Source organism: Pomacea canaliculata, linkage group LG9, assembly GCF_003073045.1.
Source record: "Pomacea canaliculata isolate SZHN2017 linkage group LG9, ASM307304v1, whole genome shotgun sequence".
In the NCBI taxonomy this organism is placed as follows: domain Eukaryota; kingdom Metazoa; phylum Mollusca; class Gastropoda; order Architaenioglossa; family Ampullariidae; genus Pomacea; species Pomacea canaliculata.
In genome coordinates this window covers 1,796,733-1,924,556 of record NC_037598.1, presented here as the reverse complement: position 1 = coordinate 1,924,556, position 127,824 = coordinate 1,796,733, and the positions used below count along the sequence as shown (strand labels likewise).

General features: G+C 39.7%; 3 protein-coding genes and 3 long non-coding RNA genes across 13 annotated transcripts; 4 read left to right on the top strand and 2 right to left on the bottom strand.

Moving 5' to 3' along the window:
• Positions 1–41,989: 41,989 nt before the first annotated feature.
• Positions 41,990–43,702, bottom strand: LOC112572498. The gene is made up of 3 exons (XR_003101010.1): positions 43,391–43,702; positions 42,793–42,866; positions 41,990–42,129 (listed from the first exon to the last, which is right to left on the bottom strand). It is a non-coding gene; the product is annotated as an uncharacterized LOC112572498 (long non-coding RNA).
• An 8,381-nt stretch (positions 43,703–52,083) lies between these two features.
• Positions 52,084–54,767, top strand: LOC112572408. The gene is made up of 3 exons (XR_003100988.1): positions 52,084–52,259; positions 53,846–53,931; positions 54,606–54,767. It is a non-coding gene; the product is annotated as an uncharacterized LOC112572408 (long non-coding RNA).
• Positions 54,768–62,947: 8,180 nt separating this feature from the next.
• Positions 62,948–69,477, top strand: LOC112572407. 3 transcript variants are annotated; one of them, XR_003100987.1, is made up of 4 exons: positions 62,948–63,193; positions 63,669–63,834; positions 64,114–64,249; positions 68,598–69,477. It is a non-coding gene; the product is annotated as an uncharacterized LOC112572407 (long non-coding RNA). The 3 variants fall into 3 exon arrangements; XR_003100986.1 differs by having other exon boundaries at positions 67,533–69,477; XR_003100985.1 differs by lacking the exon at positions 68,598–69,477 and having other exon boundaries at positions 64,114–64,661.
• A 2,572-nt stretch (positions 69,478–72,049) lies between these two features.
• On the top strand, positions 72,050–106,677 carry LOC112571726. 6 transcript variants are annotated; one of them, XM_025250968.1, is made up of 25 exons: positions 72,050–72,373; positions 73,098–73,504; positions 74,649–74,696; positions 77,444–77,687; positions 78,492–78,637; positions 79,960–80,112; positions 80,698–80,788; positions 81,510–81,568; positions 84,352–84,504; positions 84,894–85,083; positions 88,366–88,478; positions 89,791–89,952; positions 91,539–91,751; positions 93,431–93,564; positions 93,790–93,950; positions 95,082–95,224; positions 95,784–95,965; positions 96,456–96,573; positions 97,200–97,387; positions 98,083–98,241; positions 98,922–99,137; positions 100,426–100,548; positions 100,692–100,871; positions 101,332–101,624; positions 102,059–106,677. In XM_025250968.1, the coding sequence occupies exons 2-25, from the start codon at positions 73,114–73,116 to the stop codon at positions 102,297–102,299; spliced, it is 4,101 nt and encodes a 1,366-aa protein (XP_025106753.1). In that variant the 5' UTR covers positions 72,050–72,373; positions 73,098–73,113; the 3' UTR covers positions 102,300–106,677. The 6 variants fall into 6 exon arrangements, with proteins under 6 accessions (XP_025106753.1, XP_025106749.1, XP_025106751.1 ...); XM_025250964.1 differs by having other exon boundaries at positions 81,510–81,730; XM_025250966.1 differs by lacking the exon at positions 74,649–74,696 and adding an exon at positions 76,025–76,051 and having other exon boundaries at positions 72,051–72,373; positions 81,510–81,730.
• Positions 106,678–108,818: 2,141 nt separating this feature from the next.
• On the bottom strand, positions 108,819–116,404 carry LOC112572150 (traB domain-containing protein-like). Its single transcript, XM_025251704.1, has 9 exons — positions 116,364–116,404; positions 115,102–115,359; positions 114,500–114,771; positions 113,802–113,942; positions 111,349–111,459; positions 110,752–110,891; positions 110,445–110,617; positions 109,788–109,887; positions 108,819–109,369 (listed from the first exon to the last, which is right to left on the bottom strand). The coding sequence occupies exons 1-9, from the start codon at positions 116,383–116,385 to the stop codon at positions 109,249–109,251; spliced, it is 1,338 nt and encodes a 445-aa protein (XP_025107489.1). The 5' UTR covers positions 116,386–116,404; the 3' UTR covers positions 108,819–109,248.
• A 17-nt stretch (positions 116,405–116,421) lies between these two features.
• On the top strand, positions 116,422–126,266 carry LOC112572149. The gene is made up of 12 exons (XM_025251703.1): positions 116,422–116,565; positions 118,073–118,383; positions 118,723–118,833; positions 119,199–119,378; positions 119,899–120,361; positions 120,713–120,888; positions 121,339–121,482; positions 122,322–122,547; positions 122,981–123,111; positions 123,903–124,039; positions 124,544–124,633; positions 125,030–126,266. The coding sequence occupies exons 2-12, from the start codon at positions 118,285–118,287 to the stop codon at positions 125,220–125,222; spliced, it is 1,950 nt and encodes a 649-aa protein (XP_025107488.1). The 5' UTR covers positions 116,422–116,565; positions 118,073–118,284; the 3' UTR covers positions 125,223–126,266.
• Positions 126,267–127,824: the final 1,558 nt, after the last annotated feature.

The following is a 127,824-nucleotide window of genomic DNA, read 5'->3' as shown; positions in this document are numbered from 1 at the left end:
GAGGTGATAGAATCTTGAAGAGACGAAGGCATTTTAAAATCCCCGATGGAAGGAAAAATATTATATTCATCCGAGTACCACTATCTATGACATGGAATTTCACTCATTTGAATATTGAATCATCCTCTGTGCTTTAGCAACTAATCTATACTAAAAAACGTGTAGATAAGCGATTCAAATTGTGAAGTATATATTTTTTATTATTGTTCCTATATAAACTACTCAAATCTTTTTTGAAAAATAAGGATGCTTTCTTGAAAAATTTAGAAATATTTAAAATGTATATTTTTACAGGATTTCTCTGTTGCCTGCAGCTATAGTTTTATAGCACGTAAGTAAAACATTTGGAGCAAGTTTGTCTTTTATTGAAAGTCTTTATGGGATAAGACCGACTAGTCTCACTCTACATGGTAGAACTCTGCGGTTCCCAGTCACTTAATCCCCAGACACTTCATCCCCGACACTTCATCCCCGACACTTCATCCCCTAGACTTTTAATCCCCAGACACTTCATCCCCAGACACTTAATCCCTAAACTAAATCCTTAACTATAAAAATTATGAAGTCAGCGAAAAATTTAATTGAAATTCAAATTCAAATCATGCTTTTTAACTTCAACGTCATTTGAACATCAACAACATTAGTTAAAAGTTCATATAAGCTAGTAAATTTAATGTTTTTCAACAATATGATATGAAAATTGTTCTTGAGTGTTGGGGATGAAATGTCGGGGATGAAGTGTCTGGGGATGAAGTGTCTGGGGATTAAAAGTCTAGGGGATGAAGTGTCGGGGATGAAGTGTCGGGGATGAAGTGTCTGGGGATTAAGTGACTGGACACCAACTCTGCATTATTACTGTCTGTCGACCCCAGAAAGGACTGAAGAGAATAAACATGTAGTCTTTTTCTTCATCGACTGCACGGATCTTGTTTTCAAAATATTTCTTATTGCTACCTCGACATGTAAAGACTAAAGCGAAACGAAAACATAAATAAAACTTTGAAACGCCACCTGAAAATAAAGCGTAGAGATCTTAAAAAGAAAGAACGAAAGCTAGACAGACATACGGAGAGAGATAGAGATAGAAAGAATGAACTATACTGAGTTTACCTCTAAAGTGATCTGTCTGTTAAACGAACTTTGTGCTGTCAAATCATGGTATGTTGAGCACATTGAGTGGCTCATTGCCTCGAGAGCACGAAGACTGGGGACCCCCACATACACCCATGGTTGTGCAGTCCCCTCGATGGGGTTACAAATAATAGGACGGTTAGAGACAAACTTCGGGTGGCCTTTGACCTGACGAGATTTGCAGGGGAATAATAGCTTTATAAACCCGCGAGGAATAGTAAGTTTGCATTTTATAAAAAACAGTCAAACTTCATGTAGAGCCGAGAAAAGTAAGAGAGAAAGAACGGGGAAAAGGAGAAAACGACGAGTTGCGAAAGGTATAGAAAGTGTGAAATACCTACAAAGCTGACACATTTCAGAGGGCCTAAGGCAAGTAATTCAAAATTCAGGGAGAACTTCCCATTGAGAAAACAAACTAGAGAATGTCCCTTGTAATCTTTTAGAGAGTTTGCCGGTACATGAGGCTAAGTATAGCTAACCCAAATCCCTTTCTATAATCATATAGATACAATATTATATGACGGTTCATAACACCTCGTGGAAAAACACACTTCCGCTTTCTGACAGCGGCCAGTCCGACAGACGGACTGATAAATCGAGTCAATAGATTTGACAGATCGATTAGACAATAAAAATTTTCTTTTGCATAAACTAATATTTAAACACTCTCCTTTTTTTCTTTTTTCACAAGTTGCGTACATTAGGTTACATGGAACACCTGAAAGCATTTTGTTTTGTTTATGAAGTAAGACTCTTTCTTGTATGAAGCGACTGTTCCTGTTACGTGCATGAGTACCTGTTTCAAAAGTTGTTCAACACCATCGTTCAGTTGTTTGTTATCACTGGCAAACAACCGTGACGCGTATCCGTCACTATTTTGCACCCCACCCTGTGCCGCCATTGACCTACAAGCCATCATATTCAGGGTTTAGGACAGGGTCGGGGATATTGGCGGCAAAGAGCTGTATGATAAGATCTTTTTTTGTTGTGTTCAGCTGAGGATAGTTTGATATATTGTAGAATATGTACGCTCCTATCATGCGCGTAATCACGTACAGTCTTGCTCACGAGCCTACAGAACTATTGCTACGCAACGGTAAAAGCTTTCAAAATAAATAGTGCCATTAAATATACTCTTCTGACATCTTTGGGGCCGATATGAAAATGTTAATTCCTTGACAATGTGCTTATCGCACTACTGTTGCATCTATTATGCAACCATCATCAAATTATATCCCTCGGACCAACACAATCTCGTCCATAAACCTATTGGACCAACACCATAATTATCTCTTTGGCCAAATACCAACTATATCTCTTCTAAATGAGAACACACCTTTTCAAGGTAACTATTCGAGTTTTAAAGATACAATATTTTTATGAAACTAAGTAACAAATGGAATATTATATATATTTAACAATTAAGTCCCTGTATGCGAGTCATCTAACAATGGGTTCTGTGTGCGTCGAGTTCATCATGCTTACAGAAAGTACTAGAGTTTTGTCGTGAGTGCTATCTTTGATAAGGAGGTAAAACAAAGGTAAGAACTCGTCACCTACATACCCAACGCAGTCGAGAACCTGTGAATTCAGCCAGAAATGAACAGGACAGCGTACCGTGCGGCGGGTGTCACTCAGGTGTGTGTGGCAGAGTGTGGTCGGGAGGTAGAGAACTCTCTGGGATGCCGCCAGGGTCTTAGCGACAACTTGCGTCACAGAAGGTCAGTGGAGTGGAGTGAGGTCCTGCACGCACACACGCACACACACACACACAGGCACACAGGCACATAGACACACACACACAGGCAGTACACATACGAACGCTTCGCGCGCAGCAGCATGGGGGTTTGAATACCGTCTCCTATCTTTCGTCGACTTTCTTGCCCGCATTCTTGGGGGTTCAGTGGAGGAGGAGGAGGGGCAGCTAGTCGGGGAAGCAGTTCTGGGGACCAGCAGGCCAGCTTCCAAGACTACACCCTGCTTGTGGTTGATGTTCCTGCTTCCTGGTCCCCCCCCTGACGTGACCAAAGAGTAAGGTACGAATTGTAATACTGGATGCTGGCAGACGATTTTTTTTCCACTTAACTTACTAAACGAAGCCACGAGACTACAAAAGCTTCCGGTTTATTCACATTTCAGATTAACTACTAAAACGAGGCACGAGACTACAAAGCTTCCGGTTTAGTCACATTCTTTGTTTAGGCTCACCGAGACTAACAGCGGAGAATTTCTCAAGAGGCTTAGCGTTGGTCTTGGCAGACAGACAGCAACCCACCTATACACATCCATGAGTAAGGTGAGTGAAAACAGCTCAGGACCCATTTGTAATGTGTAACAGCGAAAATACGAATAATACCTTTCAGATTGGAGGGGAGTGAGGGAGAGAGGGGGAGGCGAGGGGGGAGAGGGAATTGAACGAAACAAAAACGAACTTTATTGCTTAGGCCATGTGGCCCTTAACATCGCGGGAAACTGACCACAGCTCACACAATTGTTAAGGAGGCAATATTACAATTCAAATACAAGTTTGCAACAATTTCATCAAGAGAGAATAAACAATAACAACATGGATATATTTTTCTTCGTTTAGCTGCTTTACAGAGTTTTCGTCGTTTACAACAGTGTGGAAGATATCTGGCGGCAAAGTAATATATGTGTCGCTGATCAGGGGACTGCAAAGGCAAAGACAGAGTGATGGTTCAAATATTTAGAAGACAGCAATCTTACATCTTAGTCTTCAGCTGAATGAATTAGAAAAGTAGGTGTTTTCATCTTGTGAGGTATGGCAAAGAGAGCATTCCAAATTTTGGTACCATGGCTGTTGTGGATCTGTTTTTGAGAGGTTTGTATTTAAATTAGAGATTCCCATTCGAAAATCTCGTCATAAAATGCCTTGTTGTTGACACAGGATCAAATAAAGTCCAAAAGTTTGCCAATTCTGACCAATAAACGTTTTCTTAGACACATCTAGAATTTGCCAACATTTTGCACACCTTGATTCTCCCGACATAGCCCAACTATACCTGTACACAGCTCACGCACTTCACACCACAACCAGCAACGCTTACCCTCTGTTATTGAAGCTCACCCATCTTACAGTCTGCTGGGGTCAACCCTCGTCAGGTGTAAGCAGTATCGATATACACGGGGCTTGTAATGCCCCGAGGAGAATTCTGTGGGTCACCGTACCCATATCGTCGTGGGGTTTTTTGGAAAAGTGTGATAAAGTCGTGTGCGCCATTTCTAGCGGGGGATTATTTTTTAAGCCCCGTATAAAAGCACTGCTTTACACGATCCGGTTTGTAGTCTTGGATTCTTTTAAAGAGTTTTAAAAATTTGGAACAGTCACTACTTTTGCTCTTGATGCCAGGTCTCTGCAGACAGAATGAAAATGACAAATTAAGGAGTGAAATAAACAAAGGTGTTTATAGGAGTTGATTGGAGAGAGAGAGAGGAGCAAGTGGAGGAAGAGGGAGGAGAGGGAAGAGACATTTTCTCCCCCTTCAACTCGGAGACTTCGAGCTAGGACTATATCTGAGTTAGACAAGGTTGCTGTGGAACTTTAATCCGATGCGTCAATCATTTTCAGTAATTATTCACTGTATGTATAAAAGGATAAAGTAGTTCATAAGCTTTGAGGTTTTTGGATATTTGTTAGAGACCATTTTTTGGGGCCAGAATTTTGCGAGGGCGGTGCTCATCTTATCTCCCTCACTGTCTTACTGTCCTTACCTTCACAGAGTCAGTTACCATTCTCGACAACAGCTTCTGCTCAAATAGGTGAAACTCTGCGGCGCCACAAAGGGTATCGAACTGGCGCACCTCCCGGTTCGAACGCCTCTGCTGTTCACTTCAATTACGATATTATTGCAGATTTAAGTTAAGGAGGTCCAGAAGGAAGATTTTAATGGACGACTGTGAATGGCGACAGTCTGCAGGCCTTGACACCGTGTGACCAGCAGCGAATATTTTGGAGATGAACTTCCTCGAGGACAGAACCTTTAATCAACCAATAAGTCATGCTCACGTGTAGTTATGTTGTACTGCCGACTGAGGTTGATACAGTCCTTGACTATCACCAGTGTATTTATATAGATATATAAAACCAACCTAGCACAAGTTGTTGAGCCTGTCGTCGACTCTGTCATTGTAACGCTGTTATTGTGGTTTAATGGCAGCCGAAGACCATTTGAAGAAGAGAGAGAAAGGTACAAAAGGGCTGTTGTGCTTCTGAAGATCGTTTCAATGTGCCATGCAAAAATCAGTGGCATAAAATGCAAAGAAAAAGCAAACATTTGGCCCAGAAATTATTCATTAAAAGTGAAAGGTTGCTTGAATTGGGAGTAGATAGATGCCTCTTGGAGTAATTGCTGTTGTAATACCTGAAGATTTGATATTTTTCCTGATTTTTATTTGACCTAAACCGGACTGAACTTTGCGATTTCAGTTTCAATGGCCTGTTGAAAATATATCTGGCAATAAAAGCCACACAAGGTCAAAAGAAGAGAAAGTTCGTTGTGGCTACGGATAGACTTTGATGGCTTGCATACGGACTTCCAAGACTTAGTTTGTGTGTTGGAGGTCGAGAAGCTAAGACATCTTTTCAGGTATATGTGGACCACATGATTCAAGTATATGTGACACATGATTTACCCCTTCACAACCTGAAAGCACGCCTGAATAGAATTATTCTTTCACAAAAACAAACACTGGGAAAGTAATGACAAGCGTTTTCAATAACTCGAGCTTTTTTATGCACCTTGGTTTGGCAACGATCTCGGTGGTGTCACACGACAGGTTAACAGCAAGCGGCTCTAAAATCCTTTTAGAGTAAATTATCCGTAGCTAACCCGTTTCATAGTAATCTGACGAGGGGTGACCAAATTGCGACACCTCTGGTGCACGATATATGTGTGTGTGATGTGAGGTAAGAGAGGAAGAGACGAGAGAGGTATGATGCGACGAATTGCTCACATACCAGAGAAGGAACACTTGTTTTTTCAGCTTGCACGTTAAAAGGGAGAACTGCTCTGACATCATTAACTAAGGTGATGTACTAGAATAATCCACAGTACGTAATGCGGACTCTGAATAAAAGCTGGCAATTAAACTTGCTACATCATTCCTCCTCCGAAACGCGAATCTCATTCTATCCTCCACCCCCAAACAAATCCTACAATTTTTACTTAAAAGGAAGAAAAGTAGGACCGGAAAATATATAAATGCAAGACTAGAAAGATAAAGGGAGAGAGTGAATGAAGAAATTTTCACTAGAGAGACTCCGTGTTCTCGGCATATGGCAGAAATGGGGCATCGATGCGTCGCTTAAGCGGATCTTGAACTTGCTCTCCCACCCATGCACCAAGTCCCAGTTTGAACCCTTGCCATGCCAGCGCCAACTGTGTCGAGTATGGTAACTTAGTTGTCGACTCATTCTTATCCCTTAATGCTCTGCCCCCAACAACAGTTGTGGTGGTGGTGAGGGGTGAGAACGATGGGAACTGGTGTGTTTACTGTGTAAACAAAATGCCTCAGCTTTATTGTACGCCCTGCAGGTTCTAATGCGCAGCCTGACAGCATCCTTCAAAATACCCGATTAAAGGCGAAGTTGCAAAGTCCAACCCTTTTCACGCTACAAGCACTCGGAGATGTAGTACCCTAGGTAGTCACTTTGTAGGAACATTTTCATCTCTTAATGAAATTAGCAACAGGAAAGTGCCTTCACGTGTTAACTGCAATATTGGATTGCAACAGTAGGATTGCTGGATTGCCGCAGTTAAGGATTGTAGTCGCGTTGAGTGTGGTGTCGCAGAGAGATTGGTTACGACGAGGGGACCAGGAGGGGATGGATGCTGTCGGTTCCTGAGGAGTGACGGTCTTTTGCTTCTTGCTGGCGGGGAGGGTGGGAGATCCTTGGGTAGTGTGTGTCATTTTTCGTCTGGGCCAGGGTTGCAAAAAAAGTGGACGCTTGATGTTCACCGCCAGACCACTGCTCCCTCTGGTGTTGGGGTGTACACAATCTCTCAGCCATCCCGTCATTGAACTTAGTCCAAGAGCTGAAGATCAAATTTAAGTTGTTTGGCATAATGGGACCCTGCCTGCTCTGAAGCAACCTGCATGTTTTTGTTAGATTGGACGATGGAGGATGTTTATGTGAAGGGGACTGGCCTTGTGCCAGGATGGAGACTCATGTCTGGCTATGGGGAAGACCTTTGGAGCTGAAAGGCACTTTGCAAGCCTCATGGCTGGACAATGTATCCTCTTTTGCAGTCATTAATACCATATGTATTGACTTAAGGGGTGATTTAGTGTTGTGGTGCAGTGTCTCGTAGGGACCGCCAACAGTTTGCTTTTGTAGGCGATGCATTGTACCTGGCAGGGTTTCTCTCAACAGCCATCCTCCCTTGTGGCAGGACAACGACGACAGATACAACTATAGAGTCACCGTGTTGGGGATGCACGCCCAAGGCTAGGGTTTGTTTGTTGGCACTTGCTTCAAATGTCGCCTCCTTAGAAAAAAGGTGTTGAGGGAAAGAAACTGCACTTTGCTGTTTGTCCGGGGCGGGGTGCTGATCTATTTTTTTCCTGAACGATGAACGATTGGGAGGCCTTTCGAACTTCGGAAACCTTCGAGCGTGACGTCAGGCGACCTGCCACACTTCCCTTCTAAGCCAACCTCCAGCTTTCCTCTTTATGACAGCTATGAACTTGTTCTGGGGGACTATTTCACAACTTTTTAAATACTGTGAAGGGTGGCCATTTAAAGTGATTCCAGCAACAATAGCTCAACGGCTTAACTAGATTGGACAGATAAGGTAAAATCAATGAGGGCCCATCCACCACAGGCCGAGGCATGGTTTCTTACAAGACATTAGATTACAAAGCTTTGTAAGGTTCACCTATGTTAGTCTAGTGGGGTACGAACTTTGAAAGCTGGTGTGTTTCGAACTCTTGTTCTCAGTAATTATCTTTGAAAAATTTAGTAGTTTAATCAGTAGTGTGGGTTGGTTAGGGCTCTTTGGCAGGGATTTGTTTATGTGGGTGGCATAGCGTTTTTGGGGATATGAAGTTGGATGTTGGAGGGTTTTTGGGGGTTGTGTGGGGTGTATTATGAACATTAAATGGCATTCCTCCTTTGTGCTATATACAGCAAAATGTGTATTACTTTGTGTGTTACAGCCAAAATGGCTTACTATTGTGTGTCTTACAGCAAAAACATTGCAGCAATTAAAATATCTGGCAGTTGATCATGCGTCCATCGCTTTGGTTTAATGCCACAAAACCGAAAGTCATCTTTTTCTTAGTCATTTGCCAAGAATGGTTTTGTCACAAAACAAGCCTTCTAGTGTGTTTACTGAAATGGAAAAGAGCACTGGGATTGCGTGGTTTGACAGCAGCTGTGTTCCTGGATTGCAAAGTCACTTTTTTTAGCCAGTAGATTGCTGGTCAGCTTTTTCAAAGAAGTTTACGAGTTAATACCTGGAGCATATTTGTCAATCCCACTAAATTTGTGAATTCGCAAGATACCATTTCCATTTTGAAAGGAAAACTTGCGGGAAATAATTGACATTTTTTTTCATAACACGTACTATTTTGAGACCTTTTCAAGATGGAACTATTTTTGTTGTGTTTTTTCTTTTTTACTTTAAAGGGAATATTTTTGGATGAATATCTGGCACCTAGCACACCAAGTATGCTGAATGCTAGGTGAATTTTTTTTGCACGAAAGTAGAAAGTACTTTGAAGTTAATGGCTTAGTTCTTTTCTTTGATGTTTTATGTTCATGCCTGTGCTTGTTTTAGTTGCTATATGCAGCTCCAACAGTTTATAAATTTATCACTTTCTTTAAGTTTATGAATGTGAAAATGATACTTTGCTGGTGGATAAAAATAGTTAAGGCAGATCTTTATGACACTAAATGGTATAAAATCATTTTGGTTTTTGATTAGTGATTAGAGGAAAAAGATATCATGAACATGTTTATAATTCAGATTGTAGTGAGAATAGTAAAGTTCTTTTAGACAGCCTTGATTTTTCATTAGGTTATAGGTAAAAGATTAATCATAAACTGTTATATATCAGATTGTATTGAGAAACCAAAAGTTCTTTAGAGAGATAGTCATTTTCAGGAAAATCACGTAATCTTCATTATAGGAGAGTTTTGCCCTGCAATGATATTGGCTGTTGTATATTACTATTTTAAAAATGTAACCAGATGTACAGTAAAATTTCTGAGGGACCTGTTTTATTGTATATGCCTGCTGAAAACAGGTTAAATCCAAAATTAATATTAAAATCTTTCACAGATGTTCTTTTGTCTTTTCAATAATGTATGATATGTGAATCACGCATAAAATCCATTCTTAAACAACATTCATTCTTGCTTCACCTTCTGCTTCTGACAGCACCACCAACACGATACATACACATATATAGTACTATTACAAAAGTAACAGAATTGAAATCTATCCTTACATCCATTTGTCAGCAGTTTCTCCTTGGGAAGGAGGAAGCAGCAATCCAGTACATGAAAGTGGGAGGAGGGTCTGCTCCTGGAAGCTTGATTGAGTCTTGGGAAATTTTAAATTCCCACTCAACATCTTGGCTTAACCCTTCTTTGAGGGGTGGTCTCATGAATGTCCCATTGATGTCCATCTCCATCAAACTGACACAATGAGTATCATCAGAGACACAACCCCCACACTCATACCCCCCAATCCACTTACGAAACACCACACCCATGCCTAACCCCTCTCCCTTCAGCCAACCCCAGCGATACACATCCACAAAACCCCTCAACAACACACACTTAAATGCAATAAATCTGATTCAAAAGTGTTACATCAAAAAACTAAAGTCTTGGAATTACACATTAAAACAGTCACTCCACAAAAAACCTCTCCCTCAACCTTAGCCAACCCCCACCCCCTTTGGGTAAAAAAACAAAAAACAAACTTAAGCTCCCAGGGTTGATGATTACCCAACATAACTTTTGCCCTTCACCACCACTACTTTGCCCCCCCTTCACCCTTAACTCAAATTACTTGACACTACTTTCAGATGATATGGATTGTGGAAGAATTACGAAGGTCCTTCTCCCTCACCCCATGTCATGCACTCACTACATCCTGTACACAATGCTCTGCAGCTCATGTACATAGCTAATAATTGTCCAACTTTCTCCAAAGGAACTACTGAGGAGATTCATGCAATTTTTGAGAATTTAAAGTGTCATTGGGTGCGTCCCGACACAATGATAAAGTGAATTTTGCCCTCCAGGAACCTTTTGACATGACAGACACTGAGCTTATCTTCTGTAAGGGTTTTCAAGCTTCCAGGAAGGCACCGTGCAGTGATTTCCATGCTGGTAGAGTAGCTCTATTAATTCATTCAGAATCCTTTTCAGTCCCATTGCCCTTACCACTTATTACAAGCTGTAGCAGCTAGAATAAACCACAGGAAACCAATCACAATACATGTATGCAGTGCCTTGCCTCCTTCCTTTTGGCTCAAATCTCCTGTCAGTATAGCTATGAGGATCTTCTGCAGCTTCCGTTCCCCGTTCCCTTCTTGGGAGATTTTAATGAGACATTGTCCCCTTCGTATGGTTAGGATAGTGAACCCCATCTTTTAGCAGGCTTTTTAATATATGGACTTAGTTTCATGATGATGGTAGTCCAACTTTTAGTCATCCCATATATAGTGTATCTACCATAATTGATCTGTTCAACATGTGATCCCACACTAACAGTTGAAATTCAACTGGGCACATGTGGCATGATCTTTATGGTGATCTGATCACTACCCCATCCTCCTCTCCTGAGGAAAAACAGCAGCTCAACCAACACAGCCAAACAGGATTACCGTTGGTATCTTGTGCAGGTAGATTGGAGTACTTTCCAAACATTCTGTGAAGTCAATATTGGCTCCCACAAAAATCCTTCATCTCACCCTTTATGAGGCTTCAATTAGGATAGAGTCCGTAACCTCAAACAGTTCATCCAATGAACCACGAACTAATATCAGTTAATAACTAAATAATATATAATAACTATATATACAGTTTTTTGTATTATCAATTGTGTCCTTATTATGGTGTAGTCATAGCAAATTTACATATTTTATGTCATGTTAGAATGCTTCACAAGCTTAGGGTTTTGTTTATAAAAGTCTTTTTTAGTATTTTCCCCCCAACAAGCAGTTTGATAAAAATGAATTCATTATGTTTTCACTCTGTTTTACAATTTGCATATAAATAAGGCAAAGCTGTATCCTTATTATGCAGCCATGACCATTATTTTGTTAATGCCCTTAAAAGACTTGTTTGGTATATTAGCTTTAGCGTGGTGCAGGCCGTCCGAAAAAGCCATCTGAAGGCGAGATACAAGCTTTCACCCATGAGAAAGGTAAAAGTAGGAATTTCTCCTCACCTTTCAGGGGCTTTGTTACCTACCAAAAGACGAAAAAGCACCTCACAGCTTAAAACATTGTGTTTCACAAAAATACCATCCCTGGAGGAAACTCATTCAAAAAAGTAAAACATTAGCTTTTCTAAGATAGTTGATACTGTTACTTTAACCATTGTTTTTTGTACTTAAAAATTTAGCTTCTTGTAACTACTATTATATTCACATCTAACTGTGCAGCAAAGTAACGTAAAATATAATGTTAATTATCCACTATGTTGTATTTGTATTTACCTTTTCCTTTTAAAGTAATCAGGTGTATGAGTTTTGAGAACATTTATTAAAATCCATATATAAAGTAGTTAATGGTTGAAACATATTAGAGGAATTTTTATAAAGCAGAAGAGAAAATGAGGAAGTTGTTTAAGTTTTCCAGTTACACTCTTCATTAATAGATCATGTATGTAAATTTTTTTGAAGACCACCAAAACCATCATGCCTACAAGTTTGCAGAGGAGCTGTAAGCCTGTTTTATAGCTGTTTTGACTTTTCGGACACAAGCAGATTTCAGTATGTATACATGAGAGAAGTAGGAAACTGCTGGTCAGTTTCAGTTGTCAGAACAAAAGGGGCAGTTCATACATTATGAGTGAGTTAACTCTTAAGAAATTTTGCACATCACATCTGATGAAGATAGAAAGAAATATCTGTAAAACAAGGAAACTACAAAAAAACTGTTTTAAAAGGAGAAAGACAACCATAAAATGCTTTAGTTAGTGAGATGTCTAAAAGAAAACTTAACTGCTTCTAAAACCTTCAACTGTATGTCCTGTCCCTACTAAACAATGGTTTAATTCAGAAGGAGCTACTTAATCATAAAAAACTGAGAGTTGCTTTCATAGACTTTTGTCAGGCGTTTGATATGATTTTAAGAAACTATGAAATGTGTTACTAAGAAGTGGTTTAAAAGAAAAGAAAATGTTTTTAGCAACTTCAAACATAATGTAAAATCTAGGCTGTAGTAACAGGAACATCTAACTTGCAGACATGGTAGATTTCCTTTGTTAATGCATCAGTCCGGTATATTGGATATTTGCTCCATCTGCTAAGAATGGCACAGTGAAGAATCCAGAGGAAAGCCTATTTAATGATATCACTACTACACAAACAAAACAAGAGAACATGTTAACATGGTTATATGATATCTTTGTATAAATATATCTTTGTATAAATATGATTTTGGCATGGTAAAGGAATGTCAAGGCGCTGGAGATGATAAATTTATTACAAATCCTGAAACAGACTGGTAGACTAGCTGTCACCACCACCAGTGACCAGTAACATGATATTCAAAGCATTTCAAGATATTTTCCATATGATACATTCAATAATATTATTTTAAGCAATTATCTTGTGTGGCTGAAAGGCAGAGGCATAAGAGATTGGTAAAGTTTAGAATGGGTATACAAGTTAATAAATGTTGATTACATGATGAACTATGATTAATATTTAGTGTTGTACTGGTGTGTTTTACATAACTGTATGGCGTCGAATGGTTTAATGCATACCCATACTTGTACCTGTGCATGTTTGTGCTGTTATTACTAATTCTATTGACTATTTACTTTTTACATATCTGTGTATATATGCATATGCATGATTGTAATGGTTTGATGCATGTCTGTATTTACACCATGTGCATTATACATGATTCTAACAGGTTGATGTATGTCTGTATTTATACCATGTGTATTATACATGCACCAGTAGAAGGCGCTCATGATTAAATTAATGTATTACAGTGGTTCTCAAAGTTTTTCGGACTGCGGACCACTTTACTTAAGTAAAAACTATGGCGGACCACCAAGGCCTCAGTAAAAGCTATGGTGGACCACCAAGGCCTAAAAATCAGTCTGTACTATGAATTTCAAATTTAAATTGCCGCATTTGTTTTATTTTAATTCAAAACTAAATGTCCTTCTGTGACAGTAGTATAGTAATAAGTTGACATAAAACTACCTCGTTATTTGTAATTAAAATGTTAATGCGAGGAATGCATCACTTTAAACATCACTTTGCTGACTTAGGACGACTGTCAGCCGCGGACCACCTGACTTATGCCCGCGGACCACACTTTGAGAACCATTGATGATACATTGTGTATTACAATTGGTACCCCCCTTGAAATAATGCCTTTCACTAATACAGTGTAGGTTGGCTACTCTGGGTTCATCTCTCGTCTCGGGTATGCTGCATGTGGCATCTGCTTTCAGGGCTGACTGCCTTGCCATGACATAGCCTTAGTCGCTGGCTGCCTTGCCGTGATATATAGCCTTAGTTGCTGGCTTGGCGTAAAACACCAGTACCGCTCTGTCACCCATGAAATAGGGCCAGAAGCCTTAATCATTAAAAAAATGTTGTATCATATCATATCTTAGCACCTTTAAGTCTAAATTCAAAACGTGTCTATTCAGAACAGTGACTTCACTAAAACCTTGTCCTGACCATAATCGTCCATAACACATGTCTGTACTTACTTTGTGTATGAGCAGGTGTCTGTTGTAGAAGTGAGCATGTATGTTAAGCGTGAATATGGTTGTTGGTTAATTAGTTTACTTCTGTATATCATTACTTTGAAGTGCTCTGAACAGATTATTCAAAAAGTTCTATCTAAATGTTAAAAATTATCACTAAGGTGATCATATCTGTCAAAAATGTTAAATGATATTTTGCATGAGACGATTGTAGTTTGACTTTTTGGACAAACTCCACAAGTGGATCCAAATATTTGATGCGTATAAAGGTACATATAGAAGCTTGTAATTTTAATGCTCTTTGTATAATTGCACTGTGTAAAGAGCTATTAGATTTTAGATATGAATATTGAATAAACACATATGGAAAAAATGTATACATGTTTGGTTCTTTATTAAATTTCTGTAAACTTTGTTGGTAAAGTTGGATCCTGACAGCAAATTTGTGAGAGAAAATAACAGTAAAGATCATGTGGAATAAAATCTGCTGATGAAATGGTAATGCAAGAAAACAAACTACTGAGATGCAGATACAAAATACAAAGCAATACATAAAACAAAACTTAGCTCATGAACTTTGTCATAATAGATGATCTACATTCCATCAGTGTCACTTTTGTAAGAAAATAAAAATGTTGCATCATAATATCTGTAATCAAATTACACATCATTACAGTGACTAAAATATAAAAATATATATGCATAACAACAAAAGTGGATTATTTTATGCATGATAAAGTGGTATGAGAAGATTAATTGTACATAAAATTGTGTTCGGGTGTTGCAGCAAATGTTATACACCCATAGAACCACACTGCCAAAAAGTCTTAAAAATGTTCATGAGAAAAGTACAATATGGATATTACGCTTATAATTTAAAACTTCAGCTTAAGGTATTTCTTTCCACTTAATAAGTGCTCTTCCTTGGAAATGAGTCTTTCACAGCCAACTTTGTTAATTGTTTTAAGAAGTTACCAACCTGCCAAATATTAATTTTTTTATTTTAGTTGACTGCAAGGCCACCATATTACATTTCAAACCTTTTTTTACATGCAAGATAATTTACAACCCTGCTTTTGTCTAATGACAAGTTCAACGCAAATTTCATCTGGCATCTTCTTGAATGGACCTGCATGATTACCACATACACATTGTAAACTATCTTTAAATAAGGAATCTCAGAAAACCCAAACATGGAAGGTCGAATTTATATATGTTCTTATTTTAAAAAAGCCTAACAAAACAATGAACATGCTAAAAAATATTAGTTCATTCACTGAATGCTGCACACATAACTGTTTTCAATCGTTGGCATAATTGATCTAGTACACAGACGTTAATACCTCATTTTATCAGTGGAAGCATCCCAAAACGTTCATGCAGGTATTATATAGGGACTTATAAAGTTGGGCTACTGTAATTTGAGGACTGGACTCGCTCAGTTGCCAATCGACAACTGTAATTCACGATCGATTTTAATCACAGATTCACGGTTACGCTGACACCTGGAGTCGATTTATGCTAGAGTACAGTTACTGTTCTCTCTCTATATGTCGCGAAAAGGGCACAAGTCCAGATCGAGTAGCTAAGGTAGAGTTTTATTGATAAACAGTGAGATCAAGACCAAACTAACCTTCGTTATTAAAACAAGCCGATCAGAACACTTTCTGTAAACATTAAGCAACAAACAACACGGATGAATATCACGTGATACACAATGTAAAACAGTTGAAGAGGCTGAATGAATCTCGCATTTATAGGGAGGTTTGCATAAAAAGTATACTCAAAGAACTTATCATATCGCCAGACTTATACTTAAGGCTAGGCACCGGTCGAAAAAAAAAGTTTTTTGTTTCATGGGATAGCGTGGATTTTTTTTGTATCAGCTATTTAGCCCTTGAATGAAGTTTCAAAAAATGGTTTTACAGCACTCGTCGCACTATCGGTTGCCATGGAAACAATCCAAAATGGCGCCCAAACAAACATTTTAAAAAGCTTATAACTTCGTCAATTTTGTGAGTAGACTCAAAATTCTGTTTGAAATAGTTACCTAACAGTAAGATCTACAAACCCCTGTAGGACCCCGGGGTATGCTTGCCTAGCGAGCATTGTAAGAATAGGGTCCCTGCCATCCAGCCAGGCATGTCATAAGAGGCGACTAAGGTGGACACCTCACCTAGAGGTAAAATAGGTTGTGGTAGGGCTTGTTACAGAAACTGAAACCAGAGAACTCGTCACAGATGGCGAAGGTAATGAAGCACATCAGGAGACTGGACTTATGACGGACGACAGCCAAACCCGAGAGGGAGCTGGCGCCCTGACAGCGGATTTACTGAAGCCGAGGCAAAAGTTGAGGTGGGGTGCTGGAACGTCCAGACCTTGTACCAGACTGGCAGGATGCACCAACTAGTCAAGGAGTTTGACAACTACAACTTGGACATCCTGGGAGTCAGTGAGGTCAGATGGACTGGCACGGGAAAGAGGAGACTATCGTCAGGACATACCATCTTGTTCTCAGGAAGATCAGACGGTCAGCACTCTGAATGAGTGGCACTACTCCTCAACAAGAAAACAGAAAAGGCACTGCTAGAATGAAAGCCTTATGGACCCAGGCTTTTGAGAGCAAGATTCCACTCAAAGTACACCAAGCTGACAGTGCTAGCTTGCTATGCACCAACAAATGACTCTGAGGCAGAAGACAAGGATGCTTTTTATGAATATACCGCCTGGCCCCTTAAGTGTGTTTTTGGTGTTTTATGCCATGCCTGGCCCCTTGAGAGCCCACGCAGCCGTGCCACAGGGAAATATACCGCCTGGCCCCTTGGGAGCCCACGCAGCCGTGGCACATGCTAATCTACCTATTAGACCCTTTGGAGCCCCTGCAGGTGTGGCGCCGGCAAATTTAGGTCCTGCACCATTCGATACAGGGGAATATACATCCTGGCCCCTTGTTTCCAATGTACACTAACACCCACATATATGCATTAATGAAGACTTTTTATTATATTTCAGCAGGCGCCCAGGCAAATCCATCCACCGGCGACGAGCTCCGCTGGTAATGGCAAATCAACAGGCACATCCCGTCGTCGGCTGGGGATTCTTCGTGCCGTGAAGGAGGAAAGGTATTGGGCGACGGTGCCACCGCAGCCGTCCCACAGGGGGAATATACGTCCTGGCCCCTTGGGAGCCGCCGCAGCCGTACCACAGTGCTAATCTACCTCCTAGACCCTTTGGAGCCCCTGCAGGCGTGACGCCGGCAAATTTTTGTCCTGCACCATTTGGAGCCCAGTATCAACTTCAAGTACTAATTTTCACCAAAATTCATAAAAGTTCTCCAATAAAATTGGCAGGAGTTGTCAGCAGGTAATTCCTCCATGTTGTTATAATTCGCACTTCAATGCGAATGTTATTTTTGTTCTAGTTTCCCATCAAAGTTATTGTTTAAAAACGTACGGCGAGAAGTTGCCGGGGATTCTGTAACCGCGGGAGGTGTAGGGGATGGTGCGGCCGCAGCCGCCGCAGCGGTAAAGGCAGTAGGGCAGCAGCAGCCATCCCACAAATCATCCCACAGCAAGGGCAGCGGGGCCCTCTAGACCCCAACCAGACCAGCAACAGCCGGGCCCATCAAGGCCCCAACCAGACCAGCAACAGCCGGGCCCCTCGAGGCCCCAACCAGACCAGCAACAGCCGGGCCCCTCAAGGCCCCAACCAGACCAGCAACAGCCGGGCCCCTCAAGGCCCCAAGCAGCCTGTCCTCCATTGGACAGGTCCCTAGTTACGATAAGTGAGTGGATGGATCATCTGAATGCCACTCAAAAGATGGAACTTCAAAAGATCTTAATTGATACAGCTTACGGGTTCGTCCGTCCACGGATGCCCGATATCTAATTTAATACCTTTGTATTTTGCCACTTTTGCCTTCATATATGCATTAATGAAGTCTTTTTATTATTATTTTCAGCAGGCGCCCATGCTAGATATACATCCGAGGAGAGGACCGTACGTCGTGGCTTTTCGACGTCCAGAAGTCGCTGGAGATGGGGAAATGGAAGCTGGTGTCGGAGATGGTGCGGCAGCAGTCCTACAAGGGGCTCCTGCCCAGCAGCAAGCCGCGGCAGTCCAAAAGGTCGCGGCAGTCCAAGGGGCTCATGCCCAGCAGCAAGCTGCGGCAGTTCCACAAGGCCACAATGCATTGGTTGGAGTAGACCCCACTCTCCTTCAGATAAATAACTGGATGCTACATTTGAATACCAATGACCGAATGGTCCTACAGAGGTCTTTGTATTTAGCTGCGTATGACTTTATGCGAATGTTATTTTTGTTCTAGTTTCCCATCAAAGTTATTGTTTAAAAACGTTAATTTTTTTGGCGGTGTTGCCAGTTTTGACGGGTTCTGCTGGGGCATTGTGCCAATCTAATGCAGAAAAGCAGATTATAAGGGTATACCTGAAACCTTATTAAAACCATGTAAGGTTACAGTCTTCAGCTCATTTTTCCTTCCTGCTTTTTCAGCTTCATCTGCCAGTTTCTCGGTGTAGTCTCTTTTGTCAGACTTTTCTACCTCTTTGTTTAGTTTTGTATATCTTTGTCTGTGTTGTTCCTTCAGGCATTCGGATCTAGTGCTGTTGATTTTTTGTTTGGCTGACTTTCTCTCGTCTATCTTCGGCCATGTCTCTTCTCTGATCCCCTGTTCCACAAATCTGTGATCTAAATTTCATGATTGTTTCCAGTGTACACTAACACCCCACATATATGGCATTAATGAAGTCTTTTTAATTATTATTTTCAGCAGGCGTCCGCCCAGCAACGTAGAGGACCATATGTCAGACCAAACGTACGGCGAGAAGTTGCCGGGGATTCTGTAACCGCGGGAGGTGTAGGGGATGGTGCGGCCGCAGCCGCCGCAGCGGTAAAGGCAGTAGGGGCAGCAGCAGCCATCCCACAAATCATCCCACAGCAAGGGCAGCGGGGGCCCTCTAGACCCCAACCAGACCAGCAACAGCCGGGCCCATCAAGGCCCCAACCAGACCAGCAACAGCCGGGCCCCTCAAGGCCCCAAGCAGCCTGTCCTCCATTGGACAGGTCACTAGTTATGATAAGTGAGTGGATGGCGAATCTGAATGCCACTCAAAAGATGGAACTTCAAAAGCTGTTACTCGATACAGCGTACGCCTTCGTCCGTCCACGGATGCCCGATATCTAATTTAATACGTTTGTATTTTGCCACTTTTGCCTTCATATATGCATTAATGAAGTCTTTTTATTATTATTTTCAGCAGGCGCCCATGCTCGATATACATCCGAGGAGAGGACCGTACGTCGTGGCTTTTCGACGTCCAGAAGTCGCTGGAGATGGGGAAATGGAAGCTGGTGTCGGAGATGGTGCGGCAGCAGTCCTACAAGGGGCTCATGCCCAGCAGCAAGCTGCGGCAGTTCCACAAGGCCACAATGCATTGGTTGGAGTAGACCCCACTCTCCTTCAGATAAATAACTGGATGCTACATTTGAATACCAATGACCGAATGGTCCTACAGAGGTCTTTGTATTTAGCTGCGTATGACTTTATGCGAATGTTATTTTTGTTCTAGTTTCCCATCAAAGTTATTGTTTAAAAACGTTAATTTTTTTGGCGGTGTTGCCAGTTTTGGCGGGTTCTGCTGGGGCATTGTGCCAATCTAATGCAGAAAAGCAGATTATAAGGGTATACCTGAAACCTTATTAAAACCATGTAAGGTTACAGTCTTCAGCTCATTTTTCCTTCCTGCTTTTTCAGCTTCATCTGCCAGTTTCTCGGTGTAGTCTCTTTTGTCAGACTTTGTCATCTTCTCTACCTCTTTGTTTAGTTTTGTATATCTTTGTCTGTGTTGTTCCTTCAGGCATTCGGATCTAGTGCTGTTGATTTTTTGTTTGGCTGACTTTCTCTCGTCTATCTTCGGCCATGTCTCTTCTCTGATCCCCTGTTCCACAAATCTGTGATCTAAATTTCATGATTGTTTCCAGTGTACACTAACACCCACATATATGCATTAATGAAGTCTTTTTAATTATTATTTTCAGCAGGCGTCCGCCCAGCAACGTAGAGGACCATATGTCAGACCAAACGTACGGCGAGAAGTTGCCGGGGATTCTGTAACCGCGGGAGGTGTAGGGGATGGTGCGGCCGCAGCCGCCGCAGCGGTAAAGGCAGTAGGGGCAGCAGCAGCCATCCCACAAATCATCCCACAGCAAGGGCAGCGGGGGCCCTCTAGACCCCAACCAGACCAGCAACAGCCGGGCCCATCAAGGCCCCAACCAGACCAGCAACAGCCGGGCCCCTCAAGGCCCCAAGCAGCCTGTCCTCCATTGGACAGGTCACTAGCTATGATAAGTGAGTGGATGGCGAATCTGAATGCCACTCAAAAGATGGAACTTCAAAAGCTGTTACTCGATACAGCGTACGCCTTCGTCCGTCCACGGATGCCCGATATCTAATTTAATACCTTTGTATTTTGCCACTTTTGCCTTCATATATGCATTAATGAAGTCTTTTTATTATTATTTTCAGCAGGCGCCCATGCTCGATATACATCCGAGGAGAGGACCGTACGTCGTGGCTTTTCGACGTCCAGAAGTCGCTGGAGATGGGGAAATGGAAGCTGGTGTCGGAGATGGTGCGGCAGCAGTCCTACAAGGGCTCATGCCCAGCAGCAAGCTGCGGCAGTTCCACAAGGCCACAATGCATTGGTTGGAGTAGACCCCACTCTCCTTCAGATAAATAACTGGATGCTACATTTGAATACCAATGACCGAATGGTCCTACAGAGGTCTTTGTATTTAGCTGCGTATGACTTTATGCGAATGTTATTTTTGTTCTAGTTCCCATCAAAGTTATTGTTTAAAAACGTTAATTTTTTTGGCGGTGTTGCCAAGTTTTGGCGGGTTCTGCTGGGGCATTGTGCCAATCTAATGCAGAAAAGCAGATTATAAGGGTATACCTGAAACCTTATTAAAACCATGTAAGGTTACAGTCTTCAGCTCATTTTCCTTCCTGCTTTTTCAGCTTCATCTGCCAGTTCTCGGTGTAGTCTCTTTTGTCAGACTTTTCTACCTCTTTGTTTAGTTTTGTATATCTTTGTCTGTGTTGTTCCTTCAGGCATTCGGATCTAGTGCTGTCGATTTTTTGTTTGGCTGACTTTCTCTCGTCTATCTTCGGCCATGTCTCTTCTCTGATCCCCTGTTCCACAAATCTGTGATCTAATTTCATGATTGTTTCCAGTGTACACTAACCCCACAATATATGCATTAATGAAGTCTTTTTAATTATTATTTTCAGCAGGCGTCCGCCCAGCAACGTAGAGGACCATATGTCAGACCAAACGTACGGCGAGAAGTTGCCGGGGATTCTGTAACCGCGGGAGGTGTAGGGGATGGTGCGGCCGCAGCCGCCGCAGCGGTAAAGGCAGTAGGGGCAGCAGCAGCCATCCCACAAATCATCCCACAGCAAGGGCAGCGGGGGCCCTCTAGACCCCAACCAGACCAGCAACAGCCGGGCCCATCAAGGCCCCAACCAGACCAGCAACAGCCGGGCCCCTCAAGGCCCCAAGCAGCCTGTCCTCCATTGGACAGGTCACTAGCTATGATAAGTGAGTGGATGGCGAATCTGAATGCCACTCAAAAGATGGAACTTCAAAAGCTGTTACTCGATACAGCGTACGCCTTCGTCCGTCCACGGATGCCCGATATCTAATTTAATACGTTTGTATTTTGCCACTTTTGCCTTCATATATGCATTAATGAAGTCTTTTTATTATTATTTTCAGCAGGCGCCCATGCTCGATATACATCCGAGGAGAGGACCGTACGTCGTGGCTTTTCGACGTCCAGAAGTCGCTGGAGATGGGGAAATGGAAGCTGGTGTCGGAGATGGTGCGGCAGCAGTCCTACAAGGGGCTCATGCCAGCAGCAAGCTGCGGGCAGTTCCACAAGGCCACAATGCATTGGTTGGAGTAGACCCCACTCTCCTTCAGATAAATAACTGGATGCTACATTTGAATACCAATGACCGAATGGTCCTACAGAGGTCTTGTATTTAGCTGCGTATGACTTTATGCGAATGTTATTTTGTTTCTAGTTTCCCATCAAAGTTATTGTTTAAAAAACGTTAATTTTTTTTGGCGGTGTTGCCAGTTTTGGCGGTTCTGCTGGGGCATTGTGCCAATCTAATGCAGAAAAAGCAGATTATAAGGGTATACCTGAAACCTTATTAAAACCATGTAAGGTTACAGTCTTCAGCTCATTTTTCCTTCCTGCTTTTTCAGCTTCATCTGCCAGTTTCTCGGTGTAGTCTCTTTTGTCAGACTTTTTCCTACCTCTTTGTTTAGTTTTGTATATCTTTGTCTGTGTTGTTCCTTCAGGCATTCGGATCTAGTGCTGTTGATTTTTTTGTTTGGCTGACTTTCTCTCGTCTATCTTCGGCCATGTCTCTTCTCCTGATCCTGTTCCACAAATCTGTGATCTAAATTTCATGATTGTTTCCAGTGTAACTAACACCCACATATATGCATTAATGAAGTCTTTTTAATTATTATTTTCAGCAGGCGTCCGCCCAGCAACGTAGAGGACCATATGTCAGACCAAACGTAACGGCGAGAAGTTGCCGGGGATTCTGTAACCCGGCGGGAGGTGTAGGGGATGGTGCGGCCGCAGCCGCCGCAGCGGTAAAGGCAGTAGGGGCAGCAGCAGCCATCCCACAAATCATCCCACAGCAAGGGCAGCGGGGGCCCTCTAGACCCAACCAGACCAGCAAGCAGCCGGGCCATCAAGGCCCAACCAGACCAGCAACAGCCGGGCCCCTCAAGGCCCAAGCAGCCTGTCCTCCATTGGACAGGTCACTAGTTTATGATAAGTGAGTGGATGGCGAATCTGAATGCCACCTCAAAAGATGGAACTTCAAAAGCTGTTACCTCGATACAGCGTACGCCTTCGTCCGTCCACGGGATGCCGATATCTAATTTAATACGTTTGTATTTTGCCACTTTTGCCTTCATATATGCATTAATGAAGTCTTTTTATTATTATTTTCAGCAGGCGCCCATGCTCGATATACATCCGAGGAGAGGACCGTACGTCGTGGCTTTTCGACGTCCAAGAAGTCGCTGGAGATGGGGAAATGGAAGCTGGTGTCGGAGATGGTGCGGCAGCAGTCCACAAGGGCTCATGCCCAGCAGCAAGCTGCGGCAGTTCCACAAGGCCACAATTGCATTGGTTGGAGTAGACCCCACTCTCCTTCAGATAAATAACTGGATGCTACATTTGAAATACCAATGACCGAATGGTCCTACAGAGGTCTTTGTATTTAGCTGCGTATGATATTTATGCGAATGTTATTTTTGTTCTAGTTTTAATTAGAACCCATCAAAGTTTATTGTTTAAAAACGTTAATTTTTTTTGGCGGTGTTGCCAGTTTTGGCGGGTTCTCGCTGGGGCATTGTGCCAATCTAATGCAGAAAAAGCAGATTATTAAGGTATAGAGGACCTAAAGAAACCTTATTAAAACCATGTAAGGTTACAGTCTTCAGCTCATTTTTCATTCCTTGCTTTTTCAGCTTCATCTGCCAGTTTTCTCGTTGTAGTCTCTTTTGTCAGACTTTGTCATCTTCTCTACCCTTTGGTTTAGTTTTGTATATCTTTGTCTGTGTTGTTCCTTCAGGCATTCGGATCTAGTGCTGTTGATTTTTTGTTTGGCTGACTTTCTCTCGTCTATCTTCGGCCATGTCTCTTCTCTGATATCCCCTGTTCCACAAATCTGTGATCTAAATTTCATGATTGTTTTTTCAGTGTACACTAACACCCACATATATGCATTAATGAAGTCTTTTTAATTATTATTTTCAGCAGGCGTCCGCCCAGCAAACGTAGAGGACCATTATGTCAGACCAAACGTACGGCGAGAAGTTGCCGGGGATTCTGTAACCGCGGGAGGTGTAGGGGATGGTGCGGCCGCAGCCGCCGCAGCGGTAAAGGCAGTAGGGGGCAGCAGCAGCCATCCCACAAATCATCCCACAGCAAGGGCAGCGGGGGCCCTCTAGACCCCAACCAGACCAGCAACGCCGGGCCCCATCAAGGCCCCAACCAGACCAGCAACAGCCGGGCCCCTCAAGGCCCCAAGCAGCCTGTCCCTCCATTGGACAGGTGTCAACTAGCTATGATAAGTGAGTGGATGGCGAATCTGAATGCCACTCAAAAGATGGAACTTCAAAAGCTGTTACTCGATACAGCGTACGCCTTCGTCCGTCCACGGATGCCCGATATCTAATTTAATACGTTTGTATTTTGCCACTTTTGCTTCATATATGCAATTAATGAAGTCTTTTTATTATTATTTTTCAGGCAGGCGCCCATGCTCGATATACATCCGAGGAGAGGACCGTACGTCGTGGACTTTTCGACGTCCAGAAGTCGCTGGAGATGGGGAAATGGAAGCTGGTGTCGGAGATGGTGCGGCCAGCAGTCCTACAAGGGGCTTCAATGCCCAGCAGCAAGCTGCGGCAGTTCACAAGGCCACAATGCATTGGTTGGAGTAGACCCCACTCTCCTTCAGATAAACTAACTGGATGCTACATTTGAATACCAATGACCGAATGGGTCCTACAGAGGTCTTTGTTATAGCTGCGTATGACTTTATGCGAATGTTAGTTTTTGTTTCTAGTTTCCCATCAAAGTTATTGTTTAACAAACGTTAATTTTTTTGGCCGGTGTTGCCAGTTTTGGCGGGTTCTGCTGGGGCATTGTGCCAATTAATGCAGAAAAGCAGATTATAAGGGTATACCTGAAACCTTATTAAAACCATGTAAGGTTACAGTCTTCAGCTCATTTTTCCTTCCTGCTTTTTCAGCTTCATTGCCAGTTTCTCGGTGTATCTCTTTTTGACTTTTGTCTCTTCCTACTCTTTGTTTAGTTTTGTATATCTTGTGTCTGTGTTGTTCCTTCAGGCATTCGGATTAGTGGCTGGTTGATTTTTTGTTTGGCTGACTTTTCTCGTCTATCTTCGGCCATGTTCTTTTCTCCGTGATCCCCTGTTCCACAACTCTGTGATCTAAATTTCATGATTGTTTCGCAGTGTACACTAACACCCACATATATGCATTAATGAAGTCTTTTTACTATTATTATTTTCAGCAGGCGTCGCCCAGCAACGTAGAGGAACCATATGTCAGACCAAACGTACGGCGAGAAGGTTGCCGGGGATCTTCTGTAACCGCGGGAGGTGTAGGGGAATGGTGCGGCCCAGCTAGCCGCCGCAGCGCGAGTAAAAGGCAGTAGGGGCAGCAGCAGCCATGCTCCCCACAATCATCCCACAGAAGGGCAGCGGGGGGGCCTATAGGACCCCAGTGACCAGACAACACGGGCCATCCAAACGGCCAACAACCCAGGTACCTAGCAACAGACCGGGCCCCTCAAGGCCCAAGCAGCCTGTCCTCCATTTGGACAGGTCACTAGTGATAATGATTTAAGTGAGTGGCTGGCGAATCTGAATGCCACTCAAAAGAATGGAACTTCAATAAGCTTGTTTACATTGATACAAGGCGTGACTGCCTTGCGTGCGTCCACTGGATGCCCGATATCAATTTAAGTACGTTTGTTTGTTGGCTTTCTTTGCTTTATATATGCTTAATGGAAGTCGTTTTTTATTATTATTGTAGCAGGGCCATGTCGATATACATCCGAGTGAGGGACCGTACTCGTGGTTGTTCGACGTCCAGAGAGTCGCCTAGAGATGGGGCAATGGAACGGTGTCGGAGATTGGTGCGGCTAGGCGTCTAAGGGCTTCGATCCAGTCAGCGAAAGCTGCGGCAGGTTCCCAAGGCACCAATGGCATTGGTTGGAGTGGACCCAACTCTTCTCAAGTAAATAAGCTGGAGGTTACTTGTGATAACCAAATGAACGAATGGTCCCTACAGAGGTCCTTTGTATTTGCTGCCGTATGATGTATTGCCGAGAATGCTTATTTTTGTTCTGTTTCGCCATCACAAGTGATTGTTAAAAAACGTTAATGTTTTGTGAGCGGTGTTGCCAGTTTTTGGTCTGGGTTTGCCTGGGCAGTTGGTGCAATGCTAATCGAAAAGCAGGATAATAGAGTGGTATACCTGAAACTTCTTGAAACCATGTAAGGTTTACAAGTCTTCAGCATCATTTGTCTCCTTCCTTGCCTTTTTCAGCTTCTACTGCAAGTTTCCCAGTCCTACAAGGGGCTCCTGCCCAGCAGCAAAGCCACGGCAGTCCACAGGGGCTTCCTGCTGCAGCCAGCAAGCTGCGGCAAGTTCCACAAGGCCACAATGCATTGGTTGAGTAGACCCCCACTCTCCTTCAGATAAATAACTGGATGCTAACATTTGAATACCAATGACCGAATGGTCCTACAGAGGTCTCTTGTATTTAGCTGCGTATACTTTATTTTTTGAACGATTGCAGTGAAGATGAAGTCTCCCTTTTGTGTTTGCCATTGTTTTTTGCGTGAGTTTTGTTTCAGATCTTTTATTATATTCTGTTGCTGTTTTTTTACTTCTCCTGATTTGTGGCACCGTGTGTTTGATGAATAGTGTAGAGGGAGGAACAAAAAAAAAAATGCAGGTAAACTCGATCTTACAGATACCCATTCACCAGAGGCGAGGAACTTATGTAATGGCGCAAAGAAATCCCGAAGTCGCTGGGGATGGTGAGGTTGTAGGAGGTGTAGGGGATGGTGCTGCCGCAGCAGTCCTACAAGGGGCTCCTGCCCAGCTGCAAGGTGCCGCAGTCCCACAAGGGGCTCCTGCCCAGCTGCAAGGTGCCGCAGTCCCACAAGGGGCTCCTGCCCAGCTGCAAGGCGCCGCAGCAGACCCGCAGGGTTATATACCTGCTGCCTTCTTTGGAGCAGCCTTACAACGGGGAATCCAGGCCACTTGGCGTTGGCTGGAATAGACCCAACATTGCTTCAAATCAATGACTGGATGGCACATTTAAATCCCACTGAAAGGATGATCTTGCAAAGATCTTTATATTTAGCAGCATATGACTATATTTTCGAACGAATGCCATGAAGATGAACGTGGGGAACGTGGTTCCGGGCCACTTGGGAGCCCAAGCACCAGTCCCGCAAGGACAGCCGGGCCCCTCGGTAGCCCAAGCAGCCTGTCCTCAAGTGGACACGGCACTTCTAACAATCGACGAGTGGATGAGTCATTTGAACCTGACCCAGCGTATGGAACTGCAGATGTCCCTAACTCAAACAGCATATAATTTCATTCATACACGCATGCCATAAATCTGTGTTATCGTCTGAGCTAGCTACTTGGAATTGGTCTACATGTACTAAGAGGTTAGCCTTTTCTTGTTTGTTCCATATTTTAAAAACCGTCTTTCAAACAGGGTTGGCATGGTGGACTGGGGCCCTGAATAAAATACTTTAACCTTTTCTAGCTGTCCCTTTAGGTTGGCGTTAGATTCTAGGATTCTGACTTTCTCTCGTCTATCTTCTGCCATGTCTCTTCTCTGATCCCCTGTTCCACAAATCTGTGATCTAAATTTCATGATTGTTTCCAATGTACACTAACTCCTACATATATGCATTAATGAAGTCTTTTTATTATTATTTTCAGCAGGCGTCCACCCAGCAGCGGCGAGGACCTTATGTCATGGCGCAAGGAAATCGCGAAGTCGCTGGGGATGGTCAGAATGCAGGAGGTGTAGGGATGTGCGGCCGCAGCCGTAGGGGTAGCAGCAGCCATCCACAGGGGATCGTTCAGGCCGATTGCGATCCCAAGAACCACAAGGGCGCCGGGAGCCCTTAAAACCCCAAGCACAAACCAGCAAGGCACGGGCCCCTCAAACCCCAATGAAGTCTTTTATTATTATTTTCAGCAGGCGTCCATCCAGCAGTGAGAGGACCTATGTCATCGCACAAGGACATCACGAAAGAGATAGTATCTAAAGACTTTTGAAAGAAGAGTTGCGTTTTTTGTGAATACGGAGGGGCCAACTAGTGTAGTACAGACATGCATAACACCAACTGTTTATTTAATTAAGGTGACTAAAAAAAGCGCTATCCGATAAAAATTTTTTTACCTGAGTGCCCTGGCTGTAATTGAAGATGAGGGATAATAACGATGTTCAAGTTTTTACCATCAATTTCTGAAGTCTCTTTTGTGCCAAATCCAAACGAGGAAACGTAGCTACACAATTCTGCCATCATATTCCAGTAAATTCACAGGCACAGAAACACAGTTGTCACCTCCTTGAAATAAATATTATATGCTAAATTTAGTTTTCGTTCTCTCCTCTGCTTTCTACCTTCTCTTTCTGCTGCTGCTTTCTTCAATGATTTATCTGAAGCCTCCATGCACCCATTGTTCTTCTGTATTGCTTCTGAAGATAATAAAAATTGGATATGTAAATAAGAAAGGTTAATAGGTTTACAGATTAAAACAGACTAAAAGAAGTCTCACACCACGCTTGAGCTAGTGATGAAAATTTCAATTTGATGTTACAAAAAATAAGCACTTCTATCAGCACCTTCCTTTTTGGTTCAAAATATGTATATAAAACAAATTATCTGTAACTTAATAATAATATATACTAATATTTATGCATCATCACTTACTGCTATCATCAGTGGGCTCTGCACCTTTTTGAACGCCCCATTTGAATGAACACTTTTCTCCTCTTTGGCCTTTAGTATTATAAAACTTGTCGACCAAGATTCCACGCATGATTCTTTTACAGCAATCCTTTGCATCCATCCACCCCACACAAAAGGTGCTTTTATCTGCAAATGCATTAAAACAGTAACACATCTGTCAAAAATAATTGCCACGTCATAGCAAGATATGGTGGGCTGAAAAATATACATGGCGATGATTATTTGTGCTCACAAAACACATAGTTAAAGCTAAATGAGTGTTAAATATCTGTATGAAGTATGTATGCCCCCCTTGTGAGCGGAGACAAATTTCTGTCCTGGGTCTCCTGTTTGATTTTGATTTTTGATTTGAAACCATACACAAAATGCTCAACATTTACATGCGTACCAAAAAAAAAAAAAAAAACACACAAACCCCAAAACCCATCGAAACCTCTTTTCTGCCAAGAGTGCGATTTTTGGTCAAAACATTTAGTTATTGTATTACAGGGTCAGACCACATGATTTGCTAGCCTGAGACTTGGATGTTCTCATGCATCCCTGCCTTTAAACGAATAGGGAAAATAAAACAGCGGGCACCTCTTAATCACAAAAAGCTGACATCTAATGCTCATTCTCCAATAGCCATAAAACTTAGAGCTGAAACCTTTTATGAAACTGGATTTACAATTTAACTCTGTAATGAATCATGTTCCAAAAATATATATGGTACGTTAGATTCACAAGAAACTGATCCTTCTCAAATGTATTCCTATCAAAAACATAAGTTTTTCAAAAAACATTTTTAAAGCGACGCTGTAAAAATTTACAATAAAACTACTATCAGATTATCATTTCAATAAAGACTTTAACAATGAATCTGCTTTACATACACGTAATTTATGAGTCATCATTAAGCATCTTTGCAGCTCGAAACAGCCCTCCCAGAGTGTGGAGCACGTTTGAGCAGTCAAATGATTCAGCATATCTTTTGCTTCCTGCAGATCAATTTGAAGCCTGTCCCTTGTTTGAGAAGTGCTGGATACTGCTGCAACAGCATGAAATTACAGCAACAGTGATTGAAAGTGATCTATTCAAACTTTTAAATTTTAGCTTTGACTATGGGAAAAAAGCCTATTACTGGTGGTTGTGAAGCAGTAACTCTTGTATAAACCAACACTATCTGCGACATCAGGCCCCGTATGCATGTAGACCGGAGAAGGGGTCGTAATCGGTAATAGCGCTCATCCGGGGTGTTAGGATGCGAAAAATTCGTATGCACGAGAGCCCGGAGAAGCTCTCCGGTCTGGCTTCTCGAGTTATAAAGCTTATCGGCGGCCCCGGGGCTGTGTAACTTCGCTATTTGGGAGGAAAAAATGGCGCTGTCACTGTTTTATAGCAACAACGTCGATTGTCGAGACGAAATCGGGTGTTTGGTGACAGATGCACCCGTTTGAAGTGTTGGATGAATTAAAAACTGTATTGCAAACTCATTTTAGACGAACGAGAAACATTTCTACCGCGGCTGACCGCTGTAGTGTCATGCGAGATCTGTCACCAGTATCCGGTCAAAGCACACTAACATGTTTACTACAAGTGCTCATCACTTTAACGATATTTTGCCACAGAGTGATGTGTGATTCAAACTTTCAAGAAGTGTTGGAGAATTCAACTGATGTAGACAAATCGACTGTTATTAGTACTGTGGCGAGAATCACCAATGTTTGCATCGGCGAGCCCTAAAGGAATTTCATTGCCGATAAGTTGTGCGAAAGACAAAGACATGCAGACACATCGGGCCTGTGAAATGTCCTTCAATACTTGGATTTATTGACAGCAACTTGATTTCAGACTCCAATGAAAAATAAAGTAAACTTATCCATAATATTTTAATACCATGAATTTGTAAGCGCTTTAAAATGTTTGCTGAATGCACCACACATGAAGTATGCAAAACAAACCTACAGTACAAAACATGTAAACAAGAAACATGGTAGACAAAATGAAACCCTAGAAATGAAAGGCTCTTACAATACTTTGTAATTTCATTATCTATTCAACTCTAATCAACAAATAAACAGACCCTTATTAGATGAGCTAAGTTTGTTTACTTAGGACGGTAATCTAGAAGAATTAAGTGTGTGGAGGAGGAGGTTTACATATTTATATATCAGAAATATGAGTATATGCATGGTGGATGTGGGTAGTATATCTATAAGCAAAATATAATGTATGTGGGGAGATTACATAATATATAGCAGAGATGTGTGTGTTGGAGCATTAATATATAGTAGCTATGAGGGAGGGGGGATTATATATATATGCAAATATGAGTGCGTAGGGTGTGTGTGTGTCAGGGGGTATTTTATATATGCAAGATATATGTGGGGGGAACAACATATATATATATTAATAAAAGCAGATATAAAGACGTGTGTGCCAGGGTTATAAACTAAGCAAATATGAGGCTGTTTTGTGTGTGTGTGCGTAGTTGGATTAATATATGCAGATATGAGTGAGTAGGTGTGTGTGGGTGGTATATATATATATAAGCAGAATATGAGGCTGTGTGGGGTGGACGATACACCATCTACAAAGCAGAACAAGTGTGTAATGAGTGGAGGGGAATATAATTTATATATGCTAATTCATGAGTGGAGTTTGAGGGGAATGTGTCGGGGGGGGGGATATTTTCATGTAGATGCAGATACATGTGTCTGTGGATTTATATACATATGTAGATTAGGCGACATGAGTATGTGTGTGTTGGGGGATATATATATATAAGCAATTGTGCCATGTGATGTTTACAGTATTATATGATATAAGCCGGACATGAGACTGTGTGTAGCAGATTATTTTAAATATATATTGCACGTATGAGTAAGTAGGTGTGATGTGTCAGGAGGTATTAGATAAATATATAGTTGAGAACATATGAGTATGGTTGTAATGAAAGGAGGTTAACACATGTAAATATAATACTAAAGCAGAGAATGAGTGTATGCTGCAGGGGGCTTACATTCTAGTATATAAGTACAGATTACAAGCGCTTGTTTATGGTGGTGAGGCTTACACATGTAGCATAAAGCAAATTTGAGTGACGTATAAACTGATATGAGTGTGGTGTATGTCGGAAGCGTCATAAATATATGATAATAAGAGTTGTGTGTCGCATGATGCTTCTGGGTTGATGTACTATATAATACAGCAACAGTGAGCAGTATATGTTGTAAGGATGGATTTTCATTATGTATGCAGATATACATAAAAGAATGTATGTGTATATATCTGTGCTAGGTAAGAATGAAATGGAGGGCAGAAACATCCCCTCAAAACTTTTGGCTTGTGGACATTGTTTATATCTTTGATTTATTTGATTACACATGCAGTGATGCCATTTGCATAAAGGCCTAGATCGCTTACGAAGAGAAAGATAACAAGTGAGTGAGCAAAAATTACGACCTTAGTATAGTACTAACTGTTCACAACTGACTCAGTCAATGTGTGATGTGTGAGGGGATAATTGCATGTAAGATATATAGTAACTAGCATGTGACATATCCTATAGACCCTTGAAAGGGTGAAAAAAATAAAGATTCTTTGAATCATACACGCTTCAAAACCGATGAAACTGTTGAAAAACATGACTAAGTGCAATCTGTGAAGAATGGTCAAGGAATGAACCAAGTCAAAAAGTGCTAGATTAACACAAATTGTTCTTCAAGAATTCTTAAAGTAAAGTTATAAAAAGTCAAATCCAACAAATAAAGCAATGTAAACATGACAAATGTGTGCTTGATCGTCCATGATAGGAACAGTTTTGAACAAAATTGGCCCATGTACGTTATAAGATCATTGGTCAAGCAGAAGGAAATTTGGGTTTTTGGTTGCAATAGTAAATTGCAGAGGAAATGGCATTATACTCAATAATCTGACGTATACTCGGCAGGAGAGAACTTGTTTTACATAAATTCAGGCAAACCTAACATGCTATTTCCAAACTGCAGAAGCAATAAATATAATATATCAAAATCATTTCCTTAATAATTTCAGAACTGTGATACTAAGTGAAAGGTTGTGAGTGTGAAGGGTATGATCAGAATAGATGCATATATCCTAGATGATGTAGGAAACAGAATTTTTATCAAGCCATTCTTTTTTTTTACGAATGTACCACTTTGTTTACTGAGCACTTGTTTTAACTTAGCAGACTTAAAATTAACCTCTGGTAATTCTAATGGTGTCATGTGTCCAATGACATCAACTACAATTTGCCCCTTATAATGCCAACTCTGTGTTAGCATGTTGAACACTTGTAAATGAATGACACTCCTCTACGATGTGGTAATACTATAATAGTCATTGCCTTTCAACGTTAAAATATACCAATCATCTTGATTTATCTGGTATAATTACCGAATTAAAACACAACTTAAGACTGAAATCACAGGCTATATATAGTCAATATTTCCCATTCAAGGCGTAAGGCTCTTTAATTCATTGTCGTCATTGACTGTCTTTGACTCGGCGGCTCTAGTGCCCAACCCACATAGCAGGTATTCACTTTGCAATGCACTCCCATGAATTTTTTTTTAGGTTATGATCGTGATGTGATTACCAAAAAACAGGATGCTTGAGGGAGTTCTACAAGCAATTGTCTGAACGCCTTGCCCATATGTTTATTTCTTGAACATTTTAAACTTTGCACCATGTAATATAGTCACAGAGACAATCCCTATGGTAGTTACATCACAAACCCGTACTCTCTCTGACAAATCATATTCACCAGCCCTTGTTTTCATTATTTTTTCTCCGCAGTAAACACGCAAACACACCAAAGTGAGAGACATCGCTGCCTCACACTCTGAGCTCACTGACTCCTCAACAGGGCAAATACCCGAACATTGACAGTGCTTGCTAATTAGTAGGTGACCTCCAAAGACGACTAGTTGATGTAAGGAAAGAGAGAGGTGACATGAAAGTAAGTTCCCTTCACCTCCACTGACAGCCACCGTTTCCCGCAGCCAGTCCCGAGAGCTAGTTGAGGAGCGATTAGCGCTTCGTGCATGCGATACCGAGAGACTGTAAATCGGGAGTACGTCCCCGACAGCTTTACCAGAGGACTCGCACTAATTGTGATTATCCTCAGTCGATCTTCATGCATACGGGGCCAGGCCCCGTATGCATGTGACCGGAGAAGGGGTCTAATCCTGGTAATAGCGCTCATCCGGGTGGATAGAGCGAAAAATTCGTATCACGAGAGCCGGAGAAGCTCTCCGGGCTCGGTGCTTCTCGCGTACTAAAGTTATCGATGTGGCCCCCCGGGCTGATGTAACTCGCTATCCGGCGGAAAAATGCGGAGTCACTGTATGACTACAAACAACGCTACGATTGTCGAGACGAAACTCGGGTGTTTGGTGACAGATCGCACCCGTTTGAAGTGTTGGCATGAAGTAAAAACTGTATTGCAAACTTCATTTAGACGAGAGAACATTCTAGCGCTTCGACCGCTTAGTGTCATGCGAGATCGCTGTCACCAAGTCGGCAAAGCACACTAACATGTTTACTACAAGTGCTCATCACTTTACGATATTTTGCCACAAATATCAACTTTCAGAATGTGTGGAGAAATTCACTGATGTAGACAAATCGACTGTTCCATTAGTACTCTGGCTAGAGTCACCGAGATGGTTGCATCGGCGACACATCTAACGGAATTTCATTGCCGGATCAAGGTTGTGTTGAAAGACAAAGATATTTGCAGACACTCGGGCCTGTGAATTTCCAAAAAAGTGGATCCTTATCGACAGCAACTTGATATCAACTCCAGTTGAAAATAAGTAACTTACTCCATAATATTTAATACTTGAATTGTAAGGCGCTTGTAAATGTTTCGCTGAATGCACCACACATGAAATATTGCAAAGACAAGCCTACAGTACAAAACATGTAAACAAGAACATGTAGACAAAATGAAACCCTTAGAAATGAAAGGCTCTACATACTTTGTAATTTCATTATCTATTCAACTCTAACAACAAATAAACAGACCTTATTAGATATAATAAGTTTGTTTACTTAGGACGGTAAACTAGAAGAATTAAGAGAATATGTGTGTGGAGGAGGAGGTTTACATATTTTATGTTCGAGGTAATAATGTGAGTATGCATGTGTACATGTGGTAGTGTTATCTATAAGCAAATATATGTATGTGGGGAGATTACATATATAAGCAGAGATGTGTGTGTTGGGAGGCATAAATAAGTAGATATGAGGGAGGGGGATTATAATATATATGTAAATATGAGTGCGTAGGGGTGTGTTATGGGTATTTTATATATGCAGATATATATAAAAAGCAGATATAAGATTGTGTGTGCCGGTTATAAAATAAGCAAATATGAGGCTGTTTGTGTGTGTGTGTGTGGTTGGATTATATAGTGCAGATTTGAGTGAGGGTGTGTGTGATGGTATATAAGCAGATATGAGGCTGTGTAGGTGGGACTAAACTGCATACATAAGCAGATACAAGTGTGTATGATGAGGGGAATTATATATATATGCTAATATGAATGAGTAGGGGGAATGTGTGCGGGGGTGGGGATAATTTTATGATAATATGCAGATACATGTCCTGTCTGTGGATTATATACATATTTAGGCATGTATATTAGTCTCGGAGACATGAGTGTGTGTGTTGGGGGGATATATATAGATTAGCAGATGTGTGCGTGTGGATGTTTACGTATATATACATAAGCAGATATGAGACTGTGCATAGGAGGATTATTTTTAAATATATATATGCACGTATGAGTAAGTAGGTGTGTGTGTCAGGAGGTATGAGATAAATATATATGTGCAGATATGAGTATGTGTGTAAAGGGAGGTTACATGTATATATATAAAAGCAGAGATGAGTGTATGTGCATGGGGGGGTTTACATCTATGTATATAAGCAGATATAAGGCTGTGTGTGTGGGTGTGTGGGGGTTACACATGTATGCATAAGCAGATGTGTGTGTGTTATTTACTGATATGAGTAGGTGTGTGTGTCGGGGGAGGTTTATATGTATATGTGTGTGTGTGCATGGGGCTTGTGTATATATAAGCATCAGTGAGTATGTGTGTAAGGGGAGGATTTTATATATGTATGCAGATATAAGTAAGAATGTATGTGTATATATCTGTGTTTAGGTAAGAATGAATGGAGGGCAGAAACATCCCCTCAAAAACTTTTTGCTTGTGTACATGTGCTTATATACTTAGATTATTTGATTACACATGCAGTGATGCAATTTGCATTAAAGGCTAGATTGCTAGAAGCAGGAAAGAACAAGTGATGAGGCAAAAAATTAGCTTTTAATGTATTAACTGTTACAAACTGACCAGTGAATTGTGTATGTGTGAGGATATTAAATATATAGTAATGCGTGTGAATATATGTATAGTTTGAATATCTCAAATATACCCTTGAAAGGGTGAAAAAAATAAAGATTCTTGAATAAATAAGCTTCACAAACTGATGACACCTGTGAAAAACATGAAACTAAAGTGCATGGGTGAAGATGTAAGGAATGAACCAAGTCAAGAAGTTCTAGATTACACAAAAATATTTCTTCAAGAATTCTTAAAGTAAAAGGTTATAAAATCAATGCCCACAAATACAAGCACTGGTTAAACATGACAATGCCTGTCTTGTCTGTCCATGATAGGAACAGCTTGAACACTATTGCCCATGTTAGTTATAAGATCATTGTGTCAGGCCTGACGAGAGGGGGGACAGGGTCTGGTGTACCCGGGCCCGCGGCTGTCAAGGGGGCCCGGCCTTGGTCAGTGGATTTTTTTTTCTTTCTTCTTTCTTTTTTCTTTTAAAGAAAGGTTCTAAGGACATAACACCCAAGCATTACACATGCAGAAGTTGAGTTTTTCAAGTCTGTAGAAACAATTTCGGGGTGCTGGGGCTGTCGTGAGAAGTGTAGTCAGCGGTTATCATATTCTCGCTGGACAAGCCAAGAGGTGGCGGCCGCTGGACACCAAAGATTTATCGCGTGTGAACCGCCCTGAAGAACGTTCGTAGCCATGAGATTGCTGGCTACACGTGCCACTACGGGGAAGGTGGGTGGAGAGGGGGCGGCCCTACAAGCAAATCGGATGAACAGTGGAGATCAGGCAGGTAAGTTACTGATGTGTGCACTGGCCACTCTGTGAACCGACATGGTGGGGGCCCGCCCCTGGCGCTGCAGCCTGTAAGCGAGAGACATCAAGGCTGCTTTTTTTCGTAGTTACTAAGCAACACTGAGACTTTCCTTAACCGTATCTCCATCACCAAACAAACAACTACATTAGTCTACACAGTAGATCCTTGATACAATGAGACTATATTATCCTGTACTACTATCGCAGCCAGCAAAATAGAACACATTATTGCAAAACATTTTAAAAACCCGTCCAAATATTAGGTTTTAATAAATTGATCACGTGGTGTCCGGGAAGTTTGGAGTTGGAGGAGGATGATAAGAGGAGGCTAGCATGAGAAAGGTAATTTAAGTGTAGAGACAGTGTTCGCACGGTGGTGGATGGCCCGGATAGAGGTAGGGAGGAGAGTTATGTCACCTGAAAGGGGAGGACTCTGACTACTGTAAACTAAAGGTTCGGGACGATCGCACGACCTCCGCGATGTACCAGCATCGCCCTGTAATAACACATCGTCCTCTTCGACCTTCTTTTGCTCTTTGCCTACAAAGCCCCGGGTAAAAGGAGATACTATCTACCCACCATCCGTCACCCAAAGCCACTCGGAATCTTTCTTATTGTGCGCTAGTTGTCTTCAAGGAAGCTGTCATATATGAATGCTGTATAACAGTCAAATCTCGCTACTATGCCACCTACCGGGACCGAGCAAAAGTGGCATAGTAGCGAGGGTTCATACAACGGCTTTATTTGCTCAAGTTACTTGTCAGTACCTATGCTCTCAAGAATCGTCGGCTGGTGCTAGCTGTCTCCTCTCATGCTCCCCTGCCTCTTCATCCTCACCCCTCCGAACCAATCCGCGCACCTGGCATCCTGTCGCTAGTCGACTTGTTACGAAATTGAGATTTTCTTAGTTTGATCGGGCCTTGGCGGAATGTGACGATGTCAAGGTCAGCGGCGTACTGCGTCTTATTTTTTATATATTTTTTAAATATTTTTTTTTTATTTGTATTTTTTAGCATTTTATCAGAAGGATTATAAAAAAACAAGCTGAGGTAGACCTAGGTGGTCGTTATTCGATTTTTTCTGAGTTGGAAGTAGTACTCTGTGTGAGTTGGAAGTAAGAAAATGTAAGTAGCCTGTGTGGCAGTCCGCTGATTAATGTGGTTATAACGTTGAGTTGTTGAACATTGAAATAATACTGAGAAACTATACAGTGTGAGCGCTGTATACGTGTTTCTATCTCTGTTCAACGGATGACTGAAGTGACTTTGTACAGGAAAGTGTACACCGCAGATTTTCCAGATCTTTAAAACGAGCCAAGTTACTGGCTACAGTCGTAACCTACCATACAGTATAATAATCGAGTTTGTATTGGCAAATAGCATTTGACAAGGCAGGAACATCAGTGTCAGAAGAGTGACTAGCGTCTCAAATTGACTGACAATAATGAGTTTGTGAAAAAGCTCATAAAGTTTTAGTCAGCAGGTAAAATGACAATATTAGTACTGTACCGTACTTTGTTCTAGGAACTATTACGATTCAGCTAAAATATGCTAAACATTTATAGTGGATTTTTCTGTCATTTACAAAACTTTCTAATCTCCTTAAATATTAAAGTATTAACACTTACTAGCTAACTAGTCTTTAAACAGTTGCTTTGTCTTCTAAAACTCAGCAAGTATTTTAACGCTAGTGACTGATGGCGGTTGAAGTCGACGAGTTTATGCTTCGTAAAAAGTTGGATGAATCTCAAAATTTTCTGCTTTAAAGAGTCTGAAGCGACAGTTCCAGTCAGATATTTGTAGTTATTGTGTGTGTGTGTGTGTGCGCGCGCGCGTGCGGTTTTTGCTAAGGAATAATATAGGAGACTTTCGAAAGGTGCTGCGTGTTTGTTATGTAAGTTGATAAAATGATAACTGATGTGCTCTGCTGTTCGTCGCAGCAAACACTTTTTTTAATGAGGTTATTAACGACACTCGATGAAGACTTGTTTTAGGCATTTACTTCTTCGGTTCTTCTCTTTACATGTAGAAGTATAAATCACTTACATAGAGAACATTTCCTTGCACGTCAGTGAGCTTAGTACAAAAGCGCAGCTTAGAACACAAAGGCTGTGTGATACATCTAGCAGTTGTTCTAATCTGTCGAGGTTTTGACATCGCTGCTGACGTAACAGTCCTTACTAAGGGGGGGGGGGGGGGTCTGTGGAGCGGGGTGCTACAAGTCTGATCCTTTAACATCATTTGTCCTCATTTACTAACCACTTTATGTTCAAGTAGTGATGTAGATCCTAGTGCACTTGTCCTACTGTTTGCAGTCTATATTTCGTTACTGAATGTCACGGATCAGTCCGTGCCTCCTTTGTTTTTTTTTGTGGCAATTGCGCCTGAGTTTGGTGAAAGGAAATGGAGGGGGGAGCGGGGTGGCGTAGCCAGCCCTATGTGTGTGTATGCCATGGACAGTCAACGGCGTAATTAGTTGACGGATATAGAGGTCGTGAACCCCACGTGAGTTTCGCGACCTCACGTGCGGGCTGAAGAATGCGACACCTCGAGGGGACTGGGGGTGAAGCGTCGGTCGGGGGGGGGGGGAGGGAGGGAGAAACGAAGTAACAAGAGGAAGTATCGAGCAGCGAGTTGAGGGGGGAGAGAGCCATCCAGCGATCGAGAAGCTGATTCAGCGGCGGCTGTTAATTGTGAGTGGAGTGTATTGATGACGGACTTGCTGTACGTGTTTTGCTAACGGAGCCGCTGCTGTTGCTGTGTTTTTGGGATCGCAACCTCAGCTAGAACTGCTGCTGAAGGAGGTTCTCGCCGAATCTGCTACTGAGCAGTGGACATCGCCGAGCTGAGAAGTCCAGAGAAGAACAACCCGAGCCGACGACTATAGGCGGGCAGCATCTCATCACAGCTGGGGAGTGTTGAGCAAGTGGGCTCCACTCTCGTACTTGACAACGACACGACACACCGACCGTGGAGGGCCGTCGCTGTCGTCTTTAAAAAGTCGTTGCAATGAAGTGTTTGAGGACACTGACGATTTGATTGTCCGCTGGTGCGACAACGCAAAGTAAGACTTTTGCCCTTTTGGGTTTACCTCCAGAGAGAGAGAGAGGGGGGGGAAGGTCGTACCCCCCATTGTTTATCTCCACCGTCAACGTTAGAGGGAGAATAAGACGGTTTACACGGACTGTGTGTATGTGTTTGATGAACATTAATGAGCACACGGACATTGCTGGTGGCTAGAAAAGTGCTCGGAGAGACGTATCGTTAGGTGTGGATTGAAACGGACATATGTATGAGAACTGTTGTAGCAGCCTGCGCGCTGCCGTAGTGTCGATGTCGATGTTGAACCAAGCTATGATGTATACTTTCTGATTTAGAACGGATAACAGTGAACTTGTGCTGTATGGTTTAATTTGACCTGCTGGAAATTCTTCTATTACAATTTATGTTTTTTTTTTTTTTTTTAGTATTTCTTCTTTTTGGTGTTATAATAAATAACAGAACGTCTCAATCTGAAGTGATCTTTGTCGTTCGTAAAGAATGCGCAATGTCGACTACCGTCGGACACTGAATGAAGTGTAGATATATCGAATTGTAAACATACATTATATACTGGGAATAATTTACGATTACAAGTACAAGGGGCCCGGAGAGGTCGTCTGTCCCGGGGCCCGGGCTGGCTCTCGGCGGCCCTGATTGGTGTCAAGCAGAAGAATTTGGGTTTTTGTTGCAATTAGTAAATTGTCAGGAAATGGGCATTTACTCAATATCTGAACATGTCGCTGCAGGAGAACTTGTTTTATTAAATTCAGGCAAACCTAATGCTATTCCAAGTGCAGAAGCAATAAATATATATACACAAAATCATTTCCTTTATCATTTCAACTGCTGAATACTAAGTGAAAGGTGTGAGTGTGAAGGGTATGGTCCTAGAATAGATGTAGGAAACTAGGAATTTTTGTATCAAGCCATTCATTTTTTTTACGATGTACCACTTTGTTTGTAACTGAGCACTGCTTTGTAACTTAGCAGACTTAAAATTAACCACTGGTATTACTAATGCTTGTCATTGGTCAGTGACATAAACTACAATGTTGCCCTCTCTAAATGCCACTCTGTGTGTTTAGCATGTGTGTAGACACTTTATAAATGCAATGAACTCCTCTATTGAAGTGTGTATACTAAAAAGTCACTTGCTTTCAACTGTTAAATTATACATCATCTGGATTATCTGTGTAATAATGTAACGAATTAAACACAACCTTTGACTGAACACAGGCTATATATTGTCAATATTTACATTTCAAGGCTCAAGGCTCTTCATTTGTCTTTGCACTCTGGGCGCTTCTAGTGCCAACCCACATGCACCTTTTGCATGTTGACTCCTCATGAATTTTTTTTTTTAGGTTGTGACTGTGACTGTGATTGCCAAATAAAACACGGTGCTTGAGGGAGATCTCTACAAGCAATGTCGGAACGCTGAAGTTGGCCTTGCCCTCATGTTTATTTCTTGAACATTTTAAACTTTTGTACATGTAATATAGTCACAAGATACAACTCCCTTTGGTAGCTGACATTGCAAACCCGTCTACTTTCTGACAAATCCCTTCGCCAACCCTTTGTTTATTTTCTTACTTTCTTTGTCTCCGCAAGAAACCACGCAAACACACAAGGTGAGAGATCGCTGCCTCACACTCTGAGTCATTTGACTCGACTACAATAGGGTCAAATACCTAACATTGAGACAATGACTTTCTAATTAAGTAGGTGGGACCTCAGAGACGACAGTTCGATGTAAGGAAAGAACGAGGTGACGATAGGAAGTAGTTAGCCTCCTTCACCTCCACTGATGGCCATCGGGTTTTCCCGCAGCCAGGCCCGGAGAGCTAGTTGAGGGCGATTAGCGCTTCGTGCATGCGGAATCCGGAGAGACCGTAATCGGGAGTAGGTCCCGACTAGCTTTCCGGGACTAGCAGCTAATTGGAGTTATCCTCAGTCGATTTTCATGCATATGGGGCCAGATTGTGAAGGGGAATTCACAACGAAACGGAATAGGTAAACCAATAAGAAGAAAATCCATAATATAAAATTGTCTACATTACCTGCGTTAGACACTGCCTTCTACTGTTGCAGTTTGAGGTTTGTCTCCTCTTGTGCTCCTTGCAGAGCATCAATGGGGTGCTCACGTGATGATGCCAATATTCTCGTGTTAGTGCATTGACCTGTGGCATAAAAGGTTGTTTATCACTTTTGGTTGTAGTGAGTCTGGCAGTGGCGGTGCTGCATGTACTGACTGAGATCTAAAGTAGCCCTTTTTTGTGAGCTGTCTCGGCCTAAACATAATTAACAAGCATACCAAATAGTAATAAGTGTGCATTTAAATGACAAAGTTTTGAAAATTTAAGAATTTCTTATGTCAAAAATTGAAGAATAAATAATAAGTAATTCCTATGCTATACCAATCATAATATCAATATTACCCTCATGAAAAAATTGAAATGAACTGTTGAAAGGATGAACTGGGATTGTCGTGGTTATTGTTAAATGGCCAATCTCATTTCATGGCTCCAGACCACAAAAATTCTAATTACTGGACTCATACAAATGCCCCATTAACAGCACTCAGGTATTTTCGAAAAATTACAATAATGGGAATCTGTGCTGATTTTGTCAGGTGTTCTCCAAACCTATGAATTCCTTGATCTCTGTTATTCTATAATTCAAACAAAAACATCTGTTGTTTCAAGATTTGCTGTATATTAGCTATTACATATTAACCAGGCTGATGCAACATCCAATCTATGATATATAATATATGACAATGAACAAACAGTATAAAAGTACCCCTTTGAACTCAAATGCAAACATGCAGAGTCCAGGTATACCTGTCAGGCAGAGTTCCCTCCTTCACATGTTTTGTCACCTTACTTGGTGGCAAGTCTGCTGCCATATTTGTGTGCTGAAAAAAAATAAACCATCATTCAAGAACCCTTCCCAGAAAGGCTAACTTTTTGTGGTGGGAGTGGGTTAAACTTTTCACTTTATCTGTCATATTTAGTCCTGAGATTATGACTGCATATACTTATGTCCAACTTGTATACTCAAGGAATTATGCTGAATGAAGGAAACATAGTAAGCAATTACTGTTCAGCTGACATGATTGTACTGACTGCAATTTACTTCTCTGGTATGCAATGTTATGATGCCATAGAAAGAAAATGTTTATTAAAAAATCAAATGAAGGATATTTTAAGAAAATAAAACACAAACAAATAAACATCATAACCAAAAATGATTATACAATAAAAGTGGTACTGTTTCGCACTTTCTGCCATAGATAATGGTACAGCAATGAAAAACAAATGCAAGTAGTTAGTACATAACTAGTAAGCGGTGTCAACACACACATATACGAAGACACGTATATGCATAATTTAATAGCACTAATAATAAATGCAAAATTTTTAAAGCACATATACTCACACTCCATTGTTTGTATCGGATCTGTCTTTTTTCTTTTGGTTCCGCCAACTCTGCTTCAACAATTTTATTTACTCTTCTCCGCTTCGTCCAGTAGGACGACATGATTTGGACATCAGTTGCCTTAACGTCTTAGATTATATACGAGCGCACTATTCAAAACGAAAACTTTGTTTGACAAATCACACCTAATAAGCATCAATTAAATCTGTGCTGTACTAGAACACTGTATATAAGCGTTTTACAACTCAATGTTTTTCTCACAGTACACGTGTCGTCAGCAACGGAGAAAATTTCGCGCCGCGTGGAATCATGGGAGTACACGCCTCAACAAGAATATGAAATATTTAGTTACGTAGCATAGATGTTTTATAATTTATAAACTGCAAATGATATTAGAATATCAAACCTAGTGATAAAAAATGTATAACAAAGTCTTTAAAATGTTTATTGTGAGGATTGTCAGTATCTACACCGCCAAGGTACGCAAATAAAATTTTGAGGTAAACAAAGACAAAAAGATGATAGATCAACAGCCTTGTTTTTCGCACAGTCACGTGTAGCAAGCAGCAGAGAAAATTTCGCGCCGCGTGGAATCATGGGAGTACGCATCTACCAGAAGAGTAGTGAATATTTAGTTACGTAGCATAGATGTTTTATAAACTGCAATATAATTTTAAAATATCAAACCTAGCGATAAGACAAATATAACAAAGACTTTAAAAATGCTTTTTGTGAGGATTGTCAGTATCTACGCCGCGAAGCTGGGTACGCGAATAAAATTTGGAGGTGTTTTTAAAAAATCCCATCACCTGCGGGCTTATGACGCGCAGTGATAGACGTTAACTTTTACATGTTTATAAAACATTTATTTAAACATTTTTGTTTTAATGATTTATTTTCTAACACTTTATAAATTTTTTAAACACGTTTCACTTTTAAATGTTTTTTGTAAATTTGTAATAATTGTTTATGAAATGTTTCATCTAAAACTTTAACCTTATTAAAACAATTTAAAACTTATTAAAACATTTTTAAACGTTTTTAAAAATTGAATTTAACACCACGCAAATGGTTTTATAAAGCTCTCTTTAAACGTAGACGATTTTAAGCGACAGGTGATTGGACGTATACAGGACAGATGGAGTGGACAGCTTTCTTTTTAAAAACACATTCAAATATATGTGATAATTCGAAAAGCAAACTTCCCGCGACACCACCGTAATCAATTTATAAACCTAATATTTGCGGGACAGCAGTTTTAAAATGTTTTGCAATAATGTGTTCTATTTTGCTGGCTGCGATAGTATTACATGATAATATAGTCTCATTGTATCAAGGATCTACTGTGTAGACTAATGTAGTTGTTTGTTTGGTGATGGAGATACGGTTAAAGAAAGTCTCAGTGTTGCTTAGTAACTACGAAAAAAAGCAGCCTTGATTATTTTTAATGTTTTGGTAATCAAATTAAGGCGCAAAACATTGCTTTCCTTGTTTTTTGCTGTGCATCATCATCATTCCATTGCTGTTTTTGTTGTTGTTGTTGTTGTTGTTGTTGTTGTTGTTGTTGTTGTTGTTGTTTTGCTGCTGCTGCTGCTGCTGCTATCAGATGTGTACATCGACCTCCACGTTATCAGCTCTCGTGGGAAGAGAAGCGATCCACATCTAGATGTCGGCCATGCCCTGGACTGAAGCAGCTTCGGAAGCCTTCGGAAGCGTGACGTCAGCGACCTTGCACACTTCCCTTCTAAGCCAACCTTCGCTTCACTCTTTGACAGCTATGAAACTTGTTCTGGGGGCTAATTGTACAACTTTTAAATACTGTGAAGGGTGGCATAAAGTGAATTGCTACAGGCAAAATAGCTCAAGGCCTTAAACTGATGACAGATAAAGGTAAAATCAACGAGGGCCCATCCACCACAAGCGAGACGATGTTTCTTCAAGTACATTAGATTACAAAGCTTTGTAAGGTTCATCTATGTCAGGGGTGGGCAACATACGGCCCGCGGGCCGGATCCGGCCCGCGACGGGATTTTGACTGGCCCGCAGACTGTTTCTGTTCGTGCATGATAATGTGGCCCGCGGCCACATTCTGCCGCAATCTCCCACTACATGTACTAATTACTTGCTTACTGCGTCGAATAATAGTGACTGTTAGTTATTCTTTGGTTCTTTGTTTTCTTATTCTTTGTTTTCAGTTAGAATTAGATTTAGAAGTCGGCAAGAAAGCAGTATGTTTGTTGTGCAGTGAACGTGTTGCCGTGATGACAGAGTACAACGTTAGCCGCCATCATGCGACGACAAATGCAGCTATGGCAGGCTATGGCAGTACTATGGCAGAACTGGACAGAAAACTTGTAAAGCAACAGAATGTATTCGTAAAAACCAAAGTAGCCCAGAAAGCTGCTACTCATGCCAGCTTGGTGGTCGCATACAACATTGCCAAGCACAGCAAATCGTTCAGTGATGGTAAACTTGTTGACAACTTTGATCGACCGCAGCTGTCTCATGGACTTCAGCAGCTATTGAAGTACATTACGTTAACATCATTAAATACTGTTTTCTGTCTCTATGCTTTAAAATTAAAGTTTACGAGTTTACATTAAACACGATTTATTCCTTGCATATGTAGATAAACAAGCGATTAAGGTATTGATTCAGTAATCTGGCCCGCCAAGGACCTCATTTCCTCATATCCGGCCCGCCGACCGGAGAAGTTGCCCACCCCTGATCTATGTAGTCTAGTGGGTACGAACGAAGTTCGGTGTTTAAAAGCTGGGGTGGCGATCATTTGCGCTTTGCTTTGGAATGTTTTTCGTTCTCTAATATGATCCATTTTCTATCAAGCCTTTCATTAAAACCTATTGATTGACAATGGAAACCATATAATCTAGTGCTTGCAAGCGACCATTTGTTTGACATGATCGACAATGTTAAGGTACACGGACGTTTCGCCGCCGGACGTTTCGGCGCGGGGCACTTCATTTCGGCATTTCACGCGGGACCTTTAGCCGAAGTCAAGTGTGTGACGCCCCTTAGCTCACACATTTCTCTCGCCATTGTATCAATGTATCAGTGAACTCTCTCTCACTATCCCTCCTCATGTGAACCGTTAGCTCACACATTTCTCTCGCCATTGAATCAATGTTTTTTCTCAAAGCTGTTGTGCATAATCTGTGACAAAGTGAACTGTCTGTGAAGTCTGTGTGTAAAATTTGTTTGAAATAAAGAATTATTGTGTAATCTAGTAGTTACCTTCATTCTTTGAGAAGTAAGTAAGCTCTCTCTCTCTCTCTCTGACATAATGCGAGTGGTGAGCACAACTCATAGGCATAGTCAGACATGTTTCTGAATGCTCCCGATGGAATTTAGAAAATCTACATTATTTCTACTACATTAAATCACCCCAGGCTAAAATTGTGAATTCCACTGTGTGTAATACATATTTACTGGTCATGCCTGCGGAACTTTCAACTTTTCGTGTGCTTTGTGATCGCTTTTTGTGGCGATACGTCTACTTAATGCAGCGAAGGGCGACGGCTGCCGCAGTCAAACATAGCAAGGTGAGCACTAAGAGAGCACAATGTGTGCTGCTTGCTATCATCATATCTAGTCTGCTGATGTGTTCTGGAAATGTTGAACTGAACCCCGGACCCCTCGAGGAAATAATTCATGTTCCAAATGCAGCTGATCAGATGACAAGTGACTGCACGGTACCTGACGTTTCGTTAACGGACACACTTGTCCCTGAACAGCTTGCCACAAGTGACAGCGAAAACCCTACCTGTGCCGGCCCTGAGTCAGAACAACCCACTACTCAAAGTATATCATCTAGTCTCGCCCTTCTCTCTACTTCTCTGTCCCGCTTGGAACAGTCACAGTCCGCTTTTGTTTGTTCTGTAGACAGCCAACTTCGTGGTATTGGAGACATCATCACTCACCAAATCTCACAGCAAATACAAACCTTCTACCAGTCCTTGGTGCAAAACATCAGCGGGTCAATGTAAAGATATGTGAAAATAAGAGACACATTGACGTGTTAACCGAGGAAAATAAATTGTTAAGAGAGAAACTGGGTGAGATTACAATGGAGATGGACAAGCTCGAAGCTGTGTCTCTCAAAATGTTTGGCATTAAAGAAACGGCTGGCGAAAATTATGCTGAGTGTAGCTCTAAAGTGATATGCCTTTTAAACGAATTTTGTGTGGAAAAGTCATGGTGTACGGAGGACATTGAGCGGGCTCATCGCCTCGGAAACAGAAAGCCTGGTGAGACCCGCCCAAGGCCCTTAATTATACAATTTCATCGGTGGAATGACAAAATGCGAATCCTGAGCAACAAGACGACTAGAGACAAACTTCGGGCGGCAGGCGTCAGAGTCGCCAGTGATCTGACGAGACAACAGACGAACAATATCCTAAATGCTCGCGAGGAAGGGACTTTTACATTCTATAAAAACGGTAAACTTCATACAGTACCGAGACACTTACGTCCCCAAACCCGTGATGCCTACGACAACAGCAGTGTCATCAAAGACGACGCCCACTACATCACGATAGACCCCGGTCACCCTGCTACTGTCTCTACAGGCGATGACAACGATAACGATAGTGATGCGTTGTCTGCTGAATCGCCGACCTTACAGCAATCTAACTCTTTTGGACTCATTGAAGAACTACCTACTGGTCATGACGATTGCAACATGTCTCATGTTAGCTGCACCATTCAACAGGCAATCGGCGGGCGCCAAAACAGTGTAAGTGGGCCAAGTTCACCACCTGCTACGCACAAACACCACGTGCAAAACGCTGATCGAGCGAACGACGTCAGAGAAACACACCCGACCCAACAGCCAACCAGCGTGAACTGTTCAGTTCCAGGCGCCATGAACGCCGGTCAACCTCACTACGAGACAAGATCACGTCGTGCTACGACAGCTGACGCTACACAACAACAACTACCTGTCAGCTGGACTAAAGCAGTTTCCCGCAAACCGGTCCCTAGCTTTAGTGACAGAAATAAAACTGCAATCTCAAACAGACAGAACTCTAGAAAATCAAAATCAACCTTCACAAAATGAGGACTCGGCCGTGGCCCAGAAAATGTAAGTAGTGCGCACACGCTGGTCAGCACAAATTGCTCTTCGCATGATAACCCGTCAGTCACCTTTATGTCGTGGAATATTGACGGTATATTGCCTAAGTTATCAGACCGTGATTTTATTTCTTATATATCCAGCTTTGATTTTGTCTGTTTAGTCGAAACTTGGACAACTGAAAACTTTACATGCGACCAGTTTTCTACTCACGAATGTTTCTTGCTTCCCGCAAAAAAACTGTCAATTCAGGGTAGAGCATCAGGGGGGTAATGCTTTTAGTGAAGAAATGTTTTAGCAGATTCATTAGGAATATTGATATAAATTATGAAAACATTATAGTCATAGAAATTTCAAAGCTGCTATTTGGCACGGACACAGAGATGTACCTCATTTGCACATATTTACCTCCAGTTGACTCCCCTTTCTATGAGGTATCTGATTTTAATAATGGTATATCCATTCTGGAGCATTGTTTACTGGATATTTTTGGAAAAATTTGGGGAAGTTGCAGTTATTATATGCGGGGACTTAAATGCGAGAACTTCCAACGAAAATCCTGTATATACTGACCTTGCAGCAGACTCACTGACACAGGGAATTACATGCCCCACCAGTACCAGACAATCCCAGGACCAGACTTTAAACGATTACGGTAAACTGCTGTTAGAATTTTGCTCCGTTTTTGACTTGTCAATTTTGAACGGAAACTGCAACGGCGACGAAAACGGTCACCTTACATACATTTCCCAGTCTGGCTGCAGTGTCATAGACTATTTCATTCTTTCTAGCAATGTTATGTATTTACCAAGGAAATTAATTGTTGATGAACGCTTGGAGTCACAACATCTACCTTTAGTATGCACTTTATACTCTGGCCTGCACGGTAAAGTAGAACCTGACAAAAGTCCCGAGGTTATCGAAAAAATAATATGGAATCCTGAACTAAAACATACATTCCTGTCCAATCTTCAGTCTCCCGAGTTTTTAGAAAAGCTAGATAGAGCTAGAACCATGATTCACACAAACGTGAACACAGCTGTGGACTTGTTCACCGCTGGACTGAAATTCGCTGCTAATGATATGAAGAAGCGCAATCAACTGTCTAGGCGCGATAGAAGAAATGAATGGTTCGATAGCGAATGTTACGCAGCAAAGAAAGCAGCTAGGCGAGCGCTCTTTATGTTTAGGCAGACACGCACAGAAGAAAACCTTAGATCATACGTTGAAACGAGAAAGTTGTACAGAAAATTAATTTCCCCCAAAAAAGCTCACTTTAAATTAGAAGCTCTCAGAAGGATAGAAAATAGTATGAACGACTCGAGCACCTTTTGGAAAACCCTTAAAGCTCTCCAACCTAAAACAATAGCGAAAAATGGTATACCAATAGAAGATTGGTATAATTACTTCCAGACAGTCTTCAAAGGTAAGCAGGATAGCTACGTAGATACCCAGACTGACTATACAGACAATGACAGAGAACATTCCTACAACAGCAACTCAACTGATAGAGACATCACACCAGGTGAAGTAAGAGATGCGATTAAGCATCTGAAACTCAACAAAGCATCAGGTCCTGATGGAATTGTACCTGAACTGCTAAAACAGAGTATTGACACTACTCTTCCTTTTTTAGTAGAGTTGTTTAACTATTTATTCTCGTCAGGCCAGTTCCCAGAAGCATGGTCAGAAGCCATCATTCATCCATTGCATAAGAAAGGGAATACTGAAGATCCAAATAATTATAGAGGCATTTCTCTCCTAAATATATGCAGCAAATTGTATACATTTATCCTAAATAAGCGGTTGTCCGAATGGCTCGAAGAAACAAGCGCTGTTGGCGAGATTCAGGCAGGTTTTCGCAAAGACTATTCCACAGCCGATCACATCTTCACACTATTTGCAATGATACAACAGCACCTCCTACAAAAAAAGAAATTATATGTAGCCTTCATAGACTTCCAGAAAGCTTTTGTACGGATCTGAAATCTGGGGCCTAAAAACTCATCTTCCTGTGGAGCGAGTACATACCTTTGCACTGAAAAAGTTGTTAAATGTTAGCCCCAAAACTCCAAACGACATGGTCTATGGTGATACTGGTAGATTTCCCTTATCGACCCAAGCCAAAGTTTCATGTTTGCGATACTGGTTACCTTTGACAAGACTGAACTCCAACAGGATACCACGGAAAGCATATAATATGTTGTTGCAACTGCATAATAGAGGGAAGGTATGCTGGGTATCAGAAGTGTGTATGACTCTACACTCGCATGGTTTTGGATATGTGTGGATGAACCAGGGTGTACAGAATGTGAGACTCTTCCTTCGTATTTTTAAGCAACGTCTTATCGACTGTTACAAACAAGACTGGCATCAACATGTTGCAGACAGTTGTAGGTTTACCGTTTATGCAACTTTAAAACCAAGTTTACAGATAGAACCTTATCTGCATGTTGTTAAAAATAAGATTCTGAGAGATTCCCTAATTAGATTCCGTATGGGAATTTCTGACCTGAAAACTCATAGGTACAGATACGTGACCACTACAGAGCCAGACCTCAAATGCCCCCATTGTCAGTCTTCGCAAGACGATGAAATACATCTTTTCCATTGCCATCTTTTAGAGGACCTGAGACTTACATTTTTGCCAATTCAATATAGAACCCAACCATCATATTTTACAATTAATCTTTTGTTTAATGATGCCTCACACCTTAACTGTCTTGCTAGGTACCTGTACTATTGCTTTAAACGTCGTAAAGTTCAAAGTGGTATTGTTTAATTATTCTGTATTATTTTATGTCATTGTCCATGATACGATATTACGATATATTATACCGAAGTGGTTAGGCCTCATGATATTGCACAAGCTGTGCTCATCACTTGAATGTTGAGGCCACGTGGCCTGAGTCAAATAAAAAATTCGTTCGTTCGTTCTTTCTCAAATAAAAAATTCGTTCGTTCGTTCTTTCTCAAATAAAAAATTCGTTCGTTCGTTCTTTCTCATATGAACCCGATTTCAAAAGAAGTTTGTGAGGTCATATGATCTTTTTACTATTTGCTTGTGCGAGCGTGTGACTATAAATTCAGTGCTGTCGAAATGTGATCGACGTACATGTGGCCGATTTTCACGCGCTTTGCATTTTTACATCATTTCTTGGGATAAAAATTAAAGTCAGTTGAATGAATCACACTTACTTGCACACACTAAGTTGCTGCTCGTTGCAGGCGTGATCATCCATAACAGCCAAGCCCCGATCGCTGACTCCTGTTGATGCCATCTTAAGATCACACTGGAGTCGATAGTAAAAAATTAGCCCACGATTGTAACTCAAACAAATGGTCGTCTCGGAAGTGTGACGTCACGCTTCCAAAGGCTTCGGAAGCTGCTTCATCGTTCATGAAAAAAAGATCAGCGCGGTTGACGGTTAGTTGTTGTCTGGGGACAGGAGTGGGGCGGGTGTCTTGTTTCCGACAAGAGCTGGTGGTGTGAGCGGGAGGGGGAAGATTATTGCGTGGGGACGGGAGACGGGAGTGCTTGGGGCTTGTATGAGGCAATGGAGGTGGATAGTCACTTACGTCAGATGACGGGGGAATGGCCGGCCTGGCGCGACTCTCAGTCGTTCCGCTGCCTTCGCTGGAGAGTGAAACGCTGCGTCATGCACTAAATAATTTGCTCCGTTAGTTGACGGAGAGATGCGCGCAGGGTGACGAGCTCCTCGCCGAGACTTGTTGTGATCGTCTCAAACAATTTTACTCCCGAGGAACACAGTTCAGGTGGGAATTCATCTCCGTGGTGAAGTAGGAAATTTTTACTCCATGGTTGGATTGACTTACACTGGGATGGAGGTGGTGGATGCGGCAGTTGGCATTGGTACCGATGGTACGGGCAGTAGTTGTACTGGGGGTAGAGAGGTGCGCTAGTGGCTAGATTCCAGCACATTTTCTTATTATTTTGGCAGAGAAAAGGAAGGGATTAAAATTATGTTATGATACATCCACTACATCATGATACAACTATATTTGCTTTACTACACAACGATGCGCAAAGGGAGCTAATTTGTTGACATATTGTGTGTACAGGGACAATACTCTCTATTCATTGTCGTCTGCTATCGCTTGCTTCCATCACAGATACTATATAAATACTCGTATTCAATATCTTTGTTTCGATATGAGTATCAGTGAGCCCTTGTGTATGCTCAACGTATCATGTAAATAAGGGAATTTTGAAATTAATTCTTCGAGGCAGTTTAAAATAATTTTATTCTTAATAAGTAAAAGGTATAAGGATAAACAATCGCTTATGTATGTGTGCTGTTAATATTTTTGTCATATCGTCTTCCTCATCACTATTGTTTCTTTTTCTTCAACTTATCAACTTAAGAATAAAGAATTCTTTATCTGTATTTTACAAGTGAGTTTTTTTCATCAATATTTTAATGAACTGTTCTTTTATCTCTGATTATGTAAACACCACATGGCCACAGAAACAGTGCGTCATTACTACAAATAATGACTAATAACCATACCATTCCATTTCTTCAGACTATTTCACTGTTTTAACAATAGAACAGATATTTACATGCAAATATTTTCTCATCCTATTGAAGATTGGCTCACTTTTCACATGCCCAAAACTATGCAAATTCTTTACACAATTGAATTCCATAATTGTATAGAATGCATTCTATAGCTATGAAATTGTGTGTGTGTGTGTATATATAAATAAAATGAATGGATATATCGGATAGCAACTTCTTTGCATAGCATAAATGCATTTCGTGAAACATTCTGATTTTTACCAACTTTTTTGCTTTTTAGTAATAGAATGCATTCTATAATTATAAAATGAATTGTATAGCTAGATAGAACTATAAAAATACTCCTCTTGGTATCCAAAGGTTATCTTTCTGTGAAACTCATTTTATGATATATGATAGTTTCACATTAAAGTGTTGTTTCATGTGTTACTCTACAGTCTAGATTCTGATAAAATGTTTAAAACGCTGGCTCTCAATTTGTTTTATATATTTTTGACAATTAAAAAGTATTACCTGAAAGTCCATTGATATTTCATGAAACTTAAACTTTTCTCATAGTTGTTTCTTACACTTGGGCATGATCCTTTTCAGGTGTTTTGAGTGTTGTGGCACTGAATGTTGACTCTTTAGAGAAGTTTAATTTTGTGGCTGACTTAAAAATGATTGCTGAGTTTTGCAGGCAAATCTATTTCATTTAATGACTGAGGGATTTAAATACTGCTACAAAATTACCAATTTATTTCTCTGCATGCTAAATTTATGCTGTCTTTCAGCATTTATTAATGACACAGAGTGCATTTCACTTTTGAATGTCTTCAGGTTTAAAACTCCGTTGGTTGTTATGTTCGCTATTGGGAGTTTTGCAACGGTTGGTTTGGTACGCCAGGTGTGGCTCAGTAAATTAGGTATGTGTAATTTTTATCAGCATATTCTGCTTTCATTGCCCTTTTGATTTACTGCACAATTTTCTTTGATTTTGCATTTTTGTTATATTTTGGTACTTTTGTTATATTGTACATGCTTTAGTGTCTAAGCATGAAGACCCAACAAAAGTAATCATTATGATTGTAGCACCGATGTGCCTTTCAACAAAGAATTGAAAGCTGGCACAAAGTCCACAATATTTTAGATTGTGTATGAAAGAACAAATGAAGGAGGAGAGATGCACTTTTCATATTTTCACCTTTCAAGAATAAATAAAAATTTTCAATAGAAACAAGATCTATTTTCACAACTCTAGGAGTGATGTTTGCCAGTTGTAGTGCTGGATTAGGTGAGGTAACATTCTTGTCCTCATCTACTTTCTACAACAGAGAAAATTCAGTTGCAGTAAATCTTTTACAGTGATGTGTCACACAATTATATATAGCACAGCATAAGATATGACACTGAAATGGGCAGGCAGAGTTTTGCTTAATTATTACCTGTGTGTTAGGATAGTCAGCCTTTGCTTAGTGTAATTACATGGAAATCTGTTGAGCCATTTTAGAGGTGCAAGCAGCTTTTGTAAACCTAAAGCTGCTTTTTACTTTCAGTTAGCTAAAAACAAAAAAACTGCATATGCATGTCTTCTCTACAGGAATGTTGTGTCAACATGGTCCTCGGACACAAGTGGTGTTGGAGTGGGTGGATGCTTATGCAGGACTGACTTCATCTGGACTGTCTGCTCGCAACACAGTTTTTATCCTGATCTCTGTCCCCATTTTCAACAGAGGAAGATGAGTAGGGAAGGAGCAATAAAAAGGTGTGGGGTTTGGGGGCATTGAAAAAGGGGTGACATTGTGTAGACTGTTGTTAGGAGTAGTGCTCAAGGAAGAGGTATATCTTCAATGCACATTTAATACATTCAATGGTGGATAGGTGGCAGATATGGAAGGGGAGAGAGTTTCGTTGCTTGCTGCACAGTCACTAAAAATCCTTAGGATGGAAACAAGAATTTTCTGGCATTAGTACTTGTTCCTCACGCTACTTCATTTTATGTGAGTACTGTATAAAGTATAAAACAAATTTGTAGGTTGCTAATGGATTTTTAAAACAACAGATGTGATACTTAATGATGGTGATGATTATAATTTTCACTTTAAGCTATAACAAAATTTTGAAAATGAAATAAAACTACTGTGCATGGTATTTAATGCAACATGGACATAATTCACTTTCAAAATTATTTTCTTGTTACTGTTTTAGTTATTATGAAAGTTCCAACCACTCTCAGCTAGATTTCGCCTACCTGTTAGATGCTGCCAACTTCAGTCTGATGCATACTGATGTTGATTCTGATAGCTACAATCCCCTAAAGATTACAGTTTAAAGATTTAAAATAAATGTATCTTGTGTCAGATCTTTTTTCTTTTGTTGGTAATACAGTCACCCCTTTTGATTAAAGAGGGTGAATTTTTTTTTAAATATAACAATTTTGGAATATATGACCACTGTTGGATGATGGAAAGGTAGATAAGTCCCAGGCAAATAAAAATATATTTTCTACTTTGTCTTTATCAGGCTTTGAAAGTCAAGTGTATTATTCTTCAAAGCAATTGTCTTCAAAAATGTGATAATTGCTACATATTCATTTCTTATGTCACAAACAGTTCCAATGTGGAAAGTGTCATCATAAACTGCATATATTCTGTCTAGGTGTTATAAATGAAACTGGGGATCTGATCCAGCCACAGTTGACCCAGAATGGCAGTAATGTCATAAAATAAATCACATTTAACACAAGCATTCGTCAAAGTAGCGTTCAAATGAATATTCACTAGGTACTTCTGTTTATTTGAGTGAATGTGTCCAGCTGCCTTCACATTACTTGCTGTAGCTGTATGCTTGTACCAACATTTTAAAAAAGAGTCGGCGACTTTGCCTGCCAAACGGTCATATACTCGAAATTGATATGTCATATACCACCGGATTCAGCAGAAAATGCTCTTTTCCCCTAAAGTTGCTATATAATGATAAAAAAAAACCAGCCTTTATAGCCATCAAGCATTTGTTGAGCTTTTTCAGAAAGCTGCTTTCATTCAATTCTTCAAGAATGCCCTCTAAATTCCCATTTTATCTCTTTTTTTGGCAATATACAGTTTGTTGTTGGTTATTTTTTGGCCACACTTCTAGGCTATTCTGGCATTCTTAATACTTCCTTTTCAAATAGTAATTTGAATCGCATAGGTGTGATCTTTATTCATTGCAGTGAAATCTTATCATTTTCTTCGTATAAAGCATCTTCAAATTATCATTTACCATTAATATAGCGTATGTTAACTCATTTAGCTTCTGCCACATAAATCCCTCAATGTTTTATAGTGTTCAGTTATCTGAATTAGTGTCTTCATCATCTGCTAACATTATATTACATCATAATATGAACATAGCATCACATGTAGTGTCAAAAACTGAGATATATTTTCTGTTTGATCAGATTTTAAAATAATCTTCAAGTATGTTTGGAGAAGTATTTACAAGTTCACTAACAAAGTATTAAAAAAGCATCAAAATGCATATCAGTAGCACATCTATCATCTATCGGTTGGTGTAACCGACTGTACAGCATGAGCTCACCATTTCTACAAATGATTAAAAAAAAAAATGTTGGGGTACTGGTTACATAAACACAATGATAATTCTTTATTAACGAGAGGTAAAATAAGCAAGAAAATGTTTTTTTTCCATTTAGCCCTCGCCCTGTAGAAGGAAAGAAAAAAACTAAGTAATTAAAGTAGTTAAGTACTATGAGAATAATTAGTATAAATACATATCACTTTATCAGCTAATAAATAAAATCAAAGGAGTGGAAGGTGAATTTGTACAAAAGTGGGGTTGAAAAAAAACCAAAAAAAAAACCCCCAAAAAACAAACATATTTACACGGGTCCTGGAGTTGGCGGTTATCTCTAGAGGCCTCATATCTAATTGCAAGTATTTTAGTAATTGGCGTCGAAAGCAGTTCAGGTAGCTTAATACGCTCCGCGCTCTTTTTGCCTATAGTAATAAGCTCTCCATGCTTTGCCACCGAACCCTAGGAAATCTTCAGTCTAAAGATCATATAAGTCTGTGGTTTGAACAGTCGAGTTTGGACATTGAGGAATTTACGTGGCAGAAGCTAATAATAAATATTTGTCTGCCTCTACCGGAAGTCACTACAGCTATGTCTATCGGAAACTAGTTTCAGGCTTCCCTTGTTAAAAATTGTTTTCTCGAAAGATATAAAATATTGTTAAGAGTGAAAAATGATTTGATAATTTAAATTGTTTAATGTTTATGATACAACACAGTGTTTTAAGTTTTACGACATTCACAAACCATTGTGTGTCCGCCACCTCGCTTTTCCTTTTCAAAACTTGCATGCACGCAGACACACATCGATCTTTATCTTTCTCGTCTTTGTTTCTTTCTCTGAGCTCTAAAACATCCGCTATGACGAAATAGCAGAGTCGAAAGTGCTAACCAGGGGTGGTTGGTATTTATAATGAGAAATAGTTTTCAAACTGAGCGGATGATTTGCTGCACTCTTATGAAATGATGACAAAAAGGCGAATGTGAGGGCCGCTTGATTGGTCACTTTTTGTGTCTTCAGTCGTGGTCCTGTGAACTTACATTTACCTAGTCTGATTTTACAAGTCTCTTGTGATGACAAAACTGTCAGAGTGTGGTTGAGCGATATTTACATCGTTCCCAAGAAATGCTGACAAAAGCGATGCCTTGCTCTTTAGTTTAAGTCTGAAGAGACAGATTTGTATCGTTATCGAAACCCAAAATAATGCAAGAAGTACTCTACTTTGTGCGCTACATTTAATTGCTCATAATCTACTAAACAACCCTATTTAGCTTTTTCATGTAACGTCATCGAAATGCGTGAAAGACCGATCCCTCGGTCGCCTTTGTTGAAAGGCACATCGGTGCTACGATCATAATGATTACTTTTGTTGGGTCTTCGTGCTTAGACACTAAAGCTACAAGCAATATGAATCGTTGAGCAATATGAATCGTTGAAGCGAGGCATGCGAAGAATGAACTGAACCTAACAAGAAATAAAATACTACAAATTTAAATTTAACAGTTGATAAACAAATGAAACTTTTAGGTTCAAATTATTATAGCTTGCAAGTGATGTGGATAGTGGACTATTTTTGTTTGATATCCCTGCGCGAGTGGGTGTTTGATCGTCTGCTAAAGAGTAAAAACACATCGAATTTAAATAAAAATAACATGAAAAAGCTAAACACATACAACTCACGCTTTATTATTGATTTTGATTTAGAAAAAATACCATGAAAATGTCTGCTAATTCATTCAACAACACTAGAAGATCCATAGTTTCTACACATGAGCATGCCTCGCTTCAACGATTCCTATTGCTCAACGATTCATATTGCTACACCACCACCAGCGGAGGCCACGATCGGCGGCGTCTGGTGTGAGACTACGTCACTCCTGTCATATGGGACCATATGTCACTCCTGTCACTAATTGGGACCATGTCACTCCTGTCCTTCGTTCTCTTAACTTGCTACCCATATTTTGTCGCTTTATATACAAACTGTCTCTGCTGTCTTTTAATGTCTTTGCAGGCTATGACTACTTCTCTGTACTTTTCTTCTTGTCCATCCAGGCCACACTACTCCGCTCTTCGTCTAATCACGAACTTGTATCACTGGACTGCTGGCAGACGAGTTTTTCCAGTTAACTACTAAAACGAGGCGGATGTGTACAAAGCTTCCGGTTTATTTATACTTCAGATTAACTTCTAAAACGAGGCCTGATACTATAAACTTTCCGGTTTATTTACATTTCAGATTAACTACTAAAATGAGGCATGCTACTACAAAGCTTCCGGTGTAGTCACATTCTTTGTTTAGGCTCGCCAAGGCTAACAGTGGAGAACTAGGCAAGAGTAGGCTAAGCGTTGGTCTCAGCAAACAGACAGCAGTCCACCTCTACACATCCATGGTCTAATAGCCCTTCGCTCTCTAGCCCTGTCACCAGGCCAACTACAGATCAGTACCCAATTTTTAGTCTCTGCGCTGGAAAACAGTGAAAGTTTCTTCCCCATCACCAATCAACAATTAGTTGTGGATATAGTTATTGTGATACTCCATTGACTAGTCTGCCTCCTCTTCTTTGTCTGCCCATTGTTTACACTCTATTGCTACTAGTAATATTATTTTGTGTGTGTAGTCATACATGTTGAGCACAAAATTAGCAAAAATTCTTTCATCTGTTGTTATTCTGGTATGTTTGGAATAGCAGTTTGGAGTGTGTGCGTGCCAACTACGGAGATCCTAGTGGAGTAGGTGCCTTAGTGTGTTTAGGAAGTGTATAAGTGAACCTGTACGCTCGTCGTGGATTGAGTGGGAGCGTTCCTGACGCAGAGATACATCTGACTTTTTTCGTTCGTCTACGTGACACTGGCGGACAGTAACAGTAAGTGTTTTTAAACTTATAAATTATCAGGGAGACATTTGTATTTTGGACCGAGTTCCAGGGCGGCGCTCCGTTTCTTGGTGTAAGACTGACTGAATTAGAAATGTACTGTTGGATGATTTGACGAGTGAAGGTGGGAAGGGGGGGGGTGTTGATTTTCCTGTTTGAGTCAGTTTTGAGAAAAGCTTGTGTATCTTCACTCAAGGTGGTAGTCTTTATTATGCTTTCTGTGTGTACGACCTGTTGCCATCTATCCACCAAGAGAGAGGATAAGCAAGAGCCAAAAGAAAAAGAAAAGAAACTTTACGGCAAAGTCGACAGCGGGCTATTTTAGTAAAGAAAGACGAGAAGCCCATGGACAAATCGTTGTCTTTTGTGTTCGAATGCGCGTGAACACCGTGTGTGAGGCGGTGACGTCAGTGTGTGACGTGGTCGTGACAGGTATTGTATGGACCTATGTTATTAGAGCTGACATTGCTGTATTTGTGGGATTCCCGATACTGTTCATTATACTGCATATACAGCTAATAGGACATTTATCACACCTACAATGGGTTGTTGGAGATGAACATCATATTGTCTTTAGGCTTTAGTCGGTTCTGTAATTTGTCAAGATTTTGACATCGTTGTTGACATAAGATTTATCACTCTGTGGAGCAGGGTACTACAAATTTGATCCCTTAATGTCCTTTATCCTTATTTGCTAACCACTCTATGTTCAAGTAGTGATGTAAATCCTAGCGCACGTGTCATAATGTTTGTACTAAAAGGGTTAAAGTGTAATAGTGGCTCAGCAGCTCTCACATTCTGTCGTAGACTCACCTTTAAATTCACCTTTAAAAAAATCCGCACCATACCAATCAGTCTAGTTTTAGACCCGAACACTCTTGCATTACTCACAGCACTAACATCTAGAGACTTTGCAAAAGCATTTGATGTAAGTGGTCATGATCCGCTCATACAAACGTTAGACCTTTACAAGCTCTGTAATTCCAACATCCAGCTCCTCAAATCCTCTCTCTCGTCTAAACACAAAGAGTCGCAGTTCAAGACCAGATGTTGAATCCCATTGAAGTAAAATTTGATGTACCACATGGCTCAATCATAGGTTCTCTTCTATTCTCTATCTTCACCTTCATTTCTCTTTTCTCTCTCACACAAGACACACACACGCGCGCACTTTCTCGTTATAACCACGTGCACCGAAGACACTCTTGGCTGAGTCACTGCAGGCAACTGACGGAAAGTCGCGGGCTGTTTGATGGAAATATTTTTTTATTTCATTCTCTGTAAAAAGAAAATATCGTGATAGCTTTTCTCAGTCTCGTCTTCAGCTAGTATTATCGTAAAACATCGTTAATTCCTCAGTATCTCGCTGACCAGTGCCATCATAACACACGAAAATGAGTGATAAAGGTTATAGCTGAACAGCATATTTAGTGACATACATGGAGTGGTCAAATGTTTGTTTACGGAATATGCGTGGATCTGAAAGTGTGCCCTCCCTCAAGCAAGAAAATGTCGTCTTACAGACAACGCCAGTAGTCCCCAGAAGACGGTCATTCCAAAAATTGTTTAAACACAGGCAGCACTGAAGAGGATAAAACATCCAACAACACTTACGATGTGTATAATAAAATATCAGAGAGTAAAATTCTGACCGGTGGTACATTGGTTAGTGCTCCATTTAAATTTCTAACAGGAATTTTTTCTGTATCAGTCTGAAGACCCTGCACTTTCACTGCTGACAGGAAGTGACGTAGCGTACAATCATTGTGCACCTTCTGGGTTGCATTTGGCGAAGCAATGGCAGGACGAGCAATCCGGATAATAGTCTGCGTGCAGTGCATCATAATTTTCGCATTACTCATCCCATTTTCTCGAAATATCCTGACCAGCTACAGGCCAGATATCCTGTATATTACACAGTTTTTCAACACCCTTGAGCCAGCATTTTCTGAAGCCAACGCCTACAATGAAATCCTCGTCCGGTATGCGCTGAAAGGTCGAGCTCAAGACGAAGTCGTGTTCACGCATGCGCACCAGTGGGTAAACTCCTCAACCGAGCGCAAGGCTCGCTGCTTCCGCTTTCTCCCCCTGATGACCGTCTTCGACAAGGCGCGGCTGCTGTGCACGTGGCGTGTGTTTGAAAACGCTGTCCGTGCTGCCAACCTGTCTTACTTTCTGGTGGAGGGCAGCCTGCTGGGAGCCTATCGCCATCGTGGCATGATTCCCTGGGATGACGACATCGACGTTGCCATGGACGTTCGGAAGATGGAGAAGATCCACCAAGTGTTGTCATGTATCCCTGGCTACTCCCTCCGCATTTTTACTAAAGTTCACTGGAAATTCTTCTCCAGCAGTACCTACAGCATTCCCAACGTCTGTCCTGAAAACTTCACCGTCCCAACTGCCAGCGGCCGCAATTACAACGGCTGCGTCCCTAGCATTATCGATAACAACGACACCAGCATCCGTTACCCTTTCATCGACGTCTTTATGTACACCAGTGACAGCTCATACACCAGGTCTTTGTGCGACTACGTGAAAGTAGCCCATGGTGTGAGAAATACCGTTGTCTATCCTTTGACAACGACGTCCTTCGAAGGATTCACTGCCCCCGTGCCCAGACAGACCAAGGAGGTCCTTGCTCACGTATATGATCTTGATACATGTTTCTCGCCTTTCCACAACCACCGGATAGGTCGCGGAATATCAAGTAGTAAAATATCTCGAGTAAAATGTCGAGAGTTAAAAGACACGTATCCTGCGTACAATGTGGTGTGAACTGAGCCAGCCTCTCTGTAGGAAACTATACAGTCGTAACTTTTTACCTTTGCACAGACGATGTGGTGCTTTTGGTTTCTTGATATCTGTTGAGTGGGAAAACTCCCTTTGCTTACACAAAAAATAGACACTTTGTTTTGTGTGACAGGTCAAAGATGACATATGACACGTCTGATGACAGTCCAATTCTTGACCTCCAGAATCTACAGAACCGTTGCACGCTGATTGGGAGACTTCCTGACTAGTCACACTCAGTCAAGCTGATGTCAATAATAAGTCATCAGATCCACCTGCTCTTTCATTCGGAATTGGTCCATTCCTTTTTACCATGCACACCAAACCACTGTTTTCACTTATTAACTAACAGTCATGCAGTTTCCTACCCGTCATTTTGTGATGACCTACACTTGTGCCTCCCGCCATGCCGAAAATAACATGAGTTTACAACACGAGTAAAGGTGCTGTGTCACAGATGTGAAGTCTTGCATGATTATTATTGAAATCGGTCGTTCCAGCTAGACAACTCCTCTCCTCGTCTGATGATCGTCTTTTTACTTTTCCTGTCAACATATGGCCACAGGATGTTTAGCTATTGTACAGTCAAACAATGCAACTCTTTCCCTTTCCATATCCGCCACCTACCCGCTATTGAATTCTTTACACGTGCACTGAAAACACACCTCTTCCGTAAACATGACTCCTTACACCAGTCCGCACTCGTATTTTATATCACTTATTTCCCTTTACACAAATTCAGGAGGTCGCGGGCTGATGGCTCTCAAATTCCTTTGCGCGTCATGACGTGATGCAAAGTCATAAAAGGCGTCACATGGTCACATGACTTCCATATATCTAAAACCGCATAATTCGAACTCAATGGAAAACTTCTGTCTTAACAGACACATGAATATCAATCAACCGAGACGAAAGCTCTAAAAACCCTTATCTAGTGAAGAAGTATGTAAGTATGCCACGCTCTTATGTATTATCTACGAATGGTGCTTTCAAAGATTTTAAGGACTGTTACATGAAAAAACTCTCCGATATGCCCCAAAGCCGCCATTGTACTGGCATTGACTGAATGTTCCGAACAATCGCCTCAAACCATTGTTTTCATGTGGCCTTCATAATAATGTGAGAAATATAGCGAAAATCTCAGCCAAAGGCACACGCACTGCGGTGAACAATATCATGAAATAGTCACACAGATGTAGAACGAGTAACAATGCGAAGATTCAATGCATTCCGTCAGTAAAGGGTGATCACTGCACGTTTAACGGTAACGACTCCAGAGTTTATGCTATGTTGGACAGTACTAACATGTACTAAAACCAGTGATGGTCAGGATATTTTATATCGCTGCTGTATAAATGCTTTCTTAACAGTTCTTTAGCCACGTAGAAATTAAAAAAATAATCACAGTTGATACTTTTCAGGACTGAAGATATGTGGCATTGACTGTACTTGCTGAATGGAAGTCACCAAGTAAAATTGTTGCCCGAACAGGGGCAGGAAAGGGGAAAGGAGATGTTATTGTTGTAACTAAATCTGGAGGCAAGGGCAGCTGTACTGTTGGTTTCCGTGGCTACTTTCTACAAATAGGTATGTTTTTTTAATTTCAAACACTATGTGTTGTGGGAAGAGGGTAGTGCATATACACATACGCATAATGTCTTGAATAAGAGAAAGGTCAAGAGAGCATATTGATTGTTAGAGTGTGATGCTGTGGGGATCTCATTGCTGTTGCTAGTTAAAAAGCTCACATTAAAAATGTATTTTGTAGACTATTTGTAGACAATTAATAGTATTATAGGCAATATTTTGTTGTATATGGCATCTTAGGAATTGTTTGTAGACAGCGCATAAAACTTACTATTTTAGGTCCATTGCAAGAATCAGCTGTGTGGATTGATGAATCACAGACTGTGAGAGCCAATCTAGACCATGGACGAATAGCCACTGCTGCTCCACTGAAAGAGGAGGAAGATCCTCTTGGAATTTCAGATGAGGGAGACAAGTCAGTTTTTATGGATTCTAAAAAGTCTCAAAAACTGTTGAAAGAATGAAATCCATCGAAAGATTGAGAGACGCCCCTACGTAGGGATATATACTTCTTCTTCCTATACTGTGGGCAGAAGCTTCGCGGGCCGGACGGCACCGCGTCGCGGGCCGTAGGTTGGGTATCCCTGTTATAAGAAATATTTAAGACACCTTTCTGAAAGGTGCAACAAAATCACAGATCCTGGAGCCCAGCAGAACATACAGATAGGAGGCGGAAATTACAAGCCTGCATTTTAGTGACTGACACTAAACGACACTATGATTCCGAACTTTTGACCCAGCTGTTGTCGCTTCCTCACATAGGCAAAATCCAGGCTTTAAGCAACAGGTTGTTAGGGGAGAAAAACATTTAACAAACACATGTTGCATATACAGTCAGCCATAAATATTGGTGTTTTCTCTGCATGGGTTTGCATCTATGCAATATTGTCACACAGTGTTTGGTGTTCTACACATACCTATTTACTGTCACTTACAATGTTTTTACACACACCTATTTAATGTTCTGCTGCTGAAATTACAATTAACAATCTTTTTCTGTGGGTAATGGCTGTCTAAATTTCTCAGCATTACATGGTATCTGATTAGGACAATTAGCATAAAGTTGAAGGAAAAGTTAATTCCCTCGTATTTCATAAGAAAACAAATAGTGTGGAAGATACGAAGCTATGCTTAAAGCTAAATCAGTCACTCAAACTGTCAAACCTCTAGCTTCCAATTGGACAAGAGATTCACCTGCAAGTACAATTTTTTTTTTATAAGCTTTGCAGCCTCTCAGTCTTTTCTCTTTAAAATTTGTAAAATGCTTACATGAACAATAACTTTTAATCTATCGCTGATTTTTATTCCTCTGTAATAATTACACGGCATTAGACTTTGTGCATTAATTCTACTTTTGTCTTGAAACTACGTCTACAGTAGCCTTGTGAACACAACAGTATGTGCTTTTTCTAGTTTTATTTTTAGGAGCCTCCAGCAAAGGCTGCTTGGGGTCCCGAGGGTCCAGGAGGTAAATCTCCCTGTGCACCCATAGCAACTTATCTGAGTAGTCATTCAATTATGACTGAGCATAAAAGAACTTACGTTCTATGTCTATGAAGACTTTTTTCCATCAAGAAACTTCTTGATGAGTTCATGAATTTGAAAATTCAATTGTTTTAAGTCATCATCTGATAGTTTAGCTGTAATGGCTTGAAAATAATGATATATAGGTTCACTCCTGTACATCTTGTTATGCGTTGCTCTGCCTCTTTTTGGCACAGGATATGCTAAAAAAAAAAAAAAGATGCAAAAAGACGATAATTTACGTCATCCATAGGTTACCTCCCTTGACTGAGAACTTCCGGACCCTACACATAAAAACTAAAAAGGAAGTGCGCACTGCTACTTCTATGCTGCTATATTCTACTTGTTTTATAACCATTTAAATAACCCATAACAAATTATCTGAGTAGTCATTCATCTACCCAACCAACCCACAGACCATGTAACAACCCCAGACAACCATAATCTTTGCCAATGATTATACACAATTGGAACTTACGTTCCATGTCTATGCATCCTTTTTTCCATCAAGAAACTTCTTGATGAGTTCATGAATTTCGAAGTTAAGTTGGGTTAAATCAGTGATGCCCAACCTTTTTCGGCCTGCGGGCCATATCCATTTCGGACACGCGTGTCACGGGCCACTTCACCGCAAAAATACTTAAAAGAAAAAATATAGAACATATACCATTTTTATTAGAAACAAGTTGTACTTACCATTAATTATGTAGTAATTAGTGGGATATTTGAAGTTGTTTTTCCGTCATGGCCGCTAACTCTTCTGTAATTTCAAAATCGGTTGGTACCGCGAATAAATACCAAGAGTTGAGCGGTGTCAGACGAGTCGGTGGACTCCTCTCTGTAAGAACCCCATTGCATTATACCTTGCTAGAAAGCCCAGAGTCTGTATTTTCAATCTCTTTAACGACTGATTCAAATATTAAATAATGAAAAAGATCACTAATCCCCTGTGGAATGAGGCGTCCCTCGTTCTCAAACACTGGTTTCCGCCCAAGACGAAAATCAAGAATGAAATCCATCGAAAGATTGAGAGACGCCCCTACGTAGGGATATATACTTCTTCTTCCCCTTTTTTTCGTTTTTTTTAAATATTTTTATTACTAACATGCCGATTTCCTATACTGTGGGCAGAAGCTTCGTGGGCCGGACGGCACCGCGTCGCGGGCCGGATATGGCCCGCGGGCCGTAGGTTGGGCATCCCTGCACTAGAGTAGACACTTGCCATATATATAAGCTTAGACAATAAGAGGTAGTGTAGTAAGTTTTATTTTTATAGAAAATGAGATGAGCATCGCTGTTTTGAAGATGCTTGAGAATATATGGATGGTCGAGTCAGGAAGGCCAGCAAGAAGAGAGTTAAAGTAGGCGATGCAAAGAGATGACAAGGGAGATAACAAGTTTAGTGATAGGATCTGTTGGAAGATGCTGGATCTGGCTAATGATGATGATGATAATAGCAAGACTTAGTATTATGGGATACAAACTGATGCATAGACAGGATGTTTTCGAATATGACACCCAGTTTCTTATCAGATTCAGAAGCATAAATTGTAATATTGTTCAGTTGGAGAGAGAGAAGGAGCAAGGGATGGGAGCAAGGTTTGGGCTTGCCAGTTAGAATGGGTTCAGTCTTGTCATCAATAATCTGTTGTTTGTCATCCAATTTTTGATGTCAAGTGGATATTCAAGTCAACAGCCTCCTCTGTATGTTGTCAGAATATGTTTGCATCTTTTTTTTGCGTCTGTGGTGGCCTGCATGCACATTCACAACAAAGAATGCTACTTTATCCTAGTCAGTGTAAATAATGCCTTATTGTTTTAAGAGAATGTGACAGGATTTTAGACCTGGTACACTCTTAAAAGTTTAGATGTTGAATTTCACATTTAGATTGTCTTATTTCAGCATCAGGAAACATGTCTCTAGAAAATTTTTCACCTGGCTGGTATCTGTTAGAAAACCATCAAAATGCAAGGTAATATTTAATGTTTGGGACAGTGTACCACTAATTTTCAAAGTCTTTTCAATCATGAACAGGGATATTTTTTTCCTCTTTTTTAAAAATCTTGCTTGCAGATACTCTGTGTTGTCAGAAGACAGAATTTAATCTCATCATAGCTACAAGAAAATATTCAACGTTAATTTTTGTTAACTAAATGGATTTATTGCCTTACAGTTTTGAGGATTTTGAAAGACGGCTTGACATATATGAAGAGGAAAGCTTCACAACGTTCTGAGGGTCCATCACAGTTGTACGATCTAACCTCACAGCCATTTTGGATTGTCTTGATAGTCTCTGTCACCTGCACTCTACAGTGCCTTTCAGACGAAGAACAAAAGTAAATCAAAACACAGACAACAATTAAAATTTTAAAAATAATATAATTTGAAATCCATAAAAAAACCACAAAACAATTCCTAATTTCCCAACCCCACAGTTTGAACACATGCTTCTTCCAATGTCTCACAAATATTCAGTCCTCTTGCCGATAGTACTGTTCCTCACAAAGTCTCAGCTTGAACAGCACAATGTTTTCACTTCATAACATACACAAATATATCCATGTGAAAAGTAACACAAAGTTTCCACCTCTTGAAGGTATATCCAACTCAGCTCTGGTCAGGAACATCAGGCGGATACAAAGAATAGGAACAAACAGAAGAGAAAAACACAAAACACAAAAGAAATCCAAAAGAAAATCCAAAAGAAAAACCTGGAGAGAAAAACAAAACCAATCTTTAGCCAAATGTAAGTTCAACTCTTAACTATTTTAAACCATATTCATAAACTATACACTAATATATCACACTCATCAGAAATTTCCCCATTCTTCAACATTAACCACAGGCTCACAAAAAAATCATCAAAGATATACACTCACCTCAACAGGTTCTATGTTATACAAAGACACAAACCCATCTGGTAACTCCCAAGTCTGGTCAGGACTTGTACAATACAATACAAATCTGTTCAGGATTTGTACCCAGAAGTACACCTTAAACCTTTGTAAAACATTTATAAAAAACCTACTATTAAACTTTAAAACTCTGCTATATGAAAGAGAAGCAGAGTAGAAAATAAGACTAACATAATAAAACTGTCACAAAGATCTTGTCATACCTGCGACATAATGTTGTTGATTCTGCACCGCGGCCAGATGACCCATTGGGCGTGCTTGACGTGCTTGACGTGCTTGTTGTGCTTGAAGTGCTTGACGTGCAGGACGTGCTTGACGTGCAGGACGTCCTGGACGGCGAGGACGTCCTGGACGCCTGACTGCGGCTACACGACGGTGGACCTCCACCCTCCTCTCACCTTCTCGCTGCTGGGCCGTGGGGCGTCTTTTTGCCTTTGGATGCAAATAATAAAAAAAGGACTTTATTAACTCATTCCATTCAACAAGCTGTTGATGACGTCATTTTCGTTTCGTCTCAGCTCTGCCCTTATATACCTCTGGGAAGGGGTAAACTGCGATGCTCCGATACGGTCGGGGCCATGTTGTTGAGCTTGAAAGGGAGAGTGCTTCCTCCTCAAGGCGATTTCGCACTATGGGGGAGGGGGGCCAGGGATTTGCTGGGGAGGGGAAGGCTTTTGGAACCCTGTATGGGGCACCAAGAGGGGAATTTTCTCTAATGTTCTCTTTATAGTTATACAAAGGATTTTATACTTATAGAATTCATTCTGTAGCTATACAATGCATTATATACGTAAAAAAGAACGCTAAAATGTCCTAGCGTTTGTGGGAGCGCGAATGACTGTGACAGTTTGACAGTTATAGAATGCATTCTAGTGATTCTATAGCTAGTGGGAGAAAAACTCGATAAAAACTAAAGTATTTCATTTATATTACACTGAATTTGCTATCCAATTCATTTTATATATACAATTCCTTTCTGTAACTACAGAATGCATTTTAGCCTTTTTTTTTTTGTTTTTTTTTTTTTTTTTAACCGAGTTTTTACCTCTCTAGCCATATAATGCATTCTATAAGTATAGAATTCAATGTATAACTATAGAATGGAATCTATAAGTACAGAATGAAATGTATATCTATAGAATGCATTCTATAATTATAGAATTGAATGGCATAAATATAAAATGTATTGTATAGCTATAAAGAGAAAATAGAGAAAATGCCCCTCTCGGTGCCCCAAAACCCTGAGCTGTTCATGCACTACAGTGGTGATGTAGCGGGAGTGCTAGTCAGCGTGTACCACTGACAATTACTTTTTCCCTCTACCCCGCACCCCCTGCCACCCCATCACTGGTCGCACGAGCTGCGCAGCCGAGGCAGACCATGCAGCGGATGACGTTGCACCCAAATATTTTAGTGTATATACTACTACTACTAATCATCTTCGTGCATCAGGTTTGCACATAAGGCCTCGACCAGAGTCCGCCACCGATGTCGATCGGCTGAAACCCGCTCTAGGTGACCATGTCCAGCCATTTCCTTTCATCTCCCTTTCCGCTGTTCTTCTCCAAGTTTCCTTTGGGCGCCTCGTTTTCTTCGGCCGTCTGGAGTCCATCGTAGGGCGACTGTGGAGAGGTCTGCTGTCTGCTGGCGGAGCACATGTCCAATCCATCGCCAACGCCTTCGTTGAACCTGCGTGGTGATGGACTCGGTTTCAGTTCTTCGTTGGTGATGGTGTTTGGCCAAAAGATGTTAAGTAGGCGCCTGAGGCATCTGTTTTGGAAGACGTCAAGCTTGTTACTGATGGTTTTGGTCATCTTCCATGATTCTGATCCGTAAAGGAGGGTGCTGATGACAGTTGACTGGAAGATTCTCAGCTCGATCTTCTTACTGATGTTTGTTGCCTTCCATGTGCTCCTGAGTGAGGCGAAGGCGTGGCTGGCTTTTTATATTATTATTTTATATTATTATTTTATATTATATATATATTACACATATTTTAGTGTATATAGCAGGCAAAATTCAGTGATTACACCAGTTTACTGAAAGGCGACTGATCCTGCTTGGAAAAGCAGTAAAACTTTGCTTCTCAGTACGAGAGTAGCACCATTTTACCTCAAGGTGTCTTGGTCCACATGGAAAGCGGCTCAAGTAACTCAAACCCCTCTCTTAGTAAACCTTTAGTCCTGTCCACCCTGAGTACGAGAGTAGTACCAGAGAGGATATCTAGCCTCTCTGGTAGTACCGATTTGTCGCAAGGTGCTTTGGTCCCTCTGGAAAGCGGCTCACGTCACTCAACCCCCTCTTTCCCCACCCTAGGGAATTAGGTGCTACATTTTAGTAGGCTAGGTAGGTAGGTTAGAATAGAAACAGTGGTTGTATGTTTAAAAAATGTAAATAAATCCATGTCTTTGAATTTACTTACTTGTGTGAACCGTACGTATGTCCATGCTGGATGAATGAAGTAAATGGAAATCACTAGAGCGAAAGAGATTTGTGTGGTCCGTAGTTGTGACACAGCAGAGAGCACACACGAAGATCCGTAGAGTTGAACGACGCACCGAAGAAAACACACCTTTTTCTGGGAACAAGCAGGGTTTTCTGTGGATTTCAAGGTCGGCTAAGTGTGGGTGTGTAGTAGATGGGGAAAAGAGGAACATAACGCGAGGTATAGATTAGACAACGCACCCGAGGAACGAGAGCCTGGAACACGAAAGAGGAAGGGACTGATTGGCGCGAGGGACCGCAGTTTTAGCCCGAGCGAGGAAAGCGCATCGGTCTGGCTACAGTGACACGTACTACTGGACGCCCGAACACGTTGATTTTGGAAAGGAAAGTGCTTCCACCTAACGGTGATTTTGCACTGTGGGGAATGGGGATGTGGGGTGGGGAGGTGGGCGAAGGGTGAGGGGAAGGTTGCTGTTTTGTGGCGCCACAGGTGTTGTCTTCTCTTGCTTGTGCTCTCTTTAAGAGTACCCCTATCTGTCCACCCCTCTATAAGTATATACAGGGGCCCCGAGAGCCAGCACGGCTCCAGGGTAGACGATCTCTCCGGGCCCCTTGTAATTGTAATCTTAAATTATTTTTCCAGTATATAATGCTATGGTTACAATTCACTTGTCAATATCTACATTTCATCCAGTAACGTAATATAGACTGCAAACATCAAGACAAGTGTACTAGGATCTACATCACTCTTTGAGCGTAGAGTTGTTTACACATGAGTGGTTAGTAAATGAAGAAAAATGACGGTAAAGGATCACAGTTATAATATTCCTCTCAGTGTTAGGGATGTTACCTCAACCTCTCTTTGAAAGAAAGAAAAAGAAGCAGGGGAAAAAATCCACTGATCAAGGCCGGGTCCCCTTCACAACCACGGGTCCGGGTACAACAGACCCACCTGTCTACCCCCCTCTCGTCAGGCCTGATCGAGTATACATGTATATGTGCACACAGATATATATTATTGTTTTAAGTTCTGCAAAATTCAACCAACAAATGAAAACAAAACAAAACAAAACAAAGAAACCTCCAAAAACTATTTTGAATTAAGTAAGAAAATAGTGACTCAGTTGAAATGCCATGGGCATGAAAGCTTTTTGATTAAGATATCTACCCATCTCGAGAGTTCTCCCAGTGTGTGTGTAAGCGAGCGTTCTCCCAGTGTGTGTGTACGAGCGCGAGTAAAAATGATGGAGGAGATCGAGCGAAAGCGCAAACAAACCATATGGAACAAACCTCGTCGTCTGCTTGCCCTTACCGGAAGTGTCGTACATTGTTGTAGCAACGGCCTGTCAGCATTCATCGATATCTTTGAGCTTTTTATGAATTACAAGTTAGACTATATCTCTATCTTGAGAGAAATACATAAGCCATATAAAATGATAAAATTATTATTTAAAAGCGTGGCAATCTTCATTTAATGCCTATTTAGTTATTTTGTAGCTAACTATATTAATCAGCGAAATGAGGCGAAATGATAAATCTTGAGTAAAGCGACATCCGTCATGGGAGAGGGACAGTTTGTGGCGCTCTGGGATAACATGCAATCTTCATGATCTTCTATACCTTTAAGGACTTCTTGGCCAGATGTAGTGATTAGGTAAGTGAAGAACATTGACCTTTTGTTGGATCGATGTGCCGTCTGAGAGCTAAGTGTCATCTTTTTTGATTTATTGATAGCGTCGAATTTCTTCCGCGCTGACCGAGCGTGCCAGTGAATATCAAAACTGTGCTCTCTTCAGTAAAAAAAAAGAAAAAAAGAATTTGGGTTTCGACCCAAGTTTCGTTATTAAATCGGAAGACAGCATAGGACAGCATGCACACAGTTAACATCAGCGAGAGTGCCGTGTTCATCCCTTGGATAGCTGTTTTACAGTAAAATCCGATCATTATATAATACTTAACAAGTAACTATAGTACCGTTTGAAATATATATATATTAACGATCGAAAGTAACCGTTGCCATCATATAATCATAAAGATGATAAAACTTAACAAAAAATTTCCTAAATCGGTATTTTTTAATTGAACTATATGTCATGCTGCTGTTTGAAAATCATGCTCATATGCTTGTGACAAGTCAAAATCTAGTGACGGATTTAAAGTGAAAAAAAAGCAAATGAGTTCTAATGTTAAACCTTGTTAATCAAGTACACTACTCAGGCATGGGGATATGTTGAAAATACCAGTAGCTGGCAGAATCATAATGTGCAAATTAAGAGTGGGGAAGAGAGAGAGAAAACATGACAGGTATTATTGGTTTCATTTAACAGAGATATGTCATTTTAAGGAAATAGAAGGTAATAATAGGTGTTGCATTACAGGTAATTATAATTAACTATGACTGAGGAAGACCAGATTGACCAGGCACCAACACTAACATCTGGTGGACCAGGAGGTAGTGGGGTCTTTAGTTCTGAGTCAGACACTAAATCAAAGATTAAGATGGATGATGGCTGCTCAGAAAAGTCCTTCATTCAGAAGACTGAAGCAGACAAAGAAGACGCCCCTCCCACTGAGGAAGAAGGCAGACAGGATGGTATAAAGACACCAGAGGCTCCTAAAAGCTCTCAGCCACACAGCACTGTCAGCAGTCCTCGGGTTAAGAGCAGTGCTAGTGGAGAGATTGTCTTTGAGGCCAAGAAAAAAAAATCAAAATTGCTGGATACTTCTACACCAGATACCCACACTGTCACTTTCAGTGTCAATATTGCTATGGCCATCCCCACAGGTATGTATACCATGTCCTTTACAAATATTCTGAAATTATCTCTTTTTATCATGAATATAGCAGACAGGAAATTAGGTTTGATTTATACTTGACCAACATGCATTCTTATATTTTTTACTGGAAATATTCTTCATGTCATTTTTAATACTATATATTTTTTTTCACTGATAATTTTACATTAGCTGCCATGAAAATAATTTTTCCTGAGACTTGGAGCAGTTGACTCCTTAATTTATTGTTTCAGGAACCCTCTTCTTCTCGTGCAATGCATATGTTTATGGATCATCCACAAAGAGTTTAATACTATGTTATTGAAAAGTATTTTTGTAAAAATAGAAGTGCTACTAATAATTATGGAATTAGCTTAAAACTGACTTTGATGGGGTTTTCAGCCTCTTGTTTGTGTATGTACATTTATACAGCCAAACCAACTGAATGACAAATGATTGACCAAAAGAAAGAAATAAGCAGACAGACCAAATTGTTTAATCTATATGGACAATATATCGATCAAATGCGCTAGTAGCTTTCTCTTGCAATTACTAGAACATTATGTCAAATAAACCTTGCACAAATAAATAATGTTGTATGTCAGAGAAACTACTTTTGATAAGGCACAAACAAATAAAGTTATATGTTGAAGAAACTGTATCTGATAAGGCACAGACAAGCTCCTCTTCAGGCATTTTATACCATATTTATTTTTGAAGGCTAAATACACCTCCCAGAACTCTCCTCCTAAATTGTTAAATTAAATGGATGCTGTGCCAAAATATCATTCATCATGTTATTGATTTTCTTGCCAAACATTGGCTAGGACCATGCATACAGCTAGAGTTTAACCCAGGCCAGTCCTGGGACATTACCAATTCCATTTTTGTGGAGCTTGATCATGTTTCACAGATGTCTTTAGAGTTAATGATGAAATCTCATGCATTCCCAAGCATTGCCATGGATCAGTGTGGTAAGCCATCTCTCTGCAGACAATAGCGCATTAGAAATAGTGTTTTTCACATTTATAGATGCTGAATCACTTGTCTTGCATGTACATAAGCATGCATCAGTGCTTGTTCTCCTGTCTTCACCTTTTGCTGTGCCATATTGATATTGTTTCCATTAATTTAAAGTTCTGAATCTCTGTCAGTGATTGAAGACACCATACAATCTGATTTAAGCGACACCAAGTACCAAGGTATTTTTCAACTCAGTGGGTTTTTTTCAGTGGACAATTTCTATTGCTTCTTGCACGCCACACTGTAGACAGTGATTAACATAGTCTGCAGGGAAGTCCAGCATTTTACAGAATGCACAGCTTTTTCTTTGCCTATCTTTTTTGTCCACATTCTTCTATTCTCTTCAGTCTTTTGCTATATCTCAGCAACTCATGGCTCCTCTTGTTTGGTCCATAATTGACAGACTCTTGTGAACTACTCTGTTAATCAACACTCACAAATAGCTGTTGAAATATTCATGCCTTCTTGAACTGTTCAGGTTTTGTTTTTGCTTTACTCAATTACAGCTCTGCGTGTGGGAATTTCAAACCAGCATTAAGCTGTCTCTCTTCATTTGGCCTGCCTATGGACATCCAGCACAACTAATCACAGCACAGGGGGACTTAAATTTTTCCATTTCTCAGGGTGTAATTGCTCTGTCAGAAGCGGAAAATGCCACACAGCTTTGAAATGTTTTGTAAACCTAAGTGCTTTTGTGCGTGCAGCAGATAATCCAGACTGTTCGCACACTTCTTTCTTTGAGTTTAGCAATGCTTTCTTTTCTAGTCTTTGTGTTTGATTTATAGAAGTTTGGAAGCATTAAGTTTTCTTTTTGGGGGATTTTATTTTCCACGCCAGCTTAGATTTCAAACTAAATAAATGTAATATTTTAGAGACACCATAAAGTAGCCTGTTTTCCACTGTAAACGTGTATGCTCACAAATCATGACAGAGTTGTTTGATAAATAGTATTAAATTGGTAACGTATCAGCTAGGTAAAAACAGCAATTTAAAATTTTGTATAAAGACAAAGAAACACTTGCTATAGTAGTCTATGTATTTGGCAACTTGATTGGGATTGGAAAATCCCAAGAAACAAGTCAATGAAACAACCCAGCTTAATCTGCAATACAGAATTCATTGTGAACCATATTAAGTGAAATAACTTCATCACCTGTGGTACAATTGGGGCATAAAAACAAACAGTATAAACTACTAAAAGACCAAACAAGAATGCTTCAGAAGCATCTTAAGATATCAAATAAAAGCTAGAGTGATACAGTCACAAAAGAAAATTCAAAAGTCTGGTACTCAGCGATGGAGAGACTATTTTGACCATTGCATCTTTCCCTTCCTTGTCCATGCTGAAGTGGAGAAAGGGGAAAAATAAGACAAAACTTAATAATGTGTAGCTACTTATTGCATGGTCTGTGGTAACACTAAAAAAGAAATAAATGTATAAAAATTCTACCCAGTTTTGTGGAGGGTCAAAGTTATATTGAATTGTTTGTTTTCACCTGTTGGTCAGAGGAGGACGGATGTATTTTACTCCCAGGTATGACACATGCATGTCATTACATTTTGTATGTTTCAATTGCATGCTACTGCATGCCATATTAATATTCTGTGGAGCATGGTTTGTTGTTTGTTGATATAGTATCAATAATTTTTAGGCTACTTTTTGAGGGTTAAAATTATTGTAAGTAAAGGTTGTTGTTAAAAAGAGAAGGCCAGCTAAGTTTCACAGAGAAAAAGTGTTGGCTAAAGTGTTGACAATTTTGAAATAAATGCAAACTGATTGTGGCTTGGAAAAAACTAATCTGTTGATATTATAGTCATTATAAAACAGCAAAATTGATGTTAATAAAAGAGCAGTTTTATCACAATAACTGCCAACGCTGCTAGTAAAATTACTAAAAAATAAACTACTTAATTTTGGAAATTAAAAGTAAACTTCAGTTTTTATCAATCTGGTTTCATGGCCAAGTTTTCAAACCAGATGATGTCCAGCAATGTCATCATCATCATCATCACCACCACCACCACCACCACCACTCTTGCTACACCACTACTGTTGCCGCCACTGTCATGATGATGATGATGTCAATATCAATGTTAGCAGCAGGTGCAACAGTAAAGTTGAAATGAGTTCAGATTTTTCTTATGCCTGACTAATTGGATTGACTTGATTGTTTCAAGTTACAAGAATTATTTACTGGTATTTATGAATGTGAACAGATTTTAAACAATAGATTGAGAAACTTGCACAGCAAAGGCAGTATGTGGATAGCTCTTAACTGCAGAGATTTTTAGTTGCCCTGACATGTGACAGTTCAGCTTGATGTGTGTTAGTGCATGTTAAAAGTAGTACCTTTGTGATGTTCTTTTGTGTAGCAGGCTTAATGCTTTGATTTGTTAAGAATCTGGAAAATTTCTTCTTATTAATCGAAGAATTAGATTTTTCTTAGGATTTCCATTATCAGAAGGGCTGTATGGCCTGTGTCTGTGTGTGTGTGTGTGAGAGAGATACACTAGTGCATGTGTGGATGGGGAAAGTCGTGGGTGTATGTCTTTGTCTTTCAAGCATATTTAAATGAAATTTGACCAGCTTCTCTTTTGGCAACAATTAAATTCTAAAAATGCTGTTTTGGGGGACATGCTCAAAATATTGACAATCATGCACTAACCTTACATGTCAGTCTAAGTAGACAGATTTGGTTTGCTTGTTTTCTTTAATTTTTCATGAAAAAGTGAAAAAGATGTTATTTTCCTAAAATGAAGCTTGACTATTGCTTACAAAATAGTATTTTGAATAAACTGGTTTCATTTTCTTTTCTATTCAGTGCTATAGTTTGTTCCCAGGAAACAGCAATCAACAAGATACATAAGCTGTCCTTACTAAAAGTTGCCAGCTTAAAATAGCTGTCTCAATATATCTTAATTCTAGCGGAAGACGAAGAGTCCCCAGACTTGAAAGACATGAAGAAGAATAAGAAGCAAGTGTTTGAAGCTCCAAGGCCACAAAACTATTACCACATTGAGTACTATCTGATTCCGGAGGACAGTGAGCTGATGAAGACAGACATTGTCACCTATGGCGTTGCTGCCAAGCTGTACATGGAACGGCATGATGCTCGTGTCATCAAGACGTGGCAAGATGGGGAACTGACTTGGATTGCTTGGGCTCACAGGTAGGGAAGAGAGATAACCGTTACTTGATGATGTCAAGTAGCTGTTGAATTAATTTTTTATTTTGTGCTTCTTACAGTGAAGGATTTTATCTCTTTGTTTAATCAGCTTGGTCAGGTTTTTTTACCTTTCTTAGGCAGACATAAACTTTTCCTATTTCAGATCATCATAAAAGTACACATTTTTGAAAATCTAAAAGGAGTAAGGTATGTCCAACAGGATTTTGAAAAAGTTTTCAACACTCAGGGTTATGCAGATTATTACCATCTGTTAGTCTGTTCAAATGCATTAGTCACAGTTCAAGTAGAAATCGATGAACAATACTAATTGTGATAAAAACCATCTGTAATATTGAATTTAAGAGATAGCAGTCTCTGCAGTTTCTTGCTTCGCCATTTAAACTGCTGGTCATATCCATTTTCAGAAAGGAAAGGAGGGTTGTGATACGAAATTTCTAAACTTCCCGATTGATTTTGTTTGGATATGCTTTATGTTAGTAATATTTGTGTGTAAAAATAAAAGTCTGTAATGCATGTATGTTCTGCTTGTCTAAGGTGCAGTCACAGAGTTTAGGCCATACATGCGCAAAAGAGTTAGAAAGAGTTAACCAGACTACTAGAGCAAATTGTATGATTGACTGAAAGGCAATATATGTCTCTGCGGTTTATTTATGTAGGTAAAGTTACAAGACTTCCATAATATCATAAAAGCTCAGATTTTGTCTTAAGACATTTTGCATAACCACAGCATTTATATATTGTCTCCTGTTTGATCTATTATTCTTATTAACTTTGGTGTTTGTCTAGTCACACAATGACCATTACAAAGGAGCTTCTTCTGAAGATGTTTGATCACACTCTAGAACTGAGAGTGTGGGATACTAAGGACAAATGTTCTTCAAGAGCACGGTTTGACCGCCCCAAAGCTTTTCGTCTTCCGCAACCAAAACCTGGTTAGTACAGGACTGAAGGCAAGAAAGCAAGGAAGACAGCCTTCCTGTGCCCTAGTTTTTAGTATCTAAGAAAGTTTAATTAGTTCTGAAATTTCGTTACATTAGAATGTGACTCAAAACATCAGCAAATTAGATCTCACAAAAATAGAAGCCTGTAGTAAATGTAATGTACAGTTTAATGTTACTAACCTAGAAGTTCCACATTAAAGAAATTCCAGCTGTGACAGATGTGTATATAAAATGAGCTATTCTTTTGTTTCTGTTGAAAATCGTGACAATGACTTGTTGTGACCAACCAGTTTTGTTTTTTATTTGGCTTCATGAAAAATGAAATCTATGGATATAAAATGATTATATGTAAGCACCCTCCTTGTCTAGGATATAGTAGTCACAAATTTATTACTAGATGCAGCTTAGAGGTTCATGTCCAAGTTGCATACCTTGAACTACGATGGATTAGTTCCATTTGTCATTATCTCATCACTGACACAACCAAAATACTAATCTGTGCTTTTGTGTTCTCAAGAAATGTTTAGTTAGTTTATTTTTGGTTACTCCTCGAGGAGCATAGGATCACAACATTTCAGGGTTTGGCTAATGCAATTGTCTGTTAGGCAGCATTCCCAATCAACTTCTTGGTACTTAAAAGAATTCAGAAAAGTATTGCATATCTCATCTGTAGATTGTCCAGATCTGAACATATAACATCTGTCAGTTGCTCTCTTCACTGGCTGACTGTTACTGACTGTGTAGCTTATAAACTATCCATGCAGACCTACTCTGCTGTTTCTGGCATTGGCTTCAGCACCTGTCTGAACTCTGTAGTGTATGCTCATGGTTGGACTAACTCTACAGTTTATATGCCTGTCTGACTCTGTAGCATATTCCAGCATGTCTGCTTCATTCTTCTCAGTCCAATTAACTACGAGCAATATTGTAGACAGGGATTTTTTTCCTACTAAACCCTGTCAACTTGGAACTAATTACCCATCTGTCTTTATCACTCAGTCTCTTCGACTTCCTTTAAATCCAGACTTAAGACTATTTTAAATCAGCATTTTTACCATACCATGTCTGCGCTGTGTGCTTCTGTAATGTATGTGTGTTTACTCTGTGTATGTTGTGTGTGCCTACATGCAAGTGAAATAGAGGAGAGAAGTTTTTATTGAGACTGATTGATATGATTAAGTTTGTATTGTTGGTTTCTCCTATATGTAAAGTGCTACATAAATATTTATTATACTCTTTGTGCTGGAAACGTGTTGCTGTTTCAGAAAGTGTAACAAAACAATATTTGTCAGTTTAATCCACCTATTCTGCAGGAGAAAACCCTGAGAATGTTGGTGGTGTGAGAGCTATGGTGATGAAACAAATGAATGGTTTTCTCAAGATGCAGCCAAGAAAAGCAGAAAATATACGTCTTTTGCCACAGAGGTGCATGTTCCCAAGGAGTGAGCTTACCAAGAGAGGATCTTGTAAGTTGTGATTTGTCGTTTTTGTATGTCTAGCAATTTGTCTTCAGCTAGTTGATCTGTTTAGATATCTAGCTATATGTCTTCAGCTAGTTGATTACAATGTAGATTTAACTGAGAAGTGATTGTAGTTTACAAATGTAAAAGCTAAAGTTCACGTGCATTCTTAACTGGCACGCTATAAAGGGACATTCCCCAAAGATGAATGATCGAGATGGCATTAATCTTACTTGTGCAGGTATTGAAGTTACTAAATAAGATCAGCACGGTAACGTTTAACATTGTGCCCAGGGGCATTCACCTTCCCCTCACCCCAACTGGTTAACAGGCTTGGTTAATCAAAGGCTACATAATAACTATAGTCCATAACATCAGCTAGTGTGCTATGGGTGATGTTTTGCTGCTTGAAGTAATCTTGCATCATCTCAAAATTCTTTGCAATCATCAGTTCTAGAAAAAATATTCATTTAATATTGATAAAGCCACAACTGGTATAGAAAATAACATGAATTTATTTACAATGAGTATTTCTGACATACTAGCTTGGAAACTTTATTGTTTGGAACTGCTCTTTTATTGTTATCATAGCACACACTGGAACCAACAAAGCTCAGTCTTCATCACCAGCAGGAGGCAGGAAACTCCGAGCCGTTGCCAAAAGCAACGGACAGGAATCAAAGTATGAGACCTATGTTACATGTGCACGCTGTTACACTTTGTGTCCAGAGCATGAATCATTTTTCCTACATAGCAAGGAGCTAGGGAATAAAGAAGAACATTTAGCTGTGGTATACTATGGGTGGCTGCTAGTTCTTATACACTCTGAATACAGTGATTCAATAGAAGAGTGTTCATGTTAATAAACTTCACAGGAGAAGTGCAAAGAAAACAAGCATGATATTTTTGCTGGTTAACTCTAGCCTGGTCAGACGAGACTGAACACTAGATAAACTGTAGAGAACCACAGCTGAGAGTTTAACCTTAAATGGCTTGTGTTCAATAGTACAAAAGTTCCAAAACTTTAGAACATTTATAAATGGTGCTTTTATGGTATATTTGAGATCTAAAATAAGATTGCATTCATAAATGATGCACATTGGGAAGAAACCCACAACTCAAAATACTTAAAAAAATGTGTGTAAAGGACATGAAACTAACATGTTTTTCAACTGTGTTCACTTAATGAAGCCCAGAGGGAATGGTGAAAATCAGTGGGTAAAGATATGAAGCACAATGTTAAAAAACGTCTGGTCAGTCACTGGTAAACTGTTGAGAAATGAAAAGAAGGCTGGACCTCCTAATAAATTGTTCCTTTTTTCCACTGTGAAAGCTGCATATAGTCTTGTAGTTCTTTGTTCTTCATAGTCCTCAGCTTCTTTCAAGAGCTCTTTATTTTCCAGGACTTTCGGTCATCTGAACAGATTAGCTGGAGCAGAGCAGGCAGACCAGCCATTGGGAGGTAAGGAGTCCAGAAAGGCCTCAGCCAAAGCCAGCGAGCAGCAGCAAACACAGGGCACACTCAACCCCCATCCCCCTCACTCGAGTCACACATCCAGCGTGTCCTCCCACAGTCCCACTTCCTTGCCATTTCATTCCAACCATCAGTCAAACCAGTCACCAGGTGAGAGGGCATAGGACTATGTTTTTGGTCCCACTAATTCTTGTGGTGAGCACAGCGTAGCAGGCTTGGCTTGCAGTACTGTTGGGTGTTATGCAGCTATGCCGCTCATGTATAGAAGGCGAGAGAATGAAGAACAGTGTCTTATCACACTGAGATTGATGATGAGCACAGTGTACAATGCTTGTTTTCTACAGCACATGTAATATATTTGTACAGCCAGCTTAGTCACTGCTGTTAGTACATTGTTTTCCTTGTATTTTGAGTCCACTCATATATATTTAATGTCTTTGCTGTAGTGTAGATGCTTAGAAACAGTTATTCTGTGATATTTCTTGGCTTCCTTAAAACTTGCTTTTCTACTCCCACTCAGCTCACTTTGGTGTGTGCATGAATGTACATATCGTGTGTGTGTGTGTGTGTGAAAGTGAGAGAATGTGTGATCATACAGAGTGCACACAAAGTCTGTATACCCCTATATTTGGAAGGATTTCGAAAGCTAAAAGTTACCTCTTAGGAATCCAAAACATCTGTATGGGTCCCTCATGATCTCTGCACAGCCAAATGTGAGGTGACTTAGAAACATGCAGTTTGCACAGCATTCCAAAGGGTCATCTCACAAATGTTGCAGAACATGAGGATAACCTGGCAGTGCATTTGGCACCATGTATATATGTGTGTGTTTGTGTGAGAGAGAGAATAAGGGATTATACTGTATATGTGTCTGCACATGTGTGTGTAATAATCATAATAAGTTTTTGGGAGGCCATCTGGCCCATATCAACATCACATACTGTGTGCGTGTATGAGAAAGAAAATGTGGGATCATACTGTATATATGTGTGTTTTGTGTGAGAGTATAGAGAGAATGTCGGGTCTTATATGCATTTGTGTGTGTGCACAGGTGTATGTGTGGGTTAAATGCACTGTCCGTGCATGTACATACCTGAATGTATGTGCTTCTATAGTGTATATTTATAATTGAGAGTAGGAATTCACTTCTGCAGCACTAGACTTGATAGACTGTCTACTTTATTCAATGTTACTTATTACAGATATATATCTCAGCCATTTCTTACCGCTTTGTAAAGACTACCAGGTCTCATGATGAGATCCCACTTCTCACCACCTACCCAGTTGCACAATAACAGAGAAATGCCAAAATGTGGAATATATTTTATTAAAAGTATTAGTGATAATTATAATCACCAAGTTGATTCAAAATGTCATTGACAAGATGATATGAAGTAATAGTAATCACTGTTTTGTATAGTTAGCCACAAATTATAGAAATATATATATAAAGGGTAGATCCTTTAATGTGCACCCAAGCTCATATACGCACATGCAACGTTTGCTCACTCTCAAGAGCTCACACGTATACATACCCTTATATACAGCCTCACTCACTTCCTTTCTCTTTCACACATATATTTTGACAAACACATATTTACACATCATTCAGACTCATGTATTGAAATATTTGTACAGAGACAACCTTACATGTTAAAGTGGTATTAATGGATTAGTAAAATAAAAAATACAGTGCTATGGATAAAACGTTTATCAGCAGTCATCACTTTTAGTTTGCACTCTGCATTTATTTTCCACAATGCTTGAAATAACATGCTAAAGATAACCTGAGCTTACAATTCTAAAACCTCAGATTACAAGAAAATTCTTGTGTATAACATTACTAATTCTGTAGGGTTTTGTTTTCAGAACAAATTGTTTGCTTTGATATCACTGATTGCATCTGGTTTTGTTTGTAATAATTTGACATTATTGATACTTCTATTTTGCATATTTGTTTTATTAATTTTTTTGTGTTTTAGGTGGAGGGTATTTCATCCTGAATTAACATTTTTAAGATAATTTAGTTTCCAGAAAAATGCTCATTCTCAAAAATTGACCAGTTTGTTGCACTAGCTTGGTGTCAGTCTTCCTGCTAGATTTCTTTAGATTTATTCTTCTAAAGAAAGAGCTGGAATATCAATTTTGTAAAGGCTAATTAAGAGCGCAAATTTATTTTCCATTCATAATGAGATACCAATTCCCAGTAAATCTCTTGTTTGCAAAATACAAAAACAGTAATGGAGCCGATGTTATTGTCTTCAACATATTATTATTACACAAGACTCTTAGCATTATAGTTCTCACTTGATTTTTCTACGACATCACAAAAGTTGGGTCCTGATTTAGCAACAGCTGATCATTAGCTTGTGCCTAATGCTCTCATGTTTCCTGAAGCCCTTAATAAACATCTATAGCTAAAGTTTAGGATCGGTCAGTTCATGTGCTTTTCTGGAAAAAAAAAAAATTTCATTATCTGTTTTTAATAAGAAATTAATGACAGCTCTGTTTTGTTAAGCGGCCTGCATCGAGTTTCACTTCATGCCTCATATGAGTTAGCCTGTCATTTTTGTCTCAAGCCATTTAGAAAGGTTCTAATGTAAATGGCCTGGTCTATACGCCCAGAATCTGCAGCTGCCCTAGATGTTACTTAGCTGGATGTTCAATATCCATTTGTAATATGTAAGTTTCCCTCTTGCCTATAGCAAGCAAATTTCATTGGCATGTGCACATCACAATTTAGTTACTTCTTATCATTGTCTGTTCTCCAGTTTTGGAGCTGTTCAAGGAGGTGCCACAACAGGACAGCGACACTGAGCGGCGCCATACAAAAAAAGCAGAAGCTGCTGCGGCTGTGGCTGCAGAAAATATACGAAAGTTTGGCATTTGCATGATACCTTTCCGAATGTCACTGCTGTTTTCTGGTAAGTTTGGAGACTATGTTTATTTTATATCAGGCTTGATTTATCATTAAGTTTCTTTTATTTGAGGTCATCCTTATTTTTTTGTGAAAAATTCTTATCTGAATGGACATTCTTGTGAATGCTGTTGAGCAACAGTGCATTGCATTAAGGAGGGATTCCTTTCCGGTCACACTTGGGGGTTGAATTAAAAAATAATTCCTATAGTTTGGCCAGTAATGCCTAAAAGTGTGAAATATCTGGAAGACTTCAATGTAGCTTTGCATGTACAGAACAAAGAATGATGAAATGTCGTGAAAGATCCATATGTTTTGACCACAGGGTGTTTCAGCTTTTTTCATAGATTGCACTCCATTCTAAGGTTTGTGCTCCATGCTTGTTTCCATTGACAGGTATGAGGGCTGCAACAAGCAGGCTGAAGCAACCTGTACCTGGAGTAGAAGACATGTTCATTACCATCTCTCTTAGCCAACCTTTGCTGTCAGATGCCCAGAAACAGGAGCTGAATCCTACAATCATCACCATTGTTTCAGCTACCATGATGCCCAATATACCAATGTCCTATGAAGAGCTAAGCACAAGGTATGACAAGTAATAGAAGTCAAAATTTAACTTACAAGGTAGTGTGTGTGTCCACACAGGCAGGTGCAAAGGTAAAGGCAACCTTATAGTTGTTGGAGAGTAAGGTGTTAGATCATTTTTCTCAGGATCAGCTTTTTGTTCCCATCTCCTCACCCTTGCTGCTGTATATACATGTGTGTGTGTGTGAGAGAGAGAAAGAGAATGTGTGATGGATGCTTGTTGCATTTATATTTTATTTTAAGCGTTGTACTTCATCATTATTTTACTGATTACAGCAATCTGTATATGTACTTATGTATATCTTGAAATAATTAGAGCTATTTAATATGGAAATGAAGCTACACCTGACAGTCTGAATTGCTTTGTTCTCTAGTGAAATTTCTGTTTTTTTGTGCAACCTCTTTGTTTATTTCTACCTATAGGTTTGTATTGATGTAACTCCAGTGGGCTACCTGAAATCTTTTCCCCATCAAGCTTGGCCAAATCTTGTGTTTGCTAGGGTTATTCACAAGAGAGCAGCGTTATTATAATCTACAGATCTGTGCTTGCTATTATCTACAGATCATCACTTTATGAGTACCTGTCTTTCACAAGTGTTTTGTCTCTTTCTGAGCTCCATATTGTTTGATGTGCTTGCTCTGCATCTACAGATCTCCTCTGAGTGTCAAAAACAAACTTACAGTATGTACCTTTTCCTCCAAATTTTATGATCTTGATTTCTGCAACATGATGGACCTGCAATACCTCTTGGGAATATTAATGTGCACTTTGACAACACTGTCACAATTCAGAAATGCTTTACACTTTCCATTTTGTGCAGTCTGTGTTGCAGCTATTTCACAAAAAAGAGAAACATCTTAGACTGGATCGTACCTGATGATCAACTAGTCCAGTCAGTTGATGTTTCTCAAGGTCCCTCATCTGACCACTATTGTATACTGGTCAAACTTGATTGTAGACATCCATCATCGGCACCAGTTCTTAGACTCACACGTTCTCTATGCAGTATTGATAAACAAGCTTTCAAACAACAAGTGCAGAGAGTACTATCTGTTGGTCAGCTAGACTGTATCCTGCATAAAGTTATTGATGGTTATGCCCCAGTTAATGTCTGATAGGTCAGTCCAAATGTGCACCTTGGTATTCGCAGATCCTGGTTGAACTCCATGACCTGAAGCACACTCGTCAGTGAGTTGAACGGGTTTTAAACTGAAGACAGGACTCGTTCATTTATAACACCACGAAAAGATGTGTAATACATTGTGTACACACATCCAAAAGAACCTATCGTCAGTCCCAGATAATTAACTGCACCTTTTCCAAGAAGCTAAGATGTGTAATCGAATGACTAGACTTCTAAGGACAGCACCTTTGCCTACTGCCTATCCCACTTCACAGCTACTGCAAGTTTTCAGTGACTTTTTCACCAGTCATATCTCAGACATTTGATCATCCTTGGACTTGATGTCAGGACCTGACAGCATCTCTTGTGACGTTCTCCTGGGATGCTCTTTTACTGAGTTTCAACTAGTCTCTGAGGCTGCTATAAAGGCAATCATTTTCAGAGCCAATCCAGTAAGTTAGACACAGTGCGCACAAGCCTTTTTCTAGAGTGGTTAGGTGTTTTACTTCTTGCCATCACAAATATTGTTAATGCCATTTTGTCAACAGGTATTTTCCCATCTTTTTTAAAACTGCCCTGGTGAGACCATTTCTTAAGAAATCTATGCTTGACGTTTATATGTTTCAAACTTGTCTTTTCTTTCTAAGATAATTGAGAAAGTGTCTATGACACAGTTCAGGGCTTGCTTACAAGAACACCGCCTCATCCCTCAGGCTTAGTCAACATCTCGACCTTTTCACAATAATGAAACTACTCTTATCAAAGTAACAACGGACATATTATCTGCTCTCAACAGTGGTGATGTTTCCGCCTTAACTCTGACCTGTCTGTCTCATGCAATGATATTGACCACTCTTTTGCTCCTTGACTAGCATGATTCAAATTCTATCTAACTGATAGGACCCAGGCTGTGTTTGTTGATGATCAAACATTCTGCCCTGCTCCCTTTTTTTGCAGGATCCCCCAAGGCTCAGTGCTTTGCCCGATTCAGTTCATTTTGTACACAAAATTTTATTGAATCCAGTCCAATTATGTTTCTCATATGCTGATGACACGCAGTTATCCTGCTCTACCCCACCAACTGTCTCACTCAGCTCTTAACAGCACTGAAGCCTTTAGTGACATCAAAGATCAGATGGCACAGAACACACATAAACTTAATCCTCTTCTGCTCAAGAAGATTAAATCATCCATCGCTCATCAGTCCATCCAAGTACATCAAAGTCGTACATCTGAAATCTCTGATTCATCATTACTGCATACATGACCCTTGATAGACAAGTTACAGCTATCTGTCAGTCTATTATGATAGACAAGTTACAGCTGTCAGTCTACCTATTATGAACTCTGTAAGATCACTGCTATCTGCCACATCCTCTCTACATGAGCTGATGCCACTCTTGTCTGTTTGTTCTGTCTTGGCTTGGTTATTGTAACTCCTTGCCTGTAAGCTGCCCTGCAAACCTTCTTCATAAACTCCAGAAAGTGAAGATTCTGCTACATGTCTGGTGTTTAGAGCTAGGAAATGGGACCATGCTGTCACTCCTCTCCTACCCATCTGCTCTAGCATCCAGTTTTAACTTTTAAAATTTTTTTCTGGCTCCTGCCTTATTTCTCTGAGTTTCTCTTCCCCTACATCCCAGCCAGACTACTCCACTTTTCATCAGATAACTGTACACTCTGTATCACTGTCACCAAAACAACCATGTATGGTCTCCAGAGTTTTAGTTACTGTGCTGCAAAACAGTGGAATTCTCTTCCATTCCATATCTGCCATCTACCCACCATCAAATTCTAAAAACGCATCTGTTCCACAAGCATTACTCCTTACACCAATTAAGATAGTTGTCAGCAGTTGTGATTATAGACAATTGACTAGTCTGCCGATTCATCTTCCTCTGCAGATTTATGGCACTCTTCATCCTTACTGTTTGTTTCTTGATTCTTCTTTGTATCTTCTATGTTTGCCTTTTCTCATTTGTCTGCATAGCTGTTTCTCATTCCATCCATGTCTCCTACATGGCTTCAGTGCTTTGAGTGTGATTATGCACTATATCAATCACAATTTTACTACTACTATTTGATTGTATCTATGAAAGGAACAATGATCAAATGATTGTTACATGATAACCAGTTCTTTTCATATTCATGGTTTGCAGGTGCCGGCCAGTTTATTGCCAGTATCAATTTTTTAAACAACCCATTCACATCACTGATGGCAAGGAGCATCAAAAGAACCTTTATTTTGATGACAAAAATGTTGTATTGCTGGGTGAGTGACTTTCTTATGCTTTTCTTTGAAGAAAAACTATCAAAGTGAAGTATAAGATGTCAGTAAGTGTTGTACATGTATTACAGAATTACCTAATGAATGCTTTCTTTCACACAACAGTAGGCGACCATCAAGGGTGCCTCCCTATTGCCTGTGTTGTTCAACATTTTTCAGGAGAGCATCATGCATTAAACCCTCCACGACCTTTGCACTTCCATTTACATGGGTGGAAGGCTGATTTGCAGCCCATGCTTTCCAGATGATATGATCAGATAGCAGGCACTAATAGAGAACTGCAAGACCTTACCAACAGACTGACAGACAGTTCAAATGCATGTGGAATGGAGACCAGTAATGAGTAAAATCATGGCCACTGGGAACAGTAAAGCAGATATCTACAGGAACAAAGTACACCTCAAAGAGATAAGCAGCTCTATATCCTCCATCAACAGCAGCTCTGTGACAGATATCTGCATCAGGATTGCAACAGCAACAGGTGCAATAGACAGCCACAACATCAGGTTTTCTACACAGTACAATCTGTAAAAGTTCTTTGTAGTACTGCTTATGTTTTACTGATGTAGAATGTGGACTCTGCTTGCCAATATGGAAAGGAAAATCCAGGCATTTGTACAGAGAACATAAAACCAATGATTTTGTACAAAGCGCTCTCACAGAACACAATGAACCTCTACTTGCATCAATCTAGTGGAGCAAGGTGGTCTGGTTTGGCCATGTAACCCAGCATGACACTTTTTCAAAGACTGTCCTTCAAGGTATGTTAAAGTGTAGTCAATACGATGGTTGCCAGAGGAAGAGGTGGCTTATTAACGTGAGGGACTGGACTGTCATCCTGTGCAGGACCTGTTCCTCATCATCCAAGACAGGCGTAAAACAGCTAGCAACAACTTGGAGGTTTATTAAATCTATGCCCTCATAGACCATCACTAAACAATTGTAGAAGTGTATGTAGTCCAGAAAAAAACATGGGGCCATGCATGATTGAAGTGTGCAGATGTCACCTCTTTCTTCTTTCAAAAGTTATGTGTTTTGAAAATAATGGAGCACTTGCAAAATTTGCAGGTGAGCAAAACCAGAAACTACCAAGAGAATAAAAGTTAGACAGAATGCTAAATGCCAAAATGAAAAAAAATACCAATATGCCTTTCTCTGACAGCTTCAGGAAGTGCGCATAGTAGAAAATGGGTTAATTACTGTGTCAGGTAGCCATTCCTGACATGGATGACTTCAGAGACCTGTATAAGAGATAAAAGTAAGTATTTTGTAAGAGATAAAATATGTTTTGTTGCAGGTCAGCAGGACCCTAGTGAACTCAGAGAGTACCTAAAAGGCCCCAGCATGGTGATAGAGGTGCATGACCGAGACCGCAGGCCAGAGAACGTCAAGCTGAAGGCTACTCTTTTTGGAGATGACCTTGAAGATGAGAAGATCAGTAATGTTGGCACTGTGGCAAGTTAGTTGATGCCTGGAATGTTCTTGAAATAAGTGCACAGTTTGTTGTAGCCTTTCTTTGTTTGTCTTTTGCTTTAAAGCAGGGATGATCATGCGATTGGTATTTTCATTTTACTCATCGTCTTTATTTTCTTGTCTCTGGCTTTACGGAAAATTAGCAGCGATTCCATTAAAAGACATTGAAAATTAAGATATCATGAACCACTATAATTACTTTAGCTACTACACACAGCACACTACACTCGTGTAACACGCACTCGCCACTTATCTCTTCACAAAAGTCTCTCGTCACGTGAGGGTCCTCCAATGTTCTGACGTCTGATAATCCGTTGGTGTCCTCCGTCGATCGTACCGACCTCCTGCACGAATGCTGAGACACAGAGACTCTGGCACTGCCGTGTGTCACTACTGCTAGCGACCGAACAGTTACTGGTGATGAAGTGATGTGCACTGTGTGATAGAGCGGGTCTTACGCACCTATTGAGGCAGCTGCGCTGGAGCAGTCACGATTCCCACACAGACACACAGCGAGAGTCTGAACAGCCTTGCACAGATCTCTGTTACAACCTTTCTCCTGGAGAACCCACAGCAAAGACGAAGATTCCTTGACCACGAACATCCCGCCCGTGCCTCGACAATCATTAACTCTCGCGATTGGCTAACATCACCTTCCCTGTAGTGACGCGGCCTGCGATTGGCTCCTCCTTCCTTGTCTTTTGTCGTGCTCTATGAGCAAATCATCATCCCTCTTAATTTCTTTTCTCGTATCTATTTTAGTTTGAGTTTGTTTCCTCTAATATCAGCACATCACTTTAATTTAAATTCTTGTTTAATTCCAGTTCTTTAATTTCCTTTTTTAATTGATGTTTTTCTTTTCTTTCGTCTTTAGCTTATAGGAGAAGTAGGCAATAGTTTACCTCTGATTTCCATTTGCAATGTTTCAAAGAAAAGTTGGTCATCAATTACAAATTCGATATGTTCATCAGAAATATCTCTAGTGTTATTCAAATTATACCAGCTGGCACTATATATAGCTTTTTAACATCGATAATCAGCTGTCAAAATCAATATAAACATTATCTGACGGAATTAAACTTCCAGGATTGCTTAGGTCTTTCTTTTTTATTTATTTTTTTTTTTTGAGACATGTGATATAAGTCCTAAAACAACTATAGAGTGATCAGATTGGTTGCCTGGTAGAATTTTAACATCATTAACTTCAGGCATCAGTGGTTCAGAAATTAAAAATATAATCCATCCACGTGGCATTGTCAGAAATCACTTTGCATCCATCTATATATCCTAGCAATTGCTGGCACAACTGACTGAGAATTTACTCCTGGACAGTCTACCACTGTAAGAAGTCATTTACCATGGCTCATTTCTTTTTTTTTTATCCAGCATCAAGCTTAATTCTGTCAGCTTTTTACCCTAAAATATAGCTGCATGGTAGTCATGTCACACTGCTAACTGAATCCTGTTGTGTCTCTGAAAGCAAATATTTATTGTTAACATTTTGAAATAGCAATGTTGTGTAAACTTCAGTTAATCGAACATGCACTCTCATAATACCCAAATGTTTCTTAGGTCGAAGGACTTTGCATAATGCTTTCCATGGCCGTGACAAGCCTTGGGACCCATACGGTGTTTGCCATGTGGATCTATCAGAGTTGTTGCAAGGGCATCGCTTCCTAGAACTGAGATTACCAATCCTTAATTGCCCACAACCAGACACTCTGGGGCTAGACTGCCATGGTGACAGGAAGGTTGTTGGTATAGCTGGTGCTGTTGATGGGCCAGGTGAGTTAACATAAATGTTAGTCTATGTTGCGCTTTCATGAAATATATAGTAGGTCCACCTTACATATTTGTATTTCGCAGATTTTGTCACCATCCCCACCCTACCACCATCCTAGCCCAGGGAAAAGGGCCCTAGCACCTTGTTGGCAATCTTGGAAAAGATATAGGTTAAGGGAGTAAACCCACATTGAAAATCATGATGCTAACTTTGCATCAGCAGGTGAAGGCATTCTCCGACGAAAGTACCAACCAGTGCCTGCGTATTCATGGCCATGCTGATTATTGGCTGTGGTTCACATGAAAAGGTAGATAGACATCACCAAGTGTATAAGCCCAGAGACAGGACCATGGATATTTTCTATAAAAGAAACATTATGCATTGGTTGAGGCACAGTTCAGCAATGACTGTGCACCCTGCCGGCAGGCTCCAGTGTGTGGATGGTGAAACATTTGCTACTGGAATCACAATAAGGAACATCCGTTGGCCTCAAAAGTTCAAGTGTATGCTCTGACCTCCTTGCAGGAAGTGAAAGAATTCTACCAACTTCTAGACAAGGCTATAAAAGAAACACCAAAAAAAGGATAGATATTGGTAGAAATGCCAAGGTCAGCCCAGAGGCCTACCAGCAATGGGCAGGAACAATGGGTATTTCTGGCAGAACCGACAGCAGAACTTCAGACTCTTAGAATTTGCACAGAGCCATCAACTTTCCTTAGAAAATACCCTACAGCCCTACAAGAAGTCGAGGATGGCAACTTGGCACTCAACTGATGGTATGGTTTATAACCATAGCGACTTCATCCTGCGCCTAGATGCTTGAAATCATCATTAACAAGGGCAAGATGAGGACATATACATGTGCTGACATAGACAGTGACCACAACTTTGAGTATGAAGTTGAGGCTGAGGAAGAGACACTGCTCAAACATCCATTAACTTTGGTTTGATTTGGAGAAGCTGCAAGACCCAAACATTGCTGAAATCGTCAAGGCCATAGTTGGAGTTAATGTACTGCATTGAACTTGGTGGCCTGCAATGTAGACATCCATGCTAGAACATCAAAGAGGTTCTACTGACATCAGCCAAGGAAGTGCTAGGGTGTCGTAAAAAAGAAGAAATAACCCTGGGTTATGAATGACCTCCTAGATCTCCAAAGGAGAACCTTGAAGAGAGGAGAGGCAAACCTGAAGCGGCTTCCAAGTACAAATAAGTGAATTGTGGAAATAAGGAAATGGATAAAGAAAGCTAGGGAGAAAAGGATCAAGGGCCATTCCCAGATCATACTGTAGGGAATAGCACGGAAGACCTACAAGAGGAGAGATAGTCAAAATCTCTTGTGAATAAACCAACTCTGCTTGATCTGAGGAGTCGATATCCGAGATCCGAGTGGTTAGAGTACTGGCATCCTAACTGAGAAGCATGCCAGTTGGTACCCATGAAGCTTGGGGAAGGTCAGGCAGCGAGGGAGAGGAGAGGGACACCACTCTCACCCGAAGCTGCTCCCTAACGATCTGAAAAAGTCATGGGACAACCTTTATCTTTACCTTTTACTTGGTTCGTGCTTTACAGAAAGCTGTAGTATTTGTCAGAATGTAGTAATTTTTCTGAAATATTTGTCAGAAAGTTGATATTTTTTGCATAACTGGAAGCAGTAGAAAGCAGTAATATTTGTTGACAGTTGATCACCCTCTAGCAAGAGGAGACTACATGCATGCAGGGTCCTTCCTCAAACTTCAGATGGAGCTAGCATACCCTCTGGTTACACCTGCTAGGTCTGGTGGCAAGGAAGAATTAGAATGCACTCTAACAAAGGTGAGTGGATCTTTTACTCTCCATTCAATGTAAGTGCAAGGTCTCCATTTCATTGTGTTAAAGATGGATAACAAAATATGTGGGAGAGGCATGCTATAAAAATGGCCCTTAACATATGCCAAGAGCTGTAATCCACCCTGTCTAAGAGTGAAGAGCATGAGAAAGTCTGTTTGTGAATATGGAAAGTAAAGGATTAATCCTGCTGCCCTATGTGTTGTTCAACAGTGTCCATTTGGCCGCATCATATTTGTGTTTGCCTACAAGAACACCACCTTTCTTCATAAGCTGCAGCAGCTGGTGATGGCCATTAATAGTAGGGGTCTGGACATGGATGATATGCCTCCTCACATCGTTGAAATTGCCCTATCGACTTACAAACTGTCGATGTAAGATGTGGTCTTTAACACATATGTTACATCAAGTACTTTGGTGCTAGAGTCCGGTTATTAGTAAGATTAGATAGCATTAATAATACAATTTTTTATAAGGCTTACTGTTGCTTTTTTGAAAACAACCAGTTTTTTCCTCACAGGAATTTCAGTATTTGCTTCATTGCATAAATATTTGCAGCTGATGATACATTAAATTTAGCAGTGAACTTTCAAATCAAAATATATTTTCTTATCTGTTGTTACATTACATCGACTTAATTCTGTCTAATGATGCTTATGTTTGTGGAATCTCTTTATGTTCTCCTGTATCAAAACAATAATGTGGTATCTGCTGAACTGTTATTTCACTTCTTTGACTTATAAGGACTAATCACTAATCTATCTTGATAGTGTCCTTCTGTGATACTTGTAAGGACTAATCTGTCTTAATTATGTCCCTTTGTATATACTTGTAAAATCTAATCTGTCTTATTAGTGTATGGTTGACATGTAAAGTAAAATTGTGAATAGATGATACTATATCAATTAACTTGCCATTATCAAAAGAAACGATTTGGCTAGATATATGCAGCCACAAACAATGAGTTACATAGCCTCACTTGGAAGCGTGCCACCAGCATGAACACATACAAGATGGAAATCAGTGCAAACAATCAGCAGAGTGCAGCACAGTCACCTCCTTGGTGGGGTCCTGGAACATCTGCTTGTTGCCGCCAAGTGGCAGAAACTGACATGGTTCAGGCATGTCATTCGACATAATACTGCCATAGATTGATGGTCTTCCAAGAGTATGCCAAAGGCAGTTAATGCTGTAGTTAACGAAAAAACATGATGAATGTAAAGGAGTGGACTTGGCTTCCACAAACTCACATAAGCACAAGACCAGTATTGCTGGCAGACATACGTCTCCTGCATTGCATTGTATTGCATCTAATGAAACTCCCTAGTTAAAGGAAAAGAAGAAAATGAAAAGAAAATGTGTTCATGCTGTCACCCTTAACCTGCCATACTTTACATGTGTGTTCAGGAATAAAGACCTGCTTGCTTTGATTTGAGGACTTTTTAAAATTTTATGGAGTGTAATGATGGCTAGTATCACTGATTGTTTTGACCATTTATTTACAGAGAGCAACAGACCAGCAAAGAGCTGGATATTGTGACGGGTTTCCATGTGCTGGATGGGGAGAAGCACATCTTTGTCCTGGAGGGTCTAATAGACAAAGGAGTAAGGCAGTTGTTTGAGATGCTTCCACGCCCTGAAAGCTCTGGTGGGTCTCTTTCACCAATACAATTCCTACTTTGTGGTTTAGGTGACATTTATCTTATTGTCATTGTAATTGTCATTGTCATTGATTATCTTTTGTTAGAGAACACTGAGGTTGTAACCACAGACTTGTATGCTTTATGGTAGTCTTATACTGTGTGTGTTGGGACGCTTGCTGTATGTACCCCATCTACTTGTGAATTGTGACCCAGATATGTCTTCATCCACATGTAACTTTGGTACTGATTTTAGCACATTTGTGAGTGTATAGTCATGATACATATCTCTACATACCTCACTGTGCTACTCAATGGTCACACATTAATCTGTGTACAAAAAATAACTTGTTTCCTAACTGGGGTACCGATATCTAAGGAGCATCATTTAGAAGTCTACATCATATCTATCTGTTCATCAAAAAGCTATGAAGCATTTCTGTTTGATGATAGATGTTTGTATCTTGTACCTTTTGGACCACAGGTTCAGTCACAGCTGCAGGAACACTGGTTGTTAACTTGCATCAAATGAAGTATTATAGAAAATCTATTTCTGTGTGATGGCAGATGTCCGTGTTTTGTACAATTCGGACCATAGCTTCAGCCACCGACTCTATGGAGCACTGGATGTAGACCTGTGTCGAGTGAAACTTCATGAGCCCTTGTCACTGGTAGTGCAACAATCGTTGCTGTACATTCGCGACATGGTGCCTCCCGCTTGCTTTCAAGCTCTTATAAGATTGGAAGAGGTGGGAATAAGCTAGATAGTTCAATTTGCCTTGAAAAGATTTGTCAGAATTTATGGTGAGGAGACTACTTTGTGATAAGTTTTAATTATGTGTATTAAGACTGTGTATTGTTATCAATGTGCACACTTTTCTTAACCATATTATCTGTTTACAAGTTCCTCTTTGTAAAATGCTATATTTATGTCCGAGCCAGGTGACTGGAATAATCTTTTTTTAGTGAACATTATAGTAACTTAGGAAAAGCTCTTAGGTGCTTCAGTGGCTGTCATTTCAGTAGTTTCATTTATTAACAATTATGCTTTTTGATTACTATAGGTCACATCAATAATTCTTTTTATTGCCAGCCATTCTAGGAATACTTTTTATCAGAAGTCCTATTATTGGGTTTGTTTATTACTAGTTAGGTGAATATTCTGCTTATTAGCAGTTGTTTCGGAATGTTTTTGAACTCACAACTATTCTAATAATTCTGTATCATTTGGATCTTTAGATCACTCGAATGCATCTGCTGAAGGACGTTGTGAAAAACAATATTTTCCCCACAGCTGACATGGTGATATCCATGAGCAAAGAGTTTGGAGTACCTTTTACTGCTGAGGACTTGGAAGGTAGACATTGTGTTAAGAGCATACATTTAAATTTTTTTATTTCTAGAGTGAAAATTTAAGCTATTCCTTGCAACTTTTGATTAGAAGAAAGTAAGGTCATCGACAGGCCTAAATGTCATTCTGAGGAAGCATTATATTTGTCATTGATAGTGTAGCAAGACTGGATTAACAGAGAGTGAAAGATTTGTTTTGATCTGAAGAAAAATATAGCTAAGAAGAAAAAAACATAAATGAAATAGCAATGTTATTAATAGTTAATATATTAATGTATATTTGTGAATATATTTGTTATATATATATATGCAAATTAATGCATGTATACATACACATACATTAAAATATTAACTATTAACAAGCAAAAATAAATTGTATTGGTTGGTAACTTTAGAATGGTGCTGCACACATTGTACATCATAATTTCTTATTATAATGCAGACAGTTTTGGATACTTTCCATGGAAGTGTGGATGTGATCACAGCTTTTGACTTCTCTCCTTTCTTCTGAGCAGCATGGTGCTGTAGAAAGTTTTAAAGTTTTTAAAAGATTTTCATAGCAGTGTCTGTGTCTAAAGGCATCCTTGTTCAGGCTTTCTGCATCAACTCTTACTTGCTTCACTGTCCTAATAGAGCTGCGACCTGACTGGGAGGCAGATGCTCAACCTGTGAAGGAAGAGAGTGAAATAGAGATATCAGCAGTCAGAGTGCAGACCCCACGTGCTTGGATGCCCATTGACAACTTCAACAAGGCTTTTGTAGACAGCTTGGCACAGAGAAAAGAAAAAATGTTATCCCATGATTTTGTGAAAGGGAATGTAGTACGTATTGCTTTTGTTGCTATCTGTTACATTAAATGGATGATTTTCTGTTGATATTTGTCTTCATGTTTAATTTTGCCTTATTCAGAGCTTTAGTTTTCAGGTAGAAGAATTATATTAACCTTCCTTTTATTAGGCTTAGTGAAGTGTAGTGATAAACAAACTGATAGCGAATTGATTTCACTTAAGTAGCAGCAGCAGCAGCTATACTGTTATTGTGTGTCAGTGCTTGTCAGGGCATTACAGGTGAGTGATATGGAGATGCATATACCTGCTTGTATGTTTTAGGCATGAGTATGAGTATTGTTATCAATATGCACACTTTTCTTCTATCCACATATGTTGGAACATTTTAGGGGAAGCCTGGTGGTAAGTGCACATAACTTCAGAGTAGAATGTTGCCAGTTTCAGGCTTGCCTAGGTATATCATTAGAAGACTCCCCAGGCTCTTACAGCAGATGGCACCCTGATTTATTAGGGAAGGTAAAAGACATGGGAAAATTAGGCACTGCATCCCATATACTGTGTCTGAAATGTTGAGCACTACCTCTGTTAGACTATTGGACCCTTTACGTTACCTATGGTAATATGTTTGTTTGATTATAGCGTTGTAGGTGGAAGCATTTAAGAGAGGTTTTTATGCTAGCAGTAGAGCAGTCTGATACTTAAGTTGATACATTTACCTGGAACAACAGGAGGAAGTCCAGAGAGTGAGCAGCATCAACCAGCTACTGAAAGAGCAGACCATGGTGCCAACAGTCAGATGTGACACGACAGTAGCTCACAACTACAGTATTCAGACCCTTAACTCCACGGAGCTTGCCAACCAAGCACTGAGACATGTCTTAAAAGAGGCAAGAATTTTTGTCAGGGCTGTGTTTTTCATGAGAGTTTAGATTGTAGGTCTCATTGCATAAGACATTTTGCATTTTTTGTCATTACTTTTTATCAAATGTTTTAGTTTTATATGCATAAATCATTGCATAAAGAAAACAGTTTCTTGACATAAACAATCAAGATAATACTGGCACACATAAACTGATGTACATTCTTTGGTCATGAACACCCTCAATAATTTAGTCTGGCAATCTAAAACCCCTAAGCAGTTTTATCTGAGGAATTGAAAATCACATGCATTTTCTAGATAGGTAAAAACTTAAAATTCTTTGGATAAGTAAGAATATTTTTTCCTAAACTATGGACAATATTTATAAACAATCTCTACTGAGAAAGTTTATGTATTTATGCCTAGAATTCAGTTATTGTTGAGCAGATTAACCACTGTTGTATGAAACAGAAGACAGGTGTGTCATACCAATTTCCCACTTGACCCAGACAGGTGTTCTTATACCTCATGCCTGCTTGACCCAGACATTATTTGTTAGGTCTAGTCTCTACAATCAGCAGTGCAGGGGAGAAATAATTAAGTCCATGAAACAATTATTGACTGAATACTGGCATTTGTATGAAATGAGCCAGGGTCATCTCATTTTCCTGACCAGCAGTACTGAAAGTGAATTTACTTATATTTCAGGACCCTGACACACGGTTTACACGATGCCAAGACTTCCAGCATTCCATGACAGTCTCACCAGTTGATCCTCAGGCGTTGGCAAAGCAAGAAGAACAGGAGTCCAAGGCTCACTGGCGTACAAAGACTGGGTGGATCTACCCTGGCAAACGTTCCATGATTGAGAGCAATGTCCACCCATCGAAGCCGCACATTTCTCGCATTGAGGAGCTTCGTGAAGTGAGTGGATTTCTTATTTTCAGTTGGGAAGTTACTAGTGTAACAGGGTAAGATGCGGGCTCTTCCCCCAATCTTTCCACAACAACGAAATACAACACTTTCATGGGCTCTGGATCGTTTTACTCCAACAGTAATGTCGATGGTGCTGACTATGGCGAAACTCTACACAACACACTAGCACTCTCGGTGGAATGTGCTCCTACCTCTGCACTGTCTTCTCACGTTCTGGCCACTTGACTCTTCACCCGACCTTCACGCTTCACTCTCCCAAAACACACCCGCGCACCTACAACCTGTCGCTAGACGACCCTCTCCCACTCTCCTTCGTCACGGGGTTGTTACCCGGCCAGTGATTACCCCCCATCACCAGCCTGTACCTTCCCTGTGTGCGTGTGTGTGTGTGTGTGACATCTTCCATCCTACTTATGTATGATGTCCCATACTACCATACTAGCAAAGGGTGTTTCTAAAAGAAAAAGTGTCAAACTCTACACAAATAAAACCCAGACATTAACATAGTTCCATGCTAGAAGAAGCACAGTTTACCTTGATACATTTAAAACTATATTGATTAACTTGAACATCATGAAGTTTCAAAAAATAGGACAGGAAAATCATTCAGATAACTATTGACCATTTTGTTATGCGAAGCTATAATATAAAGATCTTGCTGTTCCAAACTGCACTGAAAATATCCCGTTATGCTGAGCTATAATATGAAGATTCTGCAAAATCATACCATGTCTTTCAGATACTGCCTTGCCAATGATCTGAAGTTCTTTCCATGCCAAAGTATTGTCTTATGCTCCCTATTACCCTGAAACTAAATATAAGATGTTAACATACTGAGCTGACAGATTTTGTCCTACTGAACTGGAACATGAAGACCTTGCCACACAGCTTAACATTCTTCACACCCTGCCATATGCTAATGATAACATTAGATTATGCTTGCTCATGAACAGAATCCTATGCAATATGAAAAGTACATTTTGCGTGGGTCAAATTCTTTAGTATATTTGTAACACGTCACTCGTGGCACATTTCTCACTTTAGGATCAAGAATCATGAGAATGCGTACCAACCCAACCACTTACTGATGAAAATTATCTGTAATTATAATCTTGATGGGATTTTTTTTTAAGTTCTAAAAGGTTTTCGTGGTGGATCGATCTTCTTCACTACCAGACACATGGCAATTACTGTGACAAGAACTACATGCAATCTTGCACAATGAGAGGACATTTAAGAAATGTAATAAATTCAATGTATATTTTTTTCCTTTCAGAAATGGCAAGAAAATATCAAGCATGTCAGTCTGCTGCAACCACCATTGGACCGTGATGCATTCCCATTTAAACTTCGGCATCATGACTTCCAGCTGTATGGCCGACCCTCACCTGCTGTTCAGGTGATTTTTTTTGTGTGAAGTATATTGTGGCATCTTTTAATAATTAAATCTCATTTTTTTTTTTTTTTACCTCAGAGTATACACTATCTCATCTGTTGGTTTGGTCTGTGTGAGAGTTGCTTCAGGCATTTTGTCTGTAACAGGAAACACCACTGTCAATTCACTTGGCTGGAGTAAGGAAACAGGCAGAGAAGTTAGAAGCATATCAAGCAGAACAGCAGCTTTGGCAGTCACGGCTGGTGGTAGATGACATACGTCTATACACTCACCGTCTCTTGCCAGCTACTGAAATGAAAGATTCAGGATTTTACTCTAGCAACCAGGTGAGGAATCAAATGTTGAAGCAGATGTTCACTTTATCACTGCTATTTAGCTAATGTTTTAGCTTTGTTTTAGAGATATATGTATTCAAAAATTGATTTTGGAGGTAGTTTTGTTTTCTTGTGCTAATTAAGATTGATGAAGATGGTTTGGATCTTTAGAAAAGTGGGATTTTCTTACAACCTAGGTACATTAGAAGAGGTGAAAGGAGTGTAAATATTTTTGGTTTATGAATTCTTTCAAGGAAGATGTAATAGTCAAGGTGTGATACAGGTTTTCAGGTCTTTAAATACTAGTGGTGGTTGTCCATAAACTTTTGTGCGTGCATTTATCTGTTATCATTTATCCAAGAATCATGTTGGTTTGGCAGAAAGGCTATTTGGTCAGGAAACAGGAACTTTGATCTTCTTTTGTCAGGTTATTTCTTTTCAGGTTTGTAAGACAAGCTATTTGATATTTCAGATTGATCGGCTAACAAGCCTTTTAAAAGATCCCCCTCAAAAACATTCCTTGATGCAAAGCAACGTGCGTGATATACCACCGTTAAGTGTCGTCCATTATCCATCTGTTGACTTTCTGGCTCGAGAGAAGGGGCTGCCCTTGCCTCCAGCTCCTCCTGAAGTGTGGGGTGAACAGAAAAAGGGATACAAACCAGGCCCATTGAAATTTCGTAGTTTGACAGCTAAAGACAACTATATACCAGTGTATGACTACGAGCATTTGAAATATGCTGCTCTCTATGGACATGACTTTGAGTGAGTTGTATTCTTGACAGTGCTGTACCTGCATAGGTGTTTTAAGTTATGCATGGGAAAAAGCTCACTCCACCAAACAGAAACTAACTTCTCGTTAAAATATGCAATAACCTAATCACTAATCAAGCTGATTCAGTAGTGGGGACATCAGGAAGCACTTGTAAAAATCACTGTGTGTATATATATATTAGCTCATATATATAAATACCCACATGAATTCTAGAGACACTCAAATATTTATGCACAAATATTTTTGTATCTTTGTCTTTTAAAGCTGTGTCCTTCATAAATATTTCAGATCCTTACTTGTACAATATTCTTCTTATTGGTGAGGCTGCTAACCAGTTTCTTTTGTTTGTAAATGCCGTATACTACACTTGGAGACTTGCTTTGTATACATGCCTGCTATATTCCATTTAAACTTCTCTTTACAGTGGCCTCTATAAAGAGAGACAAACTCTGTGGAAGCGACCCATTTTTCCACTAACACAGGAAGAACGAGATAACCATTATTTCCATCAGCCAGTGGCTTCCATTGGTCTGCAAGCCTTGCCACTTCCTAAGATTGGCAGTCAGTTTGAGGCTGAACAGGACAGAACAGAAAATGCAGCTTTGCACCAAAATAACCCAGGTCTACTTATGATACCAAGGGAGCAAGAGGTTAACCTCTCATAAACGGAAAGGTTGTTCTGAATGATGAACTGGTAAGTTATTTTGCACAAGATCAACTTAAGAGACTGGCAAATTACTGTAAGAGGTCGCTTGGAAATATAATATCTTGTTAAGACAGAAACCATCTTAAAAACCTTTTACACATTGTTCACTATCAAATTATTTAGAAAACTGAGTGTATTTTTTATGCAAGTGAAAGCACACGAGGTATTAAGCAAACAGTTATGTTCTACAGCAGATGTTGTTGTGTTTAGTCTCATATGGTATTGCTGCAACTCAAATGGAAAAAATGCATTTCACATGATGCGGAAATTTCTTTCTGTTTGCTTTCAACTTTGAGTTTAACTTTTCTGATAAAACAACTGAAAACATTTCATTAATATATTATTTCATAGACTGATATGTCATGTATAAGTGATTGTGTTAAAGAAACATTTTAACATTTTATATGTCTGTTCTCTTTTGCTGGTTTTATTTCTTTACCAATTAAGTTATTTTAAAGATAAGCTGCACTAATATCATTTAACTGAATCTGTATTTACAAATACATGCTGAAAAGTCTTTGAAAGAATGCCATGTATATTATTGAAACATTTTTAAGATAAATTGTTTTGTCACATGCTTTTTTTCCATCAATGACATCTGGCTTTCCTTGTGTTGGATCAGTGGTTATATTAATTGATGAGAACAAAATACATGTTACAAGAAATGTCAGATAGAAGTATTTGTCTTAGAAGTATTTTAATGCATTATTTTATATTTGCATGAGGCAGAGGTCATAAATGTTACAGGAAATGTTACATTAATGGAAGATATCCTCATGGCCAGTGGCCTTGACTTGAAAGTAAAAGATTGCTGTTTCAAGGCCCACCTAATCTGTTGCCAGAAATCTCCTCCTTTCCACCAACGGAAATGGTACTTCATTTATCAGAGAAAGCAGGTGTGGAAGGAGAGGGCTGGGTTTTTATTTCCATTTCATGCCTTAGACAACGTGAACCACTTACTTTTCCTGGCTCTACAGCCATTATGCCATGGGAGCCTTTACTTTTTATTTGTGCTGCTATTTTTAGCCAGAGTATTATCGCTCAAAGAACAGCATTATTTCTTCAGTATGAATAGATTGCAAACATACTTTTAGCTGTGGTACAAGTGCTGGAGTTACTTGGGGTACAGCATCTGGCTTGTCACCACTTTCCTTTCGCCGATGATGCGTGGAACATGAACATGTTTCTGGCTTAGTGATTCCATGCAACACATAATGACCTCTTGTCTTCACCTCCATGCAATCTTTCTTGATATCCCTTGTCTCTCCGGTAAAATTTTACCTCCCTTACAGTTTTTATAGCTCTTTTTGTGATGATGGAAATTGCTGAAGATTTTTATTGAACATTTACATAAATTCTAACATGTATTATTAGATCTTTATTTACTTCTGTCTCATTTTGTTTAAGTGACATTTTGACTTTTCCAGATGAAAAAATATAAATATATGCACATGAATGCACTTTATTCTTGTCCTATATTTTCAGCATTAAGATCTTGACATTACCTGCAAAAGAAACTTACAGCACTGAAATCTTTTTTCAAGTAAATATTTAAAATGTATCAAAACGAAATGTCAGCATTGAACTTGTGTACTGTGGGCATAGCAAAATGCATGTCAGTTGTTTTCCAAGAACCTTTCAGTATTGTCAAATTACCTGGGATTGTTGCTGCTGTGTCCCATACGAACTTTTAGTCTCAAAATCTTATCAAGCAGTTCTTGTTCTTGTGTTCCAGGCCAGTTTTCAGCATTATAATACCAATTTTCTTTTAGTATTCATAGCATTACCAATTAAGCATACATTTTACATTTTGGATAAGAGTTTGAATGAAATTTTGAAAAAGAATGTTCTTTTGGAAATTATTTTTTGTCTACATCAATAATTTCTGAGTTCTTGTTTCATGATGTAATAGGTAGGTAGTCTAGCCACATCACTTGCTACTTACTGGGAAGAAACAATGGATAGGAACAAAATGAAAGTGCATCTAAAATATCAAATGAGATGCCATACTCTGCTTTCATTTTTAAATGTTCCTATTGACAGTTTTCTGATGTACTTGTACCATCAGAAGTTTAAAAAGAAGAGTTTTCATGAAGGGATTCTAGAGCTCAAACACTTTGGAAATCTTAACATTTTGCATGATAGTGGACTTCCATATGTATTGCATGGTTTGTATGAATTATATTCATATTTATATATATATTTTCCTGAGAAAGTACTGTGCCTGTACAGGTTTTTCAAAAGGGACATTTTTGTCACCTTCCACTGCTGAACTACTGCTGGTCCCTGTTAAAGTTATCAGATATCATGCTCTTCACTCTAATGCTTACTTTGTTGGGTTTTTTTTTTACTCCTGCTGAGATTTACTGAAAAGCCTTATTGTATCTTAGACAGCCTAATTAATCCCCTTAGAATACTTTGATATCTTCAAATTGTCCGTGAAAAATGTTGAAAACTTGGTGTGTACCTATGTAACTGTATATACAGTAATCTGGTTATCTATTGGTTTATCATGCACTTCTGTGATACTGAAGATATTATTCTCTTCTGGGTTTAATGCTGTGTGTATATTTATTGCTGCATTGAGCACATTGGTATCTATAGCTAAAGTTAACATCATGAAAAAGGCTTGTCAGAGATTGTATTAGTTTACATTTAATGCAACAGTGACCCAGAAACAGCACACAGTGTGTACCAAGACATAACTAGGGCCTTAAACAACACGCACAGTCCACCTCTTTATAGTTATCCTCTTAAAATAAAACATGTTTCATAACCACATGGCCAGAACTGGTATTCAGGGCCTGTACAATGTAGATGCTGAACTGTACTCAATGATGTTCAGGAGAGAACTAATGTATTTTATCAGCTGTATCACTTTCCAGGGCAGTGCTGACAAATTTTGTATCCCTATAGCAGATAAGAACAGTCACAATCTGGATCTCAATAGATACATTTATTGATTAAAGTGGCCCTGAAAAAATAATTTGTGCCTCTATTGGAATTGCCTTGATATAATGTAGTTTATACCAATATAGCAGTTGCCCTGATATAGTTTATACCAGTATGACTCGTGCCCTGACATAACATAGTGCCCACACAGCAGGGCTAAAAAAAGGCAGAGGACAGGTGTGTCAGTTCCCTTTAGACAGATATTTCAGCTGGTATCAAGAGAGATATAGTTTTTGCGTAAAAAAAATTAATATATTAATATTTGTACATGCTGTGTTTAGATGAATACCTTTGATAAACATTTTGAGTAGTTGTATGTCTGGAGGTCTTCTATGCATTTGTTTTCTATTATTTGCGTTCATTTTATTCTAAACTGGAAAATGATGTCAGATTCATAGCAATAGCTATTTCATGATTGTTAAGTTCTGGTCATATGATGGCAAGACCCTGATTCAAATAACTTATATTGTGCTTGTTGGATTTGTACAGAGGGTACCACACCCACTGTGCTCACAAATTGGTGGTACAAAAGCTGCTGCAGTGTACAAACTATTTTATTATTCATGTACATAATTTCTGTATTTTGTGGTTGGGATAAAGGTGTTGGGAGGGGAAGGGGTGAAGTAGAAAGTCAGTTATCTTGTTTTCATATTAAGAATCTGTCTAATATTAAGAATATGTCTAATGTGTATAACAGCTCCTGTTGTGACATTTCTTCTAGTATGTTGTATAATTTTATGAACAAAACGAGATAATACAATAGCTGTCTGAAAAGCATTGTTCAGGAATCCTCAACCCTAAAAAAAAAAATCAAAAAAAAAAAATCAAAGCAACACCCCACAAAAACACTGGTTCTTTGCAGAAAAAGACTAAGCTAGACTGTAAGTTTTACCCTTTTACAATAATTGAAATTGTCATATTTTTCTTTAGGAACATCACAAAGCTAGAATTTCAGTTGTTTTAAGTCAAAGTTTAGCTGGACAGGAACATATCAGCCATGTGAGCTTAAAGCATAAAATTGGAATCACACTAAATAAAAGCAAAATTTGAATTTAACCTGAAAAGCTGTCTACACATTCTCATTTTGAATGCCTTGCAGAATGAAAATATTATGACAAAAGAACTAGTAAGGCCTGCTGCTGTATCAAACTGTCGAAGCAACTGTTTACTGAAGAATGCTAACAGGTTGAATCATACAAGCTGTCTTTTAGTTGCTCAATCCCTTTTAAAAGCATCATTTGATGTGTATGTTCATAATCAGGTTTATTTCTTTCAATGACGGTAAATGTCTGTGTCTGTCATGGTATTTTGCAAACTGCCACTTAAGATTTTTTTTGCAAGCAATGTAAAATGTTTTCCAGAAACATTAAAATACATAAAACAACTGTATGTTTTACATTTCAAGTTTTAGTTTGATGTGATTTTGTTAAATATTTTTTTGCAAAAAAAAAATTCTTAAAATGGAATCACCAGTTTTATTGATTAATTAAAAATGTTACACAGAAAACCTCACTATGAATTTATCATGGTTAAGTGCAAAAATATCTGTACATTACAGAACTGGAATCTAAAGACTGTAATATAAACAAGTGACAAAAAGGAAATAGCCAAATCTATTACTTTTTTTCCGTCTGACTGGGATGTGCTGATCCCCAGACTTTGAATAAGTAAGCACTTCACATTCTCAGAAAGCAAATTTGCAATCATTTCCAAGGACAGAAAGAAGTCAAAATTATAAAGTAACAAATGTTCACACCATTCAATGTAAGGTCCAGCTCTCACTCACGGTAGCCTTGATAATGTAAACCCATATATCTACACACATTAGTCAGGGTATAAATATAATTGGCCATGATGCCTCTAGGCTTGCATGCCTAAGAATTATTACGAATCTAGATTTTGGAAAATGGTACATTGCACTGGTGCTTCAAGTACTTGGGTGCCACCCTGACTAGAGATGGTTGCTGTACAGCAGAGATCCGTATCAGGATTGGTATGGCAACATCCGCAATGTCCAGGCTGGACAGGATCTGGCGAAGCAACTCAATCAGCTTCAGTACCAAGCACAGGCTGTACAAGTCCCTCGTAGTGTCAATCCTACTCTACGGCTGCGAAACTTGGATGCTGCTTGCCGCAACGGAAAAGAAACTCCAGGCCTTTGAGAACAAGTGCCTGAGAAAGCTGCTCCGCATCTCATACCGCGAACACAAGACCAACGAATACGTACGGAGCACCGTAACCTCCCTCGTGGGCCCACATGAGCCCCTTCTGGCAACAGTGAAGCGGCGCAAGCTCGCCTGGTTCGGTCACGTCACCCGCCACAACACCCTGTCCAAAACGATCCTACAAGGAACCCTCGAAGGGAGCCGTCGTCGTGGTCGTCCGAGGAAAAGCTGGGTCACCAACATCAAAGAATGGACCGAACGCGAGATGCCAGACCTGCTCTCATCTGCTCAAGACAGGAAAATTCTGTCTGTTGCTGCTGCCGGACAGTCCCCACTACGCCCGGACCGGGCATGGGACTGACCTGACCTGACCTGACATTGCACTGAGCTTGCACCTGTTCATTTGAAAAAGTTTTGTATGTTGGACTGAAACAGAAGCATGTTGCTACATCCATTGATTTGACAGTTCCAACATCCTTCAGCTGCTAGGAACAATATCATGGTTGCTACAGCAAACAGAAATGTAGTTTCTCCCCCCAACTTTGTGTGTGTATTTGCTTTCAAGATTTTGAGCTGGTGTTTGCAAAAGTGTGTGCATGTAAAGCAGACAAAGATGTGTGCAAGACTAGGTATGTGTGCAGGCATTTGTCATTAGTATGTACAGATCTGTTTACCCTCTCCCCTTTCTTTGACATTTAACAGGTTCACAGCGATCAAAGCACATTTACCCTTGTTACTGAGCCACTTGTAGGGGCTGTTTAATCAGCAGAAAAATCTGGTTAGCAAGAATTCAACATCAGTAGGACTCACAAGCTGTACACATGGGAAGAAATTTTCAATCTTTGAACCCTTGACTCAGGAGAAGGAAAGAGTTAATTGTAACAGTAAAATAACATTTTGATACTATTTACCATTTATAAAATAATGTGTTGCCAAAAAACAGCCAAAATCGTGAAAATAATCAGCCACAGTTTCAAGTAATGTCATCATAATACTGACAAACACTTGAGATAATGTGTTTGCCTTTCTTCAGGCACTCAAGGAAGAGCAGTGTGTCGCTTAAGCTCGCATCATCTGTGAATACAACACCACAGTGTTCTCAAAATAGAAATCCGTCCTGCTACTTAAAACTCTAGAACACTAAGACAAAGTAAATCATACCTGATACCTGATCATATTGTTCAAATCTAAAATTTCACAAGAATTGCAAAAATGCATGAAAAATTGATTCAGAACAAATTTGCCTTACTGGGGCCAGCAGTGGATTCTTCAACTATGAAATGAAAATTTCATTAGCAAAAGCAGTTGCTTATTTTATCACTGTTACACTTACAGTAGAAGGTAGCCTTCTTTATCGCTATCACTGTTACACTTACAGTAGAAGGTAGCCTTCTTTATCGCTATCACAATCCAAGAGAACAGTTTTGGTGCAAGTTACACATCTTGCTAAATTATAAACAATTGTTTTAAAAAACTAAATAGGCCAATAACCATAAAAATTGCATGAAGAAGCAAAAATGAAACAATACTTAGTACCATAGCTAAAGTCTTGCATAGTCCCCTTTCTGGGAAACACCCAAACATTGGCTGGATTTTAATGCATTTTTGCACACTCAGTTTTCCTTGCTTTTCAAGGCTTGCTAAAAAGTCATTCAAACAAAATACTTTTATTCCATTTTGGAACTAGTTCACCATCCACACTCCAAATGCAGCCTTCTGTTCATCTGCTGGCATAATTTATAAAAATTGACACATTTAAAGTCCATGAATAGCACACATGATGGGAAGACTTCACAATAAGAAGTGGGAAGTCCATCGATAGAGACGATAACAACTGTAGGACAAGATGCATAGAAGGCTGGCCCTGACACTCCATCGCAACACTGTGCCCAGTAGAGAGCTGGGTGGTATGCTGAAACAAATGTGCAAATAGCCTCAGCTGTCTGCAAACATGACAAGCACTGACTGCATGTTAAGTTTGGAGAGGTGAGGATGAGAGAAACAAACCACTACTGAACACGGCTAGAATAAAGCTTGCTTTGAGCAGCCATTATCTTCCCATCTCAGTCTGAATGCCAAACCTATTTTGAACTGACATCATCATGCCCTTCTAACATAAACAATTCTGAAATGTAAATGCAACAATATCTGACAAACTCTGGCAATGTTCAGTACAGGAGATGAACAATTTTGTCTCAGGAGCAAAAACACTTGTGATTTTTACATTTTTTGTGTGTCACTTGCATTTCTGATTCATAAGTCATTTGTAAATTTACCAAATATATAAAAATGGACCATGCAGGAAAATATATTCTGCCTTGTTCACTCACATCATGATATCCTTAATGTCTTGACTTTTGTCCCAGTTGCTGACGATACCAGGCACATGACCAATACCAACCACTCCAACCACCACAGTGGGTATGAAACCTGAAAGCACCATGACAACACCCAATAGACTTACACAGTACAGTGCTCGTTAGCATATTTGTGTGTGCACACACTCACGTGTGGATATTACTGTGAAATAGCCTTAGTTGCTGGCATAGCATAAAAGTCAACCAACCAACCAACCATGCCTGATGTCACAAATTGATCTATGTCATAGCTTATTTTGATCCTGCTGATGCTTTTTTCCCACCAAAAGGGAGTAAATACAGTGAGAGTGAGAGGGTCAAGAAATGTGCTAGAGAAACCAAGTGAGCACCAAAGATTGTAAATTTTACTGGTTGGGCATTCAGAGTTCCAATTGTTGAACATGAAGAACAGTTATGCTACAGTCTCCAAACTGGGACTTGTCACCTGACCTAGTTGAGGTAATGATCCTTTTTATATATGTGTATGATTTTTAGTGATTATGTACTAATGTACAATGTACTAATGTAAGTAAAATCATTATACTCATGACACTACCAACTCACAAACACTTTCACGTCCAATGACCTTCCACCCCCACCAACACATATACAAAACTGAAGTATCATTACCTTCAGGAACTTCATGGTATTCACGAGGCCGAGCAGCTATTTTCAAGGAATGTGCAAGAAAAACATCTCGTTCATCAACAAAGACACGGCTAAGGGCAGGGAACTCTCCTGTCATTTCTTTCAGAAGCTGTTCCAGCAGGTCACGCTGCTTGCACTTTTCAACATCTTCTTTGCTGCACACAGCACAAGGCCATTCATTTGTTAATATACCTTCCCCTGATATTGTGAAAGTGTGTGTGTGGTGTGTGCACATGCTCATCGACCAGCATATATCAGAGGATACTGAAGTAATAATCTTAGAGCAAACCTTATTGGATCTTTTGATGTCATGAGGTACCATGCCAATTTCATCTTTTGCCAAAAAGAGAGGGCTCCCAGTGCTCGTTTAAGTGTGATCTGAATTGGTCGGTCACCTAGATGGAGCCGACAGCCGGGTACGTGTCTGGCCTGGTGATGTAAGTTTACAAACACTTGATATTACTTATGGTTGCACAGACTCAACTAAAATAGTGAAAGCTATACCCAACAAATGTACCATGGTTAAAAAAAAAAATGATCTAAATAAATTTAACACTTCACTGGACTAAACACACCTTTATAAATTATTAATGGTGCAAATATATGCACCAATGTCAACTTAAGCTGTGAAAATATGAACTATTGCTGAATGGTATATTTGGAGAAAGCTGGGCATACATGCCTTCTCCATTCTGTCATATATATCGACAAATGATTAAGACCACCCTTACTGTGCCCAATTCATAAGATATTACTAGGTATTCTACTGTATTCAGGAAACCTCACATTTACAGCACACCATGTCAGGAGTATCAGGTATTCTCTGGAACTGAGGAAACTGGATATTGCAGCAAGTCATGCAAGACATACCATATGGACGATTTACCTCATGATATGCCCTTCGAAACTCTCCACCTGGCGCCATGCCTAGTTGTTTTGTCAAATGCGCAGACATACTCAGCAGCAACAGGTGCATAACCCCCTGCACCACCCCACTCTGAAAACAGTCACAGACATTTTTGTTGTTTTTTTATATTTATGAAATTGATTTATCATACTGAGAATTTCTCTATTTGGCAGTATGCCTAATGTGATTTAACAAAACACTAGTAAGAGAAACAAATACAGTAACACAGTTTGCAAATACAAACTCAAAGGGTGGATGAGTAGGAGACTGGAAGGAAAGATGATAAGGGAGGAGACCACCTAAATGAAAGCAGGTATTTACAAAAAAAGAGACAGGCATTACAGCCTACGAGTCAAAGGTGATCATTGTGTAAAGTGACAGTAAGGCATTCCAGCCACGGGGAGTGGAAAAGGAAAATTTTGAGAATAAATTTTCTTTCTTCAAGACTTTCCAGATGACAACCATAGGAGATAATGGGTTACACTAGCTTTTTAACCATTGAATGTTGTCTCCCTGACGGTGAGCTAGCCCATGCCAGGCATACAGATCACTACCCTGGTCAGGTAAGTAACTGCCCTCTGACAGCCATAAAGGCAAATCCAAAACAGCAGTCTTTTTTTTCTTTACCAACACTCTATCCAAGCAGCAGGGAGGTTGAGAGGGCCTCAACATCATGTCATCATTTCAAAGGAAGAGAATTTACTCTCAAACTTTTATTTCTTTTTTGACAGTACCAGATGACATGACCACAGGAAACTAGAGATCAGGCAGATGGAGGTAAAACAACCCACCTGTGATAGTCAAATGGTGGCCTGTAGCACCTTCAGCATTGCTATCAACAATGCCAGAGAAGAATGCAAGCGTAAAAGGTCTCTCAACAGATCCAACAAAAAGTAGAATCAGTATGACATAATATCCAACACAGAAATGTGACAATGGAGGGGGAGACTTGTTGCAATCACCTGCACATTGTGGACGCGCACATCATGAAACCAGGATGCCTGCAGCAAAAGACTGACATAGGCATCTTTAATCCTTGACAGGCAGAGAGAGTTGCTCTTGGTTTTGCCGAATGAAATGTGATCGCCACAGGTAAATATGGAGAACCATGAAGTGGGTCCTGCAGGAGAGCTTGTTCATGTCTACCAGAGACTTGTAAGGACTGGACCATAAAGGGTTGCTGAGGCATCAGAGACAAATGTTTCTTTGCAAAGAATGCCAGATGTTCCATCAACCACACAGAAACATCATCTTGGAACTGCAGAAAAACTGGGTAGCCTGACAGTGCATGAAGACCCTTGCTGTAGTGGCTTGGGCAAACTGGAAAACTGTCTTTTCCATGACCCTGTGAAATGGCACCAATGACATAGGCTCATGAGTCTTGGAGTTAAACAATATCCAGATTCCACATGGGAAAAAGGGAACACCTGGCATGCTGTTCTCAAGAGCAGCTAGCCAGCAAATCCAAAATACCACCATGCGAGCCAGCATTACAAAGGTCCAGTTGTCTAAATGCAGATGGTAGCAATGCTCTATGACCTTTCATAGTGATAGGAGCAGGCTTTCTTTCATGGAACAGCCACAGATAAATGGAGAGGGCATTGACTGTCCCAGCCTGAAGATATGGTACTGGAGATACCAAAGAGGGTAACTTTGCATTCCAGAAAGTTGCAACAGGACAACTGTGTGACCAAAAAAATCTGAAAAACTGAGAAAAGCAAAAACTACTCCTCAGAGGAGCCCTGTCCTTTCCAGCTAAGCACATTAGCCTGGAAATTCAAGCACAAAAATAGAATTTACTACATCCAATGACAGAGTGGGGGAGGAATGAGTGCCCCCTTCTCTGTGTATGTAAGACACTACCGAGGAGTTGTCTTACAAACCTCTAGGTGAAAAAGCTGGAGGGTCCGTACCTTGATTTTCAAAAGATTGACAAGAAGAAATCTGTCATCAGGAGACCAAGAGCCCTGATGCTGAAGAAAGGGAGGGGATAAGTGGGCACCCAGCCCGCCCTGCTGACATTGCAGGTAGAAGTTTGCTCCTTGAAGTAGTGAAAGTCTGGGGCACAAGATATGAAAACACTCACTAAAAGTCTCTGTAACTGTACAGTCTCACAGAAACACAAGTTTCAACACAGACCACCTAAAGGGAAGAAAACTGAACACAAAATATCAAGGTGACTGAATGCAGCAGTCGTAAGAGCCAGTGAACACCACTATAACAGTTGTACTGACTTTGCACTTGCCTTTATAGCTGTCAGAAGGAAGTTGCTCACCTGACCAAGGAAGTGATCTACAGGTCTGGCATGTGTTAGCTCACTATCAGGGAGACAACTTTCAGTAATTATTACTATCTTTGTTTTGCATAGCATACATTGCCCAAAACAAGTAAACACACAATAACCATATTCTTACATAATATAAATTCAGCACCTGTTTTATAGCCAGACGGAACTTTTCCAGATTGATATTCTTGGCTTCTTCCAGGAGTTTAGCCTCATCTAGCTCAAGAATATTAATGCGACTCTTGCAAAGTTCTACCACCACCACGTCTGGCTGGACAGCCCGGATCACCTGCACACACATGCACACTTAAAGCAAAATAAATTAAGATGGTTTGTAGCAGTTGAAGAAACTTCAAAGACACCAGCTAAGAAAATAATGCACAACATTAGGTGTGGAGCCTGTATCATTTTGCAGTTTCTGACAAAATGCTGGTTACAACTGATAGTTTAATGAAACCGTATATGCTTCCTCCTCCATACTCTAAACTTGACATAAACCTACATAAACCAGTGTTCGTATTTTACATCAGCTTAGACATGAATACAAAAACAATAAAAAAGTGATGCTACATATGCTTATCTTGAAAATCTCTCAGTCAATGCACAAAGAGTCATTCAGACCTCTCTATATGACTTCCTGAATCACACCTTTGAGCTGCTATCCTAGCTGTATATGATTATTTAGCTCTCTATGCTTAAGTCAGTGATGCTCACAAGGTCAAATATCATTATAAAATGCTTTTCACATCTTTTGAAATCAAAACGCTGAGACATCTTGGCTTTCTGTGCCAAAGTCAGCCATGTTTCCAGGGTTTAATAGTCAGTGATAGTAGTTCAAAACCTTACCTTTGAAACATCATCCTGACTTTCTATGCTAAAGTGAGCCGTACCCACGAGGTACACCTTACTGCCATGTAGTGCATCCAGCACTGTGACAGTGTCTGGCAGCTCTGGATTAGACTCTCGTCTCTGCTTAGGAAATGCTAACTCCACGTTATCCTCCACGTCAGACTCTTCTCCCTCATCAGTTACCCATTCATTGCCATCCTCATCCTCATCCTCCTCATCTTCATCTTCTTCATCTTCTCCATGCTCCTCTTCACTGTTTGCTTGTAAGTCTGAAAATTGCAAGACTGTTAGCAAAAAGCTATGTTCTACTTTTGATATATTAATCATTTGATGGTGAGATTTGAAGCAAGTGATTAATTATACAGTCAAAAATTGGAAATGGTTTAACATGCTGTCCAGCAACAGAAACACATTGGAATAAAAATCTAAAGCTTAAAATAGATGTTTAAAACTGCTGCATGTGCAAGATTTCCTTCACAAGAAAATGTGAAGAATAATCCTCCCAACATATCCCTTAGCCTTGATGGGAAAACATTAGCTTACTTCACTTGCTTACACTGTCAGTAAAAGGTAGACTAATTACTGTTTAGCCTACAAACCTGGTGATGGAGCAATTATAGGTACTTTTATTGGCACATTAGTTTGTCCATTCTCTGACCTACTTTGGCTAGGCACTTCACTGTAACAAGAATTTGTCACACCGGCTACATTTTTATCCTGATCCAGCAGTTGGTTCAGTGGCATGTTAGCAGTGCTGACACCATCCTGCATTTCATCGGATGTGACATGCACTGAATCTCCTGTTGCACATGCAGTGGCAAGTATAGGAATTTCTTCTTTAGTTAATGGCTCCATTTCTGAGACAAAATACAAACAGGATTCTGAGTGATACTCATGTCTTGGTATAAGTATGTCCCTCACAAGAACTCCAAGCTGAAAAAAAATACCCACACTTTATGTATATATACACATGGCACCAGCTCCTCAAGGAGTAACAAGGACTAAACATATATATATAAATATCATATGCAATGTTAAAAAATACATAAAATAAATATAAATTAGCTTCGAGTATGGGAGAAAAAATCCACAAATCATCTTTTTCACAACTGCTAAAAGATCATTGATGAATGCATTAAAAACAAATCAGAAAGATAAGAGTCCGAACATGGTACTGTACTGCTTTCATAATTAATGAGTGTACAGATCTTACTGTTTATACTAGCAGCTAACAGAATGGAACTGATAAAAGGCTTTAAAGTCATTACCATATGGCTTCAAAATTCCCTCAATGCTACTAGTACTTCTGCTTCATGATATGTGGAAAGAAATAAAACTCTCAAATCAAAGATTTTGCTTCACTCGCTCTTCTCATTTCAAACGGAAATAAACAGATGGCTGATTATACAGTTCATTATGTTGAAGTTTCCTAACAGATTAAACAAAAACAACAACTGAACGAGTTTCCTAACTCCATAAAATGTTAAGGAACAATTGCCAAAATTGCCCTATTTTCATGGCTTATCAGTAAAATAACTGATAGAAATGAAATGTCTAGTAAATATTTCTACGATTAGAAATGATATGAACTAACGTTACCCGAAAAATTAAAGTCATATTGATTTCATTGCCCAGTTTAACTGAGATTATTTAGTAGTCTTTCATTTCGCTGTACAAAACATAAAAAGACGCGTCCTGGTGCCATATGCTTTAAACGATGCTAACTATTGACCCACACATAATAGTATCGATTAATTAGCTTTGAAGAAAATGAAGAAATGTTAAGATGAAAGCTCTTTAACCATAACTTTATAGTAAGAGAATAAATAAAGACAAGAGGCAGAAGAGTGAATTGGCGTACCCTGCGTACGATCGTCTGCCATGTCAGTGACTTCCTGTGTACGCAAGATACGGTGACGTAGTGCGCACTGCTGTCGTGGCTGTCAACCACATAGGCATGAAAACTTCGGTTTTCCCTACGAAAAGTAAAAAGAAAATCAAACGACAGTATGTTTCTCCAAACATAATAACAACCATTTTGTGCATTGTGAAGAAAAATGGAGGTAGGTTGTTTCTGTGTAAAGTATTTCTTGTTACAAAGTAGAAAAGATGTTTACATGACGAGCAGTCCAGCTGTGTTTGATACTACGATCATGTAATGTTGTATGTTGTTATCATGATCGTGCTTGAGCTTTTTGCCGTAGCTTTATTTGAGAATAAAGATATCACAGTCAAGTTTGAGCCATTTCGTTTTTTTTAAATTTCCTATCTTAGATTGAAGAGAACGTTGCGTTTATTGCATGCCCATAATGATTGCACAACTCTAGGCTACATCTACTGAATACTAACCAGCACTATGCACTGAATAAAGCTACTAATTTGTTTTTAATGAGATCTCACAGTGGTCTGAGGATGTTTTATTCAATGCATTTATGTAACTGATATTCAGCCCTTTTCTGAGACAGTTATAAGAATTCAGTTTCTGCTTCACCACCAGGCATGCAGCAGGTTCCAATGATTGGTGTTTTCTTTTTAAGAGAGAAGAAATCTTGATGTCTTTTAGAATTACATCAAATTTTTGTGAGGTTTCACTAGGAATTTTATTTATTGTGAACATCTTATTCTTGTACTGCACATTTTGTGAAAGAAAAATATCTCATTGAAGGTGTACTTATAGCAGTGGTTCTCAAAGTGTGGTCCGCAGACCACTAGTGGTCCGCGGGCAAAAGTCAGGTGCTCCGTGGCTGACAGTCGTCATATGTCAGCAAAGTGATGTTTAAAGTGATGCATTCCTCGCATTAACATTTTAATTACAAAGAACGAGGTATACATAGTTTTATTTCATCTTATTACTTTATTACTTTTACAAAAGGACATTTAGTTTTGAATTAAAATGAAACAAATGCGGCAATTTAAATTTGAAATTTATGGTACAGACTGATTTTTAGGCCTTGGTGGTCCACCATATTTTTTACTAAGGACTTGGTGGTCCGCCATAGCTTTTACTTAAGTAAAGTGGTCCGCGGTCCGAAAAACTTTGAGAACCACTGACTTATAGCATTAAAAAAATGATACGATTAAGATTAAGCTGCTAGAAACAAATAAAACTAAAACATATGACACAAAGGAGAGAGGTTATATCAGTGAGACATGCAAGTAAAGCTATGGCCGTAGTCAAAGCAATTCAGATGTAGACGAATAAGTGCATCATCTTTATTATGCTGTTGCCATTGACACAAACCCCTTGTCCTCAGGTGGTTCCTAGGATCCCTAGTAGTTTGAGCATCTGTAAGAGTCTTATGACACCATGCCAAAAGTTTTCACCACAGCTGAGAACACAGAATTGGCGTATGTGGTATAGATCCTCCCAAGTATCATTTTTCATGACTTTTGTCGCTGTCAGACCCCATGAGAGGAGGAAAAGAAAAATTCACACCAGTGAATTGAAATGATCCAGATAGAATAGTATTTAATAAAGATGTAGAAACTGCATACAAAATATGAACATTTAAGTTCTTGGATGAAGAACTTGTGGTACGGTTAAGTAATGAAGTGTTTTTTTTCCTCCAGAACTGCATCCATAACCAGGCATACAAAAGGAGGACCAATATTTCTGCAGAATTATAAATATGATTTGTTTTTTGTTTTTTTTTACCGTACTGCTTATCAACAAAATGTAACATTTGAAGAAGATGTATTACGGAGATATCTTTACACATTGGGAGGAGAAAAAGCAGTGAAAGACCAATAGAAATTAGACCAGACATCTTCCTACAGTCAAGATGGGCAATGTAGAAGCTCATGACTTTGACCCTGTAAGACCAGATGAGCGCAAAGAGTTAAATTTGAGCAGACAAGTATCTTTCAAACAGTTCTGCAAGGTGGGTCAATTAAAGTAGTACTTGTACTTCATGTTGTTTATTGTTATGAACATGTTAACAATTTAATAGTTTAAGCAACAGTTACGGAATATATGTGACAACAAATATCACCATAGTGATGACAATGACAACTGCAGAATTGTGTGTATCAAATTGGAAATTAAAAGTGCCTTATAAAAATCTGAAATGAAACAACTAAATCCAGGGTAGCTAGAGGTGGGTCTCAAGTTATTGTGGTCAGAATGAGAAATGTGATTTCTTGCACCAGGTGTGCTTACTGCTATAAATGTCGAAAAGGGGAGTGTGCTTTCAACTGTCTCACTTGGTTTTTACTTTCAGCATCTTAATGGAGAAGTGCATGAGTCCTGTTTGAGGGAACTGCCATACAACATACGTGACTCAGTGTGCCTTTATGAGATCATGAAAGCAGCCTTTAATATGCTTACTGAGGTACTGTCTAGTTTACTTAAATTTTGATTTTGTTGTAGTATTTCTTGGCTTTGCATGTCCACTTATTCGTTGTAGTATTAGTAAAGAAACAAGTGTTTTCCAGGATGGTTAGATGTTTATACACATTTGTGTGTGTAGTAGTATTCACACCAACCGATTCCCAACCACCTGCACACATGTATGTGTGCAAGTGCATGTGTTTGCGTGCGCACACACACACACAGGTTCTCTTTCAAAGCACTTTCCACAATAATGTGCAATAACCATCAGGCTATGTTGACTTACTGTTTGCATGTGGACACATTCTCTTTCTGCCACATCCAGCAGTCACATGAAATGATTGAGTTAGTGATGGTCTATGTTAGGTACCCCCAGAGTTACCACTGAGACTTCCACATCTTCATTACCTGGACCTGAGCCATAACCAGCTCACAGAAATTCCTCACAGTTTTGGGCTACTTTTCCACTTGAAGACCCTTTTGCTTCAGCACAACCGACTACGAGCTTTGCCTGAAACATTTGTACGTCTTGTCAAGCTGGAAAAGGTTAGTTTATGACATGTTAACTGCTGTATAGCAAAAATTGTGTCTGTGCATGTGTGTGAGAGAGAGAGAGGTGGGGGGGGGATTGGTATTTCATACCAAGCTAGCATCTAAGGCCATATTATTGCAAGGCAGCCACCCCTGTAAACAGATGCCACATGCAGAGAACAGCATGCCCGAGACAAGAGCTGAATCCAGGAAAGCCATCCCTCACTGTATTGGTGACAGGTGCTAACCGTTGCATCACCCACCAGACAGCCCGGTGAAAGAGGAAGAGAGAGAAGACACTGTTTTTAAATAAAAAAATAAGATTCTTTTACTCCCAGACTGGTTTAGAATCTTATCATGATGAATTCTTGTAGGCTGACATCTCATAATTGCAAATGGACTTGTTACACAACTTGCTGGTTGGCATGTCTGTAAGAAGATTGACTCATAATTTGTTATAATTTGTTTAGTTTGTCTCATAGTTTTCTGATGAACTTATCACACCTTGCAGTTGGATGTGTCTTCTAACTTGCAGGTTGACTTGTCTTATAACTTGCTACGAGAGTTGCCAGAGGATCTTGGTTACATGGAAAATCTCCAGCGGCTGAGCGTGTCACACAATAAGCTGAAACACCTGCCTGTGTCACTTGGCTCATCCAAAAAACTGCGACTGCTTTTGGCAGAAAGAAACCGCCTAGATTTGCCTCCACAATCTGTCTGTGATGAAGGCTCAGAAAGTACCTTGCAGTATATAAGAAAACTGTACCTGTCCGCACAAGACAAAGAGCCACCAAAGCCTGTGGTATCTGTGAATGAATTTCCTCGACGTAGGAGCAACCAGCTTCATAGTCCTGTGTCCAACCCACATTCAGCTCACATGCAGTATATTCAGGAACAGACCTACACCACAAACACACCCAGCAGAATCAAAACTCCTTTGATGCCTCCCCTAGAGGCATCTTCTTATGATGCTATTGAACTTCGTGACAGAATACTTGGTGAGTTATTGTTTTATGTGCATCTGTTAGTTTGTAGTCTTCTGAAGCAAGTAGGATTGAAAAGGGATTGTTTTCTATTCTGTTTTACTTTTTCTGGTTTAACCAGGTGTTGCATCAACAGTCTAGATAATAACATAAATCTGAAGGTTTCAGCTGGTCTGAGACTTTGATACTGTAGGCCAGTAGATTCTTCAACTACTGCATCTAGCAGAGAACAGACATGAAGAGCCCTATCTGCTTCATATCTTGTATCTTCTTCTAAACGACTAAGATACTAAATTATATATAAACTGCTTTTCACACCTGGCTTACAGATTCTCTGATGAGATACTGGTATACTTCATATGACAGGATTAATATTTGGGGCAGCTCTTGGTGACATTGTAGGACTGGCTACTCGATGGATGACTCGTGACCAGGTGGCCTTCCATTATGATGTAGACATGATACAGTTCACAGATATTATCCGTGATGAGCATCGTGTGCCTTGGTATCAGGGGGATTGGTCCAGCAATTTTGATGTGTTTGTAAGTGTGCAGTTTTGTTGAGTTTCAAGCAAGCTGACTATTCTGAAATAAGAGAAATCCAGGAGTTAATTTTTATTTTCAAGGGTTGATCACACATAGAGCTTTCAAATACCAGATCAGGGTACTTTTATATGGTTGAAACATGATGTTAAGGATAAAGGTAATGAAAATATTAAAAAGATACAAGGTGAAAAGACAGTGTTGCAGTATATTAACAAAGGTAAATTGTGTATTTATTTATGCTAATGATCGATAAGATATCTAACTTTTTTTTTTCGGGATGGGGGTTAATCTTCCCCCCAACAGTTTCGACTGGGGCATCTGAACATCCCTTGCACTTTAATGATGGGAAACCACAAAGATCTGTTATATTTTAATTAAAGTGCTTCACAGCAATACTAGTTTACTTTTATGACTTTTTAAAAATGGATGTTGTATATTTACAAATAGATGCTGGTTCTTGATTCTCTCATCAACTGGGCGGGTGTGGTGGATGAACTTGACTTTGCCAAAAGACTTGTTGCATACAGAAATCATGGTTTCCCAGAATTGGGAGACTCTTCAGGTGTTTTACTTAGCACTGTCATGCAGCAGGTAACATTCACTTTTCACCCATTTATAATATTGTAATTTATAATGTTAATAATTATAAACATGTAAAGAAACCGTCTCTAGATGACGACTGTTTAAATAATTACAGACCAGTATCAAACTTGTCTTTTCTGTCGAAGACTCTGGAAATGATTGTTCTTTTTCAGCTCCTATGTACATGTGGATCAAAATAATCTCTTTAATCTATTCCAATCTGCTTATAGGAAAGGCCATTTTAGTTTAGTCCTTGTTACTCCTCAAGGAGCATAGGGCAGCAGAAATGGCCTTCTTGACATGATTCACAGGATCCAGAATAATGCTGCTTGTCTTATCTGCAGATGGTCTAGATCTGAACCCAAGATATAATACCCATCATTTGCTCTCTTCATTGGCTGGCAGTCTCTGTATAGCCTATAAACTTTACAGTCTGACTTGTTCTGCTGTTTCTGGTACCAGTCCTTGATACCTTTCTGAACTCACTCTGAGTTATACTTTCTCACGACTGCTTTGTTTATCTTCTGACACCATGCTTCTTTGAGTCCCAGTAAGACAAATATGTATGAACAGAGGTTTTTGTCATGCTGATTCTTTGACCACCTTTACTTCATTTTTTTTTTTTAAAACTCACTGACTTCACCCTTCCATGTCTAATTAAATGGTAGGTGTGTCTGTTGTATAAACACATATTTATTGCTGTTATCATGTGAGTTTATTGTTATTTGTTTGTAGTTTCTATTATTTATGAGGCATTCTAAGCAAATTGTTTTGGAAAAGTGATGTATAAATGTTCATTATTATTATCATTATCCACTACCTTGATGACACCTGCTTATGTACTTCAGGTGGTCTTAGAAGAAACATTTATGACTGACCCTCATGGCACATCAGAAAGGGTCCTACGGTTAGGCAGAACAGCAGAAAATGGAGTTGCTGGGAGTGACTCTGAGAGCAGATCTTCCAGCAGCCTGAGTTCCATCAGTGACAATGAGAGTTTTCAAGTGCATGAGTCTTCATCATGCAAAGAGTTTGGCACTGACAATGGTAGCATCATTCGAGCTGCTGTTTTGGGTAAGCATTGTGTGTAACATGGTTTTAAAACATGGAAATGTTTTATTAATTTCACAGGTGACATTATTAGATCTTCATCAGTTGTTACACAGATTTGGGATGCTTTTGCTTTTAATTATGCCAAGCCTTAGAGTGTTTGAGTGTTTTAATTTAGGTTACCGTTACCAGTATAGATAAATCTATAAGTCAAAAGGTTGAATGTGTTCTGTAGTGTGGATTATTATAGTTTCTCAGCAATCATTTCTTTCACATGAAGTTTACATGTGAAGGAAATGAACCTCATGAAGATACTAATATTATGTTGACATTATAACTAATATCTTCACATAAACAGTTATTATTCTTTCGTTTCAAAATGACACTATATGTATGGGTGTGTGTGTGTGTGTGTTTATATGTGCATGCATGTATGTGTGCGTGTGTTTTGTCTTAGGCATTCCTAACTTCCATGATTTGCAGGAAGTGGAAGAGAATTCCATCCGCATTTGCCGAGCTACGCATGCTGATCCTAGGTGTCTTGCCAGCTGTGTGTTTGTCTCCCTTCTTGTGGCTAAACTGCTGCAAGTAAGGTTGCTATAAGCAGTTACTCCTTGAGCCCCATCTCTCTACCATTGCAAGTCTGTTCCCCAAAATCATGAAACGTTTATCAAATTGAATTTCTGTGCTGCAGTATGCACTGATTACAAGAGGATCTTACAGATTTTTTTTCTTAAATGTAAGCTCTCTGGTTCTGAGGAGAGACAAAAGTTAACAAAAGAGCTAAACTCCATTGCTCAAGATTGGCATGTAGATGCTGTGAAAAGAAATCTTAATTGTTTTTTTTATAACTTTTGCATTGTTAATTTAAATTTCCTCTTGCTTCCTTCTTCATGGTTAATATTTTGCTTGTAGATAATTTTTTTTATCTTTAAGAGGAATAAAGTCTGTGATCATATACTTTTGTAATATTACCTTCTGTGTAGGGTACAAAGAGTTATGCCTGGCTCACAACTTTTCATGTCTAGCCTATACACTCCAGCTCCAGCTTTTATAGTGAGCACTTCACAATCTCCATACCCTAAAGGAGTTAACAAAAAAACACCACAGAATATTGCAATCCTGCTTTATTGAAATGGAACATCTTAAAGTTCTTCTTGATCAGGGGTGGGCAATTAATTTTCCTAAGGGGCCGCATGAGAAATTGGGATGGTTTTAGAGAGCCGGACTAATATAGTTAACTCATTTTTACCCAATACTGTATATATAGTATATATACTGGCGGGCGGGCCGGTCAGAGACAGGAGGCGGGCCGGCCTTTGCCCAGGTCTGTTCTTGATGGTTTATAGCTGATAGTGTTTTTGTATTGACCTGCACAGGGTCATGAAAGGGAGATGGAGACTACATCTTATGAGCAACAGATCAAAGAAGCACAAGAGAGAGCTGCAGCATATCTAACAGATGTTCAGCATCAGGAGCATTTCTTGGCAAGTCTGCAGGTCACACAGTTGTCACAGTAGGTCTTTCATTTTATGTTCTTTTTCTCTTTCAACTTCAGACATGATTAAAAATTATTCGTCAGCTATATCTTCTTGCATAAACCATTTTATGTGTAAATCTGTTTCACACATGGTAAGAAAGAAATGAGAGATCAAAATGATCTATAATATAGCATGAAAGAAATCTGCAGGCACACCTTAAGCTACTCATTTCAACAATGTCAGGCAAGTCCTACAAAACTTGCATGCGGACACAAGGATTTTGTGCAAAAATTGCCTATCAATAGTTTCCTTGTGAAGGTGTGTTTTTACAATAGTAGGTAAAAAAAATTGGTTTTAGTGCTTGTATAGGCACAAGTCAAAGCAGTTTTGGAGAGTCTAAACCTACAATTTCTTCTAGGCTTTTTTTACGCTTGCCATGAAGCTCAGTTGCTCTGTTCCATGATTTCTGAAGTCAGATTGTCAGGACTACACTAGTTTAACTTTGTTTTCATTACTCAGTAATAATTTATGTGATACAGGCTGAAAGCTCGAGAGAAAGACAACATGAGTCACACATACAAGCCTATGATGGCAGCTGTCTTGGCCTTGGGCTGGCAGGGAACATTCTGGTATGTAAAGGAACTGCAAATGTCTTTTATGAATTATGTGTGTTCATCTGTGTGAGTGTTTGAACACAGATGTGTATACAAACTTGTTCCTTTTCATATACACATCTGAACATGCAGGCATGGTTAGATGAAAAGTGAGTGAGCAAACCAAATAATGAAAATATGAGGGCTTTACAATCTATTCAGTGTAGGCTAACTATAGAAATTCTGGAAACAGAAGTGAGATAATAAGAAATGATGTTTGATTAGAACTTGGAAAAGCACGTCAGACTGCTCATACTTATGGCATACAGTTGCAAATATTTGTAAAAATATTGGCTGGCAATGCATGTCCTCATGCTGCTAAGAAATAGATAAAACCAAAAAACATCCTTCATTATTTTTCTTTTTCTCCAGTGACTTTGTGATGCATCTAGCCAGAGAGGGTGGTGACAGCAACAGCAATGGATGTGTAGCTGGAGCCGTGATGGGATTTCGTACTGGGTATAGCAAGTTGCCAAAAACCTGGTTAGAAGGCTTACGACCCCGACAGGCTCGTTGGTTGAATCTACGAGTAAATCTGCTTTTGGACATGATGGGTTTACCCTGATAAAGGATTTTTTGGTTGATAACTGGATGAGGACAGCTGGTTGGAAATCATTGAGAAATGAGGAATATGCTGTCCTGCCTCTGCTGTTGACTGAGTTACAGGACCAGGACAAGGTGATAACTGTCTGGACCATGTAACTCTTTGTTGAGCCATCCTTTGCTGTTGTGCTGTCTTCACAATGTTCAGGGAGAGTCAGCAGTGATCACTTTTGATAAACAAGGTGCTTTCTTTTGAGATGCTCTTTCAGCATCATTGTTGAGTTGAAAAAAATGTTTAAGATTTCTGAAATGACTTTGTTCGGAAAAAGTTCACTTGCATGGACATATCACTGATTTGTTGGTTTGTAGTTGATACCTGGAATAAAATCAATAGAGAAGGATGCTGCTGTGTTCTAAGTTTCAAAATAACAGTTCCAAACTTTGGCATTGTACCTTACAACAGATATTAAATGTATTGATATATTTTGACAATTTCTGAATACTTTTTTTTTAGCAAGACTGCTATTTTAAGAAAAATTTATGTTACATGCAACTGTCAGTACATTGTGAAAATGTGTGTGCATACTTGTGGGATTTGCTAGAATGTGTACACGAGAGATGAAGAGAGAGATCTCTGCAAAAATGTATGGACTGATTAATAATGTGATTATTCAAATCTATGCAGTCATCTGTTAAATTATGGTAATTTACTTCAAGTTTAAACTTCAGTTGCTGGTCTGCTGATATTGCTATATGACCTAAGCAGAAAGGTGTCAATGCAGAATTGTAGCCCATATTTACTTCCTAAATTCTCAAAGGAATATTCAAACTGAAAGTGATTTGATTTGACCAGATCTTAAGCTTCATTATTTTTTTTATTAGCCAAAAGTAAAATTCTGTAGATGATTTACTTCTTTGGTGTGGCTAATGCTTGCGTGTAGTTAGTTTAGTCCTTGTTAATCCTTGAGGAGCATAGGGCCGCAACCTTCACCTGCAGACCCGGTTTTGGGCATCCCCCTTCAGTTGGGCTCCAACGTCCTTTGCCTTGCTTTCTACTGTTCTTTTCCAAATCTGCTTTGGTCTCCCAACTCTTCTTTTCCCCTGAGGGTCCCAGTCAAGTGCCTGCCTGGCAATGGTGTTAGCTGGTTTGTGCAGGGTGTGTCCAGTGGCATTCTGGTTGATTCTTTTCCACAGGCTTCTGTTGGATAACTTTTCAGGCCATCTTTTTTCCAGAATATGTTGTAGGCATGGGTTTGTAAAGGTCCGGAGCTTGTTGTTCATGGTGTTTGTCACTCTCCAGGTTTCAGAACCATATAGTAGGACATCTTTCACATTGGTGTTGAAGATGCAGGTCTTACTGTGAAAGGACAATGCTCGGGAGTTCCAGATGGGGCGTAGGCTGTTGAAAGCATGCCTGGCCTTGTTGATGCAGCTTTTCCACTGTCCTTGTTGACAATGCTCCCCAGATATGTGAACCGGTCTGTTTCCAGGATGTTCACTCCTTGAAGTTGGATTGGTAGTTCCTGGTTGTTGTTGATTCTCATGACTTCGGTCTTCTTTCTATTGACCTTTAAGCCAGTCTTCTCTGCTAGCTTTCATCCTCTGCTAGCTTACTGCAAAGTCCAGGTCCTCTAGCTGTTTGGTTAAGGTCCACTGGACACCGGTGTTGTTGTCTTCCGCATAATCCAGTCTATGCCATCAGGAAGATAGTTGATGATAATATGCAAAATGCTTGCTTATAATCTACTTTATTTTGTAAAAATATGGTTGCTTTAATTTTTTTTCATTGCTTAACATTTATCTTATGTTGTCTCTTTTTTCTGTTGTTTTATCCTTAAAAGTGATTCCTTCAGAGAGGTTTTCAAAAAAAGAGAGGATTGGAACATTTCATGGGTTTTTTGAAGTTCAGTTTTGTCCTTCAAGTTACTGTGATTCAATGCTTTTCACCTAGGAGAGGCCCTGTAGCTTTTGTCATATTTTTGTATAGAGGACTATGATGCAAAATATGATAAATTAAAATTAATGTGTCCAGCTTCTTTTGTTTCAATGCAAAACTGGTTTTTTTCAGTTCTACTTAAGAAGAATATTTGAAGACCTTATGGTATAACCCAGAGAGGAGAAATAAAAGCTGGTCATCTGAGTCACAGAAAGCTTAACATCATTTTTGATTCCCGTTTGGATTTACCTGCAATATTTCAGGAGAAAAATCCTGAACTGTAAATGGTCGTTTTCTCAACATTTAAAACTCAACTTCTGTCCAAGAGTGCATCCACAGAAATTGCTGTCTGTTTGTGATCCATGGAATAAGATGAATAGTTTTAAATAATTTAAGTTAATGGTGTTTAAAAATTCCAATATATGAGTTATAAAATCAGTAGGTGATTATTCTGATGGAATGTTGCATGTTGTTGTCTCATTTGGAATGGTCAGCTTTCAACACGCTTCTTGGCATGTAATGTTCCAGACTTTTAACATAGAAAATATGCACATAATTATCCTAATTAGCAGTATACCTAGTTAGGGAATCTAATCAAAATTTGCTGATAGAAATACATAAGATATATTTGTTGATACAAGCTAGTGAACTGAAATAAATCTGATTGGTTATTTAGGTAATCTTAAAT

What these genes read in the sequence shown, in the direction of transcription:
- LOC112572149 (XM_025251703.1), top strand. Translation starts at nt 118,285, where the DNA reads ATGGGCAATGTAGAAGCTCATGACTTTGACCCTGTAAGACCAGATGAG. An exon ending in CCAGCAATTTTGATGTGTTT is followed by an intron (nt 120,889 to 121,338) that starts GTAAGTGTGCAG and finishes ATTTACAAATAG; the next exon opens with ATGCTGGTTCTTGATTCTCT. An exon ending in CAGGTCACACAGTTGTCACA is followed by an intron (nt 124,040 to 124,543) that starts GTAGGTCTTTCA and finishes TATGTGATACAG; the next exon opens with GCTGAAAGCTCGAGAGAAAG.
- LOC112572150 (XM_025251704.1), bottom strand. Translation starts at nt 116,385, where the DNA reads ATGGCAGACGATCGTACGCAGG. An exon ending in TATAATTGCTCCATCACCAG is followed by an intron (nt 114,772 to 115,101) that starts GTTTGTAGGCTA and finishes TGCAATTTTCAG; the next exon opens with ACTTACAAGCAAACAGTGAA. An exon ending in ATACCATGAAGTTCCTGAAG is followed by an intron (nt 109,888 to 110,444) that starts GTAATGATACTT and finishes TGGTGCTTTCAG; the next exon opens with GTTTCATACCCACTGTGGTG.
- LOC112571726 (XM_025250964.1), top strand. Translation starts at nt 73,114, where the DNA reads ATGACTGAGGAAGACCAGATTGACCAGGCACCAACACTAACATCTGGT. An exon ending in TCGACTTACAAACTGTCGAT is followed by an intron (nt 93,951 to 95,081) that starts GTAAGATGTGGT and finishes ATTTATTTACAG; the next exon opens with AGAGCAACAGACCAGCAAAG. An exon ending in TGAGACATGTCTTAAAAGAG is followed by an intron (nt 98,242 to 98,921) that starts GCAAGAATTTTT and finishes CTTATATTTCAG; the next exon opens with GACCCTGACACACGGTTTAC.